The sequence below is a fragment of the Ammospiza caudacuta genome, chromosome 9 (genome assembly GCF_027887145.1).
Source record: "Ammospiza caudacuta isolate bAmmCau1 chromosome 9, bAmmCau1.pri, whole genome shotgun sequence".
Lineage (NCBI taxonomy): Eukaryota > Metazoa > Chordata > Aves > Passeriformes > Passerellidae > Ammospiza > Ammospiza caudacuta.
This window is the reverse complement of record NC_080601.1, coordinates 23,011,103-23,115,747: the sequence shown is the minus strand read 5'-3', so window position 1 is coordinate 23,115,747 and position 104,645 is coordinate 23,011,103. Positions and strand designations below refer to the sequence as shown.

Genomic DNA, 104,645 nt, shown 5'->3' with positions numbered 1-104,645 from the left:
ATGACATTCCAGTGAAGTAAAACACTTTGAAAGCAGACCCACAAATACTATTGTCATCACCTACATGTAATTAAAACCAACTATAAAACTCCAACTTCATAAGGTATGCAAATCATAACACGACTTTTTTTTCCCATTACTTAGAAAGAAATCTCAGAAATTTTTTTTCCCTCAAAGTTAACAAAGGAGATTGGCTGCTCCTCTCTAGTTATATGGGGGGCAGTTTGTGCCTAACATGCTCACCTTACTGGTAAGAATTAATTAGCTGTCAGTATAGATCTTGCTAAGGCAGGAAGCAACAGCAGTGTTTTCATTACTTCAAGCACTTTGGGTTTACAATTTCAGGAGCCTTTTTCTGTTATGTCCCTTTCAAGTAATTGAATTTCAACCTACCAGGAAGACTGCATTATTTGAAGCTGCTGATTTAGGGAAGCTTGGGGGCTAATACAATGGTTTACCAAGAGTAGTGTATTTATAAATATAGCTTTCACACTGTTCTTTTTAAGCAAATTAAATGGTTTTGATGCAACATTGGGTGGCTGGAAAGACAGCTAAAACTCCCCATTTTTTTTTTCTATAAGAAGAGCTGCTTGTGAAATAAAAACTGAAAGACAGCTCTGTTGTTTTTCTTAGATCCATGAATCAACTTGTTATACCCTGCTTGCTTGTGTAGCTTTTAGTCTCAGTTTTGATACCAATTTTTCACAAGGTTATCTTGATTTTTAGTATTGTACTTCAAGAACAATTCAGACTCATATGACTGTAGTAGAAGTCTTTCAGATTTTTGATCAAATTCATGGAAGAGGCATGCTTATCCAGTCTAGAAAAAAACATGAAAAATTACAATTTCATACAGAGGAAAGAAAAATAAGTCTTCTAGTGCTCAATGAAAAGAGTAACATATTCAAAATTGCAACAGATAAGGAAAATCTTTCCGGTGGTAGGAGCAGATGAGCAGTGAAACCCATTGCTTACAGCGGCTGTAAAATCTCCACCACTGGAGATTTATTGGGACACTTATGTAACCACCTAAACCATCCCTGACAGGCGAGGCTGCCTTGGCTCAGGGACTTCAGCCACTGATTTCTCACAGTGCCTTGAAGCCCTGTTTTTTAATGGCACATAAAGACCTGCAAGAAAAAAAGACACAATAAGATTTAAATAAAAAAAACACAATGGTCATGCACTGACCCTTCATCTTCTTAAGCATGTAGTGTTATTTCACTACATGCTAAATTAGTACCTACTGTACCAGAAATCATTAAAACAATGTAATCTCATATTTCTCAACTGGAAAATTACTAGGTATTCCTATGTCTGCATGAACTTCTAGTCTAAGCAGACATAAAATACCATAAAATACTGCTTCAAATCAATACTTGCACTCATGCATCACTATCCTGCTGAAAAACAAGATAAATGACACAGGCACAACTTGATGTCACTTAATTCCTGATTATTGGGAAGTGCATCATTCCCACATTGTTTTAACAAACAGCACCACGGTGTCTGGTTCTTTGGTATTTGAGGTCTTTAGCCTTCCCTCCATAAGGTGCTTCAGGTAGAGAATTCAGAAAGCTGGTGTCCTGAGTGGGAGCTGGCCAAGCAGCCAGTGAGAAACATGACTGCTCTAGAGGAGTAACAGATGTAAATTCTCTTCTAACATTGTCAGTGTCAAATGTGTCCCTTGCAAAAAAAGCAGACTTCAAATAGGACATGTATCCATGAAGTGAGATTCCCCTCACACCCAGTCCTCCTTCAGACCTGGAACAGAGCTCCCCACCAACATTTAGGGACAGATACTCATTTGGTGGTCTCTATGACCAACCAGAATTTTCAGTATTTTATACTGAATTAATAGTTTCAAAGAGATAGATAGACCAAGATAAGGTGCTTCAAAATATTCTGTAAGAAAGAAGCCTGGGACCTTATGGTGATATCCAGTTGGCTTCTTGATAGAAGTGCAACCAGGTTTAATTTCCCTCATAAATTCAAAACTGGTGAATGTGCACACTGTGCCAGTGAAAGTGATAGTTTTGTCCATGTAACAAGCTTGATAGGGTCAGTGCTAACTCATGCAACTAGGCAGAAAACTCTACAGCCTAATTAAGGCGTCCATGCTTTCCAGACTCAGTTTATGGGAAGCTCCAAGTCACATCTTATCAGTCATCTGAAACGGCCACTGATAATGAAAACTATAAACAGTGTGGGAAATAACATGATTACCATTACATTAGGGAAGGCAGAAGTGTTTACAGCAGAATTGAAAGCATTATTTGAACTTTCATTGCTTTTGCAAGATTGATTTTTCTGTTTCTCCAGCCCTAGCTTAATGCTAGCTAAGGAGAAGCCTGACAATATAGACAATCTTTGCAGCAGACAGGTGCTGTAGACCTTCCTTCAGAAATATGTGGCTTTTAAAATAAAGCTGCTCTCCCAATTTGGAGCTGAAGAACCCCAACAAGTTACTCCTCTAAGATAAGACATCAGGGAAAGAAAAAGGATGTTTCTCCTTAAACTTTATGAATAAGAGCATTCTCTACTCACTGGATTCTTGACAAGGAGAGGAAACAATGGTGTCTGTGATCTCTGCACAGCATACAACCCAGCAGACCAGTGTGTTCAGGGAATGTCTGAGTACATCTCCTGAGCATGAGAGGCTGGTGACAAATTTAGTTTGTAAACCCTTCAGATGTTCACCACAGCTTTTGTTTTGATGTCTTTGCATCAAAGATCATTAGCAGGAATGCAAGTAACTTCATGCACACCTTGGCACTTTAACATCCAACTCTGTAAAAAACTCATGCAGGGTCTCAGTTCCTTGGTAAGAATGTTCTACCAGATCCTGCAATGTCCAAACAAACCAGTCTGACACTCTGTATTCACTGATAAACTCCCTAAATCCACAGACTTGATGTGTAAGTGTGATAGAGTTTGTAAGACTCTTAAGAAACAACTTCATTTAGTTAGAGTTTAGCTGGAGCTGAGTCACTCTGCTGAAGCTTGGTTAGCATGCAGCAAAACAGAAAATGTGACCATCCAGGGGAAGTCTATGTTACGTGGATTATGTTCTTAATTTGCATTTGGTTCAGAGAGAAATCTCTTCCTCACTGTAAGCCACAATGCTGATGCTGGCAAACTTCTGGTGGTCTTGATGACTGGAAGCTGACCCAGCTTTTATTAGAAAGCACATCTGACAGCATTATTGGCACTCTGCTTTTGGCTGAGGCCTTGATTAGTAATGCTGCTGCTACAGCTTGAAACTACAGCGCCACTGGCACTTGTCCCAGGAAGTGTGCCAGCTTCTAATGGGTACTGACCACAGCAAAATGAGACTTCCCAGAAGAAACAGTGACTTGTGTCCCAGAAGAAACAGGGATTAGTTTTTCACATGATAAGTGAAGCATCTAGTTATTTTCAGCGGACACAGGAATGTGTGAGCTCGCTACTGTATGTAAACAAACCGATGCATTGATATTTGCACTAAAAGTTTAAAATTGTCCCTCACACATTGGTGTAAGCGCTTCAGCTCACTGATATGAAAGTATAAAATGGGTGAGCAGTTAGAAAACTTCCTAAAAACAAAATAAATCAAAACAGACTTGTAGTTGAAACATACCTTACAATGGTAGAACATCTTCTAAGCACAGGATTCATAGTATCTAGAAGCAGAACAGCTGCAGTGTAATATGTAAGAGCAAAAATGAAAATAGAAAGTTCACCTTGGTTGAAACTTATGATAAAAATCTTGTTGTGCAAATGCATGAATCATCTACAAGCTTGCAACCTCTCTTGTGAAGACAAAGAGACAATCTTTCTAATGAAATGAATTTACATCACTTGGCAAACATTAAATGTGTAATACACCTGTTACAGAAGTCAGTGCTATTTACCTAGTGTGATACAGGTGCACAAAAATACACCCAAAGACTTAAAACACCAATCTACATGCAAGAAGATGCACAAATAAGGCAAAAACCTTTACTAAATCATGTCCAAATGGAACAAGAACACCTATCTCCCAGAGTCACCCATTAAGTGGTCCCTTTCTCTGGGAATATTTCTTAATGCTCAAGATATAAATAAGCTGATCGATCCCCATCTGTCACGACAGTTCATGGTTGCCAGGGGAACAATCTGAAAAGCAGAGCTTGACTAATGGTATCAGGTAACACAGCCCTTATCTGAAACAGAGAAGGCCAAACCTTTGGCTTTCATTAGGGATGAAGAAAACACCCATGAAAAAAGAAACAAGATTTTTTCCTGCTAGGTTAGGCAAACCACCTCCACAGAGGTGTCTGCAGCTTTCATTTAACTTAGAGCAATGAAATCTGAGCTGACTCCATGTTTGAGCATAAAGGCAAACATAGCTTACAAAAATTATATAGGTTAAGCAATCATAACAGGTTTCCAGCATTCTGGTTATCACTTCCTTGTCATGAGCACGTGGTGCACATACCACACGCAGCATCCACCTATTACAGTAAAGCCAGAGTGGCTCTGTGGGGGTTACAACTCCTCTCTTCCTCAGATTTCATGTTCTGGTGGTTGCTATGATTAGACCTACCCAACAGCAAATACAACTTTTGTACCTCATGGAAGGGAAAAGAAAGTTGCTCTTTTAGATAATGGATCCATTAGACCCAAGAGTAATCTGACAATTTTTGCTCCTGCAAGGAGTGCCCACTTGCTTGATCAAACCTGAGGGAAACCAGCTTGTTTCTTCACACCTCTGCTGTCCCCAGGCACAGCATTTTGTACACAGGTCAGTGTGAAGTTCACTCACTAACTAAAAGCAGCACTTTGGTTCTCCTGAGCAAACAACAGGCTTATGCCAAGTAACTTACACCTAAGGACCAAAGCTAAAGGTAGTCCTTTCTAACGAAGATCAAAGATCTACCCACACACTTCCACACATCATCTCATCTTCAAATCATCTTCTCTTCTGGCACTCCTTTCCTTCCTGACTAAAAGTATCTTAATTTCTTCAATAATGCAGCTTTGTATGTTTCAGTTTCTGTTTCCTTTCCCCTATATTGTTTCAAATATGTTTACTTTTACTCTGAATTGACAGGGCCAGTTTCTAATTTAAGTTTCCACTAATGTCAAAGGGGCATTTTATTAATAATGAAATTTGCATTTATCTGTGCTACCATTTCCAGCTGCCTCACTTCTGCTCCTCCTGTCCTGTTAATGCCTCCCAGGATTTCACACAGGTACAACCAGGCTATTAACAATGGCTCTTTCCCAAATCCCTGCCATTATTTAGAGCTGACCACACCACTGCTACTGCCAGCTGCCCAGAACTTTGGGGCTAGTCTGTCAGCTTGTAAAGTGTCCCAGGCCTGTGAGGCAACTACAAGGTGTTGCTGTATTTCAAGATTCACAAGTAATTTTAAAGAATCAGTTCATAGCAGAGCCAAAATAAATTGTGGCTAGATATGCCAAGCATTGATCAAAAATGCTAATAAAAAATCAGTAGGTCTATTAAATTTACTGACATTTTTGTAATATGGATGCAGATTTTTTTCTCCCATCAAATGATGTAGGATAAAGTATCTATATTGAGACACTTGCCAGTCACTTGTGTTGCTTTCTGAAAAAAAGACCCAATCTCTGCAAGTTTTCTTATTGTCTTCACTTAACTTCATAGCCCATCCCCTTAACAGGAGATGTTGTGCCCACATTTCATACAGTCATCTGTCAGCAGCAGCCAGCAGGAACATTTCTTACGCCTTTTCAGGCTGCCCTGCAAACTCCTTGCTTGATGAGATGGCATAGATAGTTAGAACCACTAACTGAAATAATTGCTAATTGAAAAAAATGCAAATTCTGCACAGGCAAAGACGTGGGAAGCAGTCTACAAAAGATGTCACTCTTGTCATCCCTCATTAGGAGATTGCCCCTTCAAAGGACCAAGTTTCTGGAATCCCCACTAATCTGGAATCCCCGCTAATGCTGTTGCGTAAATGGTTGATGGCAGGGTCACACCCAGGGTAGTGCAGAAGCACTGCCCGTCACCTGCTCCCCGTGGCACTCCGCTTTTGTACTGCACACACGTGGAATCACTCACCTCATCAAACGGTGTAGGTCCACACACTGAGCCTCTAAGTGCACCCTTGAGCGCTGCACTGGCACTCAGCCAAATGAATTCACCCGGCCTGAAGTTATACAGCTGTTTACATACTTTATGAAAACATTTTATCTTCTTTTATGAGACATTATCCGCCTGTCTGTGACAATTTGCGTGCTTCACTTCCAGCCCATTTCTAAATAATCTGAAGTGAAAAGCCTAAGTGGAAAGCCCTACTGTCATTTACAATCTGAGCAACTGCTTCTAGTAATTGAAGTTCAGAGAAAATAATGTATTTTCTAGGTTTGTCTTACTTTAACAGGCTTCTCCATCATGAACTCATAACACCAACGAGATTCTAGATGAATTTCATAAACAGATCCCCAAAATCATGTTGGTGACACTTCTCCACAATTAGGACAAGCAATGCACAGGTCTGCTGTTTCCAAAAGCCACTGTCAATACAGGAGGCAATAGGCTAATTCCTCTTTTATTTTCTTTTTTTTAAATTTTTTTATTTTACCCTAGATTAGTCTGGTCATCCAAGGCTCCTGAGGAGAGCTCTCAGAGTGGTGTGGCAGCCATCCCTGTTTCTAAGCCATGCATACTCCACTGGATGGGAGCAAACTGAGTGGCCTCCCAGGGTCACTGGCACCCCAGGGGCCTGCCAGGGGAGCTGAGCAGGCCAGGGCTGGCACTCGATGAGTTGGCTGGGCCTGGCCACGGTGATGGCAGCGTGCTGACCCACACCCTGCCCAGGGAGGTGTCGGGCAGCCCCTCACTGCCGCCCCATGCACTGCGGCCTCGCCTTTGTGTGAGCTCCACCGTGTTTACTCTCGCACTTCCTTGTTCCACTGCAGTGTGAGAGCCATAAACCGCCCAGCTGGCACGGCTGAGCCCTCGGTAGCAGGGACAGGAGGAAGAGGAGGGAGGGGGATGGCAGTCATGCCCTGGCTCTGTGCTGGAAGGGCACCCCAGGTGCCGCCGTGGTGGTTGGGAGCGCAGCCCTTCCTCTAGGGCTGGTGCCACCATCCCCGGTGCGTCTCTCATGCCCACTGGCCACCCTCATGCCCGTGTCCAGGGGCACACCAGGATGGAATAAGACCTATTTCCCCTTCTTCTCGGACTTCAGGGGCCACAATGTGACGGCCTTGCGCATCGGCGAGTCATGTGCCCTGGCCTTCATCTTCGTGTTGTCGTTGGCGGGAAACATCTGGGGCATCTGCCTGCTGGTGAGGCGGCACCGCCGGCTCTGTGCCGCCAACTGCCTCGTCCTCAACCTCTTCTGCGCCGACCTGCTCTTCATCACTGCCATGCCCTTCATCGCCGTCGTGCGCTGGACCGAGTCCTGGGTGCTGGGCAACTTCGTTTGCCACCTGCTCCTCTATGTGGTGAGCTTGAGCGGCACCGTCATCCTCCTCTCCCTGTCGGCCGTCAGCCTGGAGCGCTTCGTCAGCATCGCCCGGCTGCGCCACGCCGCCTTCCGCCGTCGCAAGGTGCTGGCCGCCGCCTTGCTTCTCATCTGGGGTCTCGCCGCCATCGCCACCCTCCCGCTCTGCTGCTTCTTCACCGTGGTGCGACTGCCCGCCCCCGCCGGCCAGGTGAGGGCGAGCGCCGGGCGTGGCAGCCGGGCCGGGCCGGGCCGGGGGGCGCCGGGACCGGCGGCGGTGGAGGCTCGTCCGCCTCTGCCACGGCCGGCCAGCGGCCAGCGAGGAGATCGCCTGCAGGGCGGGCAGCGCTCTGTGCGCCGGGCAGGCGCGAGGCTGTGCCCGGAGGAGCGGCCGGAGCTCTCCCGCCGTCCCCCCGGCCCGCTCTCCCGGCGGACCGTCCCGTTAGGTGGGAAACGCGCATCGGCTGAGATTCTCTTTGTGTTCCTCAGTGCGGCTCAGAGACCTCCTTTTCAGCTCACTTCCCCTAACCGAGGGATCAGCATCCCGAAGGATCAGCATCCTGGGAGAGCCGCCCTGCAGCCGCAGCCCCCTCTGTACAAAATGGCCATGCGCAGATTTTTCTGCCTAATATTTTGAAATGCATACAAAAGTGCACCTCACATGACACTTGAATAAATTAATAAGTTTAGGGTTTGTAAGTTTCAATTTTAAAGTTGCCATTACAATTTGATAAGAAATTAATGGAAGTATTCCAGTTGTGGACATATATATTTGTGATTGTATGGGCTTTTAAAACCATCAAGTAATATATTACTTGACTTCTTTGTCTAAGTAGAAAGTTTTCACAGTCTTGGTTTAGTCTTGGTTTAGCCATTTTTTCCCATAAGCGTAGAGGGAGATAAGAACAGTGCTGTACTGAAAATATTGGTACAATATTACTTTTCTTCTTCATTGTTTGTAAATAGGACATTTATATTTGCACCCTGGATTGGCCCAGCACTGCAGGAGAAACAGTGTGGGATACAACCTTTGCCATTTTTTTCTTTCTGATACCAGGATTCATCATTGTCATCAGTTACTCCAAAATCTTACAGGTATGTTTTTCCTTTAAATTTTGTTGTAAATAAAGGGAAGTAAACAATAACTCACTAGGCAGCAGTATATTGTCACCAAATACCAATACATGTAGAGGGAATGAACATTTGTTCAATAAATTATAAGTATGTGATATGAAATGGAGCATTTCAACCTGCACATAACAGTCTATATACTTCAATTAAGAACATGCTTCAGCAGCACATTACCAGAGCCCAACACATGGTTTGTCTTCTTATGTATAATATTAAATACACTTCTGCATTTATGTGCTGCTCATATTTCAAGACTATCAATCTCCTAAATGCTGAAAGAGTCAAGCATTTGAAATAACTAAAAACTTGTTTTTGCTTTCCTTGAGCCTAAACTCATCATAAGGGATTTGTAAGAAAGCAGAGAAAGGCAGGACTAGAAAAAAAGCCATCCACTTTTTGATCTACTGACTTTCTGCATGTGTCTTTAGTACGCAGATCTCATTAGATTATGCTTAATCCTCCACAATTTCAAATATTGTAAATAAAACCTATAAATTAAACCATCTGCTTCCACTTTCATTCTAAGTGGATGATGTTTAACATATATGCTGAAATATAAACCACCCAGCACCACAGAGTTTTAATCTATAGTCTAGCAAGCATTATATTAGCATCTAATTTCCTTTTAAACTATCCAAAACCAGAATGAGAAAGATCTAGAAATCTTCAAACCAGGCACTTTGAACTAGTCACTGCAATGCCTAGTTTTTAACAAGCACCTACAAGATCCTTGCTTCCTTTTTTGGGTAATTAAACTACTCATAAGAAAATTACAGGTTTTGGAAAGGAACCTCAACAGACATAGATTATTGAGCAAGGAGTTAGCTGATAAAATGCTGAGCACCAACAGGCTCTGGATACACATGCCAGAGCTGGATGTAGGTGTAAAATGAGCCAAGGACCCAGAATCTGGTCTCCACATATCCTTGCTTATTGATCAAACTTAAACTTGTAGTAGAAGTCATCAGCCTGTAGTTTCTGTATTAGCTCATTATAACCTTGAGGTAAATGCATTAGGTGAACCTCTTGTAGTGAAGTAAAGCACTTGCAACCACATACAGGTAGGCAAAGAGCTCAGAGTAACTCACTGGAGAGTGAGTCCTTTGAAAGAGCTGCAAATTACTGGAGGCCAAGAAATGCCGCAGTTCTTGGTCAGAGGCCAGGACAGGAATGGTGTTTGTTAGTCCTGTCCTTGCAGACTCCAGATTACAGGTAAATTTATTTTTAAAATGGCACATAGGGAGCAAGAAACCAAAACCATGGATTGGAATACTGGATTACAAGACATCCCCATGCTGCTCTGCTCCTGTTTCTTTTCTAACTTGCTAAACAGAGATGCTAAAGTACATTACGATTTCCCCTGAAATGAGGAAGTCTTGAGGGCCATAGCAAGATATAATTGAATCTTCTGTCTCTCTGGGAAGCAAGCAGAACTGAACTGGAGAATGTCTCAATCCCTGAGTCATTCCCAAGAGCAGACTCACTCTCACTTCGTGAGGATGCTCCATCATGTCAGTGCACACATAGCATGAGTCTCAGAATTGGTGGAAGCAGTGCCAAGCATTCATGTATTCATGTTACAGCATTGATCAGAATGATGAGGACTGACTACAGATGCAAGACCAGAAATTTTTTAGCAATATACACTACTACAAACGTGTACTTCACAATTTAGTCTGAAACTGAGCATTATTTTTACATAACACTTCCCAGAACCCTGGCAAAAATAAGAGATTAGATGCCATGATTGGTAATTTATTTGGTTTTCCATTGTCCTGCCTCTCAGGCAAGACTTTGTCAGAGGCTAGAGCTGGGGAAGATATCTGTGTTCTGGAAGTTACATGCTTATATATATATATGATTTTTAAGTTGCTGTTTGTCCAAGTGTGGCCCAGATGCCAAGGACAGGTATCTATACTGGGTAGACCAAAAGGAGATCCACAACTTACCACTGCCACTCCATTTCTCTTGAACACTTTCTTAAGAAGCAATTGTGTCTTATTTAACGCAGTCCTCGTGACTCTTGCATTCTTAGTTCTAGGCTGTGCAGCTCCTGCAGGAAAGACAGAAGTTATTTATATGGGACAGATTAAAATGTATCTGATGAGGACATTCTGTAGCAGTTTGAACAGTGATGACTGAGAAGCGCACACAACCCAGTTTTCCTATTTTTATATTAGAAGTGGATAGTAGTCCTTTGCATTTTGTGAAACCTTTGTACTTACTAAGATAGGTTAGGCACTCTCTGAGAACAATTCTTGGTTTGGGCTGTTTGGAGGAATTAACCAAGTTTTTGGATTCCAGATTGTACAGCAGAAGACCATCAAGCTGAAATTGTTTTACATGCTCAGGACATCAGACTTCTCTACTCCTTTCAAATCAGGGAAGCAGCTGTGATAGTGATACTGTCCCCTTCTCAGCCTCAGAAGCTGCTAAGAAATGCGCTTTTGGTTCACGGGTTTTAATTTATACATTCTATTGAAATATTTTGAAGATGTCTAGATTCTTAATGAGTATTTATCTCCATGAAAAATTCAGAAAACTGCTAATAAAATGACAAACATTTCTCTCTAAACATTTTCATGCTTACCTGTACCAGGAAGTTAAAATGTTGCTAGTATTTATGTTATCCTTCCTGTAGTTTCTGCTAAAGGGAAAAGTGGCAGGTAGAGCCATATCTTTTGACTTCCTGTATAGTCAGCTCAGGATTAATCAAAGCTTTTTGGAAACACCCCTTCCCTATGCATGCAGGGGATAAAGTGGCATCTCTGTAATTTAGCACAAATCTTTGCTAGATATTTCAGTTTTAATTTCTTTGCATCAGAGGTATGAATGTAGCAAAATTAATTGTGCCATGCCAACTTCAGGGAAGACAGGGATTTAGAGCAGAGGATTTCAAATTTTCTGCAAGCCCACTGGGTCCAATATTTTACCTAATGACAGATCATGCACACCTGTGAATACTAGGTTTCCAAGCTACCCATAGTCTAGTTTATTATATCAGAGTGCTTTTATAAGACACAGATTTTTATAGTGACTCTAACGATCTGTAAGATTTCATACAAAGCAATTGTGATTACTGTCTGAAAAGCTAAGTGTGACACAAAACAATGCACAATCTCAATCACATTTAAAATAATTTATTGTAATAAATTCACGCTCCTTCTCATACCTACCTTACAATATCAGCCTACCCATAAGAGAATTGGATCGCCTTCCTTCTTGTGCATCAACAGGATTGTTAACTATGTTCCAGTTTGCATTTGTGAAAAAAAATCAATGGGTTTCTTTAGATAGAGCAAATGAGGTCATAATTTGAATTTAATGGGATTTCATGAGTAATTAAGACTGTTTTATGCTGAAAAGCATTTGTGACTGATAGAGAGCCATGAAAAGAACAACCACTTTGCCTAATATTGAGATGAATTCACAGCTGAGAGGAAAAAGAATTGCTAGTGAAGTGAGAACATTTTAAATGGAACCATGGACTAAAAGTACAAATGAATTCTGCAATGTGGTTTTTTGTAGTCGCTTTTCAAAAGAAAACATCATGTGCCAAAATTTATGCTTTCACTTGTAGAAATGTGTTTCAGTGAAAGTTTGCTTTCTTCTCTTTTACTGCAGATTACAAAAGCATCAAGAAGAAGTTTAAATGCTGGTTTAGCCTATCCAGAACATCATCAGATTCGTGTTTCCCAGCAAGACTACAAACTATTCCGAGCCCTTTTTTTGTTGATGGTCTCTTTCTTCATTATGTGGACTCCAATAATAGTAATTATTTTTTTAATTTTAGTTCAGAACTTCAAAGAAGATTTAAATATTTTGCCATCAGTTTTCTTCTGGATAGTATTATTCACTTTTGCCAACTCTGCTGTCAATCCAATTCTGTATAATGTTGCCTATTTCAGACGTAAATGTCAGGAAATTTTTCTCTGTTGTACAGGGAACCCTGAAAGGCATAGAGCAGGTACAGAAACCACTGTAAGAAGAAGTAACCATGAACAGCCACATTTGTCTTGCATTACCAGATAATTATTTAAAGTCTGAGCTATGCCACATTTTGGATTTTGTCTATGCTATCCCAGGTCATATAGGTCATTATGTTATAGTATTACATGCCAGAGGAGGAGGAAAAAAGCTAAATACATATTTTTAATTCCTGTGGGTAAAATTCTCTTGACTTCATTGCTTTGCCTCAGTAGGATTTGGACAATTTAATTTAAGGGATTGAATTCTCCTCTTACACTGAAATAAATAGAAATATGGCAATGAACTTGGTGAATGTAAAATAGTTGAATTAAGTACTTAAAAGTTTCTAGTGAAAATGTTCATCCTCAGAAAGTATCTGCTTTTTTTAAAATCCAGTTTTTAAAGGGAACTTGATTAAAAACTTCAATAACTGTCTGCCTGAATGTAAGTTTGAGCAGACTAACTGAAACAAGGTAATGAACATGAGTTATCATCAAGTAAATGACTAGTTTGGTTCCATCTCAAATTAAAAATATGGACTTAATACATGAGAATCAATAAATAAAGAATAAATACATAAATAAATGGTTAATTGTCATGTGTAAAATAGTTCTTTTAAAAATATGTATATTTTTAATGTCTTTGCAAGTCATACAATAAAGTTAATTAGTGATATATAGGGTCACTGAAATTCCTTTCTCTTTTCTAAATGATTTCGAGTATTTTATAGGGAAAATATAATGTTCTAGTTGAAAAGAAAATACATATACTCGGTGGTTTATGATAAATACTCTTTTAGTCAGAAATTGAAACCACTACAAAAAGCAAGATGAAATCCTTAATTATCACCAGTCACCAGTTCAAAAGAATGCACTAAGATAAGAGGCTACTAAAGAAACCAATGTGTACATATGTACAGATTTGCATACAATTTGTATCCCATGTCATCCAAGTTTATTAAAATGTTTCATTGGTTTATTAACAAAGTGAGCTACACAGCTCAGATAAATATATTGAAAATCTAAATGGACCCATTTAAAGCATTTTCCAGAGAACACACGATCAATGTGTTAACTTTACATCCATGGTGCTGTAACATGGCTTCTTTCCATAGGGTTGGATCTCCTTAAGAGCAAAATCCTGAAACACACAAAAACCACAGTTATGTTTGTTAAACACTCCAGACAAAATTTAATTACACAAACTTTCACCAAATTTAAAATGCTTACTAATTTCTTTAAAATGCTCTTGAGTCCAGTAGTCTTTATTGTAATAATAATGCCATTACCTTACTCTGCAGTTTATAATTCTAAGGAATTTTCAACTCGGAACAAAACAGGAATTCATCCAATCCGTTACACTTCTCCTGAGAATTTTAATACTTTTGCAGACAACGTACTGGGCAGATCAATGACAGAGTATCTTTCAGTGATACTAGATTTAAAAGAGTCTATACTTTAACAAGCTTCTAGTTATTTCCCTAAAAAGGATTCTTTCAACAAAGTAAGAATCTCCTGACCCCCAAAACTTCTAATGGCAATAGTAAATTAGCAGAAGGAATATACCACTCTTTATTTCACAAATGTTGCTTCCAGCAAATGCTAACAGCAGATGCAGCTTTCAACTCTACTGATATGACACTGTATTTACAAGTACTCTCACTTAATATTGACATTACACAGCTTAAAGTTACTTGAGCTACTACTCTGAGAGACTAAGAATATCTTAGCTTGAGCTATATTTGAGAAGGAGCTACCATCATAAATGCAGTGTAAGTTAGAACAAAAATCTTTCATTTCCTAGGCTTTTTTTTTGCCTTGAACAGCCAGTATAGATATTTTGATTTTTTTTTTTAATCAAGTAAGTTTTGTACATCTATTAGTTGAGTGAGCGCACACACACACACATACACACTCTTAATTAGCTTTAAGACATAGGCAGAGTGTGCACAATTAGCAACAGATCTGATAACAGGGTGCCTTGAAGCAGCACAGCAATGTATTACTCTGTTTATGGATCAGATGAACAGATAATAGAGCCACAACAGCTGACTTAGCTCATCTGTTCTGACTTTCTTTATAAGGCCCAAAAGTTCCTTCAGTCAATCTCAGTTTGTTCTAGCATGCCATTGAGAAAAGCCTTTAATCTTGGTTTACAGATTTCAGTTATGAAGAACATACAACAACTCTTGGTAAACTGTTCCAAAGGTTAATGACCTTTGGAGTTAAACAAATGGCTGTTTATTTCTGCTCTGAATGTGTCCAGTTTAAAGTTCCATCCATTTAAATTATTTCTGTGTTTGCAAGTCATTTTCTATCCAATTCCTATTGCTTGTGTGGACAAGCACAGACTTTGCTCAGGTCAGCCTTTAACCTCTTCCTAATAGGAAAAGATTAAGATCTTTAAAGCACTCACTAGAGGACACATTTTACAAACTTTCAATCATTTTTTCTGCTTTTCTTCAAAACTTCTAATTCATCCTCAATACTTTTTCCAGTTATGCTTGTTACTTCATGTGACATAGCAATTAGACCTATGCCAAGCACAACAATCTCATGTGAGTCTTGGTTTACACATGCAAGAATTGTATTAACTCTTTTGCTCACATCATTACATTGGGAGTTCCCATTCAGCCGATTCACCAGTCAAGTCTTTCATAAATAGCATGCCTTCCAGGATGTGAGAGGTGGGGAGGAAGTAAGGAGAGGTACTACTATTTTATTTGCTCTAAATATTTTGATTTTTCTCCTTCACTCTTTACAATTCCCCACTCTGGGTGTAATTCTTATCATAAGAAACATTATGGTTTCTTCTAGATAATTACCATTTGACCTTTGTAATACACTTGAGCATAAGTGAGCTAATTCCCTGTGTTGTAAGTTCAGCCTGACTATAGGACTCAAGATAGTGTCATGCTTCCAGTATCAGGGCTATGACCCTCTTCCACAGCTCTTTGTGAAACAGTTAACATGAGGACTTGTGAGAAAGGGTCTTCTGTAAGGTATCCTTCCCAAGACTTCCATTTTCCTTAAAAGCCTTTCTGATGAATTTCTCAAAAAAGTATTTGAACAAAGGCAAAGAGATGTGATTAAAGCTGCCCAATTACTTTTTACCATAGCTATGAAGTTTATCCTTACTATGTTTACTCACACTACATTGACTTAATTGTTATACAACTTCCTCTAATTACTGTTTCAGGTGACCTGATATGTTGCATGAAAAATTATGCACCTCAGCTCTCCTTGAGATAAGGGAAGCTAAAGTTGGAAATAAGTTACTACAAGCTCCAGTTTTCAAAAGACAGTGTTACAGCCACTAAGTAAAAGGCTTTATGCACTTGATATCTAATGAGTAATAGAATCCCAGTGCTTTAGTCATTACACCCTGAAATAAAATTCTTCAGAAAAAAAAAGTTCTCACCATTATGGGCGATAACTCTGTATTTCCTGTCCAAACAGAGGTCTATCTGCCTTTGTCTGACAATTTTCAGTGCATCTGGAGGCAATCCCTTGGGGTCCCGGGAGAACACAAAGGAGTAGCTGTCAGCACAAGTGCCATCTGCATTTAGCTGGCGGCAGGAGTAATGAAGAGCATATGTATCATAATCTGTGTCCACTACCCAGTGATCATCATCTGGAAAAAAACATAGCAAAGAAAAAAAGTGTTAGAGACACCAGTGAAATCCAGTAAATCAGAAAGGATTGCTGCCATAAGTCTATTAAAGAAAATGCTAAAATGAAGATCAGTACAAGTTATAGCAGATTAGCTTTTCATTTATTCCTGTGTCCAGTATTTAATTCCATGTTTATTTTTAAAAAGAAAATAAAGATGGACATGCTCGGCCTGCTCAAAGTGACTCAAACCCATAAATATTTTCTTACCAGAGATGTTAATAGACTACATTTTTAAGGAAAAAGATAATCATGCAGTTTGCTTGTGTATTAGAACTATTTGCTACAAGTTCTGCCATAAACCCTCTTCTTAAAACACTGTTACAACTTCAGATAATTCCAAACAATTAGCTATGTAACCTGACAAAAACCTGGTCACACTAGACACTCTGTTCTAACAGAAGTGAGGCTGTTTCAGTGTTTGCAGTAAAACCTGACATATCTGCACCTTCCTCTCCTTGAGCCAAAGATTCTCCCTTGCAGTACATCTGCACTGGTGAAGGCAACACTCTGTTGTCTTCCCCTTCTCTCCTGTGGGGGGACACCAGGCCTTTTAGAAAGGCAGAGTTTGGGGTCAGCCAGCAACCTGAAGAGCCCATGACTCAGCAGCATATTCTGGGGAGACCTGGGAACTGTTTAAGACAAATTGACATCCAAAACATGCTTTGTAACTGTGTCTTTGGATGGAATGGAGCTCCTATCAGTTCCAAATTCTACCTGCTTCTCTTGGAAACAATCCAAGGAAATGTCTTGAGCTACAAAGTGTCTGAATCTCAAATTGACTCAAGAAACTGATTTTGTATAGGGTGGAGAGATGACATAAAAGTACAAATATATACATATGATCATATTTGTCTCTTAAAACAGAGAAATCTCTACATTTGGAGACACGAGATCAAACAAAATAACATTTTATAAATCCTCCTCCCTGCTTTGCCAGCTCTGACATCAGGCTGCAGAGAGAACACTAGCATCTGGTAACTGAGTTCTGAACTAAAACAAGTCTTAAAATACTTCATCTGCTTTTCATTTCTTTTCAAACAGCGGCCTTCAATTATATTGTTGGGTAACAAACAAATGAAATACAAAGATATACAAAGGCCAGGTCTTCACTTGTTTAAAGAAAGCCAACCAGCTGTCCCATATAAAAAGTAGCGATTACCTTGTTCACATTAAGCTTTGCAGTATGATAGTTATTATGTCTTTTAAGTGCATTTAAGAAATTCAACAGAATTTTTTCTTTTCCCAGCATGGACACACAACATAACTAGTCTTCCAAGTAGTTCTGCATCCTCTATAGTTAAGTACTCACTTCCTTTCTGCAGAAAAGAGGCGACTCCCCAGTACTTCATCTTGAACTTGGCAGGATCCTCTGTGTCAGTGAAAGAGCCGATCATGTCAGCACAGACATCCCAGTTACTGTAGCCAAAGACAATATTACATTCCAATGTAAGAGCACAGCTTCAGTGACTTGCACAGGGAAGCAGGTAGGAATGGAGCTTAGCAAAATGGAACAAGTGGCAAACAGCTTACTTGAAGAGTCTGACTCTGCCCTTTGCAGTGGCAGTCATTTGTCCATTCTCATCTACGCTGAACTGGGCCACCACATTGTCCTGCAGAAACAGCCCCTCAGGATCTTTTTTTGCCATGGCATACCAGGTGCCACTGTACTGCAAGGAAATAAGAAAGGCTGCATGTAGACTTAGAACAATGGAAACATTACAAGCAGACAGTACAGAATAGGGAAGGTGACAGAGGGAAGAGCATGCAGATCTTTGACTTCATGCCTCAAAGGTGTATCTAAGAAGCAAATCTATCTGTTTCAACAGCATAAACCCATCAATACATGCTAGTGCAATCATAATGTGTTGAAATACTGACTTTTTTTGGGTAAACTTACCTGTATCTGCAGCTGTCTAGTATAAGGATTATATAACAAAGTATATAACAAAGTATAACAAAATTTAGTGGAAAAAGGAGTAACAACTAGAAGATCTTGTCAGATCTATGTACATTTTTTTCCTTGCAATGGTGTCTGAAAACACCAGAGTATTAATTTTTCATAGAAACAGCCAAGTCAATACAGTCCTTCTGCTTATACCCTACAGTTTGAGACCAGTCTGCTAAAACTCAGTTTCTGCAGTATTCCTTTATCAGGTGCACCAGGATCCAGCATCTGTGGAGGTGTGCACATCACAAACTTTAGCTGTTTTTCAGTGTCACAGTCTGTGACTTCAAAATGTGACCACACTGGTGCTACCGAATGCCAAATTTTGTAGCCTGGAAAGAGTTATGCAAGACATCACAGATCCAGGAGAATAAAGAAGATTTACCCTGGTCTTGTCGAAGTTCTCCTTGACTTTGAAGCTGCTTACTCGGCAGTCCCGCTCTGCAGTGCTGCTGCCCACCAAGGCCAGTGACAGCAGCAGCAGCCAGGGCAGAGCTCTCTGTGTGTGGGCCATCCTGTCCCTACAGCAAACAGAGAATAGCATCAGAAACAAGCTCTGTCACACAAGTGAAGGGAAGAAGGCTGCCCTGTTAGGTCACCAGGGTGTCACGCAGCTTTCCCTGATGCATGTGCAGGCAAGGCCCCTGCTCATCCCCAGCCCATAGCAGCAGGGTCCTTACAGACAGTGCCGGTCGCTGGAGCCTCTTGGGAGCCCGAGTGTTGATGGTGGTGGCAGTGCCCAGGCAGGGAATGCTTTATGTACTCCTGGGGCTTTCGCAACCCGCTGAGCCGCAGGGCCGGCACTGGGGAGAGCAGCGGGAGGCGGGCTGGTGGATGCTGCGGGCTGGGGCCCCTTCATTACAGCCTCTTGCGTAACACCCGTGGGCTCAGGTGGTCTTTGACCCTGCTCTGCAGCCACGCCGGCGCTAGGAACAAATGCCTCTCTTTGCTTTTCCCAACCCCAAAGCAGAGCTCACACCTGGGGGAAGGGGTGTGCACATGTGTGGGGAGAACAAACGGAATGAGAGGCATCCCACCTTTGCATGGGGGAGAGTGAACTGCCTCCACCTCCTCTGTGATTTTACACACTGCAGTCCAAAATCCATCTTACCCAATATGCTGGACCCAGTTACAAGGTGCAGGTTTGTTTCCTCCACCTCCTCCTCAAAGTCCTTCCCTCTTTTACCCTGATAAACAGTGGCAAACATAATGCTTGCAAGTTTCTGCTCCTGTTTCTGAAAGCCTGGTTATGCCACAACCTCTTCAGGTCCTCATGACTGGCTCCCTCTTGCTTCCAAAAGGCTCTCGCGGCGAAATCATCTCCTGAGCAGCTCCCAGCAACAGGAACAGGGGCCCTGCAGATCCTCAGGATGGTGAAAGAACCTTTTTATGTAGTACCAGAACTTAAGTGTGGCCTGCAAATATCCAAGTGCATGTACACACCACCTCTGGCCATTTTGACATGTGATTAACTTTAAATCAGATATTCCATAACTTCTGTTCTGTTTTTGGCAAACTGTTTTCAGTTATATAAACCATTAATTTCTCCTGTCCAGGCAAGTTTTGCTGCCTCTCAGTCAATATTTGTTCTCTAGTTTCAACATCTTTAGGAAGCATTAGAGAAAATCTGTTAATTATTTTCTAGGCATGTAACCAGAGCAGGATAGGAATGATTGTTACCAAGAGAACTAATTCACCTACCTTTTCACCTCCCATTTTTTTAAAAGAATAAAGGCAGAATCCTGTTATTTAAAAGGCTGGTATTCATTACTTTAAAAATCAAGCAAATATATCATTTTAATATGAAGATACAAATGTAGTATAAAAAATACCTCAATAGTAGCCGATGTACAGCTTTAACCAATTTATTCAGCATAGTCTTTCCCAGAAGTTTACTTAATATTCCTTTCATACATTCATAAAAATATTAGACTTCTTACTGTTGCTGTCCTTTAAAATCTCTTCTCATATATAATGCAAACAATCTGATTGATTTAGCTTGCTTTTCTGCTTTATGTTGGAGGCTTTTTGCACACTGAATATGTTTTGTTCACTTTCTTAAACATCTATTGCTCAGGGCTCTTCCATGTCTGCCTTTGATTTCCTGGATAACATCAGTCACTAAAAATTCCACTATATTTAATATTAAGCTTCTATTCATAGTAAAGAACATATTTAACCCAAGGAATTAGAAGGGTGTATGTATATTAATTGTCCTGAAACTTTCAGTGGTAGCTTTGCAATAAGTCAACATTTCCATTTTTAAGCTGAGATTTTCAAATTTGCTAATTCCTACAAAGACTGAAGAGAAAAAGTAAACTCTATTCTTCTGGTGACTTTCAGAATCTTGCTCTAGTCTGGCAATGGTGATACCAGTGATACATATACATTTTTATAAAACCTTTACAAGACACCCACTGATCTTGATATATGAATTCATCATACAAACAAGACCAAATTCAACATGGATTTTCTTTGTTCACTGTCTCACATGACTGATAGCAATAAGATGGATTATGGCTTAATTCATAAGTTTTGAGTCAATTACTTTATTTAATACCAAAGAAAACAATTATTTCTTTGTTCTCTGCCAATTTGTAAAATATTATCATTTCTCTTAAGTTTGTTCTGTTCAAAAATCTGCATACTGTTTTATATTACCAGAGAGGTTCTTGCAGGATCAAATCTATTCCTATCAAGTTTTCAATAGCATAATTGTCTATGAAGTTTTCAAAGGAGTCCACAGTCACTCACACACATATGTCAAAACTGCTGAGATTTGACCACGTCTGAAAAGCTAGGTCAGTGTTCCTTTTATACATACTGCTGTTGTCAGAAGATTTACAGACAGGAAATTAAACCAAGTGGCAATTAAATAAAAGTTTACTTCTGTTAATAAGTTTTAATAAGATCAGTTCTAAATGTGTGCAAGGGATTTTCCAGTCTCCTAAATTAATCTGATGCAATAAATCTGAATCAGAAACATATAATTTTGTATAAGCCATGGCACAGCATTTCTTTAATTGTGTACCTCTACTGATCTCTGCAATATTCGGCAACTTATATCTGGTTGAGGTGCCTGACACATTTAGTAATTATAACTTCCACTTATTCAGGCCCTTGAGTTTGGGATCTCTACAAACTCTAGACAATGTCCAAGGAAAATCTTCTTTTGATGTGTTATCATTGGGAATTTGGGGCAGTGCAGCTTCAGTGAAATCACACCAGTATTTCCCAGTCAGATTTCAACAGGGGCAGAAGAGAAGCTGGGCAAGTCAGAATGCCATGGAGGTCCCACAGGGAGCTGGGCTCGCTGCCTCCTCTGCTCTAGCTGTCCCTCCAATACTGCCTGCTGCAGACACAGCTTACGTTGGTGAAGTCCTTTCTGGGTTACACATGAAGCACTTCCTTGGTCAGTGGGACAGGGATTTTAGGCAAAAATGCTGCTCTGCTGTTGGTTAAGTCTAGATCAGGTTGTGCTGGGGGGGGGGAATGGAAGGTTTCTGGCAGATGAGCAGGGCTATGGCAATTCAAGGGTGAATTCTTCCTCGGTCCTAAGAGATGCCAGCACAACTGTGTAAACTCATAAACAGTGTAAACTTTGCCTCAGTTAAATATCACTTGGATTGATTGGGCTCTGAGTTTGCTTGAGAAATTATGTCAGTGAGTGATCCTCATTCAAACCTAAATATTCACCTCTTAGATTTGTACTTCTCATGCAAACGGAAAGGAACTTGGGCCAGGATTTTGCATCTGAGAGGACTAAGCACGGATCAAATCACTGATATCCAAGGATTTCTAGGTTCTGGGAAAGCTCAGACAATTATATTTAAGGGAATTATTAAAATTCAATAAATTATTTAAATATTGATAAGTTTCACACATGACTTCTGATACTTGAGGCTGGCAGCATATTATGAATATTACAGAATTTTTTTTAAAGTCACTATGTATTTTTTGGAACTATATTTAATGAAAGGGAAAGAAGGTCTTCTACCTTTGCATTTTGCCAAAAGGACAGAAAAGGGGCTGACTTCTGTCAGTGATTCTGTGACTGGATTATTTTCTACATTAATAGCATGTAAAATTCTGCAATATTCTCAATTAGGTATAGCAAGGAAAAAATATGGAAGGAAATGGCTGGGAAAAAAACTTTCATTATAGGAATTATTTTATCTTTATTTATGACTTTTAATAGAAGGAAGAAACCAGTCAAATTACTATTTAAACATTTTAACATTGGCACCTTTCAAGCTCTACATATTGAAATAACTAAATTTTTTTTTTTGTTCACAAGAACTAGTCAAGCTCTTAGGAGAAAGTTGACTCAAAAATTGCTAGTAGGAAATGGAACATCCATTTCCAGCCAGACTACAATAGATTGAAAGACTTTTTGCTGTGTTCTCTTGACTGTTTATTTACAGAATGCCGTTCATAAACATGGGTATCCATTAAAGTCTCAGAGGCAGATTTGCAGGCAAATGAATGACCACTGTGTGCACAGAGCAGGGGATGCAAGTGCCCTGTGAAACCAGACTCGTATCTATAACAAATGGCATGAGCTGTGCCAAGGAGCTCGGTGCACTTTGTAAGGGACAGCAGTGTGCACTGCCACCATCACAACTGCTCCTCTTGGTGGCAGTCTGAGTACAGAGGTCAAGGACAGAAAGGAATGGAAGAGATTGCCCTTTGCTCCATGCCAGCCTGTGTACTACCTGTTCTTGTAACTTAATGACGCGACATTTTGTTTAGGGAGTAAATTTACACTGAAGTCTTTACAAATAGTATTTACTAACAGAACTAATTTAAAATGGTACCTCTATTTTCTTTAACAAATCTTTTTGAGGATTGTGATTCTGAATTGAAGCTTTTTCTGGGCATATCACTAAAATGGAAGCAATATAAAACAAAGATCTAAAGTTCAGCAACAGGCTGGCCAGGCAGGCGAGAAGAGCTCTAAATTATAAATGATGAAAGACACAGACCTTATGTACTGAGTCCAGCAATGAACCACAAAGTTCACAAAGCAATAGGAGAATCTGATAAAAATAGAGGCTGAGAAAACTGAGACTCTTCAGCCCAAAAAGGTTTGGGGGCATCTTAACAACATACATACCTGACAGGAGGGCATGAAGAAGACTGTCAGATCCTTCTCAGCAGTGCTGAAAAACATTGTCCATAGTAAAAACTTGTCAAGTAACCTAAGATCTCCAGGGAGTAAATGGGAGAATGGCTGACATTAAAAGGCTGCTGCCTTTTGCCTTAGTCTGTATACTAAAATTCATGCCAAGCTATGAAGAAATCCATACTTTTGGTCAAAGCTGCAGTGCATCTGGCAACCCTTCACACTAGACTGGCCATTTACTTCAGGAAATCTCCCCCAGAGTCTATAATCTCTGTTGATTACTAACTTAATGATCCCCCAGAGCTAATAATTGGTAGTTTTAAGAGAACATAAACATTTGCAGCTCTATGGAAAAAGCAGTTAACTTATGATCTTCAGTGTTTATGTTTTTAAAATTATTTTTGTAAGAAAAGGGATAGAGAATTATTCTAAAAGAAACATGAAATTAAGGATGTTTATAAGAGTTCCCAGAGGATACCAAGTCAGTGACACCAAAACATTTTAGTGCCAAAACCTGGCTGTGTTAGGATCACACAGTACCTGTTGTAAAAACCAACAGAATCAATTCTCACAATGTATTCATTTAGAAAAAAAACCACAAACAACTCTGAATATTGTTTTCTTGGATTATACATATGAATCTCCAATGTCCAGACAGCAAGCAAGATATTAACCACAACAAAATTCATGCAATTGAAATAAGCATGTTTGATCTGTGTTTTTTCAGAAAATCTTAACTGAATAAACCACATTTACTGCTATAGGATGGGCAGAGACATTCAAATACAAACACTGAGGTGAACTGGGAAACCTTATAAATGCCTTTGACATTTACGTGCTGCTTGAATCTATTTAAATAACCATGTCTGTCAGTTATCCTTCTTAGGAGTTTCCATGTATCACAAGGGCTCAGGAATGGTCTACTACTAAGAACTACTCCATAAATAGTTCCATTTCTGTAGGTACTATGAACGTCAAAGGCAAATGATATCATATGTATTAAAATCACAAAGCACACATATTTCTGAGAGTCTCTGAAATTAAATTTAGATACAAATGTGAATTAGGTTTAATAAAAATAAAATGTTCAATACTGTGGAAAAAAAGGAGAGTAAAAGAGATAGAACAGAAAATAAATGTCATGTTCCAGCAGAGAAACTTTAAAATTTATTACAAAAATTTTAAAAGAACTTTTGTTGTTTTCTGATATTTCTTTCTGTTTTGTTGCACGCTTGACAGCACAAGAGTACAATTTTAAGAGTGTATCTAAATTAAGGAAAATGCAATAAGAATTTCTTTATAACATAAAAATTATTATGGGACAGCCCAGAGACATCTGGAATATTTTATTACAAAGAAAATGTATCACCTTACAGTAGTACCAAATTATAAAATTATCTTTATTTGTTATCTCAAAGTACAAATAGTGTAGTTTATCCTTTGTAAAAAGAGATGAGCATGAGGAAGATTTGATGAAAGCATGATAAGCATTTTAGGTGATTTGCACATAGAAAAAAATTATAATAAAATTATACTAAATTTGTTAGTTTACAAAAATGTAAACCCCCCACCTCCCAGCCCCCAAAGAAAATGATATCACTTGGTCAGTCTGCCTGTATTCACTTGTTCTCCCTCCAGAGACTGACATGCCACTCTGTTTCACTGAATTAATGTGATCACAATATAAAGAATTGATGTCTAAACTGATTTATCATGTGTGATAAAGATGAATGTGTAAGTCTTACATAGAAGTTAATTTTTTAGAACGTTTTAGCTGGGTATGAGACACATCCTCTATAGGTGCCTTCTCCTTCAAAGAAACTACTATGTGGAATGTTCCAAAGTCAGTAAAAAAATATGACTGAACACATAATGCAAAAAAATGTTACAATTCCTTCACATGATTTCACTGAGGCTCTTCATCATCCTCTTCTTTTAAAGCACAGAATGAAAAGTAATGAGCTAGAAATTAGGAAGATGAAAAGCACTAATTTAACTCTATGTAGTTACATATAAAATTATTTTCAAGTCTCTACCGCTTTTATATGTATTGATCAAATATTGAAAGTACTAATATTGAATTTGAGTAAGAATAAATGTGCCTTTCTTCCGCTGTTTTCTTGTAAACTGTGTGTGTGTACAACAGTGAGAACACTGCTGGGTTGCCACAAGTTGCTATCACTGGGTCACCTGTCAAGAAGATGCTGCAGACTCACACACCCACCAGGGAGGGGCCTGTCCCCCAGGCTGCTGGGGGCAGCAGCCCAGTCAGAGAAAAGGAGTCAGGCCAAATTGTGCTTGTAATGTGCTGATTTTCCTATACCTTTTAATATCTGTAGAGTATCTGCAGCCTGGCAAAAAATTAGTTCCATATATAGTGTTTCATATGATGGTCAGAGGGAAAAGTAATGTTTGGCATGATTGAGCATCTATCAGTGACCTGTTCTTCGTGCTCAAGAGTATCTGTGTCAGTTGCCCTCGTTGATTCTTTGAGATCTATTGATAAATATTAATGTTGACTTACTGTGGCTTCTGGCAGACAGATGATGTACTTTGGCAATACTCTTATCAAATCAAGAATGGCCAAAGGCTGTATGTTTTATTTTCTTACACCAAGAATCCCTCATTGCTTTTGATTTACATGGTAGGCATAAACAGAAGTAAGATTAATTATATTGCAGTCCTCCTACTGTGCTGGAATTCAGATCTGTTTCAATGAACACAGATCATTTACTGTCATAGCTGGCACTTAAATTCAGCCTTCTCATGTAGCTTTGGAATGTTTGCTCCTCAAATTCAAGACATTTTCTACCATTCATTTTCCGTTCATGTATGTAATATTGAACTTCTAGTGGCAGGAGACTTTAAACATGTATAACCATATATCTGTATCTATGTAGATACATGGTTATCTGTGGTATATCTGTGACCAGACTCAAGATTCCCTCTTTGCCTAATGTTTGTCAGTGATTATCCTTTTTGCACTATTTCATAGAACTGACATCTCCAACTTTTTCTGAAGAAATGTAGACCTTGACTGGATATTTATGCTTACAGAATAAAAATTTTACTGTTTCCTCAGTTTGAATTTAATCAGTTTTCTGGCTGTGCTAAGTCACATTTTAATTCTTTTATTCCATCTTCACTGAGGTAAATCATTCAAGCACTTGAGCAAGCTCAGACTTCTGTAAGGTCTTAAGAATTTCACACATTTTATTCATGTATAGCTTCATAATTATTTACTTTTAGTAATCCCATTTCTATCATCTCCTGACTATTTCAAGGAAAGCTAAGTTCTAACCTTTAGAAGATTTCTCCATAATATTCTGTTTTCCTGCCCTTAAGTGCCTCCCACAAATACACGTGTGTACATCTGTGCACGTGTATAATGTGGGGTAAGAATCTGGGTGGAATTTCTCATATGAAGTTTTAATAGGAACTTCTGTGTACACAGCACAGTATATATACAGTGAATGAAGGAGATAACGCACAGGTACACATATCTACACATCTGACAATTTTATAAGAATTAATTGGTTAGTTTAGAATGCTAAAATGGCTCCCTGAGGATTTATGAGCTAAGAATGCTCAGGGGTTTAGTGTCCTGACATCTCTTTAATTAGCGGTCTCCAAGATCTCACACTAAGAAGATGCTAAGCCAGTGCCTTCTGTCATATCTCAAGAGTATCAGAAGGCTTGGAAACCACAGAGGAAGATGAATGCATTATGTCTGTGAGCTATACAATATGTACAAAGTACATTTTTCTTACTAGTAACAGGTTAGGACTTTTTGCTGCCATTCCTGCTTTGATAGTGATGCAGTTCTAAAAGAAATCCTAAGAAAAATCCAGAAAAATGGGTGAGGTAAATAAAGATGCCGTTGAAAAATACTTGGAGAACAATCCCCAGTTTGCCAAGGAGTATTTCGACCGAAAAATGAGACCTGAAGTGGTGGGAAGCATCTTTAACGTGAACCCTGGAGATGTGAAGGAAGGAGTCAGCTTCAAAGAAATGTCCCGTCTGGAGGAGAGTAACATAATTTTTGAGCTGGTATCAGAACTTCAGGATGAGGCATGTGTTATGGAAAAGATGGTGCACAAGGTCCTGCAGAGGCTGGCACAGCTGCTGGCAGCTGATCGGTGTAGTCTGTTCATTTGTCGCTCCCGAAATGGTACTCCAGAGGTAGCCTCCAGGATTCTTGATATCACTCCGACTTCCAGCTATGAGCAGAATTTGGTGAAACCAGAAAATGAGACTGTTTTTCCTCTGGACATTGGGATAGTGGGATGGGTTGCTCATACCAAGAAGTTTTTTAATATACCTGATGTGACAAAGGTAAGTGACTTCTCTTGGGGAATGGGATTCTGTGCATTCACTTCTTCCTGCCCAGAGTTTGAATTAAAAAGTTGTTCTTCAGAAAAATCTGAGACAGAAATCCAGACCAATAACATGAGAAAAGCATCAGCAGAGATGGCTTAAAATCCAATAGAACCACATAAAGTTGCCTAGTTCGGTGTTTTCAGTGTCCTTGCAGTAGTTGTAATGTCAGTGACTATAATAATGGAGGAGAGTATTAGATTAATAGAGACCATTAAGTACCTGAGTTTCTGCGGAACAAGGCAGGCTTGTATTCTGTTTTCCAGTATGGGCTTGCAAGTGTTCTCTGGTATCATTTCATGCTGCCATGCATGCATCTCTGAATCATTTAATTTGCAGCTTTTGTAATGAAGAAGTATCTTTATTAGTAAGTGAATGAGGACAGAGGAAGATGATGTCAACATACACGTTCAGCTTTATGTCAGTGCTTGATTTAAAATGGGTTTGATTTTGAGTATGTCTGGATCCAGGGCTTTTGTTCAAAACCATCTATAGAAGAAAATTATTGAGTCAGAGCTGTTCTGAAATTTTTGAGGTTCCTGTTGAATCTGTGCTAAATCACCTTCTTTGTTTAAGGTGCGGATAAGAGTTTATTTATTACATTATTTATTTATTTTAGTTTTTATTATTATTATTTATTACAAATGTTAATTTAAATGGTGAGTGACCTAACAAAAGTGAAACATGCATGAGTGAGATCTGCTTGAGAAACTGCTTTGAAATACATGGGGACATGTAGTTTGAACATGCTTTGAATTTTAAGGTTTCCTTAAAAATAACTAACCTTGCATCATCAAATGCTGCCATCTTCATTTCTTTTTAGTCCTATGTTGAACATAATCAAATGGTGCTGAGATAATTATAAAGACAACAGTCTGAATTCGCAGTATTTCCTATACAGTCAATTTAAAATTTCAGAATATTTAAGAGATAGAAACCACTACTGTATCCTATGCTCCATGCAAATAATCAAAATATTTATACACTGCAATTAACTATGTTTTGCAGGAGGTAAACAAAAATTATCTTTTATCATGCTAAAAGTTATAAAGGGCTACTTCTAAAGCTTAGAAACAAGTGAATGCTTATATATAGGAAAATAACATTCCAATACACAGTAAACTGCCTCAGATGTAAGTAGGAATCACAGGGGCAAACAGAAGACTGACTGATTTGAGAAAACCATCAGTTCATTTTCAACTGACCACTAATATCCTTTCTTCAATGGCTGCTGTTCTGACAAGAAGTGTCTGATTTATTGCCTCTTACCACCACGTGGGGAGATTGGAGGATAATCCGTCCAAGTTCATAAAACTGATTACATGAGAAAAGATCAGGAGGATCAGGGAAGATGTGCCTCCTATCAGACACTGCACTGCTTCTTAATATCATTATGTCAGAGGTGCCCAGAGCAGGGCTAACCAAATATTTCTGTGTTTGCAATAGGGTTTGTTCAAAATTTTGTGACAAGTATTATTTATACATGCTTAAGTAAGATAACTTTTCTGTCCATCTAATCCTGCTAGGTGTTTTTTGCTCAATAATTTACGTCATCTGAGTATCTGTTACTATTCAATCATTCTAAGGTAATCTTTACTTAGGCACCCATTTACACTCTTAGGATTACTGAGGCCTATGCCATTAGCCACACATTTAAAAATGAAATTCAACTAGGGTCTCATTAATCTAAATTTGGTAACTAAATATCCTTGGAATATTGACAGTTTATTACATAATTGCAAAAATCCCAGAGACTTCTCTGGAACCAAGGTTTGATATTTAAAAACAGCCCTAAAGATCTCAAAAACATCGGGATTTTCATTCTTTGCGTACAAAAAGTCAATGTCCAAGTTCACACTCCTCACACAAGCAGATCTCCCTATTATGTCACCAGAATCTTTATCTCCATAGCAAACCCAGAACTGCAGCTTGAATCACTAATGTTTAAAGCATATAATTAGTCCATGGCAGCAGAAATATGCAGCCACTGAAGTCTTTATCACATTTTAGAAAGGATATTTATTTTTCAGTTAACTACATATACACTTCAGTCAAACAAGATTGTCTGCTATCCACATTAGGAACAAAAAATGACAGGAAGAGTTAAGCCAGAGAAGAAATTTTCCCCTAGTGCCTTGTCAGAATACAAAATGCACAATGATTATCTTTAGTTGGCTTTAGTACTTTAAAAATGTTATTTCTATCCACTTTTTACTGTTGACATGGTCCATATCCAAACAGCATAGTGTTTTTTAAGTCTTAAGTACATGACAACATTGACAAAGGCATGGTGTGACATTTTCATACTTCAGTCATTACCCCTTTATAACAAAAGTAAATGCAATAAAAGATCACAACAGCAATAAATCACTGAAAAATAAATGACTCCACTTTTAGTGCCTGGTAACCGGTTCTTTAGGGATTATCTCCTTCTAACTGGAAAGGTACCAATAAACGTGAGGAAGCTCCTCATCCTGACTAATGCTCCAGAAAAGAAAAGCAGAGGGAAAGATACAGACCTTTGATAATTAACTTAGTAGTCAGTCTCCTCCCCACAAGATTATGGACCTGTTGACTGTGAGAGCTAATAGTGTTTAATCCAGGATTTCATAGTTGTGAGAAACAGGAGGCCAGGCAGGACCATTCCCCTAATAATTTGTCTTACATTATTCACAGTGTATAGCAGATTGTGTGCCTCAAATATTACAAACTAAAATAATAAACTACAAAAAAATTGATATGTCCATTAATATTCTTTTAACAGTAACTGATAACACAGACAACATTATAAAGGAGAATACAATTGCCTTACATTTTTCTCCAAGGCATTATTTCCAAATAAAACTAAGAACTAAAAAATACTTCTACAAGGAGTATGTATTTTTTGGGGAATCAAAATCTGATATTCTCAGCTTGTAAGAACCAATAATAAAGACTTTATATATTTGCTTTAATCCATAACCTATTTAAATTATTGCACTGTTCCTTTCAGTTCAAAGGTATTTGAAAACAAGGATTTAATTAAGGACTGGAAACTCAAGAAATAATATTGTTTGTTTTAGTTGAGTATAAAATTATAAAAATGGTGGGAAATGCTTCAAAAGAAGTGAAGGCTTTTGGATTAGATCTATAAAGGAGCTGAAATATTTTGATGCTTAAGAAACTAGCCATCATTTTTAGAGGTCTTGCACTGCAATTCACGACTCCCAGTGAAGTGAAGAAACAAGAGACCATGGGAGATTCCAACTGAGATTAAACAGCCAGAAGAGTGATTGTTGTGGCACCTAATTTAACCACTGGAAACCCATGGTACAAATCAACTTAAACACATCTTCAAGTTGCAAGCACTGGTATCATCCCTTTGTAAGCTGATCCAGCTTCAGAACAGCAGCTCTACACTTTAACCCAAGAGTGGGAGAGACTTTAGTTCCAGGCCTGTCTAAACTGACAGGAGTTTCAGATTAATGTGGATGTTCTGGTCCCCAGACTCCAGGCTGTCTGAGGTAGCTTTTTGCATGGGAAGAATATGCACTGTAAATGTTAATGTCTCTTCCTCCATTTTATCTTATCTTCATAATAAACACCAGATTGCCAGAAACTCATACTCAACAAATATTAACTGGAAAAATTGAAACACATTCCAATCTTCTATAATGGCAAAGATTTAGTCAATTTACCAGAATATTTTAATACAGGAAAGCATTTCTATTCATTGTGCCTTCCAGAAAAAAAACCCAATAAATTCTTTCCTTTATTTACTATTCTAACAGGAAAGTTTCCAAAACTGAAGGAAAAAAGTACATCAAAAATGAAAATTAAAAGTTCCCTTTTATCTAATTTTCTTGTTTCATGTGAAAAAGCAATTAATATAATACAAATCCAATTTCAAGAAGTCACAAAATAATCACTACATATGGCAAATAACAAGCAAGCATTTCAGGGACATAACTCTAGTCATCTTGACAATAACAAAATCAATTTGTTTTGTAATGCTAGTGAGTTGTATCTTAAAATAAAATTGACATCCCTGACAATATGTAATTTTTGGAGTGTGGCCCAAGAAAGGGCCGGGTAGATGGTATGTGTTTTTTCTTTTCTATTCATACCCAATTATATCATTATGAAACAAAAACATTTGTAAGTTGAAATTAGGCTAAGTAGAAGTAAGAGATGAAGCATTATAACACATTATTATCACCTACCAAGTGGTAAAAATTTTGAGAAATGTGAGCCAAATGCAAGACAATAAGTGGAAGAACAAATAATAAGGAAGAGAAGAAAATGCTGTAAAACTACCAGAAAGAAAACCAGAAACATGTGGAGATGATGCAAAGAAATATGTACAGTCTGATTTCATCTATCCAAACCAGAACCTCCCACCCAATAGGAGCAAAATAGTCATAACTGCAAGGGGTCACAGTAACCCCTTCTTCCTCTGTGCTTTACAAGGGGAAAGAGGTGGAGGAGAACAGACATCTGCTGTCTTGGTTCTATCTCCTCACCTGCAGGATTAAATCTTACCCTTGTGCCCTGGGTCACTTCAGCCTCAGACAGCAATGCAGGGAGGAGTGGCTGGACAGCTCCGGGCAGAAAAGGGCTTGGGGGTGCTGATCAGCAGCAGCTGAACAGGAGCCAGCAGTGCCCAGCTGGGCAAGAAGGCCAAGGGATCCTGGCCTGGATCAGAAACAGTGTGGCCAGCAGGACTGGGGCAGAGATTGCTGCCCTGTACCAAGCACTGGGGAGGCCACACAATGAATCCTGTGCCCAGTTGTGGGCACCTCATACAAGAAATATATTGAGGTGCTGGAGCATCTCCAGAGCAGGGTTACAAAGCTGAAGGAGGATCTGGAACACAAGTCCTGTGAGGAGTGACTGAAGTAGCTGGGGGTGTTGAGCCTGGAGAAAAGCAGGCTTAGAGGGGCCTTATCAATGTCTACAAATCCCTGAAAGGTGGGGGTCAGCCTCTTCTCCCAAATAACAAATAGTAGGATAAAGGGAAGTGGACTCAAGTTGTGCCAGGAGATGTTCAGATTGGATATTAGGAAACATTCCCCCATCAAAAGGGTTGTGCTAACTGGTTGTGCTAGCTAGACTCTGGTGCTGGCTTTGCAAATCCAGGATATATTGCATACCTCAGGGCCTTTTAAAAGAACTGATCATTGTAAAGTAAATGGCTTGGAATCTCAACAGTAAATGGAGCTAGTAGGAAATGTCTGCAAATGTACTACAGTTGGGGAGTTAGCAGCAGATTTCTTTTCCATAATTTCTCTTTTAAAGTCTATTTTGTGATTTAACTGAGAGCTGAAAGTTCAAAACATTGTTCTAAAAGATAGTTTGATTCATAAGATCAGGCTCAAGTAAACTGAGTTTCCACATTTATGTAGTCATGGAAGCACCAAGATGTTCTTCTGGCTCTGGTACTGCAGACCACATTTCTTGCTTATTCTTCTATGAACATGATTCCTTAGATATTGTGAAGAGTGATCTTCTTTGGAAAAAAAGAAAGCGCTTATGTTCCCAAGAGAAAATATTTTTACAACTCTCTTGGAAATAAAGGCTTCAAAACTCCTAGAAATTATGTATTAAAATGTTTCTATCCTTTGCAAAAATTGCATGACCAAAATGCTTCCTCTGAACACTTCTGATCACTGCTGCTTCTACCCTCATTCTGGCATTATTAAACAAAGTAAGACAGAGCAGCTGAATCCTGCTGATTCATCTCATTTGGTGTCTACAGATCCCTTTTAAGTGTTCAGAAATCCAGGAGTGTCTTAAGTGTTTATTTACTCCTTCAAAGGAATAACACAGTATCCTAAACCCAGGAACATGGGCCTCACTAGGAACACTAGATGCCCTTAGTGACACAGAGGGACTTCAAAACAGGGTCAAGTTACCTGTCTAATTTACTGGGTTTTCAACGGCTAAAACAGTCAGAAATGCAATACCTGAAGCTCAAAACCACACCCAAGTCCAGAATGGTTGTGTGGGTAGATAATACATCCCACAGAAAAACAAGTATTTCCATGTAATTACATACTTGTTTAGCAGGCTGCAGGACAGTATTTGATTCTCACGCAGAAGAGACAGATTGCCTGGCATTTTCTTTGGATGTCTGTTACAGGAGATGCCCCTATGCCTTTCTCTGAGAAAAACAGAAAATAACAACTCAGGCAGTTTGTTGGAAACAGAGAAAGCGTCCCATTTTCACATGGACAATATATTCAAAAGTGGCTACATTTTCCAGGAACCTAAATGGAGCCTGATACATTGAATGAGATTTATGGGGATGATTTATGTCCTTAAGGGAATCAATTCTCTGTGAGAGAGCCCAGGGCATAGATACAATATTTAAGAGTTACTTCCAGACATTTGTTTCACTGAAATGCAGCCCTAGAAGGAAATATAAAATGCAAACATAAAAGATGGACTGCCTAAAGACTATGAAAAAAAAGGAAAAAGCCCAAACCCTAATATTTTGATGACATAAAAAAATTCTTTCTTGTTAGAGTTGTATATGTTATAAATTCAGCCTATACTAGAAACAATTGCTAGAGGGAAGAGGGGCGAAAGAGAATTAAGAGGAAAAATCTAAATAACAAACAAACAGTTTTAGTTCTGCCACTTCCAAGCATTGTCATGCTTGATTTTATAACCTAGAAAATGCTTATTTGTTTGGGGTTTTCTTTAAGAAGCTTTATGTATACTCTATGAAAGCTGAAGTTGCATGATGTGGCATCCTGCAATATTCTCCAGCCTGTCAGCAAGGAGGACACCTTGGGATGCACCAGGCAGATGTCAGCTGCCTAAGCTAAGGCAGTAATGAACAGCAGCAGTGTGTGCAGCTCTGGGCATAGACATGCAGCATGAGCGAGCTGAGTGCTCATCTCTGGAGAGGTTTGAGTACTGACATGTTAGCAGTGAAATGTGAGGGGATGGAAAAGGCTCTGTGAAGACAGAGTCTGGCTATTTTAGCTGCTTAGTAGAACCATGGCATTTCTCAGTATGCACATCTCAACAGATTTCAAACCTCTAACTCATAACTCACTTCAGATCAATTTTCTTAATAACATAACAAAACATAACAACCCTTGACAAACAGATTTCCCTGGAAATGTTTAAATCCCTTTTTTATTAAATTAAAGAGAACACTAAAGCCTTTGAAGAAAACACCAAGAATTTCTTGGATATGAGGAAATAAATATATGAGTTAATATATGCAATAAATAATATGAGTTATCCATGAAGCATGAACCAGCTTCTCAATATTTTTACATTAAAAAAACTAAAATAATGGCTTTTGCTAAACCCTCCTCAGCATTTGGTTTTGAGGATGAAAATGTAAATATGGAGTATTGAGTTGTGGCTCATTCATTAGTCACATGGCCTTATTCCCACAGGATCACACACTCAATAAAAGCAGCTGTGGTCCTATATCCTATACCTATATCCTCTGCTTTCACCAATAGAGCTGTAGAACTGGGAGCAACAGGGATGGGAGTGTGTCAGACAGGAAGAAATAAGAAACAGGTCAGCTAGGGGAATACCTGCTGGGGATGCTTCTCTGCCATAAGTATTTTATACAGGACAGAACGTACTTTTAAATATTGTATGAGGGAAATGCAAAATGAATTTTATTTACTGAAATAATACAATAATAATAAATATTAACACAGATATGAAGTAATTCTCTAAAACACAAACCATATAGATTAGATTCCCAGGCAGTCACAAGATCATGTATTTCCCATATTTTTAATTCCTCAGTATTATAATAAAGACCTGCACAAAACTTGGTTTCAGAGGCTACCTTCATAACCAATGCTTCAGTTAAGCTTGTACATATAACTCTGTAAGATCAAGTTAAGTAATGATAGTGGGTTTTTCCAAGTATGAACCTGCTGCACTGTGAAACAGTGCTCACAGCATTGCAAACATCAGTTACCAAATAAAATGATCATTTGCTTTTGGCATGGTAATTGTTCTGCATTTAACTTGTGATTTTTCCCCCTTTTTTTCAGAACAACCATTTTTCTGACTTCATGGACAAAAAAACTGGTTATAAAACAGTCAATATGTTGGCAACGGCAATTACACAGGGTAAAGAGGTGCTTGCTGTTGTGATGGCACTCAACAAATTAAATGCCCCTGAGTTCTCAAAAGAGGATGAAGAGGTAAAATGTCACACGATAACACAGCTTTTAGTTCAACAAGTAGTTTGAGTGACTCTATATCTTAATTTAATACTTTTGTTTAATTTTTGATCTTTGTCATTTTTAGGTATTTAAAAAATACCTCAACTTTATGTCTTTGATGATAAGAAATAATCATACGTCGTATCTCCACAATATCGAATCACGAAAAAGCCAGGTATAGAAGCATTTTTTAATAAAAATAGTTCATTTTTCTCTGAAAGAATTATCATTCCCACTATTTTATAAACTTGCAATCTTATTGAAGTAAGGATACAATCTATCTATTCTTTTTAAAATTTGTTAACAGTGATACACTTTATAATTTCATTCTGGAATGCCTAGGATTCATATGTTTATGTTTTCTTACTGTTCTGAATATTATCCTCCTTCTCTTTTGTTGTAAATAGATGCTTTTGTGGTCTGCCAACAAAGTATTTGAAGAGCTAACAGATATAGAACGACAGTTTCATAAAGCACTGTACACTATTCGAATGTATTTGAATTGTGAAAGATACTCTGTTGGTCTGCTGGACATGACTAAAGAGAAGGTAAAAACTGTTTTTCCTACTTGCTAGAAACTCCTAACATGAAGTCTCCAAGACACAAAGTTCCCATGCTTTCTAACTCTTGGGGATAATTTATTTAAAACCTAACAATGTTACAAAGATTAAATGCAAAATATAAATATGGCAAAGGATACAATTAAAATAAACATAAAGGCCAATTCTGTAATAATTTTTCATATTCATAATTCCATGCAAGAAAGGGTGGAGGTGCAGGTCTGATTATTGCTTTAGAAACATCTACCTGCTAAAAGAACAATTAAGCTGTGCAACTATTTAGGGATAAGATTAGCCTGCAATTAGCGGGCAAACATTTCTTGTCTGGAATATAATTACCAATGTTTTCTTAATGCTCTCTGAAATATGACCATTGTAAGCTAAGTAGAAATAAAAATCAAAATCAAACTGTAATACACAGATGTGATGTTATCTATGAGCCCAGAACTGATTTGTTTTTTCCTTTTTCCCTGTGTATCATTTTCTCAGGAGTTCTATGACGAGTGGCCAATCCGGCTGGGGGAGGCAGAGCCTTACAAAGGCCCCAAGACACCTGATGGACGAGTGAGGATGTTCATTTTTCTTTTTATGAATCTTAAGTTTGATACTGAAGTTCTACAAGTCACCTAGATGTTTTTATATTTTTATTTAGGAAGTCAACTTCTATAAGATTATTGACTATCTGTTACATGGACAAGAAGAAATCAAAGTCATTCCGTGAGTATTCACTGGCAGGTGATGAATATGTGGTAATTAAACATTTCTGGGATAGAATAGAATGCCTACATTGTAGAAATAAATTAATTTCATTGTCTCTCAAAAGGTCACCTCCAGCAGATCACTGGTGTCTTGTCAGTGGATTGCCAACATATGTGGCTGAAAATGGTCTTGTAAGTTCACAGCAAAACTAAAAACTAGCATTTTAAATCATCTGACTGAACAAAAAACCCCCCAAACCTCCCCATGACCAAAATCCTCTACAAAAATACTATGATGCTTCCAGTGAAATCATTTCAATCAGTATTTGGATGGAGGCAAAGCATCAGCACAAATGGTGAAAACAGCAGGATAATTTCTCTCAGATTGTGATGATATCAGAGGAATAATATGTGTGTCTGATGTCACTTTCCTGGTGTGCTAAATGTCACAAAAAATGTCAAAGCAAGAAAATCATCACATGCAAGGTTTTAAATTTTTCTTAATTTCCTATATCTTCTTGCATAGACATACGTAATTCAAAGTCAGGATGTATGACAGCTATGGGTAACCCTGTAACATTTTTAATAGAACCCTTAGTACTCATTTATTTCTAGAAACCCCCATGCCATTTTAAACTGGAAGTGATTTTCTTAAGCATTATGCTTTTGCACTGTGAGACACTGAGGGACTTTGCTACAAATGTTCCAAAATTGTCTGTTAGAACAACCACATCTAATTTAAGAGGAACAGTTTTAGTTTCTGTAGCTAGCTAGGATGCTTACTATTGCTGGCTTAGAAAATAAATATTCCTTTAAAAATTATTAGACCAAATTTTGATGCACATTATATTCCATTTCAACAATGTGTCATTTTCTTTATGCTGTAGATTTGTAACATGATGAATGCACCAGCAGATGAATACTTCACATTTCAGGTAAATTCAGTAATGTTAATAATTATAAATTTTGTAGAAAAATATTCTAGTGCTTGTCATTAATAGGTTATACAGATAATTTTATAAATAATTTCTCATTTGATTGTGATGCACAAAAAAAATATTTTTGTTACATTGCTTATGTCCATAGCTGTATTATTACTTTCAAAGAAATACACATTTCCTGGTTTTTGGTTTTCCTACAGAAAGGACCAGTGGATGAATCAGGATGGGTTATCAAGAATGTCTTGTCATTGCCTATTGTCAATAAAAAAGAAGAAATTGTGGGAGTTGCAACGTTTTACAACAGGAAAGATGGAAAACCTTTTGACGAGTATGATGAACAGATCACTGAAGTAAGCTTAATAGGATTAAAGGGTTTGAGGAGATATGTGATGTTAAAATATTGCAGTAAAAAGTAATTTTTATATGTCAAAATTTTTCAAATAGGCCATATTAACATCTAGCCAATAGTCTATCTTCTTCACAATGCAGTTTCTTAAGAATCTGAGATATTATCTCGCTTTATAAACCTGAAAATTTTTAAGTGATCATTTACATTCCAGCAATAAACAAAAGTTGCTTATAATTTTACTTTTAATCCTTTGACTTTTTAATGATGGTCAGCATGTCCTAAGTAGCACTGGGTAAGCAGGTATGGTGTGCTGCTTGCCAATGGATGCCAAGCCTGTGACCATGGGAGTTCACAGAGCATTCATAATCGCATGCACTCAGGCAAGGTAAGATGCTACACAGTGTACCCAAGTCCACCCACTTGACTTAAGCTTCATAAGCCTCAAAGTCCTGTATAGAAAATGGGAATATTAATTACTTAATGAGCCAAATGTCATTAGAAGCTGTGAGTGCTAACAGAACTGGCTGAAGGAAGATAAAGGCCTCTAACAAGTAGAGTGGTACCTTGCTTTTCAAACGGCACTAACAGAAATGGGACTTGAAGGAAACTAAGTTCAAATTTTTACGTTCATTCTGTTGTCATGGCATCATCTCTGCTTTACTTGACTTTGTTGCAGACTCTCACACAGTTCCTGGGGTGGTCTGTTTTAAATACTGACACTTATGACAAAATGAACAAACTTGAAAACAGGAAAGACATTGCTCAGGAAATGCTCATGTACCAGACAAAGGCCACCCCTGCTGAAGTTGAATCTATCCTGGTAAGTTTCTGTCCACAGCCACAAAATTAAAACAGGACACTTAACTATACAAAACCTGAATTTTCTTTCTCTTTTTCATTTTTAGAAATACAAGGAGAAATTGAATGCAAAAAGTTTAGATGAATGCGATCAAAAGGATCTCATCAGGATTTTGGTAAGTCATTTCACTGAAAATTCAGGGGGTGTATTTATATCAGAGAGTAATGTGTCCTCATCATAGAAAAGGTTGTGTATGGTGAAATCCTGATGAATACAATCAATGTTAGCTATCAGTTCCACAGGCTAGATGGAGTTGGTTTAGTAACACATCTTCACCCTCTTCTGTCCTTCTTTGTGCAGACCCCACTGCTACCCAAAGGGAAGCATACTGTCACAAATGTACATTAAGACACTTGGACAGTCACAGTCACATAGACATTTTTATATTAATTAACATTTAAATTGTTACATTTCTCAAAATATTCATAGGGAAAATGCTATATCTATAACTGAATTTAATGTATTTAATTCTGAAAATAAAAGAAAGGAATATTTTTTGTGGTGAGGCTACTTGCATGGTAGGTAAGAGAATGTAGGTAGCAGTGTCCAGTGGAACAAATTTACTTTCAGATTATTTTTTCCTTCATTTCTGTAGGTAGAGTGGTCTAAAGACAGTGACCTGTGACTCCACAGAGACAAAACATATTTGGCCTAATGAGTTCTCTGCTCTACTACTCTGCTGCTACTAAAACAAAAATGAGTTCGTAGTGCAGTCTTCTGGTTGCCTTAGTATTTCAATCTAGAAAGGCATTGTCTTTGGAAGAAAGCTCCTATTTTTGCCCATTTAGTGCACTTCAACAGTCCTGGAGCACATGAATTGCCCTACTTTATCAGAAAAAACCTCAAATTCAGAGCAAAGACGTGCTCTGAATGAAAACACTGAATGAACTTCCACTGTTATGGATCAAAACAGAGCTAGGTTGAAGAAAAAAGGTCAAAATACTCACAAATCTGTTGACTTCCAACCACTTGACATATTTCCTCCTATTATACCACATTTCCTAATGTACACATAGCCATAGGGAAAAGATCTCCTTAAATTCTTTTTAATTATGTATACATGCATGCTGGAATGCATTGGTGTTAATGTTTTACTGGCTTCCACACAACAGATGCTCACACAGCTTGCAAGTGGTGAAAAAAAACATCAACAGACAGTGTGTAGCTTCACATGCCTTTTAAAGGAAATTTAATTTAGCAGCATGAAAATCTTCAAAAAATAATAGACAATATAAAATTTTTCCATGGGTAGAGCAAAATCTGATTATTCTGATACAGACTCTAAATTTAAAAACATAATACTGGTATGAATTTTTAAATCTACAAAAACCAATTTGTTCTTTCAACATTGTGGAGTCACAAATTCAAAGGTCTAATATCTTCTGCACTGCCAAGGCTACATGCAAGTGTTTTATCCTGTTATAAGACCTGGAATCCCAGATAACTAATAGGATAAAGCAGGTGTTTCTAGATCTGATGATTCACTAAGTAATGGGTCTTAAAACAACACTGGTCTAGGTTTCTTTGTCCTTGATCTCAGATCTGCGTAGATATAAAGGAAAAACCCAGGGAGAAGGAAAGGGATGATCAGCCTTATTTGTTGAAATATATGCATGCATTCAATTGCATTTTTTCTTTATAAAGAGAAGATCCTTTATAGACTACTGAGGAGGGAGTAATTGTGATAATATAAGCTATTTTTGTGCTGCATCAGACTTCCTTGAAGAATTTTTGTTTGGATTGGAACACACTCTTTAAAATCAGATGCTGCTCTCTCTAGGCTTTGAGAGAGATGAAGAGTGCTAGACAACAGTTCACTAATAGCACTATTACCAGTTAGGCTATTCAGTGTGACTCTGTATCATATATACAAAATGGGCAATTTAATTTGGCTGAGAAAAAGATGAATGTAGCCTTGAGATCAGGCTAAAAGTGGGAGAATCATGGGGTTTTATACCAAGGAAAAGAATTTCCAAGGACCAAGATTTCTAAACTAAGGAAATGTTGAGAAGCTTACAACACATTTTGTTGGAATTCAGAGTAGGAATTGCCCAAGGCTTTTATCTACTAATTTTGAGAAGAAAGCCAGCAGTATCATGATTGTATTTCATAATTTAATATACATTAGTTCATACTGACACCTGAGACCTTTGAAGACATAATAAGCATACTGTCCTTGAACAGTATTTCTACTGAAGAAAATTAAACAAGCTTTTCCATCTTTGTTCTTGACAGAAAACCCCTTGTTTTTGTTATTTCCTAACAGAAAGAAGAATTACCCGATCCGAAAGATTTAGAACTGTATGAATTCCGCTTCAGTGACTTCCCTGTTACAGAGCATGGCCTGATAACTTGTGGAATACGACTGTTCTTTGAGATAAATGTTGTTGAAAAATTCAAAGTCCCAGCTGAGGTCTGGTTTATTTTTCTTGTTTCTATTTACTTTTAAATAGAAGAAAAAATCTGGTTTTACATGCTTTAATCTAGAAGTTGGCAATACTAAAATATTAATGGTATGTTTAACAATATTCCATTCTCAATGAAACATATTTGTCAGAAAAACATCAAATTAATCCTGCATTGTGTAAGATAGGTATGGAATTAAATCCACATGCATTTATGTTAGAAAAATTTGCTGTTTCTATGTTTAATTTAATGAAAAACATTTGTTTTCAAAGAACTTGCAAAATTAAAAAAAAATCATTGTATATTCTAGAATTTCATAGTATATTCTAGTTATTTAATGGGAGTGCCTTGGTTCTGTTTCAATTAACAGCTGTCTGTTCCCTTTTGTTCCCAACAGGTCCTTACAAGATGGATGTACACGGTCAGGAAAGGTTATCGGGATATCACTTACCACAACTGGAGACATGGCTTCAATGTGGGACAAACAATGTTTACTCTGCTGATGGTAATGCTGCTAATATTAACCCCAAATTCATTAACTAGTAGTATTCTTTCAACTCCAGATGGAAAATTCAGGAAGACACATGCTCAGAGTTATCTGTTCTCTTTTACAGACAGGAAAAATAAAGAAATACTATACTGATTTAGAAGCCTTTGCCATGGTTGCTGCTGCTTTCTGCCATGACATTGATCACAGAGGGACTAATAACCTGTATCAAATGAAGTAAGTATAAGTGATCAAATATAAGGAAATGTGCTCCCTTTAGTGGAAAACAAATTTCAAAATGTCAAAACTTGCAAGAATATAAGGTATCTATTCCATACTCATCTATTCCATACTCATGAATAAATAATTATGCTACAGAAGATTTCTGCCCCAGAGCACTTCAGGCAGCTGAAACACAAAGACAAAATGCAAAGGCAGAATCTTAGAAAGATCTGAAGCTGCAATCCATTTTTAAGACTCTAGCTTTTTAAAACTCTAGCAATGCTTGGATTGTAGCAGACAGAGCTTAATGTGCATGAGGACACAAAGAAATTAGTAAAGTAAATTAAAATCTGTAATTGGATTACTTTTTCAAGACAGGGCGCAAGCACTTTTCTGGAAAGTTATTCAAGATGTGATATAGACAAGGGCCAATCTAGAGTGAAACAGAATTTTTTGCTGTTTTCCACTGTCTAATTTGACTAGTGCAGTTGTTCTTCCCCACACTCTGTTTCCTGATATAGGTCCTTTCCTGAGATGTAATATCCTATGTTATACAAAAGTCTGAGTCAACAAGCTTGAATTCTACTGCTGGGTCCACAGGCCCAGAAGTTAACACATCATGAGGTTCAAGCTTTGCAATTCATGCTGTAATGCATCCTGAGAAAATAGTCTAAATGATTTCTTTGTGATTTTTACCTTGTTTGTTATGAAAAAAAACATAAATTCATTTAAATTTTCCCTTGTATTAAAACATTATGTATCATGGTGACACTCACTCTTCTCCTGCGGTGTGAACACCCTACCATTTAGTATTTTATGTGATCTGTGTGGGCTTGTTTCCATGTGCTATCCAGAGAACACATTTCTTAGAATGTCATCATACATTCTTAGAATGTATCAGAAGATTACCATTTTCTGGCTAGTTTCCACCAACCCTCTCTCCAGAGTGATTGATCCTACCCTTCTGACCCTGAATCCACTGCTCACATTTCAGCCTTTTCAGCCTGTGTGCTAGAGCAGTGACGCAAAGGGATTTTCTGATTATTCCCAGGGATTCTCCAGGTGACGTAGGAAGGAGAATGACAGATCCTGATTCTTATTCAATGGACTGCCTCTGATCCAAACAAGTTTAAGGAGGGTTGTAATCTTTCCACTGTGGTCTTCCCTAGATGAAAGCCCTCTACATGAGGTCATATGCAGTAAAGCTATTTATAGAACTCATCAGGCTTTACGACAATAGTCCTAATCACATCAGCAAATAGGGGTGCCATGTAGCAATCCACCTTGGGTTATCTGGGAAACAGAGCTATAAACCAAGGGAAAAAGGAGGAAAATACACTTCCAAGCATGTAGAACTACCTGGAGCCCATGTAAGTAGGATGCTTCTGCCTTCGTCTCACAACCATAATCTGATGCAGAATTTCCTCTTCTTGAAGCTTAGTCCAACATGAGGGGAACGCTTTTAAGACCTGTGGTAAAACAGAACAAACCTGAGCTATCAGGACTTTTGCTGCCCATAAAAAGGCAATTTTGGGGGAGTGAAGTGGCTCAAGAGCATTAGAGGAATTAAACTCCATTGTTTTGTGTGGTGGAAAACCAGCACATTCTGTTACTTCAGATTTAAGTTACAGTTGACTAGAATCCCAGGGCACACAGCCCAGTCATTACAGATGTACAAGCCATGCCGCAGAATAAACACTGAAAGATGGATAAAGGCTACTTTTAAGGTACCTAAAAGGAGCATAGATTAAACAAACAGCAAAACTGAACACGCAGGACAAAATGAAGCCATATTTTAAATACCAAAGTTTTTGAGTTTTGAGGCATGTAAAAATGACTTTGACTTTAGTGGCACTGACACCCAGTGCTCTCCAAGTTCCATCATTACACAGTTACAAAAATTAAGGGAAGCAAGTTGGGATTTTTTGTTTGCATCATACCAATAGGTAATTTATACAGATTACACTATCATACCAATAATATGAAACCTGAATAAAAACTATTGCCTTCAAATTATATTTATATATATTATGCTCTAAATAATTTCTTATTTTTCCACAGGTCAGCTGCTCCCCTGGCAAAACTTCATGGCTCTTCCATTTTGGAAAGGCATCACCTCGAGTACAGTAAAACCCTGCTGCAAGACGAGGTACGTCATGGACCTTCTGCTCACATCAGTCAACACCAAAGATCCAATTAAGTTACAATGTTCCAAATTTCACTGGGTCTCATGCATTTCTCTAGGTCCACATAAGAAATGCTAAAATTCAGAAGATTAAGAAAAATTCTTATGCATTTTCCACTTTTAGAGAGACATCAGTGATTCTGTCCTGGAACAGATTCACCTCAGACAGAAAAGATTCTCCTCTGGGCCTTGCTCACACTCTTCAGGTTTTTTCTGTTTGCACAAAACAGCTGGTATTGAAACCAACGCAGAAATCTTGTCGTTAAGCGGCTGTGCCTGGTTTATGAGGTCTGAATTCAGCTGAGGAACAAGAGGGCCTCATGGAGAGGCCCTCAGGCCAAGACCCGCCCCACATCCGACCTGGTTAACAAAGCCGGGAATGGCAGGCTCTGCCGCAGCTCCATTCCCGATGTCACTGCATGGGCAGCCCTCCCCGTCTGCCCATGCAGGCTCAGCTGCCCCTCAGGGTTAACAGGGCCGGGAATGGCAGGCTCTGCCGCAGCTCCATTCCCGACGTTCCTGCATGGGGCAGCCCTCCCCAGGTGCCCTCCCCAGCAGCGGGGGGACGCTCCCGCCGCACCCCCAGGCTCAGCTGCCCCTCAGGACCCGGCTCCTCCACTGGGCACCGGCCACCCTGCCCTCAGCGGCGTCGGGCTCTGCCCGGCTGCTGCAAAACACACTGTTTACACTCTCTGCCATGTATTTTGGAGGGTGGTTTAGCAGCAGGGCATGCACATATGCACCCCTTCCATCTCTTGTTTGCAGCAGAAGGGCAGGCGCCCACTTCACCCTCATTTTCCACTTCTAATCCCTGTGGTGATGCTGTTGCTTGACCTCATAAGGCAAGGCCACGTAATAAATCCTTACGCTGGCAGTAGCATTACTTTAATAAAAAATCTAGAAGGTTTAAGATATGAAAACAAACAAACCTTTCCCTTTATTGATGGCAATGTACTTTGTCAAATGTGAGATGCCAGGGCCTGACTCCTGCTCTTTGGCAGAGCATTTGGCAGGACCTCTGTAGGCTCTCACCAGCATCACTGTGCCCTGAATCATGCAGGCCTTGTGTCTCTGTTAAAGAACGAAATAAAACCAAGACACTTTAAAAAATGCTGTATGATGGTCTCATTCCCTTTGCCTGAGGAAAAGGACATTGCACGTACCATGGTAGATCCCACACACTGCTGCAGGCAACTGTGGCAACCCAGTTTAACAGGAAGAAGAGGGGAACTGGGAAGCTTTAAAAAAGTCAGGAAAATTAGGTTAATGGAATGTGAATTTTTAATTTTAACACTATTTTAATTTAAGGACTGCAGTCCGCCAGTTTTGTTACCCTATTTGAGATAATCTGTATAGTACAAACGAAAGACAGTATTATGAAAGGAATTGAAATCCTAAACTTTCCACCTTGCAGAGCTTAAACATCTTCCAGAACCTAAATAAGCGCCAGTATGAAACCGTTCTGCACTTATTTGAAGTTGCAATAATAGCAACTGACTTGGCTTTGTATTTCAAGTAAGTACTAAATTCTGTATAACTTCCTACTGAAAAAAGTCAGTCCTATTGAATGTATAACTGTAGTTTTTAGTTGTTTATTTACAGCATACAAAGATATTTATATGCAGAGAACACAGCTCTATTTAACATTGTCATTAAGTCTAACTCTTGCAAAAACCAAGACATTCTCAGTTGGATTATAAGCTTTCAAATTAGAGAATGCATGGATATATATAATACTTCGTAGATAATACATTTAGTAGGTCATTCTAACATACTTTTATTTACAGCAAGCACTGTATTCCAGAAGTGTGCATTCAATAGCCTAATTGTAAGGTTGTGTGCATGGGCAACATTTAACATACCATACAACAGATACACAGAGTAATCAGGAGCATGCTGAAAATTAAAACATCCTGTCAGACATCCTCTGTTCCCAGTGCTAAATATGCCAAAGACTCCAAATTTCAAACTATCAATTCTGTTCTTAAGTTAGTGAATTAGTGTGCTTTAATAATGGGTATCTTCATTAAAGATATGTGGAAATTTTTGTTTTATGACTGGGACAATTTAAAGTCAGAAGACAGGTAAAAATTCAGGAAATTAATAGCAGTTATTAAGATTTAGAGAAGAGTAATTCCATTATTTCATTCATTCAAACCACAAAGTAGAAGATTTATGAAGCAGTAGCAAGACAGGCTTATGTTTTTGATAGTTCTTTTCAGTCAGGTCTTAGTAACTCTTAGGATTTTTGGTGGGATGGAGTGATAGAGCATCTATTAGTATTTGCTTCACTTTTCCCAATTCAGTATGTTACAGGAAGTAACGAACATGTAATGCTAAAAAATAAGAATGTCACCCCAAAGAGTTTAATCTGAAGAGGTAGGAAATTGGTTGTTTCTTTGTCAGGAACTCTGACATACTATTTCACATGCCAGTGGTATGTAACAAAATCAAAGTGTCTGGGTCACCTGAAAAGTTTCCATTCAACAGCAGGGAAGTATTACTTTGATACTACTGTGACTAGAATGGTACTTGGAAAAAGCAAAAATATCATAAATATGATTTTATATTTTATTTTTAATGCAGGAACTCACATTCAGTAATATATGCTTTATTGGTTTGTTTTAACAGGAAAAGAACTATGTTTCAAAAGATTGTGGATGCAATTGAAAAAATGGAATCAGAAGAGCAGGCAATTAAGTATATATCTATTGACCCAACAAAAAAAGAAGTCATCATGTAGGTGGTTAATATTTTACTCCTTATTCAATCAATTATCTAGGACTAGATTTTAAAAGAATTTGGGCCTCTAAACATGCAAATTTAGACTTAGTTGTTGTCCAATGATGAGCAGAACCATCATTTTAATTTAGAGACTGATGCCTAAAATCTTCTTAAAATGTGCAAAATATGAATTCATTTGGCATCTTAAATTCCTTAACACCTAGACTTTTTTTTTTTTTTTTTTTTTTTTTTTTTAAATAATCATCCTAGCACTGGATAGTTAGGGTTGGTAGGGACCTTTGGAGATCATCCTGTCCAACCCCTCTCCCAAGGCAGGGTGACCTAGAGTACATTACACAGGAACTGGTCCAGGCAGGTTTTGAATGTCTCCAGACAGACTCCACAACATCCCTGGGTAGCCTGTTCCAGGGCTCTTCTACCCTCAATGAATATTTGTTCTTACTCACATGGAGGTGGAACTTCTTGTGGTTTAGTCTATTGCCATTGCCCCTCACCTTGTTATTGGGCAGCACTGAAAAGAGTCTAGTGCCATCTTCCTGACACCCAAAACTAGACTCCTGTTTTGGATTTTGTTTTCAAAGGGCTATGATGATGACTGGATGTGACCTGTCTGCAATAACCAAGCCCTGGGAAGTGCAGAGTAAGGTAGGTACTTTTGAAGTTGACAATACTGCATTTACTCTTTGTTTTATTACCCATTTGGTGCATGATCAATTAAAAAATTAACTTATTATTACTTGATGCATATTTAAGTACCTGTTGCTTCCAGAAAAGACCCTCTACCTTTCTGTCACTGTGAGTGTAGGTGGCCAATCACTCTGCAGCTGTCAGCCCTTCTCTACTTGTGCTTCCACTAAAACTGGCACCACTGATTCTGGCAGCTGTTCTAGCTACCCTTAAATATCACTCACTTATTTCTTTGCTAGACAACTTTTGCTACTTTCCAGCTATTTTTAAGGCACAGATTTAACAACAGCATGGTTTGAATTGTGTCTATTCTGTAGATCTTGGTGCCATTGCAAAGCAGCTTAAACACACAAAAATTCTGTAATACAGAGTGGTACATAAGTACTTCAAGTACTCCAGTATTATTGACCATCCTGCTAAAGCTCATCACTTAGCCTTACAGGAATATTTTTTAACAAAGCATAATCAAAATAAAACTGCAAATACTTGTTCTTTTAAGTTATACACATTACAGGTATTACAAGATTTATGTTGCTAATGTTGCCTTGTTTCTGTTGGCAATAACCTGTTATTTACTCAGCATGCATCAAAATATTGCTAGTGATAATTTTCTGGGAAAAACTTTAAGTACAGCAGAGAGTGTCTGTAGGTCTTTTCATGTTTTATGGAAAGCCTTGTTCTATTTATTTAAATTTACTATTTTCTGCTCACAATTTCATTGAATTGTATCTCTTCAGGTTGCCCTCATGGTCGCAAATGAATTCTGGGAGCAAGGCGACCTGGAACGAACTGTGCTACAGCAACAACCTATTGTAAGTACTAAATAAATTCACTGTGTTAAGCAATATTAACTGTTATGAAAACACTGAATAAATAATGAACCATGATGCTCATGAGATCACTATGCCAAAAAGCATGATATCTACATATTCCAAATTACTGCTCTTTTGTTCTAGCCTATGATGGACAGAAACAAAGGAGATGAACTACCTAAGCTCCAAGTTGGTTTCATAGACTTTGTGTGTACATTCGTGTACAAGGTAAGAATTTTGTTTTGTTTTCCTGTTCCAGCAGTTCTGAGGGCACAATTAGTGATAAGAAAATGCAGTAAAAATTCCAGACAGCACTAGTACTCTTGGTCACAGGCTGAACCACTATCACAACCACCATAATTTTTCAGTATTTTGTTACATCAAAGAATTGTTCCCATAGAATAAATTCAAGAGATGTGAAGCAAATTCATAAAAGAGGAAGACCCCCAGTGAAAGTTCAGGGTGAGGATTTGTTATTGCCTGGAAAGACTGAGTTACAAAGTCCAGCTTGATTCTTCCTAGTCCCATTTAATATAAGTAAGCAATGTGGATAGTTAGAGAAAGCAGTTAATAACACAGCATAGGGAATATGAATATGCAATATTTGAGGCATGTAATATGTGGTTTCTTTTGTAAGGCACTGAAATGACTACATTCTTTATCCTTGTCTGGTTTTTAATATTATTCAAAAATGACAGGCAAAAATGTGATGTGATTTTTTAACATCTTCAGAAATATCCCCATCTGCTTGGAATATATTACAGGATAGCAGACTTTTTAATTGTATCCTGATACTGATAATCATATGATAAAATACCATGTATCACAGTTGTATTATATGAGTCAGGCTAATCATATGTGGGATTAAGGAAGATATTAAAATGTGCAACATATAATTTCAATATTTTCCTAACAGACTATGTGCACAATAGGGCATTATAATCCAAACACAGTATTTCCAACAATATGCCTTGGAATTAGATGTAATAGAATAATGAAATGTTTTCTCAACAGTATTTCTACAATTTCAGACCTAAAAAATAATCAGTGCTTACAAATTTCTAATTTACTAATTTCAATTGCTTGTACAGGAATTCTCAAGGTTTCACAAGGAAATTACACCTATGTTTGATGGTCTTCAAAACAACAGAGTTGAATGGAAAACACGAGCTGATGAATATGAAGAGAAGATGAAAGCTATTGAGGAACAAAAGAAAAAGGAAGAAGAAGCAGCTGCCCAAAAAGGTTAAGTAACTTCTTAGGTTTTCATTTACATATATTTTTATGGCAGCCAACATATTCTCTCTTTCTCTCAAATTCACACAGGCAGTGCAGTTGTGCAATATTAAACTTTATGCTAATGGTATGCAAGTTCTGAATGAGCCAAATTAGGTTTATCTTTACTTGAAAGAGAAGTAACCTTTAAAGACTACACAAATCCAGTACACTGACCTCATTTTCTGAACTGCAGAATTATGTAATATGATCACCACAAACGTGAAGGGAATGTAACATTTCTTCTATCTAAAGACTTGAAACTGAATGTAATTAAAGCCTTGCTTATCTGAAATACAAGATATGTATCAAAATTCTGCGTGGCATCAGCCTCAAATGTATTCAGGTGCTTTGTTTTCAGTTGAAAATGAAAAACATAAAGGAACAGAGTATGCATTTGGAAAATAAAAAAACAGTGACAATCCCCACTTCTCTTCCAAGTTTAAGATAAAGCTTTTGGCTCTAGTTCCCTACCACCAGTTTCTTGGCTGAAATACACTCTCTCATATAACAAATTCAACATTAATCTTCCAAAGACAGACCAAGTCCTAAAATTGGAAGCATGGTTCTGCATAGCATAACCTAGAAGAGAATCTGATTTTATAGAAACTTGAAACCTGTCACTCACTTGAGTGAAATGAGTCAGTTACTTTTATTCTTTGTATTGCATGTGGAGCAGCAGCTACAGCTCTGCCAATTGATTGAGATGACTGAACAGGTTCAAAATGAAAAAAAACCATGTGTGATTAAAATAGTGATATATGGTCAGCTAGTCTGAAGGAGAAAAGTTAGTTTACTCTGTGTTTCACACATCTTTAAAATATAAAACAGTTCTGAATAATTTGTTAATCAGTATCTGTGGCAAATAGGTGAGTATTATTCCCATTTCACAAAATAGAAGCTATCCAAGGCCACCCATCAAGTTACTGTCAGGGTGTGAAATAGTTATAGGCTCCTATAAATTTGATACTAGGTTACAATAAAAGTAAATATAAAAAAAAGAAAAAAGTTGTTGCAAAGTAGTATAAGAAGTCCTGTAAGTTACATGATTTAATCAAAGCAGATTTTTGAAAGAATTTAATAGAATGAGTCAAATATTTTGGTCTGCTCACAGTGTGATTCTACTTACACATATTTTCACAAAAATTCCACCCTCCTACTTGCTCCCAAGTTTATTTTCAATTACACTTTCATTTTTTTGAAATCACATAACTTTATTTAAGATTCATTTATTGCTGAGAACTAGCTGGTTGTCAGTATGAAAAAAGTACTTTTCCCTTACACTGGAACATAACCATCTGATCTTTACAGAAATACCAGCAAAACAAAACAAAATCTGAAAAGTTTCCATTCAAAACCTGGCACCTCCTTACACAATTTAAAACCTCCTTATACATTTGCTTTCTCAGCAAAGAACACTACCAAAAAAAGTTACCAAAGTTAGATCCAATGCTGCTAAGTACAAACTTCTTAAATAGAAATTAAATAATCAATTTAGGAAGAGTCAGTTATTTCTACTCTCACTTGGAAGTTAGGACCATCCTATATCATTGGTATTTGGAATCAAGTGTTTTCCTCATAGGAAAACAGGAAACCTTACACAGGCAGGCATGGACAGACTGATGTGCAGAATCCAAGGATCTGGCTTTGCATATCATAATTGGCAACACAAAACAAAAGGGAATCATTCTGAATCCTTTAAAAACACACACTGGAATGAGGCCATGGGCATTTGTGAAGAACAGATCTGACCCTGTCAAATCAAGGCCATGTAAATATATGGGTTTGTTAAGTCAGTTCATACAAACAAAGATTTGATACATGCTGAACCATGGTGGTTTCTCTAGAACACACTGACCTGGCTATTCTTAGCCATCCAGTAGACACAAAATAAACATGTTTGCTGAACCACTACAGTGGAAAGTTCAGACTGAAGTAAAGCAAAATACAGTATTAAACTGAGAAAATCAAATAGTTAGTAACATAGTGTTGATTATATCCACAAATTACAGAGGGTAGGACACTGATCATGTGACATGTTTCAATGCAGGTGGAAAGGGTCGAAAATGACCTAGTAACATGGTGATCCACAGCTTTCAAATGTAAGTTTTAATTCTAATATTGGTATCTTACCTTAAGTGAATCTGGAAATGCAGTTTATTACATTGAAAGAATCTTAACTATGACCAATGAACATCTGTGGCATCATTTGAGAGAGAGTAACAGAATCAGTAGCTGTAAATAAAAACATGAGAAGTCTCTCTCTCTTAATTAGAATTTACAAAGGGATTCATGCAGGGTTGGAAAAAGGTTTATGCAGTTAGGTCAAATTAGAGTTTTTGTATCATCTGCTTCAAAAACAGATTCACAGATTATATTGATTCAAGAATTTCTTTCTTTGGCATGGCTTGCATACCTCAGTTTTGTATGTGTGGGACAGTCATGTATTTTAATTACTGAAACTTTCCAGTAAGAGTGGTTCAGTGTGTGTTTGGTCCCTTGAGAAATGTTGGTATCAACTCCTACATTATATACACATATGTATTTATAACGTGTCATTGTTTCTTATTCCAATATCCCAGACAAGCAGTGAAATTTCAGACAGCCAAACATACATAATATGCATCAAATAAAAGCAGCACTCCATAATAAGGAATTAGAGCAGCTAAAATTAACAGAAAATACTTATTTTACTTTCCTTCCTTGTTTTTTAACAGAAAGTGCTGCCGGAGGTGGTGGAGGTGGTGAAGAAGGAAAATCCAAAACCTGTGTAGTTTTGTAATTCTTTGTCTCAGACACTGCTCCTGCTACAAGAAACGACATCTAGAAAGAACTTCAATGAGCCCCAGTGGATTTCTGCTTTGCATAGAACAGTATAGATCAATCTTTTAATCCTCTTAAACACTTGCCATTTGTTGGAAATAATTTTTAATGGATTTAAAAACTGGTTACAATTAAAAACTGGAAAAAATAATGGTGCAAAATGAGTTAACTGTGTGCTCTAGGTGTTTTTTCATGTCACTCAATTTACATACAGTGCTTTTATTAAAATATGTAACTTCTACACACTGTCCAGAAAAAATATAAATAATTTTGACAGATGTTATATGAAATTACTAAATGAAACTTAAGATGTAAAATTCAAACCAAAAATTGCAATATTTGTAACTTTGATATTTAGATTTTTATATTATGTGTATTTCCTTAATCTGTAATTCTGTCATTTTCCTTCATTCTCAGTCCTATATAAAGTCCCATTTCTTTCACTTTAGGAATGCACAACACAACTCCCTAGCTCTTATCCATGAAAAGCAGGCTGATGGTACACTGAATTTTTTCCAAAATTACCAGTGATAAATCTGTAAATTATAGCCATTATAGCCTTTTGATCACATGCAAATGGCTCTCCCACAGTTCCTAAACTAAGCAGCTTTTATTGTAAAAATGTAAAATAGCAGACCACAAACGTCATACTTTACACACAAGTAAAAGTTTACTAAGATACACCAGCATATCTACAGCAGAATCTGCCTTCAAGGGCATTTTAAAAGCTCACATACTCCCAGTGCATGTCTTTCAAAATGCAATAAATTAAAGTATTTGAAAACCAATTAATTGGCATCAATTTAATCTTCTGAGGGAGAGCAAAGCAGAAGTAAAACGCATCAAAATTGCCATTACCTGTGTTTCTAGCAGATAACAAGAAACCAAGTAGACAGAGTGCACACAAACGAGCTCTTCATGAACACTGACCTTCCCCCCCCAAGTCCACTCCGTACCTTCCACTCGGGAAGCCAGCTCCTCCATGGAGGAGGGAAAATGGCCACTATGTTAGACACACACCTGAGTATTCACGGGAACAAGTTTCAAATCTAAGGAGGTGGATGTCAAATGCAACTCCTGCAATAGAGAAATTCAACATTCAGACTCAATCCTGCCACTTTTCCTGCTCCTTTGAACAAAGCAGACCCACGCTTTTTCTTTCCTCTGAAGGACCCTCCGTATCCATACGGAAGGAGAATGAGCAATTTGCTCTTTATAAACCTTTCTAAGAATGCTCTGTGAACAGAGATAACTGTGTACATTTCTCACTCAAAATTAAAGGAATCCACAAAAAACCTCCAAATACTCACAACATTCTGACTTGTAAATGAACCAAGTATTTTATGCAAACAGTTATGACATAGAACTGGGTATCACGTTAGTTTCTGTATTAAATGCCGCTGCTAAAGAAAACCATTTCAAGGTTGTCTAATAATGTAATTTTGTTTAAACTGTATTAAATTATGTATTTAATATGTATAGTGTAACTTTTTATAACTGTATGTTAAAGACCCAAAGAGAAGCTAGTTATTCAGAGCATATAATTAATATACAATACTTGAAGCAACAAAAATAGCAACGCAGTTGAGAGAAGCCCCTTGGGGCAAGTTGCACACGTTTAAGCAGATTGCTGCAGATTGGATTTGACTCTCAGCCAAGCTTGCAAGATGACAGAGAATTAACCTTTAAATCCCCCTTCTTACCTAAAGAAGCCTTCATGCAAGGATACGTTTATTTCTTACTCAAGGACGCCCTATATATGTCCTTGTACATCTATTATGTAAGTACAAAATGTTTAAAATGTAATTATAGTAAGTAATACTTGTAAATAGAGTTCTTAACTTATTCATATGAGTGCATGTGAAATGTTCATAAATACACTACAACCATCTCTGCTGTTTTGGTGTCCACATCAAATACTTACTAGAAATACTTTCTACGCCTACAGTGAGAAGTACTTACCAACAATATACTTTATACAACATTAATTTACTCAGATTAACATGAAAACTTAATTTTAAAAAGTATGACCCTTGTATACAAAGTAATTTTCACCAGACAGAAAAAATATTGGCATAGTACTTTTTCATGTGCAGTCTGTTTCTTTGGAAACATGACTGAATGAATGTTTAAAGATGTGCTGCAAGTGAAAGAAGATGAATCCAGTACATTTCTCAAGCAATATACAGGCTTTATTTGTAAATTCAGGATTACACGTGAAAGAAGGATTAATGTTCAGTCAATGGGAAGGAGGTCAGAAGCCACAGATCACATGAAAGTCACGTACATCTCCAGCAGAAAGCTGCATGTTATTTTTTACACCAAGATTTTCACCAACCAAACATATTTTTATAGGTGGAATTGTAAGACATATCACATTACAACTAAAATTTAAAAGAAAGTCACAATAAACCAAACTTTTTAAAGGAGTAGGAGAGATAGAATACATATTTGACAAAATGTGATGTTCTCCAATAGCATTTGAAAATATTTACAGAGATTAATACCCAAATATTAAAATCTAAATAGCCAATAAATTTAAGGCTATTAATTCCTGTTTAATAAATTAAAAATATAAATAAAGTGTATGGCTTTAAACTACTCACACAATCTTACAAAATGCTCCTTTACAAAAATCTGGTAATAACTGAAGTTTGAGATCAAATAAAAAGCAGTGAACTTCCTTGTTGTAATGTTAATAAGCTATATTCTTGTTTGTATAAGTTTGGGTGCCATATATATTTTGCACTGAACTGAAAAATTATTTCTCTTGTTTCAAGAGTATGCAGCCTACTACAGGAAATAAAGTTTTTAGATTTAAATCCTTCTACAAAGAAAATCCATCCAAATGGTCCATATGAGTGACTGTAGAAAAGGTATGCTGGCAGATAGGGGCCTCTGGAAAATTATGACTGGATTTCCAGACTTCCATCTTGACAACTCATGAAGAAAATCAGCCAACATCAAATGCAAGTTTTAGAGAAATAAATCTTGAAAATACTCATGAAACTCCTCTTCCCTGTAACAACAACAAAATATAAACATCAGAAAGTTCTGCTATGGATTTGTACCTAGGAGATAATCTTTGAATAAAAAAGTTTTAGCAAACTTCTGATTAGAATTATGAAAAGTATAGATAATTTTGACTTACTCACTACATTCCAATACCCTTCACATTTCCCTGTGTGAGCTGACCCTTAGGACCTGCCACTAAGATAATAATGCTATAGAGGGGGTAAGGCAGCACTGCTATGGCCATGGCTTAACAAAGGTTTTCCTCAAGAGTTGTGTATGTCCCCTCTTTAAATACACATTTTTAGGTTCATTGCATGGAAAGAGATTTGACATAACCTTTTATGTGTGAATATTCATTGCAACACTGGACAATTCTGTCTTGCAATTCTGAATGGACCCTGTACACTTCAGTAGCTGCAAGCTCAATCAAACTAACCGTGATTTTTCATCTGCTTCTCGTAGAGGACCTTTCAAAGAGTCAGCTTCTGAAGGACCATCTTCAGCACTGCTGTCATCTGAATCTGTTAAAAAATTTAAAATGTTTACAAAATAAAATTTAAAATATTATTTTTTAAAATTAGATGGTATATTGCTAGAAGCAATGTTTAATTGCAACCATGAGAATAAACAGAACACTTTGCATAAAGTGAAAATGAAAATGTTTTGCAATGCTAATTAGTGTAATCAAAAAGATTCTTAGGTATCACAAAGCAATGTTTTGGTCAAACATAACAACAGCCATGTCAAAAAAATTATCTTGACAACAGCAACATAGCATTTTTTTCCCTAAAACTAAATAATTACAAACCCAGATATACAATATAGTTTCAATTTATGATACTAGATTAATCAATTACCTTACTTAAACAATAGTTCTTATCAATTGTGACTTATCAGTAAATGAAATTATAAAAAACCACGGATTATTGCATAACTATTTCATATTAGTGTACAGGAATTTCACATAAGAAACTCCACCCCCCCCCCCCCCCCCCCGAATCTTCCAATAAGTTTCCTGACAAAACAAATTTGGGCATGGCCCAAATCATAAGAAAAGTGCTTCAGGTCTTCCTGTATCTAACTGGGAAAGCCTAGGGGGTGAGGACATTCTTAAAAATGTATAGCAGAGCAGTGAAAACAGTCAATCACTTCTAGACAGTCTGCAACAAGGACTGGCATGACCAGGAGATGGGACCTATTTCACAAAAAAAGGAACTGGAGACTGGACTCACTGAGATACAAGCAGTGGCTAAATGCATCCACCTGCAATAAGTAGGTCTCTGAGGTACTACAGGTGGTAGTTGGAAAAGACATTAATTAAAGCCTAGGATTTATTTTAATTTTTTTTTTTTGAGAAGAGTACATATCAGTTTAACTCCCTGAAGGAAAATGTAGCTATTATATCAGAAAAATACTATCCTTACACAGTACAGACTACACAACATGAAATTATTAACAAAGTACCTATTTTTGCACCCTCTGCTCTTTTTTGCAACAACCTGACTTCTCATTTTTCTGATTATTTTCATTCTGTTATCTGCCCACATTTTTATTTTTTGATTAAACAATCTCCTCTTAAAATTCCCTACACTTTTTCTCCAAGATATGTAAGTCATTCATTCAAACCTTCATATTTCTCCTTGTTTCAGACAGCATTCTTATCATATAATATATTGAAACAGACAGCTAATAAAACCAAGATCAATGACAACTGTCTATGATATTATACAACTTATTACAAAACCATAAAGGATACTAAAATACCTTTATCAGAATTATCTGAATCGTCTGAAGAAACCTGATCTGTAAAGAAATACCAAAATAAAAAAAAACAGTAAACAGCTTTTGATTTTATCTGTTATCTTATATTGTTTACAAAGATTTTTCTATCACAATCTATTACACTAAAGATGTGTACATGCATGCACACACCACATTCAGAGAAAGAGAGCAAACACTGAAATAAAAGGATTTTTAAAATGAGTGCAAAGGTCATCAGTTTGAGCCTATTTATGTCAACCCAAGATCCCTGGTGTAAAAAGGTTATCTAACATTTCCAAAATGCTTTCAACCCCAAAGCCTCATGGAATGAAATACTTCACAACCCTTTCTAGTATGCAACATCCAACGCTTGCACAAATTTCTCTTGCAGTGCATACTTTTCAAAAGGCTGTCCCTCTCTGTTAAATATAAGAAACTTATCTTTTTTCTGCATCTAGGAAATTTTACCTAAGAAATTTACCTTTTTGACTACCTTTGTTGCAGTCAAGAAAGTTACATATCTTTCTGTGTAACTAAAAGTATTTATACATAACAATATGTCTCCATCTATTCATCTGTTGCAAAACTCAGGTTCAATTAACCTGAGTATTTTAACAACTGAAGTTTTAAAGTTTAAATTTACCTTTACCAGTCTTTTTTTTGGACTTCTTTTTTGCTGAACGAGACAATTTTCTCTTCTTATTTTTTGGCTCCTTAGAGTTCTGTGCAGCTGTGCCTCTTTTCTTGCATGCTTTGACTTCTTTCCTCCTTTAAAAAAGATGAATGTACACCTCCTCTGTTATATGTACTTCTTATGCAACAGTAAATCTGAAATATTTAATTCAGTCAAATATGTGTCATATTTTCAGACACCTATCAGTAGTTAAACAGAAAAAAATTGATTCAGTTAAAAAAAAAAGTGCTATATAGAAATAGAGGAAAAATAATTACTGGGCTGAAATTAAGCAAATGAAACTTCTGTGGTGGTAGGGATGGAATTCTTCCAGCCTGGGGGTTTTGTGCTGTCATTAGCAGAACATCTTAACTCTCAACAGTGACAAGTCAGTGGCTATATAAGAACTCCAGAATATTCATGCTATTTCAGGATAAATGAAGTTCCTAATCATCTCACTGATGTTTTGTCCCTGTGTGCTGCTCATCATAATTGTAACTTATCAATAATTCAGTCCCCATTATTTTCAAAATATTTCATTACCGATGAGGGAAGTTTAGCTTGTGGGAACATTCTGGACATAGTCCTGAAAAAGAGAAAATGAGAACACTGCAGCCAAGAATCTGATAACCTGAAGCATAATTAACAAAAATACAAAACTAGTTAGAGCTAGATCCTTCAACATCAGCAGCTTTTCCTTCAAAGCACTAGTTACAATGTAATTGCACTCAGGATTGAAAAAATACATGATGAAAGTCTCCAATACAAACTCAGATTTTACTAAATGCGAAGGACAATCACAAGTTTAGCACTGGCAGCTCTTCATTAAAGAACTATCAGTGCTTCTCATGTACAGACATCCCATTTATGGATCCTTGTGCACAGATCCAATTCTTCTGCAATCACACTGAAGACGTGTAAATCTCTTACAGCTTTGTCAGAGACCAAGTGCTCCCATGTGGAATGTCTTGTGCACAAAAGGAAAAAGCCCCACTACTCACTCATTTTACATGAAGTAACTGTATAAACTGTACTAAGTTTAATTATCTGATAAACAGATCATCATGTACACAATTCTGAATGAGAAAATCACAGTCGAGACGTACGGATGGAAAATTGTTTAAAAATAGAACTTTGAGAATTCTTTTTTAGAAGAAAACTCAAATATTTAAAATAAAATCAGTAAAGTCAAAGATGTGCAAAGAAGTTGTCTGGTCCAAAGCCCTAAGGACTTCCAAGCCAAGTAACTGAATGAGCAATGACAATGTTGAAATTCTCCTTGCAATGCAGTATTGTCCATTAATCTAGAAATGCTTCTATGTGAAACAGCTTATAGCCAATTATTCAAATTTTATGACATGCTACTTATACAGAATAAAGTTCTTAATCTGTAACAACTTTGTCATATATAATGATAACAGCTGCTCTCTCTAAATCAAGAGCACCATACTACTACCTGTGATTAATTCAACAAAATGATCTCCTATTCTGCCTTTGTCATGAACTCATATTATTATCACTGGGTCTCACTCAATAACATTCAAAGTACAAGATACTTGTCTTCTTTTAAGTGTACATATCCTAGAAGGGCTGACTTACTCAATTTTACAAGTGCATTCCTCTTTTCACCATGTTCAATGTAACCAAAATTCACCTCCCAGCTCTTCAGGCCTTCATTCTCCTCACAGTGTTTATTTCCACAGGAAAACTGACCTGTAAAGAGTAAAAAAACCAGCAAACTGTGGTTCAATGATTAACATTAATAATATGGGGTTGTTATTTCCAGTTCTGCTCTGTTTTTGGTTTTCATTTTCCATTTCTTTCAAATAAAAAAACCCCACAAATCTAAAAATAACATGTAGATTAAGGAAATAATAACAGGGAACAACAAAGCAATCGTACTTGTCCAATATTGCCTATTTGCAAAGGAAAAAACATATCTGTGTTTTGAAATGTATGGATGAGAGTGTACATTATGAAATAATAAGCCTAATATGAACTCTGAAAAAATGAACATCACCAGGTTACATCCTATACCCCAAATGATTACTTAGTTAGCAGATGATGATGGATCAGAGGTTGTGATTCAGACATGCATCTTTAATGACATCAAATTATTCAAAGCATCACGTTTGTACAGTACGAAGATGCCCACATGCTTTTTATGTAACTAGTGTACCTGACATACAGGACATACAATTTGTATTCTAGTGAATATCCATAAATACCTTTCCTTTAAGAAAAGGAAATTCAACTTCATTAGAAATGCTATGTCAGCTTTAAAAGCTTCCTTTGGTTCATTATTTGAAAGCAACACTGATTTTAAAACAGATCTGCACATAATCAATTTTGTTTGCACCACTGAAGTCCCAATATTGGAGTAATAAAGATACATGCATTCCCTTTGCAGAGACTGATTTGTATGCAGAGCAGCAGAAAGGATGTGCATTAATAGGCTCACAAGCAGGACTGTTGGTGAACGATTAACCTCAGAAAATTCTGCTTAAGCAGCTAACTGATGGATTGGCAGTGTCCTCAGATACTTCAGTTCTGTAATGAAACACCACTTGCAATGCAAACATTTGAAGTAAAGAAACAAACCAGAACTCTCACTAAAAAAGCAAGTTTCAAATTAATATACATTAAGTATGTTTAACCCCACGTAAGGTATGGCTATCATACCCTATGTCATAGCAATCTCCAATATGATCTCCTTTCAAAACTTATGGCAAAGACGAAAGATGCCAAAGAAACAATTTGGCCTTTTCAATTAGTAATACATCACGTCTTCTTTCACTTATCCTAGCCCTTCTTTTTTGTAACCATGCAAAGATAGGCACCAAATGCAAAGCAACCAAATGGGAGTACTCCATTGCTGCATGCCCTTGTTACCACCTCCAAACCTTGGTAAAAGTGCACCAGCAGTGGCTCTCATCACTACTGTACATCACCACTGACCCATCTACAGCAGTACATACAATAGGTACATACAAGGCTAATGCTAACGCTAATTATCAGTCAGGTAGGTGTAGATGTGTTATTACATTTAATTAAGCAATTTCTATGGCTGATGTATATTGTAAAATAGCATAAATGACCCACGGGTGTTTTTAAAAGGATTTTTTGGAACCACACTTAGCACGTCCGACACCCGCGAGCGGGTTGGCTTCTCGCGCCCCCCTGTGGTGAAAGGGAGGATTTACCCACTCCTGCTCCCATTGCTCGTTTTTCATTAGGATCCCATTAAAAAGCTTGGAATATATAATTCTGCACTTTCCCCCACATTTTAAAATATGAAGTACCACATATTAAACATATAAAGCTATAATTTTTCCCCCACGAAGACATAAAAATAATTTACTTCTCATTTAATCTTAATTATCTTGGTAAGGTATTCAATACAGCATGTAATTTTATCAAATGTAACTATCCATTAATATAATGTGTAGTGCTAAATGCAACATATGACTACAACTACCTTTAGAGGCTTTAACATTTACAGTTCAAAAATACAGTTCATGAATGCATTTCTAACTGTTTGAAATATATTACAATACAGGTGTTTGCAGAATACAGCTGTTTAAACAACTGTAACTGAGTGAAACTCATCAGCAACTCCATGCAATATTCTGGCATGTGCATCCATGACTTCAGAAACCCACAAGTGTATGAGAATCCACCCCAGGAACAGCAATGCTTGACCCACCTCACTTGCTTGCTTGCTCAGCATGTTGAAAAAGCCCAAGCACCTCTGCCATGGAACAAGGACCACTGTGCAAAGTCCCAGCAACACACTGGTAAGACTTCTCACCCAGAATTAAGGTGCTGATTTAGAGGCAGGATTGGGAGACATGATAATCATTCCCACCAAAGCTTTCAAAATCAGTTTAGTCTAAAACAGGTCTCACACAAGAAACTTTTTAATTAAAGTTTTGCAGAACAGCACTGGAGAAACTGTTAATCAATAAATTATATCCTGAAGAAAACTACTGAGAGATTTCAATTACAGGTATCAAAAGCTGCTAATGAGGTAGAAGAACTGCTAGAGAAAAGCAGGTAAAAAGCCCACCCATGAAATTCTACATTATCAAACATATTAAGGTGGTGCTCATTACAGAAGTGACCTTGTGAAAATGAACTATATGCTCTTTTAATTGTAATATGTGCAGATCAGTGTGCAATCTAAACCTATGTAGCATAAAACAGGAAAGCTGAAAGACATGTCAATTTATTGTACATTATTATCTGATAAACTTACAGGTATCATCAAATATTATCTAACAAAATTATGTCCAAAAGCAGCAAGAGGAGCATCAAGAAGAAATCTAACATAAAATGAAAGACAGCATTACCTTTTCCTGAAATTACTTCTTTTTCATGTCGCCATCGAAATCCAAACTGTTAAGATAAGAACCAAAATTGAGTTGTGAATAGTCAACATATTAAGCACTGTAAAGACTAATTTCAGTTGATTGGTGTCCTTCATGTGGCTCATCCTTTTAATTCTGGTCATGAAAATTTAATTTTTTCTCTTTTAATTAAAAATATCTCTCTGCCTCAGCTTGCCAGAATAGTATTTTTTAAATAAAAATAGTTTAAGTATTTGTATTTTTATTTTTACGGGAAGTCCTCCATGCTGAAAAACAATTACAAAAGCAAACATATTAACATTGCCAAGTACAAGACAAGTTGGCCTAGAAATCTGGAAATGAAAACAAAATAATAAAATGTATTTTATTTAATGACCAGGTGTCAAACAGATTTCATTTCTTAGCAAATAGGACACACTTCCAATCTGCTAAGCTACAAAACAAAGTAGAGAGACAGCAAATAAGAAATTCTCTAGGAAAGTAAGACAACAAAGGGAACATTTCCAGTCCAGTGCATATCAAAGTAAAACTTAAATGCAGAGCACCCTCCTGTGCTGCACTGCAAAGCTGACAATAGAACTGAACTATCTGACAATACAGATGGTCATTTATCAGCCTCAAAGTTTGCAGACAAGATGCACCGAAGGTTCAAAGACAACCTTGACCTAGAAAACTCTTACCTAGGGAAAGTGTCAGGAGTAACAGACCCAGCACAAGCAAGAGCTGTCAGAACACTCTTCCACTGTCTCTACAGAGCCTCACACCAGAGGTTCACCTTGGCATTTCTGATTAAATGCAAACACCAGTGAAGACCAAGCCAGACTGATCATCATGATCATCAGCAGGTGAAGCAGCCTGGGAGCAAGAAGGGTGAGTGGGTCTGCAGCTCTGGCTGTGAGAGCAGTCCTAGCAGTGTGTGTGTGTGTGTGTGTGTGTGTGTGTGTGTGTGTGTGTGTGTGTGTGTGTGTGTGTGTGTGTGTGTGTGTGTGCAAATGAGTACCAGCAACTGGAACATGCCTGTGGCCTCAGGGGCTCATCTGATTTCTTCTGAGCTTCTGTTTTTGAGTAGGTGGTCCTGCTTATTTTTCAGATTCTCAAAGGAGATGCTCCCATGAAACCTTTATCCAGTCCTTTGTAAAACAGTGGTTGACTTCAGAAGAAAAGCTCCTAAAGAGATCTGAGCTACAATTTCTATGCAGAGATCTTTAGAAAACCAATCTAACTAGAAGATTTTGGCCAGAAGCAAACAATTACAGTTGTGAAAAGACAGATGAGCACATAAGTGCAAGTCTCAATCTGTGCAATATATGTACTTAAAACAACAGAGAAAACTGACCTCCAACTTTTGCTTTCACACCAAGTAGCATGATACAGAATCACAGAACCAAAGAACAGCTCAGGTTGGAAGGCACCTCAACAGACTACCAGCTTCAACCTTCCATGGGGAAGGGAGCCAGATGAGATTATCTATCACCCTGGGCAACTGCATCTGAAAAACCTCCAGCAATGGGGATCCCACTGTGCCACTGGGGAGGTTGTTCCAGCAACTGAATGTTCTCACTATAAAAGAATTTCTTATATTAAGATGAAGCATCACAACTATCATGCAAAAGGCCAACTAGCTGAGAAGCTTTTATCTACCCAGCACTTCTCATAGCACCAGCACTGCAAAGCAAAAGGCACAGGGGGCTAAAGATATCCATCTTCCAGTTTCTGGAGATGCAGAAATAAAAATTAAGGCAGGAAAAATCTGAAAGCACAGACTGTATTCCATCAGTGCAAATGGGATGAGCAGCTTATTTAAGACTTCCAAGAAAAAAGCCTGCTTTGAAATCCTTCTGTACCAAACACGGGCATGGATAAATCAGTCACTGAGAAAAATCTCATACTTTCTTCTATTTTTTCTAAGAATTTCTAAGAAAGGACTATCACATGATCAGAATGTATTTGAGAAAAGAAAGCATATATATTTTACAAATTGCCTGACACAGCACTTATGCTGACATGGCAATTCCAAAAATAGAGGTAATGACTTAGGAGCATAAATGGGAACAGAGAGTGACCTCAAAGGATAGACACACTTGAAGTCTGACAGGGAAATACTGTTCACACAACACAAGAAAACACACACAGACACACACACCAAAAAAAATCTGGGGCAGAACAGTTTCCCACAAAAGACAGCAAACATATGGAAACTTGGCACAGTAGTGAGAGAAACAAAATCTGTAATCATGCTCAAGGGAAATCAGCTGGGGGGATGGGGGATGGAATGGACATTGAGGGATAGGAAATACCTACAGGAAAATAAAATCAAATTTAATCAGAAAAGAAGGGAAGGCATCTTCAGCATTTTAGCTTTTGTTGATTTTAACTGCATTTTTGTATTTTACTGTCCCAATTGTCTTTAGATGACTGGTCAGCTTTTTTTCTTAACAGAGCTAAGCCCAGTCCTTGCAAATATTTACCAGTGAATGTAATTTTCAATACTATAAAATAGTTGAAAAGAACTATATAGACTGGGTTACTGTGTGCTAGAAACATCAAGACACATCTGAGTTCAGCACCAGTCTTTGGAAAAACACAATAGGAAATTCATGTATACTCTCTGACTAAGAAGTTAGTCAGCCAAAAACTTGGAAAAAACAAAGGCTGTTCCAGTTGAGAAGAAAACCTGGTGCTGGAATTGGGCTGCTCCTCTTGAGAAATTCTATTTATTTACAAGGCACATACAAATCCTGTTTCCACAAACAGAAAAGAACAACCAGCAAAAGATGCTGCTTTAGAATAGACTTTTCCAAAATTGTTTCTGCCAGCATTCAAGTAGAAAACTCTTTTTTAGACTTTTTTTTCAACAGTAACATTCCATGGGGTTTTAGGCTTCATCTACTGCTCCTCTCCAAGCAACCTCTCCAGCCTTCTTTCTTTAACCCCTTTGCATTTTCTGCCTTTCACACACAATGTACCTCTTCATAAAACATCATCTGACAGAAATGTTCCTATTCCCACAGAAGCACATTTTTGAGGCAGTGACAATACTTGGATTCAAACTGCTGCTTGTAAGTAACTTGACAAATTCTCAGAGCTCCCTTTCTATGGAAGGAGTACTAACATTCTGGTTTTACAACATATCCACCATCATAAGGCAATTTTTAAAAAAGGTTATACTTCAAAATCCAAGATGATTTACACTAAGGAAAGATACCTTATTTTCTTTGTATCTGCTGAGATCTGCTATACAGTATTCTTTGAACAATTTGTCATAATACTTCTTTGCAAGCCTCTTCTCCCTGAAACAAAAAAGTAATATAGAAGACAACATAATTTACTTTACATTGTAATGATATTAGCAAGACAAAGATATGTGGTTTCATTGAAAGAACACAAGTTGTAGACCTAGAAATGCAACAGATACACAGTCATTAAACTAAGGAGTAATTTCCATAAAACTGGAAAAATAAATATAAAATAAATCCACAGTACATACTAAACTGTATTTTTTCAAACTCTGCTTTCTTCAGAGTTTTTGAACGGTTATTTGGATCTCAGAGAATCACTATTATTTATTAGTTCTTTCTGTCATCAATTCATGTTGGCATTTGAGCAATATTACAACATGAAAGACCTTCTAATGGTCTTTCATTTTCAAATGCATCAAAGAATGATCAAGTATGCACAGTAATTCTTGATTAGTAAGGGAAACCACAAATTTAGTACAAGCAATCTAAAAATAACATATCCTATAATAGTTTCAGGTACCAATTCATGTCTGCTTCATCTTCTTCATTCCACAGGAATCTATGGTTTTCTCTAATAACATCAAGATCTGTCTTGTCATTTGCTCTGTAAAAGGACACACCTTTTTTTAGTACAATGTAACATTAAAATGAAAAGCCATCAAATAATAATTTGGTAAGCATCAATATTTTAGAGTTCTGATCTCTACCTCACAGCATAAAGGAATATATTTCTATGAAATAAAACTATCAAAAATGTATTCCCTGGCATACCTGTTCCCAAATAAAAAAACTCACAGTTGAAAAAGGCCACTGAAATTGTGGATGCCTTGATCCTGTCTGAAAACACTTTTATAATCTTTATTGAGGACAGTGATGTTAAAAGGCAGTAATGGATATCTCTAAAGAAGTTATTATTCTGGACAATGGATAGCAATTCTGCACATTCAGAAGTATTTCAGACTGTTATTTTGAAGATTCTGACAGATATTTCTCAATGTACCCTCCATTAATGATCACCTGTCATCCTTCCTTTTACATAACAAAACAAGAATAATTCAGCTCATGGTAAGTTCTTACCAAAAAATATGAAAACAAAAAGAAACAAGACAGTTTTGTGTTTGGGTATCTCCAATTACTGTAGTTACCATTTGTGACCAAAATAATTAGTAATTTGACACACAGCTACATCCATCTCTGCCCCCAAAGCTATGATATATATTCAACAGTTTTACAAAGCAGGGAGTTTTGAGGTCAGGAGGGGAAAGGTTGCCAACAGCTCTCACCCAGATCTTCGGAAATCCTCTATTTTGCCGCCATAGTATAAAATGTAGTCATGCACAAACTTCTTATGTCTTTCATACTGAATAAAGCAATTAAGGATTGTTTCAGAACTTATTTCCTTTTGCCACAGTTTTAAATAAAAAAACCCAACCAAAATCTTTTTATATAATTAAGAGAAAGACTTTTCTCCTCACAAACAGTTTAGTAATTTCCAAAAAACAAAAAAGAATGCAGTTAATTAGGAACTTTTACTTAATAACCTCTCATAGAAGCTAATTTCCAAATACAGGAATTCTAGGCAATTTCATCTTTAAAACCTCATTATTCATTTATAAAACCTTTATCAAAGATGCTCTGTATGCATATACACAGAAACTTGGTTCATTTTTTCAGCTGTGATTTAGACAACAGCCTCTTTGTACTGCAGTTTTAGTTTAAATCAGGTTTGTACTTTTCTATTATAAAAACAATCTGGCTACTAAAATGGAATAATTTGTTACATTTCTACCACCAACAAACAAATAAAAGTTGTATGCTTTAGTTTGGAAATGAAAATCACAGAAAAATATGTAATACTTCTTAGAACACTTTGGCCTCGGTGTGAGGCCAAAACAGAAACATAATTTGAAACACATTTTGTATCACAATTTGAGCAAAATGTGTAATTACTTATTCAGAAAATAAATGTCTTCACAAATAAAAACTTTATATATGGCTTCTTAAAAGATTTTCAATTCACTTTTATCTCAGCAGCAAAAAGAAGCTCCTCGGAGGAATGACTCAGTATCTGGTGCTGCACTATCACTGATTGTGGTAACTGAGAAATCCCAGTATTTTACCACAATGGATAACCTGTGCCCCATCTTCAAACCTGAAAAATGAAACAGAAGGATACAGCATCCATCGATATCAAGTGAAATCTTCTTTTTCTTGCTTCTTCCCTGTTAATAACAAACATGTTCCAATGAAAACTATCTTTCCATTAAGAGGAAAATGTCTCACAAAAGCAATATATAAAAGATACCTATCACATTCTTCAGCGGCAAATTGTCTGTGAACCACACTGCCTTGTTTTGGTTTTTGGAATGGCTTTATCAGAAGGGCATCTTCCTGTATTCTAAAGGTGGGAAATAGGAAGAAAAGTTAGTCAAGAACTTTTCATAAGCAATAAAATTTTCAAGTGCTAAACCTTGCACTATCTTGAGTAACAAAAATTGTTATACAGCTATTTTCTACAAGAATATAATGAAACTTCAGAACCAACATCAGCTTGGACTTTACCTCACTTGAAGAACAAAATCAGAAAGGCATTTGCTTCCAGCTGGCATTTAAAGGCAATTGCTTAAAACAGCAATTTGTAATACTTGTTTTTATTATCACCATAGAATCACAATGCTAAAACCTGGAAGATGCCTCAGTTTCACTCTGATATTTAAAGTCCTTTACAAATCTCAGTTGGACAGGAAAGTAGGAACAGGAAGGACAGTGCATTCACTGAGAGAGACTGACTGGCAGTAACCCTATTCCACCCTTTCATGCCAATGTCTCAACACCTCATTAAACAGCTCTGCCTCTTGTAGTGCAATCACAAGAATTACAAATTTGAAAGTCAATTGCCATGTAATGAACCATATTTGTCAGTAGACAGCTAAAATTATTTTTAGGGTTCAACAAAGTAATAAAAAGTTAAACATTTTAGCTAGTAAAAGGTATATTTAGTTAATTTCATTCATAAACTGAGATGAAGAAAAGATTTTTTCCCATAATTATCAGTGGGCAGAAAGCATGGTAATCAGAAACCTGAAGAAAACAAGCCAGGGAATTTGTTTATAGCTGTGAAATATAGGACTCTAGAAACTTAAGGTATCATTTACTCAAAAGGATCTGTAAGCACAAAATTCCCTTAAGAAGGGTCTATAAAACAGCAATTTGGAGAGAATTTAAGACTACTATTTTCCTTAAAGTAAAAATAAATACAATGATAGAGCAAAAAAGGAACCCACGTAAGAGCCCTACAAGGAATCAGCAGTTGTGTGCCAGAACAAGGATAACAATGGTATTTTTGAAAGGCTTCTGATGGTTACTTAATATTCCACCTAGAAAGTGGAATGGTAGAATGTGCAATGGCACCTAAATAAAATGAAATCTGAACAAAACCAGTGATTATTTTAATGGAGAATGGCTGTATTTATCAAATAAATTAAATGGCACAATGCATGCTATGATTTCAAAGATTAAAACATGATTTTTTTTCCCCCAGAATGCAATCAGACACTACAAAATCCATTATTTCAATTCTCCTACAAAGGAAAAATATGCAAGAGTCCTAGGACAGTTTTCAGAAAGTCTTCTTAAATAAAGTCCAATAAAAGAGCAAGGGAGAGACAAGAAAAAGTAAGAAAAGTACATGCAAAGTGTAGGCCAAATATTCAGTATGATGCAGAAAGTGTCAAGGTGTTTTGCAGTTCAAAAGCAAAATAAATACATAAACAAATAAATCAGTCAGTTCAGACTACAAAATTCCAGGTCACTAACTGTGCAAATCACTGAAAGTATTGGCCAAGGTCATCTCAAATAAGAGATGTGCAGGTGCATTTCAAGGATTGATCACCAATTCCCAGGTCTCCTCAAAAATTAAATAATAAAGAAGTAGCATCAGTTCTTCACTTTGTATCTCTATGTGTTTTGTATCTACAAAGCCTGCTACCACTTGGCCTTTTTTGCCTTGCTCTCCTAGCAGTTCCATTTGTCCTGATGGATCACAGTGGTGTGAACAGTGCTGCCAAAACCCAGCAGTGGATACTAATGCTTGGAAAAACAAAACACTCTGCTCCAAGAACTGAGGGGCAAATACACACCAGATGGAGATGGCAGAACAGCTCTTAATCAGCTGCCCCTGGAGATGACAAGCTTTGGCAAGCTTGAGATGAGGAGATGCAGAAATCAAAGAGATTGATTTTTTCAAAAACCATTTCAACACCAGACCTTACATGCAACAGCATCACCTTCTATGCACACTAAGAGGCCATTTGTACAAAATACATAATGCAAAGTGTTAATTCTGTACTACATTACCTTTTAGTCTTTTGCAGAGACTTCTCTCCACTCTCCTCATCACTAAAATCAGAATCATAGCCTCCATGGCCATGTGCCTGAAAATAATAGACCAGTCAATATATCTGCTAATGCAATATGGATATGGCATCATTACAAATCAGCACTGTCCATCATGGATAAATAAAAGACAGAGAGACAGAGAGCAAGCAAACTAGTGCAAATTCTCACATGTCTAAGCCAAACAAAATTCCACAGACAATGCAAAGCATATTCCAAATAATACAGGGCAAAGAAAGATCACTTTGTAAAATAGATCACTTTACAGATAATTTATATGCATATGTCCTCATATTTAATCTTCACACAGGTGCAGCAAACCAGAAGTATGATAAATACCTTGGGTTTTTATTTTCTAAACAACGTTCCTTATGTAAGACAACCATGAATATCTTCCCCAGGAGCTAGTCTTTCAGGGGGCTGGATGACAGCAAGTGATATGTCCACATTATAAATGAAGGAAAATGGGAATAAAAGTTTATTGGGCTGTCATACAACATTTTAGATCATTAGATCTTACACTGGTAGCTGTAAATCTGAAAAAAAGACCCAACTCCAGATGATGATTTTGATGAGGTGGCTTCTCTTGACATAAATACCTCACAGAAATGCCATGCTGAGGAGTCAGAGGTACCCTCTACTGACACCAACAACTGCTTTGTATTGTGCACAATATGTAAAACACTGTCTTCTCAAACTGTCAGTGAAGGACTCATTTTAAGATTTTCAAAAATCCCTTGCTATTATTATTAATAAACAAATACTGTAATGTTCCTCCCACTCTTCTGGATGCTTCTGAAGAACACATAACTCTCCTACACATATATATTTCAAAAAAAGAAAATCAGAACTTTTTTTGAACTATTTCCTATTTCCCATGAGACATAAAAATCGTCCATTACCAAACAAAACAGAAACAAACCAAAAAAGCAAACAACCCCCCCAACAAAACCCCAAACCAAATAAACAACTGCAGCAGATGTCTGCTGTAAACCATCCTCATGCACTTGCAAAAAAGCAGCAACAATGTAGTCTCATAGCCAGGTGGTTCTAGTAGTCAACTCGTCACTACTTTTGTTAATGAAGCTTATACGGTTTTTAGCAAATCTGAACACTCTATAAGTATGCAGCAAATATATTTGCTGCACACTTGGCCTCTAAATTTAAAAAATATCATGCTAATCTGGGAATATTTTAAATGGCATTAGTAATGCTTCCCAAATGAACATCAAGAGCTTCCTTCACACTCAACGCCTGGGAAGTCTCAGCCAACACCATGACCATGAAAGCCCCAGACAGATGAAGTACTGAAACAGGCGAGAAAGCTCAAATGAAAGGAGATTCTCACAAAGCAGTTGCCCTTGGATGATATAGCCCAGGAAAGGAACAGACATCCTCACTAACCAGCTCTCAAGTGATTCCAGGAATGATTCAAATAAAAGAAAAAGGGATGCAAGAAAAGTTACTCCAACAGAGTCATACTGTAGGGCTCTCAGAAGCTGGTGACTGCCTTTTGTGAAGCTGACTGTGAGTATAAGGGCAGGTCTGGCTAAGGACTAGGCTGCTTTTCCAACAGGAAAGCTCTTCACAGCTTCAGACATTCTTCTGAATCACTCCAATACCTCACAGATAAAAATTCTGTGAGTGAAAAAGAACACAACCCATGACCGATGATCACTCCTGACACTTGTGGATCACTTGTCTGTTGAGGCAACAGCGGGACAGGTGCTTCATTGATGCTGGGTTTGACAGCAGCAGCTCCAGCAGTGCTGGGTGACACTCACAGAGACTGGGACTGAATGGTTTCCAACCTCACACCTCAGGTCCAAGATGACCTGACTCTTGGTAAAACATGCCTACTTCATTTCAAGAACTCCATCAAAGAACCCCATCCATAAATGAACCTTGCCATTTTGGAAGGACGATGTAAACAGACAACTACAATCCCAGATAAGGAAAATATATTTAATATTTAACTGTAGAAATAGACAAGCAGATACCAAAGCTTTGTGCCTAACCTAGCAGATATAGACATGGACATGCACAATCAACAGAATTTAAAATAACTACTTTCACTATTTAGTAAACCCTTCAACACAAACTTTGCTTTGGCGGAATTTGTGAGACTCAGAATGCTTCTAGTTAATTACTAATACAAATACCAAGTGTTTTCTCAAAACACGAATCTGAAAACTGACTTAAATGGTGCAGTGTATTTTGCTGTTGCGCCAACTTTGATTTTTTTATTCCCAAACAATAAAACAAACTGAAACCACAAAAATAAAACAAGCACAAATATGCTTTGGAGTACATTTAGCTCACACTTAAGTAATCCAAACATCTTGGATTATTTAATGATGAAACAACTGGAGACAGAACAGAGTCCACTACACTCTTGGCTCCTAAAACCCACACAAAACACAACTGATGTCAAACTGAGATACCAACTCTCGACATCAATCCAGGACACTACAGACTGCCCAGCACTGCATCTACAGCAGGTATTTGCATCCAGAGAAGACACCTCCTTTAAGCCTCTCCAATGAGGTAAACACACACTTGTGAAATGTGTCCACTCTTGACCACAACATGTGACTGAACATGAAACAACAGTCAAGAAGAAGAAAGAAGGCAAAACAATCCTATAAAATATTCCCAACTCGTGGTTCCTGACCTCGGGCCCAGTCATGCCACTGTCCTCATAAGCCCATCCTCCCCTTTATCTGCCCAGCACACAGGTCTGTGGCGGTGTCTGCTCACAGCCAGATGTGACTTGGAACAGCCCTGAGCGCTTGTTTTGGTACAAACTATTTGGGGAGGGTATGAAGGAAGCACAGGATCTATAAGAGGACTTGAGGAGCCATCCTTGATGGATAAAAGATGCTGTGTGGAAGGTCAGAATGCTTCACTGCAACATGCTCTTCCCACCTTGATGTTGTCTATGAAGCTTTGCCACCCAACTTCGTGGAAAAACCTGAGAATAAACAACTTGATTCTTCCTTGTAAAACCTATTACAAGGCGTGCCTGCGTATACTATACAGAGAACGGCCCTAACAAAGAGAAAAAAGCACTCGCGAGATATTTCCCCTTTATTACAGCTATGAAAGAAAAAGTAGGAGTAAAAGGTAGCTAACAGCAGATCACGACATCAAGGATTAGAGTTTTGTGGAGCTCCACGGCCAGTCAGACGTCGCTTCTGAAGCAGTTCTTTCTTGCCGGCTATCCTGCAGCGGCCCAGCGCTGTCCCGGCCCGCCTGACCCTTCCTCCGCCGCCGCAGTGGGGCACAGGGACGGGCCCCGGCGGCCCTTCCTCCGCCCGCCCCGGCCCCGCCGCCATGGAGGCCGCGGCCTCCGCCGGGCCTGTCCCGCCCGCCTCTGCCGGGCCCCCTCCATCCCTCCCTCCCGGCCCCACTCACGGCCGCGGAAAGGCGCAGCTGCTCGGGCTCCATGGCCGCGGCGCTGCGAGGGCCGCCTCCGCCGCCCGGCCCTGCTGCCGGCCCCGGCGCTGCTGCGCTCCCGGAAAGCAGGGTAGAGGCGGAGCAGGGCCGCACCGCGGGCTCCCTTCCTCCCTCCGTCCCTCCCTCCGTCGCGGGCGGGCGGCGCGGGGCAGCGGGGCGCGGGGGAGGGCGAGCCGGCACGGGAGGGGAGGGGAAAGCCGCTCATCATGTTTAGGGGCGAGGGGAGTCTCCCTGCCCGGGAACCCGGTCAGCGGCCCCGGCTGCCGCGGTCTCCGCCTCTGGGAAGGTAGGACTGTGCCGCAGGGGCTCCGAGGGGCCTGAGCGCGCCCCTCTCCCCGACCCGGGTCGCCCGCGCACCATCCCCGGCGCTCTCGGACAGGGCAGTCCCTGTTGTGGGGGCACGGGCTCAGACGCCGCTGCGGGTGCCGCGGCTCGGTGGAAAGGGTGCCTCGGGAGGGATCGGCGAGGCGGGGGTCGTTGTTCGGGAGGGGACCTCTCCCGCAGAAGGGGACGCTCCGGGCGGGAGGCACCGGGACGCGCCCTGCGGAGGGCAGCAGCTGCCAGGCGTGCCCGGGAGCTGCGCGCTGCCCCCGGCGCGGCACGGACCGCGATCCCCTCGGTGCGGCACAGACCGAGATCGCGACCTCGGCGCGGCGATCTGTAACACTGATTGCTGCCTGTGCCAGCGGCTTCTCTCCTCGTCAGTCGCATTTTGCAGTTAGAACGAAAGGCAGTATGTGACTCAGTTTCCCTCTGAGGACCGGCGGCAACTGGGCGATAAGAATTTGGGAGCCCGTGGGTTGCATCATAAAAAGGAGCTTTATAAACCAGAAGTATTTGCTGATAAAGTAGCTGGGAAGCACCAATCTTCGGCATTAAGTCATCAGATAGAGCAATTAGCTGTCAATGAATTGATAGTTTCCCATCAAACACAACCTGAACTGCTGAAGTCTGAAATGCTGTAGTCCATCTGGACTGTGTTTCCAGTTGTGTTATTGATTCCTGGATAGTTAAACCATAGACACACTTAATACAGGGAAATATTAAAAATTTAGATACTGCTGCTACCCTTGTAATATGCAAGTTGTAAAATATAAGTTGTAGGTGTTGCTTTTCTGCAGTAAGACAATCACACACCATAGCTGACAGTGAATCTCCTTACCTTGGCTAGTAGATCGCTGTTTTCAGATTTTTTTTTCTCCTGACCTAGTGTTTGTGTTACTTGTTATGCCATTATTGCTGTGAAGGAATGCAAAGATGATGCTAAAGTGTCCCATGGAAAGGAACTGAGTGGCACTGTGCATATTTGAGTGCATGCAGTATTCTGCTGAAGTCCTACTGAATGTGGCCCATTTCCTTTAAAGGGCAGAGACTCTTTTGCAAGAATGGAATTATCCTAATTAATAATTTAAATATATCAAAATAAATAATGTATACTCTCAAAGCTGTAATAGCAAGCATCTTTTTGTTGTTCCTATCTTATGGAAATGACAGCCTGCTTTAGTGTGAATGAATCCTGACATGATTCTAGAAACTGGGCCAACATATCATTGATTATGCACTTTGAAGAAGAGTGGGAAAGGTAGAGGAAAGATTTACAGTGCTTGAATCTCTTGGCATTGCGCTGTGGCGACAAAGCCTGCATATAGAAAAAATACAGTTTCTGGGACAGGAAAATTATCTGCAGAGTCCATCTATAGCAGCTGCTGTAGATGCTGAAGTTATGTTATAAACAGCTTTCCTGAGAATAGCAGCTAGATAATTTCATCTTGCTATGCTATGCTTTTCTGATGTCTAACTGCGTTGCTTCAGAACATCACCTGACTGCATTTTATATGTGGGCTACAGTAAGCTACAGCTGGGGAATGGGTTTAGAAATGGCCTCCTAAATAAACTGGAATTTGAAACTGAATGTGCCCTTAGCGTTGGTATATGCATTATACTTTGCTCCAATGGGTGTATCTCCGTAGTTTAATTCCAGCAGCAGTATATTTTGACACCAAAAAGGCACTTCTCTTATGAGTCCCACGGGACTGGAAGATACAGGAAAAAGAACAGATGAGATGGACATAACTCATTACAGGGCAGGAGGTTTTAAGTTCGATTTCGAGGACTGTACAGCCAAACCTTAGGAGCACAGCTTTCCTTTACAAGTAAGTCAATCTGTGCCAATCTGTGCCAATCTTTACAAGTAAGTCAAGCTACCACTGAAGAGAGTATTCTTCTGAACTGGATCTAATGCTTATCTGACCACTCTTGCTGAACAGCAGAATTTAATTTTCTGCCACCCTAGCTCCTGTGACTGTCCTGATGTGGTGTCTGGATGAGTAACCCTGGTAAAGCGAAAAAATGTTAGGGATGGGACAGGAGGGAAGTGGGAAGTGAGCAGCAGCTCTCTTTTAGATCAGGTCAGCAGTAATGTGAAACAATAGTCTTAAATTACAGTAGTCCTGAACTTTGTGGTCCACAAAAGAGAAAACATCATTGTAGCTTTAACTTTAGTTCTGCCCTAAATCTAGAACGGGCTAAATAAAGTATGAGACTATGAGACCTGATGTATCCAGAAAGTTTAAATCAGACATGGTACATATATCATAGAGATGCAGAATTCAGAGTATACCTGACACATACTTACTGAGTTCATAAGAGGTTCTAGTGTAGATTTCACACCTTAATACCTTAATCTACTAACCTGTTAGGTATAAGGGGTTTTTCCTACTATCTAAGAAAAAATCTTGTTTGTTGCTACTTGAGTTAATTCTTAATGCCCTGAAGACATATATCCCCACAGTTTTCCCTTTTTGTATCCTGAGAAGGTGCTTCAATCTTTCTATACAGGTTACATATTGGAGAACTCTTACATTTTATTGCTCTTTTTCAGACTGAGTTTTCTCTATATATTTTTAAGAAATACAAAGTGTAGATGCTTACTCCTTAACAGTATTTAGCCAGGAAGAAACACATCAGCCTTCCTGCAGAAGATGATTGCCCCCTAAGATCTTCTGGTAAAGTTGTTTAAACTCAACAGCCTCTGATCTGTTGAATCAAAATTAGTTTGGTTAGCCAATTAAAAAATTGTTCCAATTTTTAATGAAGCAAATCAGAAGGTTTTGCCAGCAGGCTTGAAGAGGCAGCTACCACTGGTATGGAGAGCAAGGGCAGGGCAGTCACTGACAAGTACGCCCATTGTGAGCTATTGCCACAGACCACATTTGAGTTTGATTATGAGACAGTAATGTGGAACCATCAAGAATGCTAGTAAAACTGATATTTGTCCTGTTTAATCTTTCCTCTTTCTCCATTAAGTCAGTTCTTCTGTTGACACATGAAGAAATTATTTTCTAATGCTATTTGATATTGGCACCTTCCTATCTCCTACATGTCTGTGAAGTAAGTTGCCAAATCATTTATTTTTGTGTCTTTTGTACGAACAGTACTTTGGCATCTGTCATGTTCCTGATTTTTATCCTCTCCTATTTGAAACCCACTAGTAATTTGTAGAAAAAGCAAGTAAAGCTAAAAATGGACGTTCACGTATGCCAGTAACATCACATCCAGCAACTGTAGCTCTTTTTCATTTAGCTGTACCCGTGTACAACTTCAGGGATGTGCTGTGCCTCCCAACAAGTCCTGAGGAAGGTATACACTACAGTCAGGCAGCTGATTCCCAAGCTTAGCACTTCCTGACAGTCAGGGAAAACCAGTGGGGCTGTACATGAGAGGCAGAGCCTCAGGCTCACCAGTTCACATCACAGGTACTGGTAGCTCCAAACTAGTCATCAATGATATTGTGTAATCATCTAGAGGCTTTGTGGAGATAGCAGGCAGTGCATACCTGGTTTGTCAAATTCAATAAATGGTGTGTTCCACTTTTTTTTCTCATACACAGAATATTAAACAGGAATCTTAACTAGCCACTAGATGTCAATGTTGCTGTGCTAAAGGGCAAATGCAGTTTTATTTGTTTGGCTGATAAAGTAATTTCATCCTGAAAAGAACTTCTATATTTAAAGATATTTCCAGTATAGGGTCAGTTACAAAAAATAATCATGGACAAGCCCATGCTAGGTCCATTATTTGTGTAGTTTTATGATATTTTGAAGTTGCAATTAGCTTTTCTGTGTATAATCATTGTTAGAAAGGTGCCTTTGAAAAATAGTGTCTGATTTACCATCAGTTTCCTTCCTTGTTCTAAAATCCAAGACCTTTGTAGAAGTAGCCACAATCATTGTATTGCATTTCACTTGTTAATAAGATAAAATAGAGATAATGAATAGATTAGAATAGAATAGAATAGAATAGAATAGAATAGAATAGAATAGAATAGAATAGAATGTATATCTAATCTTATTGTAAGAGTTTTTGAATTTCCTGAATTCCAGGTATCCATAGACGTTTTCCTCTTAATTATTTCTGTTTAACACCATTGGATATCAGTGTCAGATACATTGTATGGAGACAATTTCTAGAACACCAAGACTTCCAATATGATAGGCAATTTGAAATTTTGGAAGTGTGTATGTCTAAAGGCAGATCTGACAGACGATAGCATTTTAGAAGGATACACGAGATAGAATTTGACCCATGGACCTTTGTTATTCCTGGCTCCTCTACCTCCAGGGTGAACTAATCACTGCCAGTCTCCACAACTACTTACTGCCTGGTGCACTGAAGGTGCTGGTTGTATTGTATTGTCTGTCTACAGAGCATTTATTTTGAGACCAAAGTTTGAAAATTGTTTTCATAAACAGTTATGGAAAACTGAAGAAGACAACAGCGCACATCTTGAATTCAGATTAGCTTGTTCTGCTGTTAGGATGAAAACAAATCTCAAAGGCTCATATTAAAAATATAGTTGAAACCTCCTGTTGATCTGAAAATCTCCCAAGAAGTCAAAGATGTGGAAATTGCACCCTCATTCTTAGCTGATTAACTTGGTAAACAGAATCCCTGTTTAGGCCACAATGTTAGAAAATAGAGCCTAAATAACCTGATTTATTCCCTTAGCTCCACCTCCTATGATATATGCATATAAGGCCTCTCAACTTCATACACAATTCACAAGATTTTTTTTATTACTGTTGACAGAAGAGCAGCCTTAGTCTTCATTATCATGGACTGAAGTAGTTGAAGTCCTGCCCCGCAGTTTATTTGATGGTAGCATTACTTCCACTCTTAACATGCCAAAGAATCACAGATACACTATGGAGGAACTATAACTGTTTTAATTCCTAATACCTATTTAGTTTTATTGCCTATGAGTACAGAATTATGTAAGAATCTTATAATAATATCTTGAAAACCAGATTGCTCCATTAATTCATTTTGTTGTAATTAAGGGAACACTCAAAGCATCAACTTTGTTCCTAAAACTTCTGTGTACTTCAAAAAATTTAATTAAAATAAAGTTTTCTGCAAGTCTTTGTTAAGATGTATAGTGTAAATAATAGCAGTATGATCATGTAAAGACTAACTTAGTTATGGAAATAATAAATCAGACTTTGATAAAAAATAATACTTAGAATCAACCCCCCATATTATCTTTAAAGCTTGGGCTTATTTTTGCAAAATGTACAGAATTTTACTAAATAAATCCCCTAGAGATATATTCTGTAGACTCCTGTCTAGTGTCTTTAATCATCACTGCTAGTTCCACATTTGTTTTGTGGCAGGTGATTTTTGTCTCCAGAGCTTAGTCTGGCAACTCTGCTCAGAAAAAAGCTCACTACCTCACTATGCATGTAGGCATGCATAAACTTGAGCAGGGATTTCAGCCTATCAGGAATTTAATTTAAAAGTAATTATCAGTATGTACAAAATACTACTTCTTAGTTTTATCAACCTGCACTTAAGTAAGTGGAATACAGAAACTAACTCCTCTACCATGTTCCAGTTTTCATTTTAGAAAGGAGGAGATTTTAGAAGTTCATTATGCTTAAATACCCTGAAGTATGAACTATTTCCTAAGAGAGCAAAGAATGCCTAATCTTACTTTTATGGCTAGATCTGCTTTGGTGGAAAGTGACTGATGGCATCCAATTACGTAAATACAAGAGAAAGGCAAATTTGTTTTTCCAGTTTGATATCAGAGTTATTATATAAGATTAAAAAATCATAGAAAATAATAAGCAAGAGAAGGAAAATCTAGTAATGTGGAAATAAATAAAAGAAAACAACTGACAAGCAATGTGCTTATTTTCCTTAAATTACATTGTTTCCCACTGGATTTTTTGGAAGGGGAAAAAAGAGAATACATGAGCAAAGTTACAGTTTGAACATTGCATTTTTAAACCATAGTGGAAAAGATATGTGTTCCCTCTTTTCCCAAGGTGCATTTTTATCCATAATGTCTACCATGTTTATATATTCATAATACGAGAATTGAGGAAAGGTACAAATCATTGTCAGGGAATGTTTTCTGAAGTCTTCTGTATAAAAAGGTGGCAGACAAGCCACTGTCATCTGAATCATGCAAGCAGTTAAGCACTGTTTTGTACCCAGCATTCTATGTAACCTGGAATAGAAAGGTCTGAGTCTGAGATATGATGTTAATAGAGATGTACAGTCTCATTCCTGCTAACACGTTCCAAAAACACATGTTTTTTACACATGTGTTTCATCTTTACTTAGAAGTTGAGCTCTTAACTCAGCAATCCAGAAGGCCAGTTGTGAAAACTGTACTGTGGAGCTGCTCAGATGAATTCATCACAGTGTTTTCCACTGGTTGTCCTTAAGCAGTGAAAATAAATCAGAGATTATTTGCAATATACAGTGCTGCAGGCAGGTGTTTGGAATCTCACAGTCCAATTTAAAAAAAAAACCTAAAGTATTAGAGCATAATATAATGTAGTGATGGCAGAACTGGCCATCACTTTATTTTACTAGTTCAGTGGGATTACATAGTAAAGCATTACAGTAGCTGCATGTAAAGGCTGTTAGTACCAGGTTGAGGTGATCAGTACCTGGTCCTTCAGTGAAAACTGAAGGATACAGGGATATAAAAATGCTGCTCTGAGCACTGAAGTAGGATGAATCAGTTAAAAATTCCTATTTCACAGTTTTTGATGAACGTGCTTATAGAGTACTGCTGTGAGACCTCATTTAATTAATAATATCATGAGCCATTCTGCTAGAACTGAGCTTTTATTAGTAAAAATATACTACTGATCGCCAGGGTTTGGAAATAATAGAGATTATATTTCAAATTAAATACAATTTTAAGTTATTTAATCACTAGTATCATTAAGACATGAAGTACTGAAACACTATCAACCTTTCTATTGAAAGTGTTTCCAGGACACTATTCATTCCATGGCACCTAAGTGGAATGGGAAAGATAATTATCCTAAATGGCAACCATTAGTCTAACTTGGTTACAAATATCAAGTTACGATATTTATAGCCAGCAACACTGAGCTGTGCAATATCCACAACTCTAGAAGTAAAAATGTCAGACTCAAAAACACAGAGGAAAGTTATCTATTTCAAGTAAAAATAAATATTGCAGCTTGTACCCTAGGGGAGATCCTGCTACTTGCTGAAACCACATTCAATTTGCAAGTGTAAGTCAAAATGTTAACAGTTACATATCTAGATGACTGCCTTTCTTGAATGGAAACAAAACCACATGGAAGATAAGGGTCAGGATGTGAAGTGAGATCTGAGTGAAAAACATTTTCTTTAGCATTTCATAAAGCATTCTGTCAAGTTTGCATTACACTGTCCTTAAATATTCTGCTCATAAAAGATGGATTGTGTTATTTAGATTTATATTAGAGTCTGTTTTAATACTTTTTATCAATCTTGGTTTAGTAAATCCATGCCACTCTTTTCCTGTAAAACTTTTATTTGAACCTCAGCCTTAACAGAGTATTTGGCGGGTTTCTATAATATGAGTCTGTTAATGAAAGGAAAATACTATTCTGACTACCTCATTTATCTTAGATATCGTCATCATCCAGCCACAAATGTTAAGAACTAGAAAAAGTAAGACTAGAGAAGCACTTTGATATTTTCTTACTTGAAAACATCAATACCCACAGAAAAATATGCCCATACAACAGAATACTAAATTATTCTCCCAGTTAAAAAGAAGCTAGTATATGAATATTAGCTTCATAATTATATGAATACTGTTGTACTGTGATCTAACACTACGGTGTGAAAAACAAAGCCTTAAACTTATGATGACATTCATGATTTGTATTGATTTGCAGTTCATTCCAGCCTTAAGAACAACACAAATACCCCACCCTTGTAGCCTCAGAGCCTTTGTGAAGGGGCATCACAGCCCTGGTTGCAGATGCCCATCACATGCATCCCCACGGATCCTCAGCAAGGAGGGATTTAGCTGCCTTTGGAACATCACCCATTCTGAATCTATAGCAACCCTCCTCTAATATGCAAAGCTATTTTTAGCATCAGGGCAGCCTTGAAAGCAGCAGGTAAAGCATGAAAAGAATGAATAAGTGGTTTTGGTACTCGCCTGTGAATAGAAGCTATATATAGCTCCTGAGAGAGATCTTAATATATATGTGTATATATAATGTGCATATGAAGGGATATCTGCCTCCCTGAGAGGGAAGCAGGGGTGTCAGAAACATAGAGTAGGCTATGAACAAATTATTACTATTTGTGACCTGAGCTGTTATCTAAAGTAATTATTTCCAATTGTTCTATTTAAGAAAATAAATTGTTAATGGAATTGGGTATCTTTGATCCAGTCTTTATTTGCAATGAATGTATAGGCTTAATTTCCCTAAGTGAAGAGAAAATTGAACAGCAGGAGACTATTTGCAGTTCCAAGCTCTTTTCAGCCATTACTTGCTCCAAGAAATTCTCTAGCGAATTTCTCAGGTCTCCCTTTCCATGCCTAGGAGCCAACATCTCAGTTTCTGTGATGTTAGCTGTTCTCTTGAGTTCTCACACCTGTCTTTTTTTTTTAATCCTTGTCTTTTACTCTTATATATTCATCCATTTGCTTCTAAAAAAAATCTTGGGAAAAAAGGCCACATGTGCCTTTGTTTAATCAGTACTGTGTGCCATTTATTTAGCTGGGGAGCTATGCTGCTTCATGAAGGAGCTGATTACTTCTTACTGATGTGTTATATTGAGGCTGGGAATTAGGCCCTCCAGTTTTAATGACTCTTTGCCTAAATCACAAGGGCAGCAACAGTGGAAACTTACAGATGCCTACAAGTGATTGGTGTTGTTCAAGGTAGGGAAAATCCTTTAGCTTCTGAGCAGTCATAACTAAAATGTGTATTTCTCTGTTGCTATGAAAATTATATTTAAAACTACAGTCAGTTTCTTAGATAAGGATGTTGTGTTGGTTTTGTTCTCCCACTGCAGAGGGAAAGAGCCAGCAGCCAAAAGAGCAAATCTTTTCTTAAAGCTGTACTAAATATGTAGCATATTGGCATATGAGCAAACAGATGAAATGAAATTTTCAGCCCTCTGAAGTCTCCTCTGCAGGGCAAATATGGTTTGTAAGAAAGAGGGACTTTGGAGTTCAGCTTGGTGCAGTACTTGATGGAGAGTCAAGTGCAGTGACAGCATGCCTGCATAATGTAGGGTGGCAGATTTGGTATTTACTTAAGGTAAAAAGGATTAACCCTTACTGAAAAAGTTAAGTACTTTTCCAAATTTCTTGAGTTGCTGAGAACAGTTAAAACATCAGTAAAATACATTTGTGGAGCTATCACCAACAACCCCTTAAATTGTTTCAGTGCCGGTCCAAATCTCTGCTTTGTAAAGCATGTTGATTAGCAATGATGAAACAATAATATGTGTTTGATGAATCACATCCTTCCTATTGTGTAGTTCCCTATGTCCATGGCACTCCAGCAAGGCTTCTACTTGAAGTATTTCTGTGACTTCAGTGGCACTAAGATTTCTTCCATTGTTAATCATTCAGGACATAGAAACCTGGTTTTAACAAGTAAAGACTTTCTCCTCGAAAGCCTGTTGTCTCTGCCGTACAACAAAAAAATTTTCTATGTACACTTAAATAAATAATATTTTGTTACTTGTTTTCTGTCTGCAAAATGACAAGGAAAATTAAAGACAAGTTTATAAAGATTAGAATAATTCTTCGGGGAGCCAATGCCATGAAAAAGTACAGAAGGGCATATAAGATAGCACAGGTCAAGGAAAGGATTTTGTAACACGCCGTCTGTTTTTAATTAGCATCTTGGCACACTGGAAGAGCTCAGACCTTTTTCCATGAAGAAATGTATTATAGACTTTTCTAGCTGCCAATTAAATGGCATTTAGCTACACTGACAGTAGTATGTTGTTTTGGGTCTGCAGAAAGCGCTTGCTCATGCTAGAAAATCTGGGACATTTTGTTTTGTATAGAGGGTTCTTATTGGACTGACTTTTCTATCCCTTCTATTCTGAATGTAGGCATGAAGGAAACCTATGAATAAATACCAAATTAGGAGTGCAAGGAGCTGGCAGAGGGGATAATTATGAAGTGTCAGTGTGTATACACCTGCTGAAAGTCTGTCCTCCAGGTAGAAGATAATTTTTAAACAATGCTAAATACTGGGGTGTTTTATGAGGTTCATATATTGTCCTGTTTGGTAGAGACTGAGGTACTTTGTCACCAGTTCTGTCCTATGATTCATTTAAATATGAGCATTTGTAACATGAAACTGCCCCTCAAGTGTGCAGCTCCCTATGCATTTTCTCTAACAGTGAAACCAATGCTCTCTGCCCACTCCTGTCCTCAGCTGCTTGTTCTGGCTCTGGCAGTTTTAGGGGGGTTGGGGGGTGGGTTTGAAAGATTTGGGCTTGTTTAGGGTTTTATTTGTTTTCTAGTTCTTTTGCCAGCTAATTTATTTAATCCAGTTTAAAGAATAGCATTAGAACAGAAACACCAGCAGTGATCTGTGGAAGAGAGCAGAATCAATAGTAATTGCAAGAGTTGGGAAGAGAGAAACCATCCTATTAAGGAAAAGTGTTGCACAGAATATGTTCTTAAAATCACCATGCCAGTTCTGAAGAAGGTGGCAATTACAAATTAAGCATAGATTCTCTCACTAGTATCATAGTTTTAATGTCTGGTAGTGCTATGTAGAGGGGAAAAAGGCAAAAAGTAACTTGCCTATTTAAACAAGACTTCTCTTTGCTGAGAGGTTCATTTACAGGACACTTAATCTTATAGTAAGGTGTATGCTAGCTGGTGAATGTGATGTCAGTTCCACTGAAATGGATGGGCATGTTCACTGTGTCAAGTGTGTCCCCATTTCCACCATGGGAGAAGTTAATCTTCCCTGAGTAAACTACAGTCAAATTTTCATGAGAGTTGTCTTGAAATATAGAAAAAAAAATCCAGATTTCTGCAGCAGGTGGAAACCTCGTGTTCTTTTATATTGTCTCCTTTCCTACACTTCCCCCTGTATTAGTTGTGGTATCAGTTCCTGCTGTGAACCATGAAGTGGCACAGCTTCATACATCTTTGAATTGGGCTCTGGTTTGCTCTTGAGCTTGTATGTTTGCTCTTTCATTTCCCCCCCAACTTTAAATATCCATTGTTAGCATTTTCAAGGCCAAACACAGACAATAGAAGCAAAGCAAGAACTATTTGTGTAGGTCTGGAGAGAAGTGGCTGGTTATCAGGAGAGCAGTTAATGTGATGCTGCTGGGTTAGGTGCTACAAAGCACACTGGTTTATAATAGAGCTTGGAAGCAAACAAAGCATCGAGAATCATAAGAATGTTGAAAGGTCTCAGTTGCAAAAAAATAAAACCTAATAGTAGATTCATTTTGTCTGGCTTCCCTTTGAAAGAAATACACTCTGCATCTGTTTTTCTTAAAGAGAGATCATTCAGATATCAGTACATCTCTCCTGACATATTTTTCGTCATTGGTCAAATTCTGGTGTACCTAAACCAGCAAGCAGTTCCAGAGACACCTGCACATTGACTAGGACACGCTCAGTGGAGCAGATGTTGTGACATCACTATGGAATTCTGGCCATGAGAGCTCACTTCAGAGGGGATCACTTCCTGGTCCACAGTGAACTGTGAACTGGCTACTTTACGTAAGGGAAAGGAGACCACCCTCCAAGTCTTTCTTTCCTCCGAAGCTGGCAGCAGTTAAGCAGCCATTTCCTTGGCTTTTTGACACAGGGACTGGCCTGCTTGTTCTGCTTTTAATGAAAATGGTATAATAAAGAAGGATACCCATAATACGAACCTGTATAGACAGGATAGGGCAAAGTCAGCAGAACTTTCCAAATAAAAAGGTTTGGGCAGTCTTGTGATCATTCCCAAGCTTGTCTGTGTTATGAGCTGTTGTAAAGGCATCTCAAGTTTTATTATGCCTAACCTGCAGAAGGCCTCTTCCTGGCAGTGACTCTTGGTGCCAGATCCACCAGGAAACATAGACTTTTCAGAACTGTTTAGAATTCACAAGACTTAGTTTTGTTTATTGAAAGTACAGCCTCATTCTCAGCTGCTTTAAATTTGCCATTTGCTGCAGAATTTCTTAAAAGTGTCAAGAGAGCCAAGACAGCAAAATCTCGGACTCATGAGGTATTTGTAGGAGTCTTTGACCTCAAAATCCTTCTGCTCCAAACACAGTGGTAACATAGCAATGACAATGTTTTATTCTTTAGGAGACCAGTGAATACTGGGTGTGATTTGGGCTATTGCCATATGGTGTAATATTATGGGCTACACACCAAGTACAGTAAAGTCTCATCATCACCATCAGTGGATTTTGGATTAGGCTAGGTATGCGCGGCAGCTCATTCTGAACAGAGAAAAGGCAGCACAGTTTTCTAACAGCAGGATGAAATCAAGGGTAGCTTTAACAGGATATGGATCTGCAAAGGGAACTGTACTGAACAGGAAGCTTATTCAAATTGTGTCATATGTTGGTAATGAAAACATTCTAGTCTAATGCAAATATGCAAATATAGTCGTTGGCATGGAGTGAATACCTTGAAAATATTAAATATTTTTAAAAAACATTTTTGCTCTAACTTTTGACCATTTGTGTCTGTTGTCCTCAAATATTTTAGCAAACAGATTTACTTGTAGAAGTATTAATATTTTAACCAGATATTGGAGAATATGTGCTAAAAATGTATGTAATAATAATAATAATAATAATAATAATAATAATAATAGTAATGAATATTTTTGCTCTAGAAAGGAAGCCATGGAAGTAGTGCTACGTGTGACCAAAGAACACCAGCAGTGGTGGGTGGTGACTACCTCTAGTGGCAGCAGGCAAAAGTAGCTTTAATTTTGACTGTCATATACTTGCACCAAGATTTTTACTAGATGGTTGATTATAACCAAAAATTGCCGTCAGCAGACAATTTGGATACATTGGAAGAAACAGCGATTTGTTTCTTAACACGCAGAGCCACTGCGTGGGAAGCCACCGGTGCCTAAGGCGTACTTGGCTCTGGTTAATAGCGGAGAGGTGGAACATGACGGCACATTGGTGCAGGACACGCTGCGGCCGCTCGCCGTCTGCCCGCTCGGTCCCGCTCGGTCCCGGCCGCCGCCGCAGCTCGGGCCGGCAGCGCCGGGGCCGCGGGGCCGTGAGGGCGAGGGGCGGCCCTGGCGCAGCCTCGGGCCCGGCCTCGCCCCCGCCCGGCCAGGCCGCCCAGCGCGGGCGCCGCCCGCGGCCGCCGCGTTGCCGGGATACGGGGCCGCGGCGAGGCGGAGGCGCGGGGCCCGCGGCCCTCAGCCGTGACCCCCCGCAATGTCCCCCTGCAGTGTCCCCCTGCCCAGCCCCGAACGCGCCTGACCGCCGGCCCCCTCCGCGGCACGGCAAGGTGCGGGGTTTTCGGCTAGAACGTCAAGTGATGGGAAGCAGAGCGAGGAACGCATCCGCAACTCCCTCATCCCCCCTGCTGGAACCTTGCAGAAAGAAAAATAAATGAGTTTCGAGCCCCATTGTGCCTAGTCAGTACCTGAAACAGCCGGGAAAACAAGCAAGGGCCGAGGGGCAGGCGCTGGTCCGTGGGCGCAGCAGGCGGCTGCCCGCTCCGCTGGCCCGCACACAAACAGCCATGGCATCGGCAAAGGGTGAGCCAAGTGTCGCCGGGCTGCAGAGAAGCTGTGCCACTAAAAATCCACGAACCACTTTGGTTTTAAACTGCTACATGGCAGGAAATGAGATGCTGAGCTTGGCAGAAAAGGACCCTGGAAAATGTGATTATGCCTCTCTTTTCATGGGACTGTTATAAATATTCATAATATTGCAATTTTGGAAAAGCGGTTGTTTTGGCATGTGGTTTGGAATAGAAAACTAACTTCCAGGCGCTTCTCTGCATGGACAAAACTGGAGTCAGGTTACTGCTCTGCTGCAGAATGTGCTTTTGTTACCGAAGAAAATACTACACTGCAAAGTTTTCAGGAGGTTCACAATGTGGTTGGAGTATTAATTAAAGAGAAATGCCTAGGTAATTGATGGCGGATTTCAGTGAATGAGCCAAAGGAAATGAAACACAGGTTTTCACCATCAATGGCAAAATATTGCCATGGCAATGGGTGGCTTTGCCAGGAATAAACAAACAAACAACAAAAGGCCTCTTTCAGGAAAAAAGAGAATTTTCTGTTCTCACCTCACCCTGTCTGTGCCATTGGACATCTTGGAGGGGAGAAGATGGTGTAGCCTACTTATGCAAGTCCTACAAATCCAGCTTCCCTCTCAGTAGGTACAATTAGATCATTTCCAGAGCAAGAAGTCACCTTTATACTGGGGGATGGGAAGGCAACAACATTTGCTTAATAATTATTTCAGTGCCTTGGCTACTGTAATTATTTTCCATTTTTTTACTGGAGGTGGATAGGCTCGGAAATAACCCAGGTTTTTGCCACTCTTAGCTGGTGCTGCTTCAGGGAGGGACTGCCGACAGGGAAGGTTTTCTTAAGAGCAAAAACATGGGCCTGCAGTTAAATTAATAAAGACCTTTACAAAAACACAACAGAGAGAGCAAGGCAGCTGAGAAAGCACGAGCTGCCCTTTCTTCCCTGAGCTCAGATGCCTGGCAGGGTGTGCCCATGCACAGGCACTGCTGTCCTCTCCCAGCATGGCCTTTGAAGGTGGCCATCTGTCTCTGAAAGCTTTCTGGACATTTCTGGCTGCAGCAGTCCCTCAGAGGATGCAGTCCCACCACCTGGTGTGAGCTCTGGGTGTCATCCCTGGGAGATGGACCTCAGCCCCCACCCAGTCAAGGATTCAGCAGTGCTGGATCCTTGTAGCCTTAGACTGAATTCCTTGCAGTTTTGCAGGCTGTTGTTCTGCCCATAGCCTGTCAAATCCCAGGTGGGCACCTGGATATGCACTAAGGCCTTGCTGGGATTGTTCCTGAGGAATATAGACATGGCCTGACGTTGATCTTGTGATTTTGTGGCTTTTTGTGGCAGGAGCAATGAGCTAGAGCCAGGTGGCCTTGTGAAACCAAAGGAGGGGTAACCAGAAGTCAAAAGAGATCTCCTCATCAGGAGATCAGGTGTCCCCTGAGGAGGAGACAGCATCCATGTGAAGGAGCTAATAGTGAGCCTGACTGTGTTAAATGTTTGTACCAGTGGGTTGACCCCAGTAGTGTTTGTAAGCTGTCTAATATAAACTATCCAATGGGGAAGCGTTAAAGTTTGCAAACTGTTAAAGTTTGCAAAACTGATCTAATAGCAATATTATATTGAACAAAAAACATCCTGTGTGGCTTCCCAGCTATTTGGCATTGTTAGCTTTGTCTTACAATTCTAAATAAAGTAATACTTAGGTACTGCTTAAGTTTCCAATAAAATATTTAATGTATTTTACTGTAAAGTCTTCAGGCTGAGGACTGTATCTCACAGAGCACTCATACCACACCTAGCACTCATTTGATTGCAGCCTCCAGGCAGTATTGTAAAGGTTCATTATTACCACCAAGATCTGTCCTTATCCTGTCACTCTTCAAAGAAGGTCCATTCTTAACTACAGGTTTAACATAGCTGGTATTTAAATGACAATTTTCTTTTTTTTTTTTTTTTTCATCAAAAATAATCAAACCAAGAAAATACATTTTTTAACTTGAACTTTAAATTAATGTTTCTCATATAGAACTGTGCTTGATCCACCTATGCCTTCATTTAACCAGCTCAGAAAACATGCAACAAATAAGAAGCATTCTTTTTCTGAGGGGAAAAAAAGGGAAAAAAGAGGAAAAATAAAAAAGGGGGGGGAAAAAGAGCTGTATTTGGGATCTATTTTGCATGAGAAAATATTTTGTTTAGGAGTGACAGTCAAAGGCATTCTCTCATACATTGTAATATTTTCCATGTGTGGCAGCTTGTTTTTCAGTGGTACAAATATGTGCAATAAAGGCCGAGGATAAAAATGAATCTAACAGTTTTTGCAGCAATGCTTTTGATGGTTTCATTCGATTTCATTTTCCTGTGGATACTGCCATTAGTTCTGCTGCTTGCAATATGTGAAGCTAATTCTGAAAGGTTCATGAGGTTGTAGGGATCCAGTAAGAGATGACTGATTTCTCCCCCACACACATACACTCCACCCCACACCCACTCACCCACCCACCAGCAAAACATAATGCTGTACTATTTTTGGAAACAGGGAAAGGGCCTCCCTGTGAAAACAGAAAGCAGTGTATTTCTCAGTTACATCACTTTGCAATCTAATGCTGTGTTGTGCTCAGTGTTTTTGTGGTGATGCAAGTCTTTTTTTTCTTTCCTTTTTTTTTTTTTTTTTTTTTTTTTTTTTCCCTTCAGCCGGTTGGATTTTCCCCATCTTACAGCACCTCGCAGGTCTCTTCTCTGAGCAGTACGTTGCCTGAGTGAGTGGAAACATACAGATCAGCTGCAGGTTTCTATCTACAAAAACAGAGTGAAAGAGAAAGAAAAGGGTTGGGAAAGCAGAGAAGCAGAGACAAATATTGACCTGGACTTAGAGAAAGACATCCAATGGCTGAATAAAGAACCCTGTTCATGTTTTGGGATATTCTTTCAACTGGCTGGAACGAGAGCGGATCAAAAGAATGGGAAATGCCAGCAGACCCTTTAGAAGAATTGCTTATTTCTTATGCCTTTTATCTGTGCTTTTGCTGACTGAAGGGAAGAAACCAGTGAAGCCAAAATGTCCTGCCTGGTGTACTTGTACCAAAGATAATGCTTTATGTGAAAATGCCAGATCTATTCCTCGCAGCGTTCCGCCTGATGTTATCTCACTGTAAGGGCTGTAAGCATTTGGTTATTTAATTTATGCTTTAAAATGAACTAGGATGTGTGGTGTTCTCAGTTCATACTCCCTGCTTGCTGCAGGGAGTACCTCCAGCATTCAGAATCATCAGCTAATGTGTTAAAATTGTGCTGCATCCTTGAATCCTGATTTTTATATCTCTTTCATCTGTCTGTCTGTCTGTGTATGTGCACACATCTCATTTCATACCTTCTTGTATAGTACATGAAACCTGTCATATTATATTTGGGGGGGGGGGGAAGGTAATTTTTTTTTACTTATATAAATAAATTTCTCTGTGATGACCAGATCAGTCTTATAACCATGGATATATGAGGCTACATTAATGTATGGTTGTTTTTTTCTTCTTTACAGATCCTTTGTGAGATCTGCTTTTACTAAAATCCCAGAAGGGAGTTTTTTGCTCACACCATCTCTGCAGCTTCTGTGAGAAATATTTATATGATACAATTTTTGTTATGAAGTGTATATGTATTCATAAATATTTCAGAAAGGGTCTTAGTATTAATTTTATAAGAAACAGCAGCAGAAGATTTATTAGATCATAAAATACATTACTTTTGAGCAATTTGAAAGATAGTGCATGTTTAATTTTTACTTAGTATATTGCAAGGCTGTCTGTTGTCAGTACTACAAATGCTTACATGCTGAAGCTTTTGGTGACAGAATGCATGTTATCTTAATTATACTTTAATTAACATTACAGTGAGGACTTAAGTATTGCAACAACTATTTTTGTTTATTTCCTGCATTCCTGGGACCTGATCCCAGTGTAAAGCTGTCCATTTGCAACTCCCATCGACTGTGAGCTCAGAACCCCCCAGATCAGGCCCATCATTGCAGTGGGACAGGTCCTGAAGTCCTTTTCCATGTAAAATTGCCATTGACTTCTGTGGAAGTTTAGTCACTTCAGTGGGAGTTTTGCCTTCATAGTACCTGGATTTGACCCTGCTTGTCATTTTATGATCTTAAAAGTAATGACAATTTTCTTCCAATTAAAGACTGAAGTAGTTATTTAAAAATCAAATACTGTGATGAGGTATAGACGGAAAGAGAATATTTTGGGATGTTTAACTGTTAGCTGCATTTCAGCATAGGATTTTTACAGGCTCACAGGCTTTCCTAGAAATGTGGGCATACAATTATATAATTGTGAGCTATACAGAGGTAGAGGGGGTGTAACCTGAACTGTTTATAGTGGATGTGCTGCCAGCCTGATACACACCCAGATTTGTCTCAGAAATCCTGCAAGGCAGACTCCCCAGTGTGATCAAAACCAGAATCGGATGTCTGTCCCAAACCCACTTCCATGCGCTCTGGATGTGGTCAGAGGTGTGTGCTGATGGACTGGAGCTGTCTGGCTGTTACATTAAACTGGTGGCATACCAATAGCTGAAGCCCTGACCCTGGCTGTACTCTGCTACCTCAAGTGGAGCTGATAAGGAGTTGCAGACATACTGTACAATTTTGGATACAGGGTAAATAGGTAAATGCAGTTACTATGGAAACCTAAATGCTTTTCCATGGTGCTTTATTCCAGAGAAGCTTTTTTCAGGTGGTCACAGATCACAAAAGGGACACATTTCACATAATTGCCACAATGGGCCTTCCAAATGAGAGGGGGGGAAAAAAGCAGCAGCCCTGGTGGGGCTTGTATCTGAAGAGAATGAGTAGGACATCATCTCTCTTGGCTACGATACACCACCTACACTTAGCAATCCCACTGCAAAGCAGGCGGATTTGGGCATGGTAGAGTAGGACAGACACAGTCATCTTATTTTGAGTTATTATAGTGCCTGGCACAGTGGGCTTGGACAACGTCTTATGACATTTTGGTAATGATAATAATTTCCATTTCTACTGTACAATGAAATGCACGTTCTGTGCTGCTGTTCATAAATGCTGCAACAAAAACTATGACCCCAGAAAAGCAGGGTTTGTTCCACTGTGGGCTTTGATGAGTGATGTGTTTTCCAGATATATTTTTAACATGGTAGTTGAGCTGCTTGCCATCCTTGGAATTTCAGGCTGCTGATCTAAGGTAAATGACTCCTTTAACACAGACCATAGGAGCAGGATTGTATCTGTGGGGACAACACTCCGGTTTGTACGTGGGAAAGAAAAATTTTATCTTTGGCAGAAGATAGTAAGGGGAATAAGAATATGGAACACTTACGTTAATTAAATATTTCAGGAATTTTTAGCTTTGCATGATTATAGATGTATTGGTAGGTTTAATTTAGCCAACAGCAAGATTTAGCAGCTTGTATGTATTTCTATAATAATAGAAATGCATATAGAAATAGTCTCCAGCATTACGTTTTTGAAGTCCAAATGTAATTGGATATCTCCAATACAGCAGTCACAGATGTCTAAATATGGTGAAATTCTGCTGCTATTATTATTTACTACTATTTTTAATGTAGTAGCCCCAATGGTCTCTGGAAAAATCATGGTCTTGAGCTAAACACTACTCGTAACTCCCAGTCCAGGACAGCTTTTCTTCTTGTGTAGTATGGACGGCATGCTCTGTGCTCTTCGTGCGACAACAAAAACACAGAGAACCTACACAGCTATGGTGAAGTGCCAGCAGGAGTGTTCCCTAAATGCAGAGAAAACCTCCCAGCTCTCATCTTCAGCACTTTTATCTCTGTGTATCAGCAACATGCTGAGGGTGCTCTTATAAACTGAAGACATGAAAGCCCAAAGGAAGAAGGGAGGCAATCATGGCATCAGGATTTGTACCTGCTCGCACTTGTGCTGTTGCTGCCAAGTGACACAGTCCCCAGCTACAGCGCCATACCTTCAGCCTCCAGCCCCAGAAGCAGCAATTATGGTGACTGAGGACAATTTGGGGCAAAAATACTTTGTGCATCAAATACATCTGATGTAACCATTGGGAAGGGGTATGAGTTGGAAGGCAAATGAGCTCACCAAGTGCAAGACCTATGCTGTAAGCCTGGCAATCTCTAAAATGGCAATACTATTTAAAGAGATACCACCCTGTTCTGTAAATTATTGAGTGGAGTGCAGAAAAGGAAAAATTATCCAGTAAAATCATATCAGAAAACTAAAATTAGTTGCAGGATTTAATAAATTGGTCTTCTGGTTCAAGAATTCTATTTAAATACTTGTTTTCTCTAAAACTGAAGTATTTATTGGTTTTGACAAAAAGGAAGAATTTCCTGCTTGTATTTTTTCATACATTTCATATAGGAATGTACTGAAGGTGGAAAAAGCACAATCTGAAACAGCCAACTGAGAAAATAAATTATCTACAATTTATTCTGAATGTAAACATCAACATAAGAGATTAACTCATTAAGTGGATTAATTAGTACTTGGAAATCTTGCATTCCTGAATGTCTAAGGATACCACAGTATGAATCTATTTATCCATCAGGTCAATTGATTAAAATATAGATGTGCATGTAGTATTCCACTGGGGTGAAGTTCATCGTGCTTTATGATGTCCCACCACATTAAAAATGTAGCAGTCCAGGGCTAGATTATAATGGACAAATGCTAACATGGCTGATAAGCATGAATAAAGCTGGAAAAATCAATGCTAGTCCACTTTTAATGCTTACAAAATTACATAAAATTAAATGTGCTGCTGGTATTTTTACTGTTAGATGCATATGCTAAGAGTACCTCCAAGAGGTTTAGTGAGGTCTTAAAAATATTTTTGATTTGAACACTGACTGAATTTAAGAGATTTTTCTTTTTTTTTTTTTCCCAGTAACTTTCAATACCCTCAGGTTAAATACACTCAGAAGTTTAACTTAAAAGTTAAAGGATTTTCATTCCTGCCAGTGTTGCAAATTCAACCTGATGTCAGGGTAACCAGCAATTTAAACCAAGACAATTTAAACCTCTGTAGTACTTGAAGATTTCATTGTTGTCCTAGTATATCTCCAAAGGCACTTATACAATCCCATTGTTTTACTGGCATGATAAACCCACGTTTACATCCCATAGAAGTCAAAGGAATTCTATCAGATGGCCCCAGTAGACAATTGTTGGATCCTTCCCTTTGCACCACACTGTGGTGCAATATTTCAGCCTTATAGTCCTATAGTGCTTGCACAGAAAAAAAACATGAAACCAGGCAGTGGAAATTGGGCCTTGCTGAACCATTTTCTAAAGCTGCTGATAACCTAATGGTCTTTTGTTTTGCATTTCCTTATGCAGGTTGTTTACGTCCAACACTTTTGATGTTATCAGTGATGATGCTTTCATGGGCCTTCCTCATCTAGAATATTTGTGAGTGGACAAAAGTGTATTTCCTGGCATTATTGAAGAGAGTGGGTGGGCTTCCAATTTCCAGGCATTGCTTGACCAGAATCACTTTATGACCCATTACAGGTTCATAGAGAACAACAACATTAAATCAATTTCAAGAAATACTTTCAGAGGACTGAAATCTTTAATTCACCTGTAAGTAAAGTGATTGAACATATTACTTTGCATATTTAATATAGTAACTGAACCACTGTATTGTTTCTCATTTTCACATATAACTGTTCATAGTTATTTAAGTGGCATTAATTGTAATTTGATTAGAATGTGTTAATCTTTGTGTTTCCACCAAAGACTTCCAAACTGGTATGTGTAGAAGGCAAAGACACAAACAGCTTCCAAGCACTGCATGTTTGGCAGTAGTTCCCTGACTTTCTCTGCTTGGAGCACAGGGGATTTCCAGCTGAGCATGTAGGAGCAGGGAGAAGTATGAATTGGGAATCTTGGCGCTGGATGAGGTCAGTCCCAGTTTGGGACTTGAAAAGGAGGAAGGTGGGAGCTGTGAGTAGGAATGTGAGAGGCTGAGGAATGGACCCACACCTCTTCTCAGGTACCCCAGTCTGACATGCATCCTGGAGAATATTACAGCCATTCTTGGGACAGGTCATCACTCTCTGTGCCCTGTTCACTTATGACAGTAATAGTATACAGAAGAATTTGATTAAATCAAACTTGAAAAATCCCACCCAGAGCAATTTTGGAGACTTGCAACAAGATATTTTTGTTATGGCTTACTGATCTACTTCTTCCATTCTGCACCTACCTTCCTCTGCACCCTGTCCTCTCCTGCATGGGAGCAGGAGCATCCCACAGTCAGGACCTGTCACACACTGGCACTGGGATGTGATCACTGTTCCTTGTGTGCTGCTCAGCCCTTTGGCTGTCCCTGCCCTCTGACCTGCTGCAGCCCCTTGCTGCATGAGCTGGGAGGGAAATTGCTCCAAGGCACTCTGGATGCCAGTGTGCTGTAGGAGCAACGCTCCCCATATCCTCAGCAGCAGGAGCATTTCTGACATTGGCAACAAATACCTGCAACATTTCACTGCAAACAAGAGTAGCTTCCTTGTCTCTGAGCTAGGAAGACAGTTTTTATACAGGCTTTTGTCTCTTATCTTACAGCAAGTTTATCTTGTAGCAATAATTTAATTTAATGAGGACTACATTTTTTTAAAAACAAAATACACACTATAAGAAAACAGGAAAAAAAAAATACAAAACAAGAAAAGGAAAAAAATCTGTAGTGTGCCTGGCATGGGTTTATACCCAGTTCTCAGCATCTGCATTCTGAAGCATGTCATGTGGTGTGTGTCATAGGCAGGGGAGGGGATCCTGACCTTTTGGCCTTAACATGATAGCCTCCAAGAGGGTTTTGAAACAGGGCCCTTTAACTTTCTCTTTCATATATTTTGACAGAGGAGAGAAAGCAAACGTTCCATTTTAAACAGTTAATGCATAAATATAATAGTTGAATTGCAATTCACTACATCTTCACCACCTAGTAAATGCACCATAAAACACTTTATGCTTTCTCTTTTGGTCAGGACATGATTCACAGCTGGCTGGAACTAAGCCTACTGTGACTGCTCATGTAGATAAAGTTACTTATGGAATGGCTCTAGGTCTGAGGAAGAGGAACGAGAGAGGAGAGGGAAAGAGGTACATAAAAGGGCTGTGCACATCCCATAACAATCCATATTGGAGGTACAGGCAGAATTATACTGTTGTTAGAAAAAAAGATAGCTGGATAAGGCTGGTAACCGGGACCCTATGTTCAAAATATTTACGCACATGAATAGCTTTATATTCACAAGTGGGTCCAGTACATTATTTATCATATTCATTTACTTATTTAGTAGCTGCTGCTGCCAGTGAACAAATTGCTTTTCTAAAACAGAGGAAGGCACAGTTTCTTCTCCACAGGAAGGCTACCATCTTGTCTTGCCTGTTACATTGGTTTCTGGGGATGCTTCAGGAGTTTCACAAGAGAAAACATATACAGAAGACAGATCCACATTTGAGGAGCCATTGTCATTTGCATGCACATTTTTGGGACATAGATGTGTGCATCATACTGCTATTGTCCATGGAGCACTATTCACAAAGACAATGAGAAATTTGTGGCAAATAACTGCAAATGTACCACTAGTTTAATCTGCTTGAAGAACCACTCCCCATCTTTTGGGGGAAATTGCATATACACATTAAGAATGATCCATTTGGCACCCTGAGGCAATTTTCATTTAAGAAACAAGAGAGTACTTGTGTACATAAAATATATTAAAAAGAATCATAGTAAATGAGCATGCAAATAAGTTCTATGAAGTTAGGTAAGATGAACTTTGTCCTATTTATTCTATTTACTTTCTTTTCACAACATAAATTTTGGAATGCAGTAAGCTATCCAAACATTTTTACTTCTATAATGCAATTAACTTCACTAATTACAGTGTGTCCTTATTGTAAAAGAGAGACATGTAGAATTTATTATTGTGCAACAGGACTTATTTGCTGACCAGAGTACATTTAAAAACAGAAAAATTTTTAAAAGACTGCATTTTTTTTTACTAATTTACTAATTTAATGTCAGAATCTTACAGTTAGCATTGGATGGTAATTTCTATGCACAATGGGTAATTTTGATTGCATTTCTCTCAAAACTGGCGCCATTAGTTTACCTGCATGCTTGAGCCAACCTTTACTCTCTTATTATAATCCAAATACCCCATACAGGACCATCTAGGCAAGACAGTGTTTTGTAATATGTATGTTTTTTAACAGTGGACCATAAAATGCATGATTTTCAATCAAAAATTGGCAAATGGATAAACCTTACTTAAATTTTTCTGTCAGTCAGGTACCCATGGCAGCGGTGAACTCCTCCTACTTCCAAGTACACCCTCCCTTTCAGTTTGCTATATAATAACATATAGAAACAATATAGGGCATTAAACTTGTCTCAGCTTGCAAGTCCACACAGCTTTCTCCATGTGGGTTATCTGATTTTTAAAGAATTGCTTTGGAGCATGAAATTGCACATAAATGAAGCACATGATACATTCACATACAGTGTTACAATCAGATGTACTTTGAAAGTTGTGAAGTCAGAATGAACTAATGGAAGCATCCCATATTTACTGTTCCTGATCAGACAAACACTTATTTTTAAATGAGGCAGCAGACCTAGTACATGTGGGCTTGTTCTTGTGTTTTAAGTATGTGCCTAAATGTCTTTGCTTGGCTAGAGAAATTGTGGTTGATAAATAACATTTATGTTTACAAGTTAAAACAGAAGAGGTTCCAAGTCTTACTAGCTACAGATTCTAACTGGGATCTTAATCAAGAATGATTTCTTTCCATTTTTGTTTCTTCTCATAACTAATAAATAATTCTGTTAATTGGAAGAGGCATAGACTATACCCTACAACATGATTCTTTTTCTGTCATGCCCTTTGTGACATCTGAGACCTTTGGCAGGCTCACAGAGGCAGTCAGACTGAAATGTAATATACTGTTTGTTCAAAGCCTGCTCACATTTCCTTGTCACTTTTACTAGCTGGAATATTCACTGAATTTAAACAAGTTTTCCCAACATTGAAAACTGGGAATTAATAATTTTTTTTTGCTGGTGTAATAAACATTTACACAGGCACATGCCAGGAAAGCAATTCACACTTATCAACAATTTATTGCCTATTACTGCATATTTTCAAAAACTATGAGCTAAAGCTAAGCCCATCAGCCCATATTAGTAAGGTTTTCCTTCTAGAAGAGGTACAAGAAAGTGGGGAAATTGCAGTGATATGAGCACCATGTATTGGGATCTTGTAGGGAAAACATCAGTAGATCCAATCAAGACTAATTATTTTAAATGGTGTTGGCAAAACACCAAAGGTGATAGCACTTTTTACTCTGCTAAGTGAATTATTGTAAATGCTGCAAAGCTGCTGAAGAGTGAGAAAGCAGGAGACATGGCATTTTAGTGGAAGGAAAACTCACAAAGCAAATGAGCTATTCTTAAAAGCAATCTTTTAGAACTAAGTGTTGGAGAATGCCAGTGTTCTTTGCCATAAGTAAAAACCCCACACAGTATATCACAATTTGCAAAAATGTGTAGTTTCATGAACAACTAGCACTAATACTGAGGTGTTTTCTTTTACAGGAGTCTTGCAAATAATAATCTCCAGTCACTTCCAAAAGACATATTTAAAGGCTTGGATTCTTTAACAAATGTGTAAGAAAGCAATTATTTAATATTTTAATTATAATAGAAGTATAAAGAGATTATTTTAGAGGACATTCTGAGTAACCATTCACACCACTAGCCAGTAATGGGTCTTGTTAGTGGGTAGAGACTACACAGTATGAGTAGGCTTGGGTTTTTTTGTCTGCCGGTGTTGGGAATTTGTGATGGCTTTGAATATTCCATCAGTTATGAAGATCAGTAATATTGTTAGTAGTTATGTAATAAAGCTGCATGTTCATTAAGATTTCGTGAATAAGAAGGGAGGATCCTTAGGGATGCATGAGAGAGCAAGGCATGCAGGGAAGGTAGAAGATACTTAATGGAGTAACATCTTAATGTGGAAAAAGTTCCTGGGAAAGCTAACTTTTATCAATAAAGCATGGGTCTAAGTAAGTATCCCATACTAAATCTAATTGCAACCATATCAAAACATCAAAATATCAAAATATCATTTATTTATATATATTATATATATATATATATGTATGTATATATATGTATGTATGTGTGTATGTATGTATATGTGTGTATATATATATATATATATAAAAATACCAGTAAAAATCCTGTTCCATCTGATCTGGTATGATAAGCTCAGAAAATCCTTTGCCTGCTCCCAGTGTTAGCAGGTAGGCTGAATCCCTGGAGCAGAGCTGCAGCAGTGAGATGTGGCCATGGGCAGTGGATCTGGAGCATTACTTGGCAAGGCTGAGCATGGCCAGGTGGTTACACAGTCTGGTCCTGGCGCTCGCCTGTTCCTGTACATACAGTCACAAATCTGACTGAAGACAGCTGTAAAGGCCTTAAACAGAATTCCTTTGCTTGTATCTCCTGAAGACCTAAATGAGTGTAGCTAAAGGAGATAGTGAATACTGATGGGCTGACCATCAGGTTACATTAATTCCTTTTTTTTATCCAGAATTCTTCTACTGAGAAAGAGTAATGCAAAGGAAACAGGAGTCCATTAGTATGGGAGACTTTTATGTACCTGTAAACTTGGAGAAATAGATAAAAACTTCTGACTGATCACCAAGTTAAGGTCTCCTTGATTACCTTAATGTAATTAAATCTGTATGGGTTCTGGTATGTAGATTTAACTATGGGTCAGGATAAATTAAGTCAGGAAGGCCTCAAGTAAGAATAAGCAAGAGGGCACTTATTTAATAAAAGCCTGTTTTGTTGTTCTCAAGGAGAAATACATTAGCTGACTATTTCTTTTCAATGCATGATTTTTTTGTTGTAGAGATCTTAGAGGCAATGCATTTAATTGTGACTGCAAACTCAAGTGGTTAGTGGAGTGGCTGGGCAGCACCAATGCAACTGTTGAAGACATTTACTGTGAAAGCCCACCAGAATATAAGAAGCGCAAGATCAATAGCCTCTCTCCAAAAGAGTTTGATTGCATTATTACAGGTAATGTGCCTCAAATTATTTAATCTTCCTAAAGTCAAACTGTAGATTTTCATTCTAGACCCCATTTTTGCAGGAATGCTGCATTCTGGGTGGAATTTCTACTAAAATCAATATGAACTTTGCTGGTCTAAATCTGACATGGGAATCATTTGGGAGCAGGGTCCTATATTTCAGTATCTACTCAAACTTTAGTATGTTACATAATGATTTGGAAAACTGGGACATAAAACAGTACCTCTTTTTATTGAGAAAGATTGAAAACCAAATTGCAGTTCTCCTTTATCAACAGAAAAATTCTACTAGTGATGAAATACTGTAATTTGTAATAAATTGGTATCTGATAAGCAGATGTTTTTTCAGTACAGTATGTAAAGTATCTCTGTAATTATCATCTGTTGTGTACAATTTGCAGAATTTGAAGTTTATCAGTCCCTGCCATACCAATCTCTGTCAGTAGATACTTTCTCATATATGAATGATGAACATGTGGTTATTGCTCAGCCTTTTACTGGAAAATGCATCTTTCTTGAATGGGACCATGTGGAAGTGATGTTCAGGAATTACGACAACATTACAGGTATGAATACTGCTTGACAAATAACCTTACAACAAATTATCCAAAAAGTGATACTAACCCTGTCTCTTACTTTTCTTTTTATAGGTACTTCAACTGTTGTGTGTAAACCTATAGTTATTGAGAGTCAGCTGTATGTCATTGTCGCACAGCTGTTTGGAGGCTCCCACATATATAAAAGAGATATTTTTGCTAATAAGTTTATAAAAATTCAAGATATTGAAATCCTTAAAATCCGAAAACCCAATGACATTGAAACTTTCAGGATTGCTGAAGACTGGTATTTTGTTGTTGCAGACAGTTCAAAGGCTGGTTTCACCACGGTTTACAAATGGAATGGGAATGGATTTTATTCCCATCAGTCTCTGCATGCCTGGTACAGAGATACTGATGTGGAGTATCTTGAAATATCTGGCAAACCACATTTAATTCTGTCAAGTAGTTCGCAAAGACCTGTAATATATCAATGGAACAAAGGAACAAATGAATTTGTTAAGCGGTTTGATATTCAAGATATGGAAGATGCATATGCAGTGAAGCATTTCAAGGTGAAGGAGGATGTGTACATTTGCTTAACAAGATTTATTGGGGACTCTAAAGTAATGAAATGGGGTGGTTCAGCATTTCTGGATTTACAAAGGATGCCATCCCGAGGGTCAATGGTATTCCAACCGCTTCAGATAAATAATTATCAATATGCCATTCTTGGAAGTGATTATTCTTTCACTCAAGTCTATTACTGGGATGCGGAAAAGGCAAAATTTGTGAAGTTTCAAGAATTAAACGTGCAGGCACCAAGATCTTTCATACATGTCTCCATCGATAAACGAGATTTTCTCTTTGCTTCAAGTTTTAAGGGAACTACTTTGATTTATAAACATGTCATAGTTGACTTAAGCGCATGACACTCATAATTCTGAGATTACATCAGACTTTCTACCGTAAGCGGACAAAATGAACTAAATGCATGATGACTCTCTTATCTTACTTCCAAATGAATGCCTTTAAAAGTTGAGATTGCTAGAACAAAGTATTACTAGTATCTTCATCTTTAATTGTCAAGTCTAGTGGTGTTGGAAGTTGCATTTTTTAACAAAAAGAAATTGAATTAACTGTTCTTTGCATCCACAATATGTAAATACATGTGCAACTGCATCTGTTGCTATAAAGAATATTAAGATGTACTTTTCCATTTATTTATTCACCTGTTTGAAACAACTGCCAAATAAAATGTTTACATTTTGTGTCTTTCACATTCCAAATATTATTTGCAGGTGATACTTTTTATTTGTGTATGTATTATGCACATATAAAATAAAGCCAAGAAGGCATATTGCCCAGTGCAGTGTTGTACTGCATAGAAGATGCATGAAAGATCAGGTGGGTTTTACTAATAACAAGAAGTTCTTGATAAAAATACTGCATTGAAACACAAGCCTATAAATGATCACCTGGGCAATCCTTGCACTTATTGGAAACTTCACTGACTTAAACAGACCTCTAAGCAGAAAAAAACCCTTCAGTTATCTAGATGTGCTTGTATGATGAAGGGTTCAGTTATACACATCTAATTGTAGGCTAGGCCTTTGTACTGTGTGTAGCTGTTTCTAAACATCTACAAAGAGCTTGGCAGAATAAAAGACAAGGTAAAGGTCTGTGTTTGTTCACCTGATGCTGAAGAAGCACAAAACAAATATCTTGTACAGCACTGGGGCTGTTACTATGCTGAAAGCTAGAAGAAAAGCTTATTTTTCAGCTAGCATTATTTCTGTAGCTGAACTGTCACACATCACTTGCATGAATTCAGTGTCCTTGTCAAGTCTTTCCACTGTAATTGCAATTATTTAGTCTTCAATGAATTTATTCCTTATTTTGAATGAAGCTAGTGAATGGGAAGTAATTTTTTTCCACTACCCTGCAATGAATCTTAGTACCAGGTAGTTCTGAAATTCAGGGAACTTTGGATGTGTAGTCAGTTTATATAGTGTATGCAGCTCCAGGGAAGCTAACTACATCTGTTAAATTGTGCCAAATCTGAATGTGGCATGGAAATCTATTACAAGCTCAAAGTTAAAATAGTCTTTTGTTTGTATTCATCTAGTGCACCATTTGAGAGAAACCTACACTGATGCAGAAGATGATTTGGTGCAGCTCAGGAGGAAAGCTCAAGTTTATTTTAGATACCTTTGCATTCACTTAAGTTACCAAGCATTGTGCTTCAGTGCCATCTTTAAAATAGAGACATGAATACTGTGTTCATTTCTAGACATTTCTACCACTCACAGATGTTGACTGGTGAATAAAACTAATCATACTGTGCATGTCAGCTAATCACATGAGCTGATTAATGTATATTTAGGAAGTCAGTCCTAAACAGTATGCCTCTGTAATAGATAATGGAGGTTTTTTTATATTTAATGTTATTTAAAATCAAAAATTCCAACCTGAACAACACTACTCTAGTAAGTTAATTTTTCTGGTGTCTTTTTATCCATAGCTGCATATGCTCTGCTAAGCATTTGGCTTAGTAACTACCTATTCCATAAGTATTTACAATGTGAGTAGAAAGATTTTAAACTATGTTTCACAGCTGAAACTTCCCAATTGTTTCTTAAATACATTTCCAAATATCATCTTAATAAATACTCTCGTTTGGCAGTTTCCTTTGTATGTCAAACCATATTTCCTTTATATAGTTTTAGCTGTTACATCAGCATGATTTCAAACCCCAGATGAAGCCAAATAATAATTTTTTTTATTTCTCAACATTGGCTGCATATCTGTGACTGCCAACTCAGTTTCTTCTTCAGTGCCCTTTGCATGGGAAAGGAATGAAATATAAACATGAACTCATCTCCAATCTACCAGCAAACTATTAAGTGTTTTCTATTCCTCTTGTCTTCTGTTTCAATCTTTTACTTAAGGTCCTATTGAATTATGTGCACTGGTTTTTATCTGATTTTTTCCATTATACTTGCCTACATGCACTCTCTATCAAATTATAAAGATAATGACTATGCATCCTTCTCATTATGAACATA

At 38.1% G+C, this 104,645-nt stretch overlaps 5 protein-coding genes across 8 annotated transcripts; 3 read left to right on the top strand and 2 right to left on the bottom strand.

The window, feature by feature from the left end:
- Positions 1 to 7,140: 7,140 nt before the first annotated feature.
- Positions 7,141 to 12,787, top strand: FFAR4 (free fatty acid receptor 4). The gene is made up of 3 exons (XM_058810976.1): positions 7,141 to 7,674; positions 8,430 to 8,558; positions 12,219 to 12,787. Exons 1-3 carry the CDS (start codon positions 7,141 to 7,143, stop codon positions 12,624 to 12,626), a joined length of 1,071 nt encoding a protein of 356 aa, XP_058666959.1. The 3' UTR covers positions 12,627 to 12,787.
- Positions 12,788 to 13,340: 553 nt separating this feature from the next.
- RBP4 (retinol binding protein 4) lies at positions 13,341 to 18,726 on the bottom strand. Its single transcript, XM_058810520.1, has 5 exons — positions 18,568 to 18,726; positions 17,768 to 17,904; positions 17,547 to 17,653; positions 15,984 to 16,196; positions 13,341 to 13,703 (listed from the first exon to the last, which is right to left on the bottom strand). The coding sequence occupies exons 1-5, from the start codon at positions 18,724 to 18,726 to the stop codon at positions 13,690 to 13,692; spliced, it is 630 nt and encodes a 209-aa protein (XP_058666503.1). The 3' UTR covers positions 13,341 to 13,689.
- An 8,436-nt stretch (positions 18,727 to 27,162) lies between these two features.
- On the top strand, positions 27,163 to 52,884 carry PDE6C (phosphodiesterase 6C). 2 transcript variants are annotated; one of them, XM_058810674.1, is made up of 23 exons: positions 27,163 to 27,642; positions 35,703 to 35,855; positions 35,962 to 36,051; positions 36,284 to 36,424; positions 36,926 to 37,000; positions 37,089 to 37,153; positions 37,260 to 37,326; positions 38,022 to 38,069; positions 38,276 to 38,425; positions 39,101 to 39,244; positions 39,330 to 39,398; positions 41,550 to 41,696; positions 42,087 to 42,194; positions 42,304 to 42,413; positions 44,460 to 44,547; positions 45,998 to 46,098; positions 47,215 to 47,322; positions 47,910 to 47,973; positions 48,753 to 48,827; positions 48,972 to 49,055; positions 49,919 to 50,072; positions 50,883 to 50,889; positions 52,824 to 52,884. In XM_058810674.1, the coding sequence occupies exons 1-23, from the start codon at positions 27,163 to 27,165 to the stop codon at positions 52,882 to 52,884; spliced, it is 2,589 nt and encodes an 862-aa protein (XP_058666657.1). The 2 variants fall into 2 exon arrangements, with proteins under 2 accessions (XP_058666657.1, XP_058666658.1); XM_058810675.1 differs by lacking the exon at positions 50,883 to 50,889 and having other exon boundaries at positions 52,820 to 52,884.
- A 2,236-nt stretch (positions 52,885 to 55,120) lies between these two features.
- LOC131561239 (protein FRA10AC1) lies at positions 55,121 to 73,907 on the bottom strand. Its single transcript, XM_058810460.1, has 14 exons — positions 73,796 to 73,907; positions 70,340 to 70,416; positions 68,289 to 68,381; positions 68,160 to 68,205; positions 67,267 to 67,343; positions 66,504 to 66,587; positions 65,950 to 66,034; positions 62,727 to 62,772; positions 59,974 to 60,087; positions 58,918 to 58,960; positions 58,345 to 58,469; positions 57,705 to 57,743; positions 56,377 to 56,461; positions 55,121 to 55,944 (listed from the first exon to the last, which is right to left on the bottom strand). The coding sequence occupies exons 1-14, from the start codon at positions 73,826 to 73,828 to the stop codon at positions 55,902 to 55,904; spliced, it is 990 nt and encodes a 329-aa protein (XP_058666443.1). The 5' UTR covers positions 73,829 to 73,907; the 3' UTR covers positions 55,121 to 55,901.
- A 145-nt stretch (positions 73,908 to 74,052) lies between these two features.
- Positions 74,053 to 102,931, top strand: LGI1 (leucine rich glioma inactivated 1). Of its 3 annotated transcripts, XM_058810421.1 has the most exons (9): positions 74,053 to 74,123; positions 90,586 to 91,042; positions 91,427 to 91,498; positions 95,267 to 95,338; positions 95,441 to 95,512; positions 99,534 to 99,605; positions 100,861 to 101,030; positions 101,443 to 101,607; positions 101,692 to 102,930. In XM_058810421.1, the coding sequence occupies exons 2-9, from the start codon at positions 90,852 to 90,854 to the stop codon at positions 102,507 to 102,509; spliced, it is 1,632 nt and encodes a 543-aa protein (XP_058666404.1). In that variant the 5' UTR covers positions 74,053 to 74,123; positions 90,586 to 90,851; the 3' UTR covers positions 102,510 to 102,930. The 3 variants fall into 3 exon arrangements, with proteins under 3 accessions (XP_058666404.1, XP_058666406.1, XP_058666405.1); XM_058810423.1 differs by lacking the exon at positions 74,053 to 74,123 and having other exon boundaries at positions 90,810 to 91,042; positions 101,692 to 102,931; XM_058810422.1 differs by lacking the exon at positions 74,053 to 74,123 and having other exon boundaries at positions 90,869 to 91,051; positions 101,692 to 102,928.
- Positions 102,932 to 104,645: the final 1,714 nt, after the last annotated feature.

Bases quoted from the DNA above. Each gene is read 5' to 3' on its own strand.
- LGI1 (XM_058810423.1), top strand. From the start codon at position 90,852: ATGGGAAATGCCAGCAGACCCTTTAGAAGAATTGCTTATTTCTTATGC. The intron at 91,043-91,426 runs GTAAGGGCTGTA...TCTTCTTTACAG, and splicing joins CCGCCTGATGTTATCTCACT to ATCCTTTGTGAGATCTGCTT. The intron at 101,031-101,442 runs GTAATGTGCCTC...TACAATTTGCAG, and splicing joins GTTTGATTGCATTATTACAG to AATTTGAAGTTTATCAGTCC.
- LOC131561239 (XM_058810460.1), bottom strand. From the start codon at position 73,828: ATGGAGCCCGAGCAGCTGCGCCTTTCCGCGGCC. The intron at 58,470-58,917 runs GTAATGAAATAT...TCTTTTTTAAAG, and splicing joins AAGCTAAACTTCCCTCATCG to GAGGAAAGAAGTCAAAGCAT. The intron at 57,744-58,344 runs GTAAATTTAAAC...ATTTCTTTACAG, and splicing joins CAAAAAAAAGACTGGTAAAG to ATCAGGTTTCTTCAGACGAT.
- FFAR4 (XM_058810976.1), top strand. From the start codon at position 7,141: ATGCCCGTGTCCAGGGGCACACCAGGATGGAATAAGACCTATTTCCCC. The intron at 7,675-8,429 runs GTGAGGGCGAGC...GTTTGTAAATAG, and splicing joins TGCCCGCCCCCGCCGGCCAG to GACATTTATATTTGCACCCT. The intron at 8,559-12,218 runs GTATGTTTTTCC...CTTTTACTGCAG, and splicing joins GTTACTCCAAAATCTTACAG to ATTACAAAAGCATCAAGAAG.
- PDE6C (XM_058810674.1), top strand. From the start codon at position 27,163: ATGGGTGAGGTAAATAAAGATGCCGTTGAAAAATACTTGGAGAACAAT. The intron at 36,052-36,283 runs GTATAGAAGCAT...TGTTGTAAATAG, and splicing joins TCGAATCACGAAAAAGCCAG to ATGCTTTTGTGGTCTGCCAA. The intron at 38,070-38,275 runs GTAAATTCAGTA...GTTTTCCTACAG, and splicing joins ATGAATACTTCACATTTCAG to AAAGGACCAGTGGATGAATC.
- RBP4 (XM_058810520.1), bottom strand. From the start codon at position 18,726: ATGCTATTCTCTGTTTGCTGTAGGGACAGGATGGCCCACACACAGAGA. The intron at 17,905-18,567 runs GTAAATCTTCTT...ATTTCCTTGCAG, and splicing joins AGAACTTCGACAAGACCAGG to TACAGTGGCACCTGGTATGC. The intron at 16,197-17,546 runs GTGAGTACTTAA...GTTTTTTTCCAG, and splicing joins CTCTTTTCTGCAGAAAGGAA to ATGATGATCACTGGGTAGTG.